Source organism: Ranitomeya variabilis, chromosome 3 (assembly GCF_051348905.1).
Source record: "Ranitomeya variabilis isolate aRanVar5 chromosome 3, aRanVar5.hap1, whole genome shotgun sequence".
Lineage (NCBI taxonomy): Eukaryota > Metazoa > Chordata > Amphibia > Anura > Dendrobatidae > Ranitomeya > Ranitomeya variabilis.
The window spans coordinates 76,423,043-76,567,221 of NC_135234.1; the positions used below are offsets into that span (position 1 = coordinate 76,423,043).

At 43.5% G+C, this 144,179-nt stretch overlaps 3 protein-coding genes across 3 annotated transcripts; all 3 read right to left on the reverse strand.

The window, feature by feature from the left end:
• Nucleotides 1-7,298: 7,298 nt before the first annotated feature.
• LOC143817956 (protein kinase C theta type-like) lies at nucleotides 7,299-13,636 on the reverse strand. The gene is made up of 10 exons (XM_077299416.1): nucleotides 13,135-13,636; nucleotides 12,890-12,996; nucleotides 11,958-12,131; nucleotides 11,644-11,735; nucleotides 11,342-11,404; nucleotides 10,949-11,087; nucleotides 9,791-9,982; nucleotides 8,111-8,242; nucleotides 7,611-7,814; nucleotides 7,299-7,513 (listed from the first exon to the last, which is right to left on the reverse strand). The coding sequence occupies exons 1-10, from the start codon at nucleotides 13,580-13,582 to the stop codon at nucleotides 7,427-7,429; spliced, it is 1,638 nt and encodes a 545-aa protein (XP_077155531.1). The 5' UTR covers nucleotides 13,583-13,636; the 3' UTR covers nucleotides 7,299-7,426.
• Nucleotides 13,637-45,105: 31,469 nt separating this feature from the next.
• On the reverse strand, nucleotides 45,106-96,593 carry LOC143817618 (uncharacterized). Its single transcript, XM_077299109.1, has 12 exons — nucleotides 96,569-96,593; nucleotides 94,827-95,143; nucleotides 51,203-51,557; nucleotides 50,958-51,064; nucleotides 50,026-50,199; nucleotides 49,712-49,803; nucleotides 49,410-49,472; nucleotides 48,643-48,781; nucleotides 47,788-47,979; nucleotides 46,023-46,154; nucleotides 45,523-45,726; nucleotides 45,106-45,425 (listed from the first exon to the last, which is right to left on the reverse strand). Exons 1-12 carry the CDS (start codon nucleotides 96,591-96,593, stop codon nucleotides 45,339-45,341), a joined length of 1,887 nt encoding a protein of 628 aa, XP_077155224.1. The 3' UTR covers nucleotides 45,106-45,338.
• A 2,355-nt stretch (nucleotides 96,594-98,948) lies between these two features.
• On the reverse strand, nucleotides 98,949-105,768 carry LOC143817619 (protein kinase C delta type-like). The gene is made up of 10 exons (XM_077299110.1): nucleotides 105,321-105,768; nucleotides 105,076-105,182; nucleotides 104,144-104,317; nucleotides 103,830-103,921; nucleotides 103,528-103,590; nucleotides 102,517-102,655; nucleotides 101,464-101,655; nucleotides 99,862-99,993; nucleotides 99,362-99,565; nucleotides 98,949-99,264 (listed from the first exon to the last, which is right to left on the reverse strand). The coding sequence occupies exons 1-10, from the start codon at nucleotides 105,766-105,768 to the stop codon at nucleotides 99,178-99,180; spliced, it is 1,638 nt and encodes a 545-aa protein (XP_077155225.1). The 3' UTR covers nucleotides 98,949-99,177.
• Nucleotides 105,769-144,179: the final 38,411 nt, after the last annotated feature.

The following is a 144,179-nucleotide window of genomic DNA, read 5'->3' on the forward strand; positions in this document are numbered from 1 at the left end:
CTGGGGGGTGGATGTGAGATGATGGGGGTATTGTGGGGGCTGGAGCTGGGACAGGGTACTGGGGGGTGAATGTGAGACCCTGGGGGTGCTGTGAGGGCAGAAGGTGGCTGAGGTGGGACAGGGCACTGAGGGGGTGGATGTGAGATGATGGGGGTATTGGGGCTGAAGTGGGGGAGGGGAGACAGGGCACTGGGGGCTGAATATTATAATGTTTAGTTCTGATATTATATGTGCTCCATCATGTAATATTTGCTGTCTGGGGAGGCTGGAGATGGGGGGTCGGGGGCTATTGATACATACCACCTGGGCCTTTTATGAGTATTAGTATAAGGAGCCGCATACAGTAACCAAGAGCTGCATCACATTTACAGCACCACTGCAGCATTATTTTTTATTTCATTGCTGGAGCGGTGCTGAAAATCCGCGTCCCCTGCCCCCTGTCTGATACTCACCTTCTGGCGTCTTCATCTGTTTTAGTCTCCGCTCGGCTCCGTCTCCTGCAGTTTGTGACCTGTCCGTTCTGGCCTCTTCCTCACTCTCAGGCTGTGTGCACACGGTGCGGATTGGCCGCTGCGGATTCGCATCAGTTTTCCATCTGGTTTACAGTGCCATGTAATCCTATGGAAAACCAAATCCGCAGTGCCCATGGTGCGGAAAATACAGCGTGGAAACGATGCGTTGTATTTTCTGCAGCATGTCAATTTTGTGCGGATTCTGCAGCGTTTTGCACCTGCTCCTGTATAGGAATCCGCAGGTGGTAAAACGCAGGTGAAAAAAGCACAAAAAAACGCAGGAAATCCGCCGTAAATCCGCACACGAATCCGCAACAAGTGCACATAGCCTCATAGTCTTACATTGAGCGCTTGTGACATAGCTTCTAACTTCTGGCCTGTCAGAAGCTGCGCTCACAAGTTTGAGCAGCGGCACTGCAGCAGTGCCACAAAATAGTGAATACGCCGGAGGATGAGCAAATGACCCGGGCATCCAAATCATGACAGGGAGCTGTGAGTCCATCATACTGTGTATAAGGGAGCTGTGGGCCCATCATACTGTGTATAAGGGAGCTGCGGGCCCATCATACTGTGTATAAGGGAGCTGTGGGCCCATCATACTGTGTATAAGGGAGCTGCAGGCCCATCATACTGTGTATAAGGGAGCTGCGGGCCCATCATACTATGTATAAGGGAGCTGTGAGTCCATCATACTGTGTATAAGGGAGCTGCAGGCCAATCATACTATGTATAAGGGAGCTGCGGGCCCATCATACTGTCTATACGGGAGCTGCGGGCCCATCATACTGTGTATAAGTGCATATTGTGCATATGGGAGCTGTTGGCCCATTACATAGTATATAGGGGGGCTCTGGGGGGCATTATACACTCACCGGCCACTTTATTAGGTACACCTGTCCAACTTCTTGTTAACACTTAATTTCTAATCAGCCAATCACATGGCGGCAACTCAGTGCATTTAGGCATGTAGACATGGTCAAGACAATCTCCTGCAGTTCAAACCGAGCATCAGTATGGGGAAGAAAGGTGATTTGAGTGCCTTTGAACGTGGCATGGTTGTTGGTGCCAGAAGGGCTGGTCTGAGTATTTCAGAAACTGCTGATCTACTGGGATTTTCACGCACAACCATCTCTAGGGTTTACAGAGAATGGTCCGAAAAAGAAAAAAAATCCAGTGAGCGGCAGTTCTGTGGGCGGAAATGCCTTGTTGATGCCAGAGGTCAGAGGAGAATGGGCAGACTGGTTCGAGCTGATAGAAAGGCAACAGTGACTCAAATCGCCACCCGTTACAACCAAGGTAGGCCTAAGAGCATCTCTGAACGCACAGTGCGTCGAACTTTGAGGCAGATGGGCTACAGCAGCAGAAGACCACACCGGGTACCACTCCTTTCAGCTAAGAACAGGAAACTGAGGCTACAATTTGTACAAGCTCATCGAAATTGGACAGTAGAAGATTGGAAAAACGTTGCTTGGTCTGATGAGTCTCGATTTCTGCTGCGACATTCGGATGGTAGGGTCAGAATTTGGCGTAAACAACATGAAAGCATGGATCCATCCTGCCTTGTATGGAGCATCTTTGGGATGTGCAGCCGACAAATCTGCGGCAACTGTGTGATGCCATCATGTCAATATGGACCAAAATCTCTGAGGAATGCTTCCAGCACCTTGTTGAATCTATGCCACGAAGAATTGAGGCAGTTCTGAAGGCAAAAGGGGGTCCAACCCGTTACTAGCATGGTGTACCTAATAAAGTGGCCGGTGAGTGTATATATATATATATATATACTAGCTGAAGAGCCCGGCGTTGCCTGGGCATAGTAAATATCTGTGGTTAGTTATAGCACCTCACTTCTCTTATTTTCCCATCACGTCTCTGATTTTCCCCCTCACATCTCTCATTTTCCAGGCAAAAGGGGGTCCAACCCGTTACTAGCATGGTGTACCTAATAAAGTGGCCGGTGAGTGTACTTTCTATAGTGGAGTTCTGTCAGCATTATACTGTGTATAGGGGAGCATTGGGCTCATACTATCTATAGGGGAGCAGTGGTATCATACTCTGTAGAGGGGAGCAGTGGGAACATCCTACGGTGTACAGGGGAGTTATAGAATCATCATACTGTGTATAGGGGAGCTGTGGGGGCCTTAGACTGTGTATAGGGAAACTTTAAGCTCATGATACTGTGTATAATGGAGCAGTACATGGGGGAACTTAGGGGACATTATTATTGTGCATATGGTCCAATATGGCGGTAACGTCAATGTTCGTTTTTGTATATAGATTTATTTTCAATAACAGTAGGGTCATATTCTGAGGTTCCCCTATATTTCACAATAAGAGTGCGCAACCGTAGCTGTAATCAGGGTTAGCTGGTTAGGGGCCCACTCAGATGTTTCGCCCCCCCTAAGTTGAAACCCTAGCTACGCCTCTGGCCAAGAACCTCAGTATCCCCCTCATCGGGAGCCTTGTGTCATGGCTGCTTTGGCCGTCTAATAATGTCTTAGGTGTATTAAATCAGAAACCTTTGTTTTGGGCTCTATTCTTTTTCCAACTACAACCACCTTTCCAGCTTACTTTTTCATGGTATCTCCCAGAAACCCGAAAAGATTTCTTATTCCTGGGAAAAAAAGGAGGTGAAATGCTGTTTCCTATCTGACGTTTTTTTCCAACAGGAAACTACATTGAGGTGTATGGAGATATTCCGGCTTTTTATTCCGGACCCTATAAATGTGGACAAAAATTTTGCGGATTATGCATGCATATGTTTAATGCTAAAACTAGCATATCTTCTGCTGATGGCAAAGAGTATAAAATGTATTCTGTTATCAACAGTGGCAGCATTTACAGTAACTAGAGTTTGGATTTAATTTTTTTCTTGGAGTCCTGAGATAAAGGGGTATATGTGATACTATCTGAGAGTTGTCTCATGGCTTCTTTTATAATACTCTCTCAATATAGGACTATGTTGTCCCCCTTATTCGTCTCTCCTATAACCACGTCATTCCAATTTTTTATTTTTGTCAGTGCATTAAATTCCCCCTCATTCAAGTTAAGAGGCATGGCTGGATAAATCAGGGCTTCGATGTCTCTCACCACTAAGTCATAAAATAAAATCAGTTGCATTGTCCGATGTTATAGGGGGCATATAAGTAGAAGGAACACCTCCCATAAAGGGTTTTACCAAAATGTCTTTACTAGTTTCCTCTATAGAAATACTAGTATTGTCGATGTTAAGTAGTAAAGCCGCATCATCGGCAATTACATGACTACTTGAGTCATCCACGCTGAAACCCAGATGATCTACTGCACACAGAATTTCTGCAGACAGAGTCTCAGGATCAATCCCTGTAGAAGAAGGAAAGGATTTAAATAAATTAATCTTTCTGACTACTTTGACTAAATCTATCTTAAATTCCATTATATAAAATTTTCGAGGAATGCACAAATTTAAGACTTTTGATAATGTCAGTGTGTCGTTGTCCAGGATGGGATCCAAGAGATTGATAACATTGTAAGTTTGATCAACTATGTCAATCACCTCCTCCATGACACCTGTTTTTACTCCGTGACCGCTTGTTATAAACTGACCTCAGTTGGAGTAGTGATATTGCAACCACTAGGGGCAGCACCAGCAGGTAAAGTAGTCAGATGATAGCCAGAGGTCGGTACACGGAGCAGCAGGGTAGTTTCTTGAGGATAAGCAACAGGTGGAAGGAAGTTAGACTAAAGGTTGGGAGCTCAATAATCTCGCAAGGAAGGAAGTGCAGTGCTAGGTTTAAGTAGGGCGTTCGATCAGGAGATCACAGGGTTGAGCAAATCAGGAACTCGGGTAAGAGACAACCAGGAACTCAAGGTGGAGACCATCAGGAACAACACAGGCACTAGTATGTAATTTAGCAAGGAACTGTCCAGCGAGCTGAATAGCTCAGAGGGAAGATCTGTCATCTGGTGCACAAGAGCTGCTGGGCTTGAATCCTCTTGTGCTTTCTGCTCCTCCCTCTTGCTGCATTTTCTAAAGGGATATGTCCCATGTCCTCAGAAACGCTGGAATCCGTTTCCGTGGTCCTGTAATCCTTGCGTAGTTTTTTGTTTCTTCAAAATCTCTGTGATTTAGTTCTTTTTATGTTATTCTTAAATTTACTCCATTGGAAAATTTGGCCCGAATTTTTGTCTATCACAAATTTATCTTCCTTCTCTGATTTCTCGCTGCATCGGAATGAGCTTTTTATCATGTTTCTTAAGGAATGTTTGTCATCGGATCGCAGTGAGGTGATCCGTAAATCAATTTTACCCTGTTCTAATTCAGCTTTATCCATCATAAACTCCATTTCATTTTGTTTGAGAATTAGTTGTAATAACATTTTTTTAGCACTGTAGCTGAATATTTTTCCGTTCGGTGACAAACTCTTTATCTTCCTGGAAATGGGAAATCTCTTTGTAAACACGCAGCCCACGTTGCACTCTCTCACATTCCACGTAGAATTTTACGACTTTCACAAACCAAAGTAAATGTACTTCTTTCTAAGCAAAATTGGGGTAAAGTTTCTCCTTGTGGAGAGTGACATACCAGCTCTGGTTTGTCAAGGTAAGAAGGCTTATTCGCCGTGCAATGCTCCTCTGGGAAATTTAATATGCAAATTGCCTCTTCAGAAGAGAAAGAGGACTTAAACTCTGCAGTGCCACCCTTGAGTTGTTCATACCCGGTAACCCTGATTACAACTACGATGATGCAGCCTAATTGTGGGTACAAGGGAACCTCAACAGATGACTATGCTGTTACTGAAAGTAAATCTGCACTGTCACAAAAACCCATTCCCACAAAGACAGTCGGGAGATATGGATATCACCCCACCGTCACCAATCTATGACGGAGCTTACACAGTCGCAGCTCACTGGCACCTTCCTTACCATCAGGTCAGTCAGGGAACTGCACCTAGGATAAGTAGTCGCCAGAGAGGCTGCACTGTCACATACTGGTTATCCGGGCACTCTACAGTGAGGGTGATATATATATCACCAGTCTTAGGCTGGAGATGCACATATAAACCTCCGTCCATCACTGCCAGGATCCCCCAATAACACCAGAATGGTATGCTGCCACCAATTTCTGGTTAGATATAAGCCCGGTCTGTTACCAAGCCTATATCGAGTCAGAAACCAACCCCAGGTAGCGTGAATTTGCACAGAGTATGTGTCGGTTCGATCATAGAGCAAAAAGAACTAGCAAATTTTTAAGTTTACTCCAGAAAAAATCGGCAGTGTTTACAAAAATGCAAAAGATATTACAAAAGAGACAAAAATACAAATATGTCCAAACAGTTATAAAATAAAAGGGATAAAGGTACGAAACTTACTAAATCTCAGTCACAGGTATGATGTGTCGATAAAGGGGATGAGAGTTCCCAAAGAGATGATTCAGCACCCAAGCATGGTGTTAGCTGCTTCCTCTCTGGCTCTGAATGCCTCCCAAAATGGACGTTCCTGTTTTATGGTTTGGCCATAAACTTAGGGACTCCCACTTTGGCTGACCTCACATGTGGGCTGTTTTCTGGGAAGTACACCTATTTTGGCAAGTTATCAAAAACTCCTTTTTTCCATATCTTTGGCCTGGAATCTCACAGGTCAACGATAATGGCATTATTTTTTCCCCTTTGATTTTACCGTTCTTCAGAGTCCAAACACGGTATGTCTGTGAGTTGCTAGTGGGCAGAAATTAATTTCCCAGGTTTCCGATGGCCCTAAATGCTGCAAAACGCTGCCATGCATAGCCCCAAATGCCCAGATCCTGTAAATCTGTGTGTTATTAAATTCAACTTTGAGTATTCTGCTCTGAAAACAAAGAGATTCTTGGTGAGAAAACACACTTAGCTCTGCTAGCTGGCAGAGCCATAAAACTCACATTCCAGAATGACCGTTTGGTTGAAGGGAGGAGGGAATAGAAATTCACAAAGAGGGAGAAATAGAGGGCTGCAGCAGTGCGAGGGGCTGCAAGCAGGACTTGGTCCCACAGCATAATGGAAAAATAATTCATATCTTCCTGACATGCACAAAGAAAAACACCGATATTCCTGCCATATTGTGATCATAGAATGGTAGATACCAGTCCTGCATGTGTGTATGTGTAATGTATTGTGACTCACAATTTGTGAGTGTATTCATATACTCACATTCTGCTTCTCTCTCCGGTGTCCAGCTCCAATCTCCTTTTCTGAGTGACATCACCGCTCTGCAGACTATCCGGGTCACACTTCACTCTGCGTGACCAGAAAGTTGTTTTTACAATGTGAGTCTATGGAGTGTCAGAACGGACTCCATAAGCTTTCATTGTAAAACAGACTTCCGGCTCACGCGTAGAGCGAGTCGGTTTGTCGCAATTTCGGTGACGTCACTAAGAAGAGCAGAAAACCGGCGCTGGACACTGGAGAGAGCGGCCTTAGGTAAGTAGTTAATACATTCACACTAGATTACATGCACATACGCACATTAAATAAATTAAAAAGTCTTAGTAAGGGGCTTCTTGAGACCCGGTGAGGGCTACCATAGAAACCGCTTCTTCTAATAAAGAACCAGAAAAAGAAAGGAATATTCACAGAACCTGTTCCTTCCAATGAGGATATAGAAAACAAAGGCAAAGGTGCAAGTAACATTCTCAGATATTGCATTTAATGTGTTGTCTCATGCACGGATTAATCAGTTCTAAGAGACAATAATTTGCCTCAAACTGTCGCTCCTGACTTATGAAGAATCGTCCTTCTGCATGTCGTAGAGGAAAAAAACCCCAGTGGGGAAAAACTTTACGAAACATGCTGGAAGGACTACCCTTCATGTGGGCATAGGTCTTTGGTATGTTTAGGTCTTCTGATATTTGTGCTGGTCCTTCATAAAAGTGTTCTGAATGAAGTGTCCAGCAATGATGATTATATGATGACTATGACTGACGATCCGGATGACGATAATGTTAAAATCGATGGTGAGGAGGATGACATGGTGGATGAAAATAAATTCTGTGGGTGAAGAAAAAAGAGAAAGTTAAAATCACATCTGACAAATTTTTGGATTCTAGGAAGAATGGGCTCTATTATCTAGGGTTAGAAGGCTCACGTTATCCGTCAGGGCTCCTTGTACAGAAGATCTGGAGGAGTCAGATGTTCTCCACAGGTTCTCTGGCTGGAGATCTTTCCACCTGCTCCCGACACTGCTGAAGTCGATAAAATGCTGCTGTTCCTCCGGTGTTAGTGGAGGCCCTCTCGGTTTTCTTGCGTTCAGCATGGCCACAACAGGAATGACGTCATCCTGCACTGGGGTCTATGACAAGAAAGTTTGGCGTCAGTGTTCAGTACTATCCAGTGTATAATTATAACTTCCCGCAAGAAGCCTAGTTACACCTAGATTAGATGATGCAGATGTGCAACGGTACGGGCGTACCCCAACCATAGGGGCAAAACAGCCAGCTGCAACAGGACACCCTGCATTACTATAAAGAGGCAGGGCTGTCACACGTCACCTGAATGGGACATAATTTTAGTCCCTGTTAAGGACCACTGTCAATTTTTACGCTTAGTCATCCCCATCAAAAAGCCCCCAGAGTGTTAGGTACTTACCAGCTCCACATGGTTTGGTGGAGAGAGTTCTCCAGATTCTATTGCCCCCCAGTCAGTTGTCTGGAACATCAAATGTGTCCTCAGTTGTTCCTTCACAAATATACGTCGCTTGTCAGCAGACTTAAAGAGAAGCTGGGGAATAAAAACAAAAAGAAAGAGTCCATCATCCCGAGTGACTGATATCCATCCATCATGTCTCCTCCCTGGCAGTGGTGTAGTGTAGGTTGCCAGCGCCCGGGGAAAAGGTAAGTGTTTTGTGCCTCCGGACCTGTGGAGAGGTAACACTCCCTGTGTCCCCTCCACCTGTCCAGTATTTCTCCCCTTATCCCCCAGTCCCCCAGGCAGATGTACTGTAACTATAGGAAATGCTGATGTCATTATGTCTTGACCTTCAGCACTATAGGGTTTTTCTGTTTTTTCATGAAATTTCATATCAATTTAAAAAATAACATTTTACATTGTTATAACATTTTTTGATATGTTTTATTTCTTATTTTCACTTGTTTTTATGTTTAATTACCCTAACTATAACCCTAATCCTACATAGAACCCTAATCCTAGACAGAACCCTAATCCTAGACAGAACCCTAATCCTAGACAGAACCCTAATCCTATTCTTAATCCTAGACAGAACCCTAATCCTAACCCTAATCCTAGACAGAACCCTAATCCTAGCCCTAGCCTTATCCTTAATCCTAGCCCTAACACTAATCCTAGCCCTAACCCTACACAGAACCCTAATCCTAACCCTAATCCTAGGCAGAACCCAAACGCCATACAGAACCCTAATCCTAGCCCTAATCCTAGACAGAACCCTAATTCTAGCCCTAATCCTAGACAGAACTCTAATCCTAACCCTAGTCCTAGACAGAACCCTAATCCAAGCCCTAGCCTTATCCATAATCCTAGCCCTAACACTAACCCTAGCCCTAATCCTACACAGAACCCTAACCCTAATCCTAGAGAGAACCCTCTATCCTAGAAAGAACCCTAATCCTAGACAGAACTCTAATCCTAGCCCTAGCCTTATCCTTAATCCTAGCCCTAACACTAATCAAAGCCCTAATCCTACACAGAACCCTAATCCTAACCCTAGACAGAACCCAAATGCTATACAGAACCCTAATCCTAGCACTAATACTAGACATAACCCTAATCCTAGACAGAACCCTAATGCTATACAGAACCCTAATCCTAGCCCTAATACTAGACAGAACCCTAATCCTAGCCGTAATCCTACACAGAACCCTAATCCTAACTCTAATCTTAGACAGAACCTTATGCTATACAGAACCCTAATCCTAGCCCTAATCCTAGACTGAACCCTAATCCTAGCCCTAGACCTAATCCTAGACAGGACCCTCATCCTAGCCCTAATCCTAGACAGAACCCTAATCCTAGCCCTAATCCTAGCCCTAGCCCTAATCCTAGACAGAACCCTAATCCTAGACAGAACCCTAATCCTAGCCCTAGCCCTAATCCTAGACAGAACCCTAATCCTAGCCCTAATCCTAGACAGAACCCTAATCCTAGCCCTAATCCTAGACAGAACCCTAATCCAAGCCCTCGCCCTAACCCGTCAACCCTATTCCTAGCTCTATTCCTCGGTCTGTAACTAATCCTAGTCCTGATACTAAGCATCCCTAATGCTAGCCTAATCCAATATATATGACCACTTACGTTGTTTATCAGGTCCTTTATGTCGGTGTTGAGGTCTTGTGGATAGATGGGGTCATCATACAGAATGGACATTTTTAGTCTCATTCTGTCATTCCCATTGTAGAACGGGTATTTTCCACTTGACATTTCGCACACGATGATTCCAAGCGAAAACCAATCTACTGCTCCGTCATACTTTTCTAAACGGAAAACCTGTGTGTACATAGAGGAGGAAGAGATGGAAACAGTCAGGGAGCTGGGCTTGTTCTCTGTCTCTGACTTTGGCCCAGTAACTTTTCATTATGGAATTTTTAGAATGAGTCGTGTCTCTGCAAACATCAAATCAGTGTTGGGACGTTACTTTGCAAAATGCCGCACAAGCAGCAGGAGAGTATAACAGATGTGTGTACACTACACTATGGCGGTCCGAGGGGGGTGAGACTCACATCGGAGGTGGGTGTAGTGTAGTGGAGGAGAGTGGGGTCTGTTGTAGCCTGTAGGGATCCACCAGTGTTTGGGAGGCATCTGTGTGGTATGTATCGTACATGCAGAAAGTGTGTGCTATGTGTCCCCAGTATGCAGGAGGTTAGTGTGTGCTATGTGTTCAGTATGCAGGAGGTAAGTGTGTGCTATGTGTCCCCAGTATGCAGGAGGTTAGTGTGTGCTATGTGTTCAGTATGCAGGAGGTAAGTGTGTGCTACGTGTCCAGTATGCAGGAGGTAAGTGTGTGCTATGTGTCCAGAATACAGGAGGTAAGAGTGTGCTATGTGTCCAGTATACAGGAGGTAAGAGTGTGCTATGTGTCCAGTATACAGGAGGTAAGTGTGTGCTATGTGTTCCCAGTATGCAGGAGGTCAGTGTGTGCTATGTGTCCAGTATACAGGGGGTCAGTGTGTGCTATGTGTCCAGTATACAGGAGGTAAGTGTGTGCTATGTGTTCCCAGTATGCAGGAGGTCAGTGTGTGCTATGTGTCCAGTATACAGGGGGTCAGTGTGTGCTATGTGTCCAGCATGCAGGAGGTAGGTGTCTGGTGTTTGTGTCTCCAGTCTATGGGTGCCCCTGATGCCCCTGTATACAGTGTGGCCATGAACGGAACGTCTGCGATCTTATCCTGATGATCTGGTATTAATAATAGACAATACAGTAATCACTATGTGATATGATGATGTGTTCCTTACTTCAGGAGCCATGTACTTGGCGGTTCCTGCATATCCAGCAACTTTTTGATCTTCATATACGTCGATTTTTGAGAGGCCAAAGTCACCGATCTTAGCGTGGCTGTTGCCGTCTATAAAGATGTTCAATGGCTTCAGGTCACTGAAAGGGAATAAAATTAAGTTACCGGAATGTCAGAATGTGGATAAATTACTAGGTGTGTATCTGTATATATATAGGTGTATATAGGTGTGTGTATATCTGTATATATATCTTTAACTTCTAAAATAAAAAGAATGAAAAATAAAAAGAATAAGATTTTCCTGGTCGGGAAGGGGTAAATCTCCCACCCACAATACCCAGGAATAATCTATACAATGACCTCCGTTACATGAGAATAGTGGAGAATCTATTACCGGTGTATAATGCCTCTTGAATGCAGGAACTGGAGGCCGGAGGTAAGTTCAGCCGTGTACAACCTGATAGGAAAGAAAGAAAAACATTTAAATCGTCCCGGTTCCTAATCCGCACTGATATGGAGGACGCATTGCTGCAGCTCTGTTCTATCCCGGAGCCGGTGCCGGGTGGATGACGGTGGCCACCATGTTGGATGTCATCAATCTTCCTGGCCAAACAAGAGTATAGCTGATGTGGAGTAGTTCTATAACCCTTGTACGCCCCCCTATGCTCACCCTATAGACCCTCCGGCCAATCTTACCTGGTTGTCTCAATATCAAATGGGGCTTTGTTCTTAATCAATTGATGGAGATCACCTCCAACCATGTAATCCATGACATAGAAGAGATAATCCTGGGGGAGAAGGAGACGATGACGTTACATAGGTAAAGACCCTACAAAACATCCCAGGAACCCTCATTTGGGCCTATGCCTATAAGCCGCCTTTGCAGATATCGGGCAGGTGATGCCCTTCACATAATCCAACATCATATAATACTATACTATAATTGTGCTGATTCTATGTAAACGGGCTCAGAGGTGAGAGGAGTCAATGATAGAAGCTGGAGCTCTTACCGATGTCTGGAACGTGGCAAACGAGGCACAAAGGAAGGGGCTCCGCTCTGCAATCTGCAGCACTAGTTTTTCATTTATTGCTGCAGTCGTCCTCCTTTCCTTTAAAAGCTGTCTCTTTTTCAATATCTTGATTGCCAGCCGATGTCCACTGACTTTCTCCAAGGCCAACAACACCTGAAGGAAGAGCAGAAATAAGATACCTGGGTTACGAGGTGCATGAATCTGCAAGAGCACGGAACATCTGTACCAGAAACCCAACTCAGTATGTGCCCACCATGGCCTCCTCATGTCTGGACTGGTGGAAGAGACTCAAGGAACGCGAATGGTCCACGGTTTAGGGGGCACAAAATTCCATCCTATCTCTGGACATCTTACAGTATGCCACAGCCCTTTTGTATAATCCAGAGGCAGAGAGTGGCTATAAAGAGCGTTTCTGGCTCTGGAGGACCAGACACATCTGCGCATTACACATTAAGTCAATCAGTTTCACCGAACACCATGTGATGTTGCGTTTCACATGTGCTATTAAACATATGATGTAGGTTTCCCTATAATTACAGAACATTATGGGAGTCCAAACAGTAAATACCTTCTAACTGGTTAAAAATTGGTTGTCCAGGAGCACAATTATATAGCTACATTTTTCCCAAACAGCGCCACATCTGTCTACAGGTTGTGCGTGGAATGGCAATGCATTCCCTCTGACTTCAATGGAGGTGAGCTGCAATACCAGACACAACCTGTTGAAATGTGTGGCAATGTTTTTGAAAGTGGACAGCAATGTTTTTAATGCTAAACAGCCCTGTTTGATGTTGGGGATCACTTCTAACCAAAAGGAGGCCCCTTTAACATTTCTATGGGTTTCACAGTTTATAAACATTAGTCAGCTTACACAGAAACGTACAAATTGGATAAAAATAAAAATCACAAACCTTTCCAAAATGTCCTCGGCCAAGAACCTTGTGGTAGGTAAAGCTTTCCTCTGATAGGGTGTCTGGAATGGTGGGCGGAATGTCATCTGACTGGAAGGAGCCTTCTCCTGGTGAGACAAAGAGGGTAAAACATTGATTGAATCACTGTTAAGCGAAATACAAACGAGTGAAGAATAAAAGAATCGTCTGATTTTCATCTAGAGAAAACCAACTTTCTCATCTTTCAGACTAATTTCCCATCTTACCTGCTACTGGGCAAGAGTTGGTGTCTGGTTTTGGTCTTTTGGATACCATCATAGAGCACTGGCTCGTTCCTTCATCTCCACCTCCTTCCACCTGTTCTTCTTCTCTCTTCCTCTTTAAAACTCTGGTGTCCACCTGAGTTTTTTGAGGGCTGTTTACGTCTTGATCCTCTCCAGCATCAAGACATCTCCTTTTTTTATAAGGAGGCTCATCTCTGGTCCTCGAATCCCGAGTCCAGGACTTGTCTCTTCCTCTACGGAGAGAATGTGAGGTCTTCACATTATGCCGTGAAGATGCCTCATTGGGGGTATTCCTCTCCCCATTGGTGTCCTCTCTGGTGTTACGAGGGACATCTACATCCTGATATAAGAGACCATCCTTGTTGTTAGATGTGGTGGTCTCTTCTCTGTTGGAGATCTTTTTCCATTTTTTTCCAGCTCTAAAACTCATTTTGTGTTAATATCACAATCAGAAATTCACTGAGCACAGGGAAAAAAAATGCACCTTCACTCGTCAGACGGCAAAGGTCCACAGAAGGAATCAAGATGGCCGAGCGCATAAGTCACTGGTTATGTGATATCACAAAGGAGAATTACATCACAAGTATCTTCATGGAACACCTAGGGGTGGAATGTGCAGCCGTAGAACAAAGTGACATCACTGAGCAGCATGACATCATGTGGAGCCACATGGAACATTGGACGGATTGTGACATCTGCAGCCGTACAATGTGCTGGGATGGCATCATGCCAGTCTTGCTCACCTTCATTGATGTGTATTGTAATGAGATTGTTCTTCTGTTGTAAATTGTGTCAAAGTTGCACCAAAACGCAACAGACGACAAAAAATCTGCACCTGACAAATCACAGTTAACATTTTATTTTTTACCTACTCAACATAACCAAAGGCGTCCAGTTGATGTCAAAGATGTACATCGCTCATGATAAACCTGAGCCCCGGCCTTTGCCAACCATTACTTGTCATTTATAGTTGTGGTATACATTATTGGCACCATTGATTATTCATTATACACCAATATTTCCAGATATAAGGGCATAGGTGGATAATAGTTCGGCTCTTGTAGTTGACAGAGGGGCTCTTGGGCACTAGGCCCTACTAGGCCCACCTGGCATAGCCCGGTATTTAATGATCTACAAGGTTGGATCCGGCAGAGGGGATCCATCACCTGTTATACTGTATGTTCTTTGCAATGTGTTCATTAGATCAGACTATTAGATTGAGAAAGAATGTAGTAAAAGGAGATTAGACCCAATTAAATAGTCGTTCTCAAGATCAGTCTTCATTCCTTCTTTTCGGTGGGCAGTGAAATTCTGGAGTCAGTTTGGGTGGGCAGCATGGCTGAGCCGCTGGTCCGAATTTGGCACTTTCCAATACTACTACATGAGGCACCTTTACCTCTGAAGAAATGCAGGGGGACTGAAGTCATCAGGAGGATCCTGGGACACTGAAGCTGCACTTATGCCTAACACACCGGCCACCGCTGACAGGCTGCAGAGGTAGCCGGTAATCTAGGCAACAAGCAGTAACTTAAAATATATAAAATCCCTCTGGTTTTAAGAACAGAGAAGATTTTTAGAAACAAGTAAATTGCAACGTCACTTGTTTTTATAAGCACTTTGCAATTTTATCCATTTACCATGTTTAGATAATCCCTAAAAATAATTCTTTGGAATCCCAGCAGAAAATGTTATAGAGTATGAACACTTTTTCCAACTAATTTTTTTATTTTGTTCTTTCCCTTCTTGTAAGCTGCCAAATATGCACAATATTTACCTTCATCAATTTTGTGGGAGGCTCATATGCAGTTATATTTTTTTTAATTTAATTATTTTTTTGTGTTTATTCACCTCAATATTACAATGTATTATTAGTGTAAATCTTACAGAAATCTACAGTGACATAGCTTGTGTTGTCAGTGTCTGGGGCAAGGTAAGTATTGTCCCCGCTAGCCCAGTATTAATAACACAAATAATACGTCCCTGAGGGCCCCTTTTAGAAATTATTAATGTACCCTTAAAAAGCAAATGATGCCCCATGAGGGCAAGGCCGGTTTTAGGTACAGTGGGGCCCTAGGCAAAAGTTCAAAATGCTTTCGAGACTACACAGGTCTCTTCATCAGGCATAGACTAAAAGAAATTCTGGAGAATCACATATTTATGCACAACATAGCACAGAAAAAAAAACCTGAAAAAACATGGATAAGACATTAAATCCATGCGACACATTCATTCCTGCACTAAGTGTGTCAAAGGTCGTCATAAATTTATACTCCCAGATTCTCCTGTCTCTCTGAGATTTGAAGTTACCTTTCAATACAAGTAATTTCAGGTCCATGGTGCTATGATCAGGCATACAAAAATGTTTGGCCACAGGTAGATCCTTTCTTTTATTGTATGGCGATGAGAGTTCATCCTTGTTCTCAGTTTCTGCCCTGTCTCCCCCACATACAGACCCCCAGTTGGACATTTAGTACAAATAATTAGGTACACCACATTAGAAGTGACGCAGCTGAAGGTACCTGGGATCTTGTAATCCTGATGTGAGTTGGGAATCTTTATCTTGTCCGTGGTCATTATAAATGGACAGGTTTTACATTTTTTCTGGTTGCAAGGAAAGGTTCCTGCAGCTGTTGGAGAGGACAGGGAGCTCTTGACAATGATGCTTCTTAGATTTGGGTAGGGTTGAGCGAAACGGGTCGATCATTTTCAAAAGTCGCCGACTTTTGGCTAAGTCGGCGTCTCATGAAACCCGATCCGACCCCTGTGCTTGTCGGCCATGCGGTACGCGACTTTCGCGCCAAAGTCGCGTTTCAATGACGCGAAAAGCGCCATTTCTCAGCCAATGAAGGTGAACGCAGAGTGTGGGCAGCGTGATGACATAGATCCTGGTCCCCACCATCTTAGAGAAGGGCATTGCAGTGATTGGCTTGCTGTCTGCGGCGTCACAGGGGCTATAAAGGGGCGTTCCCGCCGACCGCCATCTTACTGCTGCTGATCTGAGCTTAGGGACAGGTTGCTGCCGCTTCGTCAGAAGCAGGGAGAGCGTTAGGCAGGGTCCACTAACCACCAAACCGCTTGTGCTGCAGCGATTTGCACTGTCCAACACCACCTTCGGTGTGCAGGGACTGTGGAAGCTATTTTTTTTTTTTTTTCCCCTCAGCGCTGTAGCTCATTGGGCTGCCCTAGAAGGCTCCGTGATAGCTGTATTGCTGTGTGTACGCCACTGTGGAAACCAACTGCTTTTTTCAAAGCACATATCCTCTTGTTCCTTCCTTTCTGCACAGCTATCTTTTTTGTTTGTCCACACTTTTTATTTAATTTGTGCATCAGTCCACTCCTATTGCTGCCTGCCATACCTGGCTTACATTACTGCAGGGAGATAGTAATTGTAGGACAGTCCCTGTTTTTTTTTTGTTTTTTTTGTGGGAGATTAAGATTGGCATTTCTGCTACAGTGCCATCCCTGTGTGTGCCATCTCTCACTGAGTGGGCCATAGAAAGCCTATTTATTTTTTCCGTGATTTGTGTTCTAAATTCTACCTCAACACAAAAACACTACATCAATCAGTGGGAGAAAAATATTGGCCTCAGTCAGGGCTTGTGTGCCACTGCTGTGTGTGCTATCTCTCATTCAGTGGGCTATAGCAAGCCTATTTTTTTTTTTTTTTTTTTAATAATATTATTTGGTTTCTAAAGTCTCCCTGAAAAAAAAAAAAAAATCTAAAAAAACAGTGGGAGAGTAATATTGCCCTTTCAGCTTGTGTGCCAGTCTTGACTCCTGGGTGTGCCACCTCTCTCCCTCTCATTCAGTGGGCCATAGAAAGCCTATTTATTTTTTTTTTTAAATATTATTGGGTTTCTAAAGTCTCCCTTAAAAAACAAAAAATACATAAAAAAACAGTGGGAGAGTAATATTGCCCTTTCAGCTTGTGTGCCAGGCTTGACTCCTGGGTGTGCCACCTCTCTCCCTCTCATTCAGTGGGCCATAGAAAGCCTATTTATTTTTTTTTTAAATATTATTGGGTTTCTAAAGTCTCCCTTAAAAAACAAAAAATACATAAAAAAACAGTGGGAGAGTAATATTGCCCTTTCAGCTTGTGTGCCAGTCTTGACTCCTGGGTGTGCCACCTCTCTCTCATTCAGTGGGCCATAGAAAGCATTTTTTTTTTTTTTTCCTTGATTTGTGTTCTAAAATCTACCTCAACACAAAAACACTACATCAATCAGTGGGAGAAAAATATTGGCCTCAGTCAGGGCTTGTGTGCCACTGCTGTGTGTGCTATCTCTCATTCAGTGGGCTATAGAAAGCCTATTTATTTATTTATTTTTTTTCTTATTATTTGGTTTCTAAAGTCTCCCTGAAAAAAAAAAAAAAACATAAAAAAACAGTGGGAGAGTAATATTGCCCTTTCAGCTTGTGTGCCAGTCTTGACTCCTGGGTGTGCCACCTCTCTCCCTCTCATTCAGTGGGCCATAGAAAGCCTATTTATTTTTTTTTTTAAATATTATTGGGTTTCTAAAGTCTCCCTTAAAAAACCAAAAATACATAAAAAAACAGTGGGAGAGTAATATTGCCCTTTCAGCTTGTGTGCCAGTCTTGACTCCTGGGTGTGCCACCTCTCTCCCTCTCATTCAGTGGGCCATAGAAAGCCTATTTATTTTTTTTTTTAAATATTATTGGGTTTCTAAAGTCTCCCTTAAAAAACAAAAAATACATAAAAAAACAGTGGGAGAGTAATATTGCCCTTTCAGCTTGTGTGCCAGGCTTGACTCCTGGGTGTGCCACCTCTCTCCCTCTCATTCAGTGGGCCATAGAAAGCCTATTTATTTTTTTTTTTAAATATTATTGGGTTTCTAAAGTCTCCCTTAAAAAACAAAAAATACATAAAAAAACAGTGGGAGAGTAATATTGCCCTTTCAGCTTGTGTGCCAGTCTTGACTCCTGGGTGTGCCACCTCTCTCTCATTCAGTGGGCCATAGAAAGCATTTTTTTTTTTTTTCCTTGATTTGTGTTCTAAAATCTACCTCAACACAAAAACACTACATCAATCAGTGGGAGAAAAATATTGGCCTCAGTCAGGGCTTGTGTGCCACTGCTGTGTGTGCTATCTCTCATTCAGTGGGCTATAGAAAGCCTATTTATTTATTTATTTTTTTTCTTATTATTTGGTTTCTAAAGTCTCCCTGAAAAAAAAAAAAAAAACATAAAAAAACAGTGGGAGAGTAATATTGCCCTTTCAGCTTGTGTGCCAGTCTTGACTCCTGGGTGTGCCACCTCTCTCCCTCTCATTCAGTGGGCCATAGAAAGCCTATTTATTTTTTTTTTAAAATATTATTGGGTTTCTAAAGTCTCCCTTAAAAAAACAAAAAATACATAAAAAAACAGTGGGAGAGTAATATTGCCCTTTCAGCTTGTGTGCCAGGCTTGACTCCTGGGTGTGCCACCTCTCTCCCTCTCATTCAGTGGGCCATAGAAAGCCTATTTATTTATTTTTTTAAATATTATTGGGTTTCTAAAGTCTCCCTTAAAAAAACAAAAAATACATAAAAAAACAGTGGGAGAGTAATATTGCCCTTTCAGCTTGTGTGCCAGGCTTGACTCCTGGGTGTGCCACCTCTCTCCCTCTCATTCAGTGGGCCATAGAAAGCCTATTTATTTATTTTTTTAAATATTATTGGGTTTCTAAAGTCTCCCTTAAAAAACAAAAAATACATAAAAAAACAGTGGGAGAGTAATATTGCCCTTTCAGCTTGTGTGCCAGTCTTGACTCCTGGGTGTGCCACCTCTCTCTCATTCAGTGGGCCATAGAAAGCATTTTTTTTTTTTTTCCTTGATTTGTGTTCTAAAATCTACCTCAACACAAAAACACTACATCAATCAGTGGGAGAAAAATATTGGCCTCAGTCAGGGCTTGTGTGCCACTGCTGTGTGTGCTGTCATGATCTCTGCAGGCAGAGATCATAGCAAGCCTATAGAGGGACAAGCTCTCGGAAGATGGAACTATACTGACCATGAACTAAGCCTGCCGCGCAACTAGAAATAGCCAGGTAGCATTTCCTATTTATCGCTAGATGCCCAGCTCTGGCCTAAGACCTAAATAGCTAGCAGAGGGAAATATAAGACCTGGCTCACCTCTAGAGAAATATTCCAAAGAAGACAGTAGCCCCCCACATATAATGACGGTGAGTTCAGATGAAACAACAAACGCAGCAGGAAAATAGTCTTAGCAAATTTGAGGTCCGCTTACTAGATAGCAGAAGACAGATAGTATACTTTCATGGTCAGCAGAAAAACACTAACAAAACACCATCCAGAGATTACCTTAAACTCTGGCATTAACTCATAACGCCAGAGTAGCAATCCCTGATCAACGAGAGCTTTCCAGACACAGTAACAAAACTTCAGCTGTGAACTGGAACAAATAGGCAAAACAAAACATGGACAAAAGTCCAACTTATCTAGAAGTTGTCTAGAAGCAGGAACAAGCACTGAGAGGCATCAGATAACATTGTTGACCGGCAAGAAACCACCAGAGAAATGAGCTTAAATAGCGACACCCACTACTGATGGAACCAGGTGAAACAGGAAAGAGGATGACAAGTGCAATTCCACAAGCGGCCACCGGGGGAGCCCAGAATCCAAATTCACAACAGTACCCCCCCCTCAAGGAGGGGGCACCGAACCCTCACCAGATCCACCAGGGCGACCAGGATGAGCCCTATGGAAGGCACGAACAAGATCAGAAGCATGAACATCAGATGCATTGACCCAAGAATTATCCTCCTGGCCGTAACCCTTCCAGTTGACCAGATACTGGAGTCTCCGTCTGGAAACACGAGAGTCCAAAATTTTCTCCACAACGTACTCCAACTCACCCTCAACCAACACCGGAGCAGGAGGCTCAACTGAAGGTACAACAGGTACCTCATACCTGCGCAATAACGACCGATGAAAAACGTTATGAATGGAAAAGGACGCAGGGAGGTCCAAACGGAAAGAAACAGGATTAAGAATCTCCAATATTCTATAAGGGCCGATGAACCGAGGTTTAAACTTAGGAGAAGAGACCCTCATAGGGACAAAACGAGAAGACAACCACACCAAATCTCCAACACAAAGCCGAGAACCAACACGACGATGACGGTTGGCAAAACGCTGAGTCTTCTCCTGGGACAACTTCAAATTGTCCATAACCTGCCCCCAGATGTGATGCAATCTCTCCACCACCGCATCCACTCCAGGACAATCCGAGGATTCCACCTGACCGGAGGAAAATCGAGGGTGAAACCCCGAATTACAGAAAAACGGGGACACCAAGGTGGAAGAGCTGGCCCGATTATTGAGGGCGAACTCTGCCAATGGCAAAAAAGCAACCCAATCATCCTGGTCAGCAGAGACAAAACACCTCAGATATGTCTCCAGGGTCTGATTAGTCCGCTCGGTCTGGCCATTAGTCTGAGGGTGAAAAGCAGATGAAAAAGACAAATCTATGCCCATCCTAGCACAGAATGCCCGCCAAAATCTAGACACAAATTGGGTACCTCTGTCAGAAACAATATTCTCAGGAATACCGTGCAATCGGACAACATTCTGAAAAAACAGAGGAACCAACTCAGAAGAAGAAGGCAACTTGGGCAGAGGAACCAAATGGACCATTTTAGAGAAACGGTCACAGACCACCCAGATGACAGACATCTTCTGGGAAACAGGCAGATCTGAAATAAAATCCATCGAGATGTGTGTCCAAGGCCTCTTAGGAATAGGCAAGGGCAACAGCAGTCCGCTAGCCCGAGAACTACAAGACTTGGCCCGAGCACAAACGTCACATGACTGCACAAAGACTCGCACATCTCGTGACAGGGAAGGCCACCAGAAGGATCTTGCCACCAAATCCCTGGTACCAAAAATTCCGGGATGACCTGCCAATGCAGAAGAATGTACCTCAGAGATGACTCTGCTGGTCCAATCATCCGGAACAAACAGTCTATCAGGCGGACAACGATCCGGTCTATCCGCCTGAAACTCTTGCAAGGACCGCCGCAGATCAGGAGAAACGGCCGACAAAATTACTCCCTCCCTAAGGATACCTGTGGGTTCAGAATTACCAGGAGAGTCCGGGTCAAAACTCCTAGAAAGGGCATCTGCCTTAACATTCTTAGAACCCGGTAGGTATGACACCACAAAATTAAAGCGAGAAAAAAATAAAGACCAGCGCGCCTGTCTAGGATTCAGGCGTCTGGCAGTCTCAAGATAAATCAAATTTTTGTGGTCAGTCAATACCACCACCTGATGCCTAGCCCCCTCGAGCCAATGGCGCCACTCCTCAAAAGCCCACTTCATGGCCAAAAGCTCCCGATTCCCAACATCATAATTCCGCTCTGCGGGCGAAAATTTGCGAGAAAAGAAGGCACAAGGCCTAATGACGGAGCAGTCGGAACCTTTCTGCGACAACACTGCCCCAGCTCCGATCTCCGAAGCGTCAACCTCAACCTGAAAAGGCAGATTCACATCAGGCTGACGCAACACAGGGGCAGAGGCAAAACGGCGCTTAAGCTCCTGAAAGGCCTCTACAGCATGAGGGGACCAATTAGCAACATCAGCGCCTTGTCTGGTCAAATCAGTCAGTGGTTTAACGACATCCGAAAAACCAGCAATAAATCGGCGGTAAAAGTTGGCAAAGCCCAAAAATCTCTGAAGACCCTTAAGAGAGGAGGGCTGAGTCCAGTCACAAATAGCTTGCACCTTGACGGGATCCATCTCAATGGAAGAGGGAGAAAAAATATACCCCAAAAAGGAAATTTTCTGGACCCCAAAAACGCACTTAGACCCCTTCACACATAAAGAATTAGACCGAAGAACCTGAAAAACTCTCCTGACCTGCTGGACATGAGAGTCCCAGTCATCAGAAAAAATCAGAATATCATCCAGATATATTATCATAAATTTATCCAGAAAATCGCGGAAAATATCATGCATAAAAGACTGGAAAACTGAAGGGGCATTAGAAAGACCAAAAGGCATGACCAAATACTCAAAGTGGCCCTCGGGCGTATTAAATGCGGTCTTCCACTCATCCCCCTGCCTGATCCGCACCAAATTATACGCCCCACGAAGATCAATTTTAGAGAACCACTTAGCACCCTCTATACGAGCAAACAAATCAGTAAGCAATGGCAATGGGTATTGATACTTAACAGTGATCTTATTCAGAAGCCGATAATCAATACATGGTCTCAAAGAGCCGTCTTTTTTTGAGACAAAGAAAAACCCAGCTCCCAAGGGAGAAGAAGATGGACGAATATATCCCTTTTCCAAAGACTCCTTTATATATTCCCGCATAGCAGCATGTTCCGGCACAGACAAATTAAACAAACGACCCTTTGGATATTTACAACCCGGTATCAAATCTATGGCACAATCGCACTCACGGTGCGGAGGTAACGACCCAAGCTTGGGTTCGTCAAAGACGTCTTGATAATCAGAGAGGAACTCAGGGACTTCAGAGGGAATGGACGACGAAATAGAAACCAAAGGTACGTCCCCATGAATACCCTTACATCCCCAGCTCAACACAGACATTGCTCTCCAGTCCAAGACTGGGTTGTGAGACTGCAACCATGGCAATCCCAGTACCAAATCGTCATGTAAATTATACAGCACCAGGAAACGAATAATCTCCTGGTGATCCGGATCGATACGCATGGTTACTTGTGTCCAGTATTGTGGTTTATTATTAGCCAATGGGGTGGAGTCAATCCCCTTCAGAGGAATAAGAGTCTCCAAAGGCTCTAAATCAAAACCACAACGATTGGCAAAGGACCAATCCATAAGACTCAGAGCGGCGCCAGAGTCAACATAGGCGTCCGTGGCAATTGATGACAAAGAACAAATCAGGGTTACAGACAAAATAAACTTAGACTGAATGGTGCCAATGGAAACAGACTTATCAAGCTTCTTTGTACGCCTAGAGCATGCTGATATAACATGAGTAGAATCCCCACAATAGAAACACAATCCATTCTTCCGTCTAAAATTCTGTCGCTCGCTCCTGGACAGAATTCTATCACACTGCATACTTTCTGGCGTCTTGTCCATAGACACCGCCAGATGGTGCACCGGTTTGCGCTCCCGCAGACGCCTATCAATCTGAATAGCCATTGTCATGGACTCATTCAGACCTGCAGGCAAAGGGAACCCCACCATAACATCCTTAACGGCATCAGAGAGACCTTCTCTGAAAGTTGCCGCCAAGGCGCACTCATTCCACTGAGTAAGCACAGACCATTTACGGAATTTTTGGCAGAAAACTTCAGCTTCGTCTTGCCCCTGAGATAGTGCCATCAAAGTTTTTTCTGCCTGAAGTTCCAAATGAGGTTCCTCATAAAGCAAGCCCAAGGCCAGAAAAAACGCATCCACATCGCGTAACGCAGGATCCCCTGCTGGCATTGAGAAGGCCCAATCTTGAGGGTCACCCCTGAGCAAGGAAATCACAATCCTAACCTGCTGAGCAGGGTCTCCAGCTGAACGAGATTTCAGGGACAAATAAAGCTTACAATTATTTCGGAAATTCTGGAAGCTAGCTCTATTCCCTGTGAAGAACTCCGGCAAAGGAATTCTCGGCTCAGATACCGGAGCATGTACCACAAAATCTTGTAAATTTTGTACTTTCGTGATGAGATTATTCAAACCCGCAGTTACACTCTGGAGATCCATTATTGTCAGGTGCACACAGAGCACCATCCAGAGATTACCTTAAACTCTGGCATTAACTCATAACGCCAGAGTAGCAATCCCTGATCAACGAGAGCTTTCCAGACACAGTAACAAAACTTCAGCTGTGAACTGGAACAAATAGGCAAAACAAAACATGGACAAAAGTCCAACTTATCTAGAAGTTGTCTAGAAGCAGGAACAAGCACTGAGAGGCATCAGATAACATTGTTGACCGGCAAGAAACCACCAGAGAAATGAGCTTAAATAGCGACACCCACTACTGATGGAACCAGGTGAAACAGGAAAGAGGATGACAAGTGCAATTCCACAAGCGGCCACCGGGGGAGCCCAGAATCCAAATTCACAACAGTGTGCTATCTCTCATTCAGTGGGCTATAGAAAGCCTATTTATTTTTTTTATTTTTTTCTTATTATTTGGTTTCTAAAGTCTCCCTGAAAAAAAAAAAAAAAACATAAAAAAACAGTGGGAGAGTAATATTGCCCTTTCAGCTTGTGTGCCAGTCTTGACTCCTGGGTGTGCCACCTCTCTCTCTCATTCAGTGGGCTATAGAAAGCCTATTTTTTTTTTTTTTTTTTTTTAATATTATTTGGTTTCTAAAGTCTCCCTGAAATAAAAAAACTTAAAAAAACAGTGGGAGAGTAATATTGCCCTTTCAGCTTGTGCGCCAGTCTTGACTCCTGGGTGTGCCACCTCTCTCTCTCTAATTGTGGGCCATAGAAAGCCTTTTTTTTTTTTTTTTTTTTTTTAATATTATTTGGTTTCTAAAGTCTCCCTGAGAAAAAAAAAAAAAATAAATTAGGTGGGAGATTAATATTGACATTAGTGCTTGAGTGACAGTCCTGCGTGTGTGTCATCTCTGTGATTTTGTGCCACAGAAAACAGAGTGTGTAACATTGTGCCTGATTTTCCTTGTGGTCTCACCAACCTGTTAAGGGATATTGAAATCATACTGAAGTTATAGCTCACCGTGTAAGTTGTTTGACAGCAACAAATAAAGTTACTTTGGTTAAGATTTTAAAACAATGAGGAAGTCTGGTGCAAGAGGTCGTCGTGGGCGTTCATTGTCAGCTGGTAATGATGGTAGTGGTAGTGGAGCATCAGGTGGTCGTGGGGATAAAAATATTCCACCTAAGTCTGGAGCTGTGGAGCCAGTTTCGTCGTCAGGCTACACAAGGCCTCGAACGCTCTCTTTTCTGGGAGTAGGAAAACCGCTTTTAAAGGCGGAGCAGCAACAGCAAGTTTTGGCTTACATTGCAGACTCAGCCTCTAGCTCTTTTGCCTCCTCTTCCGAAACTGGTAAATGTAAAAGCAGCGCGTCGCTTGTGGATGTTCACGGTCAGGGACAAGTCGCTTCCTTGTCCTCCTCAGCAAAAACTACAACAAGAGAGAAGGATGCAGCAGGCGACACAACGGGTCACTCCATGGAGCTCTTTACACATACCGTCCCTGGCTTAGAAAGTGAAACATTTAACAGGCCATGCCCATTACAAGTATATTCTGACATGGAGTGCACTGATGCACAGCCACAGCCAGAGTACTATGCTGCTCCTTTGACTCAGACCACCACATTGCCCTCTCAGGGTACAGATCCACAATCAGACCCTGATGAGACTATGTTGCCCCGCCACGAACGCTATACCACCGACCGACACAGTGACACAGACGAAGTTGCACACGAGCTCGAAGAGGAGGTAATAGATGACCCAGTTATTGACCCCGATTGGCAGCCATTGGGGGAACAGGGTGCAGGCGGCAGTAGTTCAGAAGCGGAGGTGGAGGAGGGGCCGCAGCAGGCATCAACATCGCAACAGGTTCCATCTGCCGGGCCCGTATCTGGCCCAAAACGCGTGTCAAAGCCAAAACCTGTTGGAGCACAGCGTTGCCATCCGGTTAAAGCTCAGTCTGCAATCCCTGAAAAGGGATCCGAGTCTAGGAAGAGTGCAGTCTGGCATTTTTTTAAACAACATCCAACTGATCAGCGCAAAGTCATCTGTCAAAAATGTTCAACTAGCTTAAGCAGAGGTCAGAATCTGAAAAGTCTAAATACTAGTTGCATGCATAGACACTTAACCACCATGCATTTTCAAGCCTGGACTAACTACCAAACGTCCCTCAAGGTTGTAGCACCCTCGGCCAATGAAGCTAGTCAGCAACGCAACATCCCTTCCGTCACTGTAAGGCCACCATTTTCCGCACCACCGGCAGTATCTGTGCAGGTTTCTTTGCCAGCCAAAAGCAGTCAGGGTCAGGGAATCACCAGTTTTGTAGGAGGAAATATTGCATCTAGGGCACCGGCGGAAACAATACCGTCTCCAACCGTCTCTCAGTCTGCCATGTACACCGGCACACCCGAAAGTTCCACGATCTCCAGCTCTCCAGTCCAGCTCACCCTACATGAGACTCTGGTTAGAAAAAGGAAGTACTTATCCTCGCATCCGCGTACACAGTGTTTTAACGCCCACATAGCTAGACTAATCTCGTTAGAGATGATGCCCTACCGGTTAGTTGAAAGCGAAGCTTTCAAAGCCCTGATGGAGTACGCTGAACCACGATACGAGCTACCCAGTCGACACTTTTTTTCCAGAAAAGCCATCCCAGCCCTGCACCAGCATGTTAAACAGCGCATCGTCCATGCACTCAGGCAATCTGTGAGTACAAAGGTGCACCTGACTACAGATGCATGGACCAGTAGGCATGGCCAGGGACGTTATGTGTCCATCACGGCACACTGGGTGAATGTGGTGGATGCAGGGTCCACAGGCGACATCAATTTAGGGACAGTTGTGCCTAGCCCACGGTCTAGGAAACAGTTGGCTGTAGGCGTTCGCACCCCCTCCTCCTCCTCCTCCTCGTCCTCCTGCAGAAGCTACAGCTCTTCCACAGAACGCAGTCTGCCAACCACTCCATCGGCAGATGACACTGTTGCACACCAGTTGTCCCATTATGGGCCAGCTACTGCCAAGCGTCAGCAGGCTGTATTGGCTATGAAGTGCTTGGGCGACAACAGACACACCGCGGAAGTTCTGTCCGAGTTCTTGCAACAAGAAACGCAGTCGTGGCTGGGCACAGTAGATCTTGAGGCAGGCAAGGTAGTGAGTGATAACGGAAGGAATTTCATGGCTGCCATCTCCCTTTCCCAACTGAAACACATTCCTTGCCTGGCTCACACCTTAAACCTGGTGGTGCAGTGCTTATTGAAAACTTATCCTGGGTTCTCCGACCTGCTCCTCAAAGTGCGTGCACTTTGCTCACATATCCGACGTTCGCCTGTACACGCCAGCCGTATGCAGACCTATCAGCGGTCTTTGAACCTTCCCCAGCATCGCCTAATCATAGACGTTGCAACAAGGTGGAACTCAACACTGCACATGCTTCAGAGACTGTGCGAACAGAGGCGTGCTGTTATTTATTTGTGGGAGGATACACGGGCAGGCAGTAGGATGGCAGACATGGAGTTGTCAGGTGTGCAGTGGTCTAAGATACAAGACATGTGTCAAGTCCTTCAGTGTTTTGAGGAATGCACACGGCTGGTTAGTGCAGACAACGCCGTAATAAGCATGAGCATCCCCCTAATGCGTCTGCTGATGCAAAGTTTGACGCACATAAAGGAGCAGGCGTCTGCACCAGAGGAAGAGGAAAGCCTTGATGACAGTCAGCCATTGTCTGGTCAGGGCAGTGTACAGGACGAGGTAGCGGGCGAAGAGGAGGTGGAGGACGAGGAGGATGATGGGGATGAGTATATTTTTAATGCCGAACCTTTCCCGGGGGCACAGGAAATTGGTTGCGTGTCACGGCCGGGTTCTGGTTTTTTGAGGGACACAAGTGACGTAGATTTGCCTGCAACTGCCCCTCAACCAATCACAACCGGAGATTTTACAACTGGAACTTTGGCCCACATGGCGGATTATGCCTTACGTATCCTAAAAAGGGACACACGCATTACGAAAATGATGAACGATGACGATTACTGGTTGGCCTGCCTCCTTGATCCACGCTATAAAGGCAAATTGCAAAATATTATGCCACATGAGAACTTGGAACTAATATTAGCAACCAAACAATCAACTCTTGTTGACCGTTTGCTTCAGGCATTCCCAGCACACAGCGCACGTGATCGTTCTCACACGAGCTCCAGGGGGCAGCAGACTAGGAGTGTTAGGGGTGCACACATCAGAAGTGGCGTTGGACAGAGGGGTTTTCTGACCAGGTTGTGGAGTGATTTTGCTATGACCGCAGACAGGACAGGTACTGCTGCATCAATTGAAAGTGACAGGAGACAACATTTGTCCAGTATGGTTACTAACTATTTTTCATCCCTTATCGATGTTCTCCCTCAACCGTCATTCCCATTTGATTACTGGGCCTCCAAATTAGACACCTGGCCAGAATTGGCAGAATATGCATTGCAGGAGCTTGCTTGCCCGGCAGCAAGTGTCCTATCAGAAAGAGTATTCAGTGCTGCAGGTTCAATATTAACCGAAAAAAGGACTCGTCTGGCTACCCAAAATGTTGACGATCTAACATTCATTAAAATGAACCACAACTGGATTTCGAAATCTTTTGCCCCACCTTGCCCGGCCGACACCTAGCTTTCCTATGAAAGGCTCTTGCCTGTGAATTACTTTTCTAATGTCTAATTTGCTGCAGCTGATTGTACAGCATACGACATGTTTACACCTCCCTAAATGGCCAAACCCCACACGGGGCCGTGGTATCGCGACTTGGCGCAAGCACCCGTGAGACTGCTGTTTGTCTGAAGAGGTGGGTGTGCTCGCTTTTGGTTGACGGCATTGCTACTGGGTCCCTCATAGTACAATGTAGTGTCTCTGGCGGTGGTGGTGCGCACCCAACGTCAGACACACCGTTGTAACATGAGGGGCCCTGGGGCGGTCCCGCCGGCCTCTAGAGAATTCCCCCCTACCCCAGCTCAAAATGTGCTCTACCACATGCAAAATTATGTCGCACAGCTCCACCAATCTTTAGTCTATTCGCTGACATCATTCAATGTCTGGCACTGACAATACAAATTTGTAGACATCTACGATGCAACTTAAAGTAGTCTGTGTCTGTGTCCTATATTGGCACCATTAAATAGTTACTGCCAAATTACTATGTCAGAAACTCAGCAGATGAGCCCACCCCTGTACCTAAGTATGCCACCTTTTTTTTTGTTTTGGTTGTTTTGCGAGACATTAACATCTATTTATATTTTGGGAGTACTGGGACAGACACTCCTTGCACTACTCCTCCACTCACCACCAAGCTGCCCGTGTATCCATGTAACCGCTGTAAAACTGCCATGAGCCTATTGTTTGTTATTTTAGGCCTTTGAAGCCTGTCTGCGGTCCCTCCTTCCACTAGTCCTCCACTGACCAGACCACTGCTGCCCGTGTACCCCTGGAACCAATTATAAAGTGCCTACAGCCAGCCCATTTTCTTATGTTAGGCCTTTGAAGCCTGTCTGCGGTCCCTACTTTAAATACTCCTCCACTGACCACCAAGCTGCCTGCCCGTGTATCCATGTAACCGCTGTAAAACTGCCATGAGCCTATTGTTTGTTATTTTAGGCCTTTGAAGCCTGTCTGCGGTCCCTCCTTCCACTAGTCCTCCACTGGCCAGACCACTGCTGCCCGTGTACCCCTGGAACCAATTATAAAGTGCCTACAGCCAGCCCATTTTTTTATGTTAGGCCTTTGAAGCCTGTCTGCGGTCCCTCCTTCCACTAGTCCTCCACTGACCAGACCACTGCTGCCCGTGTACCCCTGGAACCAATTATAAAGTGCCTACAGCCAGCCCATTTTCTTATGTTAGGCCTTTGAAGCCTGTCTGCGGTCCCTACTTTAAATACTCCTCCACTGACCACCAAGCTGCCTGCCCGTGTATCCATGTAACCGCTGTAAAACTGCCATGAGCCTATTGTTTGTTATTTTAGGCCTTTGAAGCCTGTCTGCGGTCCCTCCTTCCACTAGTCCTCCACTGGCCAGACCACTGCTGCCCGTGTACCCCTGGAACCAATTATAAAGTGCCTACAGCCAGCCCATTTTTTTATGTTAGGCCTTTGAAGCCTGTCTGCGGTCCCTCCTTCCACTAGTCCTCCACTGACCAGACCACTGCTGCCCGTGTACCCCTGGAACCAATTATAAAGTGCCTACAGCCAGCCCATTTTCTTATGTTAGGCCTTTGAAGCCTGTCTGCGGTCCCTCCTTCCACTAGTCCTCCACTGACCAGACCACTGCTGCCCGTGTACCCCTGGAACCAATTATAAAGTGCCTACAGCCAGCCCATTTTTTTATGTTAGGCCTTTGAAGCCTGTCTGCGGTCCCTCCTTCCACTAGTCCTCCACTGACCAGACCACTGCTGCCCGTGTACCCCTGGAACCAATTATAAAGTGCCTACAGCCAGCCCATTTTCTTATGTTAGGCCTTTGAAGCCTGTCTGCGGTCCCTCCTTCCACTAGTCCTCCACTGACCAGACCACTGCTGCCCGTGTACCCCTGGAACCAATTATAAAGTGCCTACAGCCAGCCCATTTTCTTATGTTAGGCCTTTGAAGCCTGTCTGCGGTCCCTCCTTCCACTAGTCCTCCACTGACCAGACCACTGCTGCCCGTGTACCCCTGGAACCAATTATAAAGTGCCTACAGCCAGCCCATTTTCTTATGTTAGGCCTTTGAAGCCTGTCTGCGGTCCCTACTTTAAATACTCCTCCACTGACCACCAAGCTGCCTGCCCGTGTATCCATGTAACCGCTGTAAAACTGCCATGAGCCTATTGTTTGTTATTTTAGGCCTTTGAAGCCTGTCTGCGGTCCCTCCTTCCACTAGTCCTCCACTGGCCAGACCACTGCTGCCCGTGTACCCCTGGAACCAATTATAAAGTGCCTACAGCCAGCCCATTTTTTTATGTTAGGCCTTTGAAGCCTGTCTGCGGTCCCTCCTTCCACTAGTCCTCCACTGACCAGACCACTGCTGCCCGTGTACCCCTGGAACCAATTATAAAGTGCCTACAGCCAGCCCATTTTCTTATGTTAGGCCTTTGAAGCCTGTCTGCGGTCCCTCCTTCCACTAGTCCTCCACTGACCAGACCACTGCTGCCCGTGTACCCCTGGAACCAATTATAAAGTGCCTACAGCCAGCCCATTTTTTTATGTTAGGCCTTTGAAGCCTGTCTGCGGTCCCTCCTTCCACTAGTCCTCCACTGACCAGACCACTGCTGCCCGTGTACCCCTGGAACCAATTATAAAGTGCCTACAGCCAGCCCATTTTCTTATGTTAGGCCTTTGAAGCCTGTCTGCGGTCCCTCCTTCCACTAGTCCTCCACTGACCAGACCACTGCTGCCCGTGTACCCCTGGAACCAATTATAAAGTGCCTACAGCCAGCCCATTTTTTTATGTTAGGCCTTTGAAGCCTGTCTGCGGTCCCTCCTTCCACTAGTCCTCCACTGACCAGACCACTGCTGCCCGTGTACCCCTGGAACCAATTATAAAGTGCCTACAGCCAGCCCATTTTCTTATGTTAGGCCTTTGAAGCCTGTCTGCGGTCCCTCCTTCCACTAGTCCTCCACTGACCAGACCACTGCTGCCCGTGTACCCCTGGAACCAATTATAAAGTGCCTACAGCCAGCCCATTTTCTTATGTTAGGCCTTTGAAGCCTGTCTGCGGTCCCTACTTTAAATACTCCTCCACTGACCACCAAGCTGCCTGCCCGTGTATCCATGTAACCGCTGTAAAACTGCCATGAGCCTATTGTTTGTTATTTTAGGCCTTTGAAGCCTGTCTGCGGTCCCTCCTTCCACTAGTCCTCCACTGGCCAGACCACTGCTGCCCGTGTACCCCTGGAACCAATTATAAAGTGCCTACAGCCAGCCCATTTTTTTATGTTAGGCCTTTGAAGCCTGTCTGCGGTCCCTCCTTCCACTAGTCCTCCACTGACCAGACCACTGCTGCCCGTGTACCCCTGGAACCAATTATAAAGTGCCTACAGCCAGCCCATTTTCTTATGTTAGGCCTTTGAAGCCTGTCTGCGGTCCCTACTTTAAATACTCCTCCACTGACCACCAAGCTGCCTGCCCGTGTATCCATGTAACCGCTGTAAAACTGCCATGAGCCTATTGTTTGTTATTTTAGGCCTTTGAAGCCTGTCTGCGGTCCCTCCTTCCACTAGTCCTCCACTGACCAGACCACTGCTGCCCGTGTACCCCTGGAACCAATTATAAAGTGCCTACAGCCAGCCCATTTTCTTATGTTAGGCCTTTGAAGCCTGTCTGCGGTCCCTACTTTAAATACTCCTCCACTGACCACCAAGCTGCCTGCCCGTGTATCCATGTAACCGCTGTAAAACTGCCATGAGCCTATTGTTTGTTATGTTAGGCCTTTGATAGCCTGTCTGCGGTCCCTACTTTAAATACTCCTCCACTCACCACCAAGCTGCCTGCCCGTCTATCCATGTAACCGCTGTAAAACTGCAATGAGCCTATTGTTTGTTATTTTAGGCCTTTGATAGCCTGTCTGCGGCCCCTACTTGCAATACTCCTCCACTGACCACAATGCTGCCTGGAGTGCCTGCCTGTGTATCCATGTAACCGATGTAAAACTGCCATGACTGCCTACTGTTTGTTATTTTAGGCCTTTGATAGCCTGTCTGCAGCCCCTACTTGCAATACTCCTCCACTGACCACACCAATGCTGCCCGTGTACCCCTGGAACCTATTTAAAAGTTCATAGAGCCTAGTTATATATTTTATTTACTATTAATAAGGCCATGATGGACTACGCTGTACCACGCTACAAGCTAACCAGTCGACACTTCTTTTGCGAGAAAAGCCATCCCAACCCTCCACCAGCATGTAGAAGACCGCATTGTCCATGCACTCTGGCAATCTGTGAGTACAAAGGTGCACCTGACAACAGACGCATGGACCTGTAGGCATGGCCACGGAAGATTACGTGTCCATTACGGCGCAATGGGTTAATGTGGTGGATGCATGGTCCACAGGGGACAGCCTACTAAGTCTGTCTGCAGTCCCTAATTCAAATTGTCCTCCACTGTCTAAATCGGAGCTTCCACCTTCTGGCTTTCGGCCTATAGTATCAGAAATTAAACTGCATTTGGCCTTCAACTTTGGTTAGGGCCTACTAACGGCTTCTGCCCCTCCCTGGTGTTGCCCTCAACTAAATAAAGCTGAGCTTCAACCTTCTGCTCCAAATTACCATTTTAAAAAATGCAATAGGCTTTTCCGGCCTACTAAAGGTGTCTGTCTGTGTGCCCCTGCCTGGTGTTGTCCTCAACTAAATAAAGCTGAGCTTCAACCTTCTGCTCCAAATTACCATTTTAAAAAATGCAATAGGCTTTTCCGGCCTACTAAAGGTGTCTGTCTGTGTGCCCCTGCCTGGTGTTGTCCTCAACTAAATAAAGCTGAGCTTCAACCTTCCGGCTCTCATTAAGTGGTTTAAAAAAAAAAAAAATGGTGGTTAGGGCCTACTAACGGCTTCTGCCCCTCCCTGGTGTTGCCCTCAACTAAATAAAGCTGAGCTTCAACCTTCTGCTCCAAATTACCATTTTAAAAAATGCAATAGGCTTTTCCGGCCTACTAAAGGTGTCTGTCTGTGTGCCCCTGCCTGGTGTTGTCCTCAACTAAATAAAGCTGAGCTTCAACCTTCCGGCTCTCATTAAGTGGTTTTAAAAAAAAAAAATGGTGGTTAGGGCCTACTAACGGCTTCTGCCCCTCCCTGGTGTTGTCCTCAACTAAATAAAGCTGAGCTTCAACCTTCTGCTCCAAATTACCATTTTAAAAAATGCAATAGGCTTTTCCGGCCTACTAAAGGTGTCTGTCTGTGTGCCCCTGCCTGGTGTTGTCCTCAACTAAATAAAGCTGAGCTTCAACCTTCTGCTCCAAATTACCATTTTAAAAAATGCAATAGGCTTTTCCGGCCTACTAAAGGTGTCTGTCTGTGTGCCCCTGCCTGGTGTTGTCCTCAACTAAATAAAGCTGAGCTTCAACCTTCCGGCTCTCATTAAGTGGTTTTAAAAAAAAAAAATGGTGGTTAGGGCCTACTAACGGCTTCTGCCCCTCCCTGGTGTTGCCCTCAACTAAATAAAGCTGAGCTTCAACCTTCTGCTCCAAATTACCATTTTAAAAAATGCAATAGGCTTTTCCGGCCTACTAAAGGTGTCTGTCTGTGTGCCCCTGCCTGGTGTTGTCCTCAACTAAATAAAGCTGAGCTTCAACCTTCCGGCTCTCATTAAGTGGTTTTAAAAAAAAAAAATGGTGGTTAGGGCCTACTAACGGCTTCTGCCCCTCCCTGGTGTTGCCCTCAACTAAATAAAGCTGAGCTTCAACCTTCTGCTCCAAATTACCATTTTAAAAAATGCAATAGGCTTTTCCGGCCTACTAAAGGTGTCTGTCTGTGTGCCCCTGCCTGGTGTTGTCCTCAACTAAATAAAGCTGAGCTTCAACCTTCCGGCTCTCATTAAGTGGTTTTAAAAAAAAAAAATGGTGGTTAGGGCCTACTAACGGCTTCTGCCCCTCCCTGGTGTTGCCCTCAACTAAATAAAGCTGAGCTTCAACCTTCTGCTCCAAATTACCATTTTAAAAAATGCAATAGGCTTTTCCGGCCTACTAAAGGTGTCTGTCTGTGTGCCCCTGCCTGGTGTTGTCCTCAACTAAATAAAGCTGAGCTTCAACCTTCCGGCTCTCATTAAGTGGTTTTAAAAAAAAAAAATGGTGGTTAGGGCCTACTAACGGCTTCTGCCCCTCCCTGGTGTTGCCCTCAACTAAATAAAGCTGAGCTTCAACCTTCTGCTCCAATTTACCATTTTAAAAAATGCAATAGGCTTTTCCGGCCTACTAAAGGTGTCTGTCTGTGTGCCCCTGCCTGGTGTTGTCCTCAACTAAATAAAGCTGAGCTTCAACCTTCTGCTCCAAATTACCATTTTAAAAAATGCAATAGGCTTTTCCGGCCTACTAAAGGTGTCTGTCTGTGTGCCCCTGCCTGGTGTTGTCCTCAACTAAATAAAGCTGAGCTTCAACCTTCTGCTCCAAATTACCATTTTAAAAAATGCAATAGGCTTTTCCGGCCTACTAAAGGTGTCTGTCTGTGTGCCCCTGCCTGGTGTTGTCCTCAACTAAATAAAGCTGAGCTTCAACCTTCTGCTCCAAATTACCATTTTAAAAAATGCAATAGGCTTTTCCGGCCTACTAAAGGTGTCTGTCTGTGTGCCCCTGCCTGGTGTTGTCCTCAACTAAATAAAGCTGAGCTTCAACCTTCTGCTCCAAATTACCATTTTAAAAAATGCAATAGGCTTTTCCGGCCTACTAAAGGTGTCTGTCTGTGTGCCCCTGCCTGGTGTTGTCCTCAACTAAATAAAGCTGAGCTTCAACCTTCTGCTCCAAATTACCATTTTAAAAAATGCAATAGGCTTTTCCGGCCTACTAAAGGTGTCTGTCTGTGTGCCCCTGCCTGGTGTTGTCCTCAACTAAATAAAGCTGAGCTTCAACCTTCTGCTCCAAATTACCATTTTAAAAAATGCAATAGGCTTTTCCGGCCTACTAAAGGTGTCTGCCCCTCCCTGGTGTTGTCCTCAACTGAACAAAGCTGAGCTTCCACATTCTGGCTTTCGCCCTATACTATCAGATATTAAACTGCATTTGGCCTACTAGTGTGGTTAGGCCCTTGAAACAGTGTCTGCTGCTCTTGGGTTTGCTACTCCACTGAACAAAGCAATGCCGCCTGTTTAGTCCTGTTACCAATTTTGAACTGCATGTAGCCTACTTTATTCTTTGGCCCTATATCTGTTTCCTCCTCATCCTGCCCATTGCCCAGCCACTGCTAAATGAGTCTGCTGGTACATTGACCTAGACCACTACATTCCCCTTGTACTCTACACAGCCAGAATCTGACCCTGCTGAAAGTAAGGTTCCCCTTCCCGCATGTTATACCACCTTACACAGGGACAAAGAGGAAGGTGCAGATGAAAGTGCAGGTTCCTTCATCAGGTGGGGGGGCATACTCGTTGGCGACGTCACTGGCACAGGGCCCCTCAGAGTACGCAAAAGTGTCGCTGCTGGTGGGAGGCGCCCCCGCCATGCAAACACACCGCCGTACTTTGAGGGGCCCTGTGCCAGTGGCAATGCGAACGAGTGGGCCCCCCCCTGCTTGCTCAGGATCACAGCACTTGCAACTTTTAAATACTTACCTTTCCCTGCAACACCGCCGTGACGTAGTCCGCATTTCCTGGGCCCACGAAAAACTTGAGCCAGCCCTACTCCCCCCACAACTTTCCCCCAATTCCCTATGCCCAACTATTATTATACAGTTAATTAAGATTGGCAAGCTTCAGAAACAAGAATGGATGTTTTTGGCATTAAAATGGGCACTGTAGGTGTTTTCCTGGCCTCCACTCACTGCCGACTATGCTTCCCCATTGACTTGCATTGGGTTTCGTGTTTCGGTCGATCCCCGACTTTTAGCGATAATCGGCCGACTGCACTCGACTCGACTCTGGACAAAATCGGGTTTCCCAAAACCCTACTCGATCTTAAAAAAATGAAAGTCGCTCAACCCTAGATTTGGGGGCTGTCTAAAACACAGTAGTGGGGGGTCTGGAAAAATGGATTGTAAGCGGGCATCTTTTTGCAGTGCAGTAAAGGTTGTAATTTCCGTGCAGCTCCCCTTAGCACCTCCAGATTTGGATTGTAGGTAACTACTAGAGGTACCCGGTTATTTTCTTCTTTAGCTTTGTAATGTAGCAGGTGATTCATTGGTATTCTAGTTGCTCTTGTGATCTGGTTTTCAATAGTTATTGGATGGTAGCCCTGATTCAAAAAGGTCTTTCTGAGGCAACCAAGGTGTTCATCCCTATCCATGGGGTTGGAACATATATGATTGTATCTGATGGCTTGGCTGTAGACAACGGAGTTTTTTATGTGTTTTGGATGGAAACTGTCCCATTTAAGGTATGTTGGATGGTTCGATTGGCTTGTGATATAGGGATGTCTCTATTTTATTGGTTTGCAGCTTGATGATGGTGTCCAAAAAGTTAATTTCAGTGCAGGAGTAGTTGAGTGTCAAGTTGATGGTGGGATGAAATTGATTAAACTGTTCATGGAACGTCTTTAGCTGTGGCTCAGACTCCGTCCAGATGATTAAAATATCATCAATGTAGCGGTAATAGGCCAGAGGCCTGATGGGACATGAGGACAAAAAGTCATTTTCAAGCTTGGCCATGAAAAGATATTGTCCAGCCCGCCAGTTTGTTGACTTGCAAAACAGAGGAGTAAAAACTATCCAAATCTATTAAACAGTCAAATGTGAGTTAACCTCATCACATCTTCCTCTTGACCTCTTTATGCTGGCTTGAAGGACTGTTGTTAACTATAAAAAGAGGAGATGCACCTCTGTAACATATATACTTTATACATCCAGACAGATAAACATTCAGTCATCCAGACAGCCAAGAGATACAGAGATCCAAAGAAAGAGAGACTCTTTACAAGACTGTAGTCAAGACATCATGGCTCCATCACAAGGGACACAGATTTGTCATTCTACAGGATGTCAGCTCAGAGGACCATGGCCCCCGGCTGAAAGAATACAGATCTGCTCTATTGACCATCACTGAACCATGGATACATTTGGGGTAGTCAGGATTTGGACGAACCAGTCACCTGGCTCCATGGAGATGTTTGGAGAATCCAGGTTGTGACCCCCCGGCATAACTGGCCTTGCACCTCAATGGACTGTCATCTTCCTAAGCTTGTCGTTACCTCCTCTCTGTGCGTGCCACAGGTGGAGTAGTCGGCCCTTGGAGCTCTGAAGTAACAGCTGCTCTCATTATTACAAGTCAGCGGAAGGGTGAGACTCTGTAATTGTGCACCATCTTGGGTATTGTGCTGGGACTGTTCTACATATTATTTGCCCGTTTTGTGGTTCAATAAAGTATCGCCACACTGTTTAACCCTCACCCTGTGCACAATCCTTCTGACAGGTTCCCTTTAAGAGAAGCACAAAAGACTGAATGTTTGCACAGCATGTTGTTTTTACATTGCTGTGCATATAGTCATTCTTCTTAGCGTCATTTTATTAGGAGAGTCACAGAACGTAAATGCCTCAAAAAGATGTGTGCACATACCCTTAGGGAGCAGACCTGCTAAAAAAGATGAAAAATCACTTTAAAAACCCTTGGAAGACGTTTCATTTTCATTTTTACTGTACAGTCGCTTTGCTGTTCACATGTTTAGGATTTTGATCCTTTTTTTTTTTGTCTGCGGGTTTTGAAAAATGCCTGGTGGTAAAACATAAAGTGAATGTTACTTCTTTGAAGTGGATTCTGCTCCAAACTAGACTAAAATGCTGCAAAAACACTTCAGAAAAAAATTACACTCCTCTAAAACTCCACTTCAGGAAACGCTTTAGGTTAAAAAAAAAAAAAAAAAGGCAGGTTTCATGAAGCAGTTATCGAATAAAAAACTGGTACATTTTGCCTCAAGTAACCTCCACCTGCACGTATCCTGAGTCTTTCTTCACTTCAAGTTTTTTCTTTTTCTTTTTTTTTAAACTGAAAAGAATCTCTTCATATCATTCTCAAAACTCCTCAAAAATGTGGAATTTTCATCCAGTTGCTGTGTGCACACGACGTCTTTTTTACTGCTTGAAAATCTAGCAAAAAAACTTTCAAAACCATGAACATACAAATGTCTGTGAAAAAAACGACATACTGCCCACTTTCCATTTAAAAAACTCTCGGCATTAAAAAAAATTTCACAAAAAAAATGGGAAAATCTTCCAAAAAATAAAATGCCGGCAGGCAAAACTGTAAGAAAAACTCTAAAAAAAAAAATATTGAACGTGCAATTCATGATATAAAGCTGTACAGCAATCTGCCACCAGAGGGCGAACATGTACCACTTTTTTTGTTACTTGAGTCACTTTTTTAAAATAACACTTAAAATTACCATCAATACAAAATACAAAGAAAATTTAGAAAAAAAAAAACTATAAAATATTCCTAGGTTTTTTTTTCTACATGTGAACACAGCAGTATTTTTGCTACTTTTCTAATTTTGTAATTGCTCAGCTCTAATATGTTAAGGGGGTTGTCCAGTTTTATGTAATATAACTTATTAATGTACTTAAATTATTATTATCTTATTCCAGGAAAATTACATTTTCTTAAAAAAATTTAATTTAAATATTTCTTTCATTGCCGGGGACAGGAAATGACAGCAAAAATTTAACTTTTCATGTGCACAAAAATGTTACAGCTGTAAACCCAAGTGAAGAGATATTGATTATGTCTCCAAAATCCTATCCCAATATGTAGTAGGTGTAATAATAATATTAGCAAATACCTCCAATTAGAAATGTAGTATAGTTCTTCTGATAAACTATGTTGCTTGCCCCATGTGCAGGGCATTGCAGTAGCTTAGGTATCCATGGTTACAGCCACTAACTGTCACTTTATGAGTGGTCATAACTATAGATATCTAAGCTAAGGTATTTACTAATATTATCAATCTTACACCTACTACTTGGGGTAGGATCTTGGAGATAGTAATGTCGGGTTCAGATGAGATAATGAAAAAGCATCCCAGTGTCATCCAGAAAACTCAGACGATTTTCAACTATATCGTTGCTGATGTTTCCATTTCTCACTTATCCGGTTTTATACATCAACAGTTTAAATTGTACATGAAGGAATACATAATGTATCCAGAAAGTTTAGCTGCAAGATTGATGGTTTGTGTGGGATCTGATATTTTTGCGCATCCATAAACTTGAATGGGCGAGTCTTATTTGAAATATTGAAGACAATAGTCTCCACTAGGGTTGAGCGAAACGGGTCGACCATTTTCAGAAGTCGCCGACTTTTGGCAAAGTCGGGTTTCATGAAACCCGACCCGACCCCTGTGTGGGGTCGGCCATGAGGTCGGCGATCTTCTGAATCTGGTATCGGAATTCCGATACCGAGTTCTGATATGTTTGCGATATCGGAAATCGGTATCGGAATCCACATTTAAGTGTAAAATAAAGAATTAAAATAAAAAATATTGATATACTCACCTCTCCGACGCAGCCTGGACATCGCCGCTGGTAACCGGCATCTTCCGTTCCTAAGAATGAGCGCGTTCAGGGCCTTAGAAGACGTCACGGCTTTGTGATTGGTCGCGGCGGCCCACGTGACCGCTCAGCGACCAATCACAAGCCGTGACGTAATTCTCTCAGGTCCTAAATTCCTCATTCTAGGAATTTAGGCCATGAGAATTACGTCACGGCTTGTGATTGGTCGCTGAGCGGTCACGTGGGCCGCCGCGACCAATCACAAAGCCGTGACGTCATCTAAGGCCCTGAACGCGCTCATTCTTAGGAACGGAAGATGCCGATTACTACCAGGGCTCGTCAGAGGGTGAGTATATCAATATTTTTTATTTTAATTCTTTATTTTACACTTAAATATGGATCCCAGGGCCTGAAGGAGAGTTTCCTCTCCTTCAGACCCTGGGAACCATAGTATCCCATTGCACTGCATTGGGTTTCGCGTTTCGGCCGACCCCGACTTTTTTATAGGATCGGCCGATTTCACTCGACCCGACTTTTGAGAAAGTCGGGTTTCGTGAAACCCGACCCGATACTATAAAAATAAAAGTCGCTCAACCCTAGTCTCCACCAATCTCCTCCCCAGTCCTCCATCCTGTGCTCCGCTCCCCTCCGTCGTCCTGTCTGCTCCCCCGTCCTCCTGTCCCGTCCGTCTTCTTCACGGGCGCCGCCATCTTCCAAAATGGCGGACGCATGCGCAGTGCGCCCGCCGAATCTGCCGGCCGGCAGATTTGTTCCAGCTACATTTTGATCACTGTGATAAAACCTATCACAGTGATCAAAATAATTAAAAAAAAAAAAAAATAGTAAATGACCCCCCCCTTTATCACCCCCATATGTAGGGACAATAATAAAATAAAGAAAATAATTTTTTTTTCCCACTAGGGTTAGAACTTGGGTTAGAACTAGGGGTAGGGTTAGGGTTAGGGGTAGGGTTAGGGTTACGGGTGGGGTTAGGGGTAGGGTTAGGGGTAGGGGTAGGGTTAGGGTTAGAACTAGGGTTAGCGTTAGAATTAGGCTATGTGCACACGGTGCGGATTTGGCTGCGGATCCGCAGCGGATTGGCCGCTGCGGATTCGTAGCATTATTCCATCAGGTTTACAGTACCATCCGCTGTGCCCATGGTGCGGAAAATACCACGCGGAAATGCTGCATTGTATTTTCCGCAGCATGCTAATTCTTTGTACGGATTCCGCAGCGTTTTACACCTGTTCCTCAATAGGAATCCGCAGGTGAAATCCGCATAAAAAACTGTGGAAATCCACGGTAAATCCACAGGTAAAACGCAGTGCCTGTTACTTGCGGATTTTTAAAAAATGGTGCGGAAAAATCTCACACGAATCCGCAACGTGGGCACATAGCCTTAGGGTTGTAATTAGAGTTAGGGTTGGAATTAGGGCTAGGGTTGGAAATAGGGTCAAGAATAGGCTTGTGGTTGGGTTATGGTTAGGGGTGTGTTGGGGTTAAAGTTGTGGTTAGGGTTGGGGTTAGGGTTGGGATTAGGATTAGGGTTAGAGTTGGGATTAGGGTTAGGGTTGTGGTTAGGAGTGTGTTGGGGTTAGGGTTGTGATTAGGGTTATGGCTAAAGTTGGGATTAGGGTTAGGGGTGTGTTGGGGTTAGTGTTGGAGTTAGAATTGAGGGGTTTCCACTGTTTAGGCACATTAGGGGTCTCCAAACGCAACATGGTGCCACCATTGATTCCAGCCAATCTTGCGTTCAAAAAGTCAAATGGTGCTCCCTCCCTTCCGAGCCCTGACGTGCGCCCAAACAGTGGTTTACCCTCACATATGGGGTACCAGCAGCATACTCAGGACAAACTGGGCAACAACAATTGGGGTCCAATTTCTCCTGTTACCCTTGCAAAAATAAAAAATTGCTTGCTAATACATAATTTTTGAGGAAAGAAAAATGATCAACATGTTAGGGCATGTTAGGTTAGGCTATGGGTTGAACTAGATGGACTTAAAGTCTTCCTTCAACCTTAATAACTATGTATTTTCACGGCTCTGCGTTATAAACTTCTGTGAAGCAGTTGGGGGTTCAAAGTGCTCACCACATATCTAGATAAGTTCCTTGGGGGTCTAGTTTCCAAAATGGGGTCACTTGTGGGGGGTTTCTACTGTTTAGGCACATCAGGGGCTCCACAAACGCAACGTGGCGCCCGCAGACCATTCCATCAAAGTCTGCATTTCAAAACGTCACTACTTCCTTTCCGAGCCCCGACGTGTGCCCAAGCAGTGGTTTACCCCCACATATGGGGTATCAGTGTACTCAGGACAAACTGGGCAACAATTATTGGGGTCCAATTTCTCCTGTTACCCTTGTGAAAATAAAAAATTGTTTGCTAAAACATCATTTTTGAGGAAAGAAAAATGATTTTTTATTTTCACGGCTCTGCGTTGTAAACTTCTGTGAAGCACTTGGGGGTTCAAAGTGCTCACCACACATCTATATTAGTTCCTTGGGAGGTCTAGTTTCCAAAATGGGGTCACTTGTGGGGGAGCTCCAATGTTTAGGCACAGAGGGGCTCTCCAAACGTAACATGGTGTCCGCTAATGATTGGAGCTAATTTTCCATTCAAAAAGCCAAATGGCGTGCCTTCCCTTCCAAGCCCTGCCGTGCGCCCAAACAGTGGTTTACCCCCACATATGGGGTATCATCGTACTTAGGACAAACTGGACAACAACATTAGGGGTCCAATTTCTCCTGTTACCCTTGGGAAAATAAAAAATTCCGGGCTAAAATTCATTTTTGAGGAAAGAAAAATTATTTTTTATTTTCACGGCTCTGCGTTATAAACTTCTGTGAAGCACCTGGGGGTTTAAAGTGCTCACTATGCATCTAGATAAGTTCCTTGGGGGGTCTAGTTTCCAAAATGGGGTCACTTGTAGGGGAGCTCCAATGTTTAGGCACACAGGGGCTCTCCAAACGCGACATAGTGTCCGCTAACGATTGGAGCTAATTTTCCATTCAAAAAGTCAAATGGCGCGCCTTACCTTCCGAGCCTTGCCGTGCACCCAAACAGTGGTTTACCCCCACATATGAGGTATTGAAATTGCCCAACAAATTTTAGGATCCATTTTATCCTGTTGCCCATGTGAAAATGAAAAAATAGAGGCTAAAAAAATTTTGGGTGAAAAAAAGTACTTTTTCATTTTTACGGATCAATTTGTGAAGCACCTGAGGGTTTAAAGTGCTGACTATGCTTCTAGATAAGTTCCTTGGGGGGTCTAGTTTCCAAAATGGGGTCACTTGTGGGGGAGCTTTAATGTTTAGGCACACGGGGGCTCTCCAAACGCGACATGGTGTCCGCTAAAGATTGGAGCCAATTTTTCATTCAAAAAGTCAAATGGCGCTCCTAGCCCTGCCGTGCGCCCAAACAGTGGTTTACCCCCACATATGAGGTATCAGCGTACTCAGGACAAATTGGACAACAACGTTCGTGGTCCAGTTTCTCCTTTTACCCTTGGGAAAATAAAAAAATTGTTGCTAAAAGATCATTTTTGTGACTAAAAAATTAAATGTTCATTTTTTCCTTCCATGTTGCTTCTGCTGCTGTGAAACACCTGAAAGGTTAATAAACTTTTTGAATGTGGTTTTGAGCACCTTGAGGGGTGCAGTTTTTAGAATGGTGTCACTTTTGGGTATTTTCAGCCATATAGAACCCTCAAACTGACTTCAAATGTGAGATGGTCCCTAAAAAAAATGGTTTTGTAAATTTTGTTGTAAAAATGAGAAATCACTGGTCAAATTTTAACCCTTGTAACTTCCTAGCAAAAAAAATTGTGCTGATGTAAAGTAGACATGTGGGAAATGTTATTTATTAACTATTTTGTGTCACATAACTCTCTGGTTTAACAGAATAAAAATTCAAAATGTGAAAATTGCAAAATGTTCAAAATTTTTGCCAAATTTCCGTTTTTTTTTCACAAATAAACTCAGAAATTAGCAACCTAAATTTACCACTAACATGAAGCCCAATATGTCACGAAAAAACAGTCTCAGAACCGCTAGGATCCGTTGAAGCGTTCCTGAGTTATTACCTCATAAAGAGACACTAGTCAGAATTGCAAAAAACGGCCTGGTCATTAAGGTCAAAATAGGCTGGGTCATGAAGGGGTTAAGAGTCCAAACACAGTATGTCTGTGATTTACTGGTGGGCAGAAATTATTTTCCCAGGTTTCCGATGGCCCTAAAAGCTGCAAAACGCTGCCATGCGTAGCCCCAAATGCCCAGATCCTGGAAATCTCTGTGTTTTTAAATTTGACTTTGAGTATTCTGCTCCGGAAACAAATAGATTCTTGGCGGGAAAACACACTTAGCTCTGCTAGCTGGCAGAGCCATAAAACTCACATTCCAGAATGACCATTTGGTTGAAGGGAGGAGGGAATATAAATTCAAAAAGAGGGAGAAATAGAGGGCTGCAACAGTGCGAGGGGCTGCAAGCAGGACTTGGTCCCACTGTATAATGGAAAAATAATTCATATCTTCATGACATGCACAAAGAAAAACACGGATATTCCTGCCATATTGTGATCATAGAATGGTAGATACCAGTCCTGCATGTGTGTATGTGTAATGTATTGTGAGTGTATTCATATACTCACATTCTGCTTCTCTCTCCGGTGTCCAGCTCCAATCTCCTTTTCTGAGTGACATCACCGCTCTGCAGACTATCCGGGTCACACTTCACTCTGCGTGAGCAGAAAGTTGTTTTTACAATGTGAGTCTATGGACCGTCAGAACGGACTCCATAAGCTTTCATTGTAAAACAGACTTCCAGCTCACGCGTACAGTGAGCCGGTTAGGCGCAATTTCGGTGACGTCACTGAGAAGAGCAGAAAACCGGCGCCGGACACTGGAGAGAGTGGCTGTAGGTAAGTAGTTAATACATTCACACTAGATTACATGCACATACGCACATTAAATAAATTAAAAAGTCTTAGTAAGGGGCTTCTTGAGACCGGGTGAGGGCTACTATAGAAACCGCTTCTTCCAATAAGGAACTAGAAAAAGAAAGGAATATTCACAGAACCTGTTCCTTCCAATGAGGATATAGAAAACAAAGGCAAAGGTGCAAGTAACATTCTCAGATATTGCATTTAATGTGTTGTCTCATGCACGGATTAATCAGTTCTAAGAGACAATAATTTGCCTCAAACTGTCGCTCCTGACTTATGAAGAATCGTCCTTCTGCATGTCGTAGAGGAAAAAAACCCCAGTGGGGAAAAACTTTACGAAACGTGCTGGAAGGACTACCCTTCATGTGGGCATAGGTCTTTGGTATGTTTAGGTCTTCTGATATCTGTGCTGATCCTTCATAAAAGTGTTCTGAATTAAGTGTCCAGCAATGATGATTATATGATGACTATGACTGACGATCCGGATGACGATAATGTTAAAATCGATGGTGAGGAGGATGACGTGGTGGATGAAAATAAATTCTGTGAGTGAAGAAAAAAGAGAAAGATAAAATCACATCTGACAAATTTTTGGATTCTAGGAAGAGTGGGCTCCATTATCTAGGGTTAGAAGACTCACGTTATCCGTCAGGGCTCCTTGTACAGAAGATCTGGAGGAGTCAGATGTTCTCCACAGGTTCTCTGGCTGGAGATCTTTCCACCTGCTCCCGACACTGCTGAAGTCGATAAAATGCTGCTGTTCCTCCGGTGTTATTGGAGGCCCTCGCGGTTTTCTTGCGTTCAGCATGGCCACGACAGGAATGACGTCATCCTGCACTGGGGTCTGTGACAAGAAAGTGTGGCGTCAGTGTTCAGTACTATCCAGTGTATAATTATAACTTCCCGCAAGAAGCCTAGTTACACCTAGATTAGATGATGCAGATGTGCAACGGTACGGACGTACCCCAACCATAGGGACAAAACAGCCAGCTTCAACAGGACACCCTGCATTACTATAAAGAGGTAGTGCTGTCACACGTCACCTGAATGGGACATGATTTTAGTCCCTGTCAAGGACCACTGTCAATTTTTATGCTCAGTCATCCCCATCAAAAAGCCCCCAGAGTGTTAGGTACTTACCGGCTCCACATGGTTTGATGGAGAGAGTTCTCCAGATTCTATCGCCCCCCAGTCAGTTGTCTGGAACATCAAATGTGTCCTCAGTTGTTCCTTCACAAATATACGTCGCTTGTCAGCAGACTTAAAGAGAAGCTGAGGAATAAATACAAGAAGAAAGAGTCCATCATCCCGAGTGACTGACATCCATCCATCATGTCTCCTCCCTGGCAGTGGTGTAGTGTAGGTTGCCAGCGCCCGGGGAAAAGGTAAATGTTTTGTGCCTCCGGACCTGTGGAGAGGTAACATTCCCTGTGTCCCCTCCACCTGTCCAGTATTTCTCCCCTTATCCCCCAGGCAGATGTACTGTAACTATAGGAAATGCTGATGTCATTATGTCTTGACCTTCAGCACTATAGGGTTTTTCTGTTTTTTCATGAAATTTCATATCAATTTAAAAAATAACATTTTACATTGTTATAACATTTTTTGATACGTTTTATTTGTTATTTTTCACTTGTTTTTATGTTTAATTACCCTAACTATAACCCTAATCCTACACAGAACCCTAATCCTAACCCTATTCCTAGACAGAACCCTAATCCTAGACAAAACCCTAATCCTAGACAGAACCCTAGACAGAACCCTAATCCTATCCCTAATCCTAGACAGAAACCTAATCCTAACCCTAACCTTATCCTTAATCCTAGCCCTAACACTAATCCTAGCCCTAACCCTACACAGAACCCTAATCCTAACCCTAATCCTAGAAAGAACCCTAATCCTAGCCCTAGCCTTATCCTTAATCCTAGCCCTAACACAAATCCTAGCCCTAATCCTATACAGAACCCTAACCCTAATCCTAGACAGAACCCTAATGCTAGCCCTAGCCTTATCCTTAATCCTAGCCCTAACACAAATCCTAGCCCTAATCCTACACAGAACACTAATCCTAACCCTAGTCCTAGACAGAACCCTAATCCAAGCCCTAGCCTTATCCATAATCCTAGCCCTAACACTAACCCTAGGCCTAATCCTACACAGAACCCTAATCCTAGACAGAACCCTCTATCCTAGAAAGAACCCTAATCCTAGACAGAACTCTAATCCTAGCCCTAGCCTTATTCTTAATCCTAGCCCTAACACTAATCCTAGCCTTAGCCTTATCCTTAATCCTAGCCCTAACACTAATCCTAGCCCTAATCCTACACAGAACACTAATCCTAACCCTAGTCCTAGACAGAACCCTAATCCAAGCCCTAGCCTTATCCATAATCCTAGCCCTAACACTAACCCTAGGCCTAATCCTACACAGAACCCTAATCCTAACTCTAATCTTAGACAGAACCTAATGCTATACAGAACCCTAATCCTAGCCCTAATCCTAGACAGAACCCTAATCCTAGCCCTAACACTAATCGTAGACGGAACCCTAATCCTAGCCCTAGACCTAATCCTAGACAGGACCCTCATCCTAGCCCTGATCCTAGACAGAACCCTAATCCTAGCCCTAGCCCTAATCCTAGACAGAACCCTAATCCTAGCCCTAGCCCTAATCCTAGACAGAACCGTAATCCTAGCCCTAGCCCTAATCATAGACAGAACCCTAATCCTAGCCCTAGCCCTAATCCTAGACAGAACCCTAATCCTAGACAGAACCCTAATCCAAGCCCTCGCCCTAACCCCTGTCAACCCTATTCCTAGCGCTATTCCTAGGTCTGTAACTAATCCTAGTCCTGATACTAAGGACCCCTAATGCTAGCCTAATCCAATATATATGACCACTTACGTTGTTTATCAGGTCCTTTATGTCGGTGTTGAGATCTTGTGGATAGATGGGGTCATCATACAGAATGGACATTTTTAGTCTCATTCTGTCATTCCCGTTGTAGAACGGGTATTTTCCACTTGACATTTCGCACACGATGATTCCAAGCGAAAACCAATCTACTGCTCCGTCATACTTTTCTAAACGGAAAACCTATGTGTACATAGAGGGGGAAGAGATGGAAACAGTCAGTGAGCTGGGCTTGTTCTTTGTCTCTGACTTTGGCCCAGTAACTTTTCATTATGGAATTTTTAGAATGAGTCGTGTCTCTGCAAACATCAAATCAGTGTTGGGACGTTACTTTGCAAAATGCCGCACAAGCAGCAGGAGAGTATAACAGATGTGTGTACACTACACTATGGCGGTCCGAAGGGGGCGAGACTCACATCGGAGGTGGGTGTAGTGTAGTGGAGGAGAGTGGGGTCTGTTGTAGGCTGTAGGGATCCACCAGTGTTTGGGAGGCATCTGTGTGGTATGTATCGTACATGCAGAAAGTGTGTGCTATGTGTCCCCAGTATGCAGGAGGTTAGTGTGTGCTATGTGTCCAGTATGCAGGAGGTAAGTGTGTGCTATGTGTCCAGTATACAGGAGGTAAGTGTGTGCTACGTGTCCAGTATGCAGGAGGTCAGTGTGTGCTATGTGTCCAGCATGCAGGAGGTAAGTGTCTGGTGTTTGTGTCTCCAGTCTATGGGTGCCCGTGATGCCCATGTATACAGTGTGGCCATGAACGGAACGTCTGCGATCTTATCCTGATGATCTGGTGTTAATAACAGACAATACAGTAATCACTATGTGATATGATGATGTGTTCCTTACTTCAGGAGCCATGTACTTGGCGGTTCCTGCATATCCAGTCACTTTTTGATCTTCATATACGTCGATTTTTGAGAGGCCAAAGTCACCGATCTTAGCGTGGCTGTCGCCGTCTATAAACATGTTCAATGGCTTCAGGTCACTGAAAGGGAATAAAATTAGGTTACCGGAATGTCAGAATGTGGATAAATTACTAGAAAAATTGTGAATGTATACAACTGTATATATAGGTGTGTGTATCTATATATAGGTGTGTATCTGTATATATAGGCTTGTATCTGTATATATATAGGTGTGTGTATCTGTATATATAGGCTTGTATCTGTATATATAGCTGTGTATCTGTATACTGTATACATAGGTGTGTATATCTGTATAAAGCTGTGTATCTGTGTATATATATAGCTGTGTATCTGTAAATATAGGCTTATATCTGTATATAGCTGTGTGTATCTGTATATATAGGTGTGTATCTGTGTATATACATAGGTGTGTATATCTGTATATATAGGTGTGTATCTGTATATAGCTGTGTATCTGTATATATATCGGTGTGTATCTGTATATATTGGTGTGTTTCTGTATATATATAGGTGTATATAGGTGTGTGTATATCTGTATATATATCTTTAACTTCTAAAATAAAAAGAATGAAAAATAAAAAGAATAAGATTTTCCTGGTCGGGAAGGGGTAAATCTCCCACCCACAATACCCAGGAATAATCTATACAATGACCTCCGTTACATGAGAATAGTGGAGAATCTATTACCGGTGTATAATGCCTCTTGAATGCAGGAACTGGAGGCCGCAGGTAAGTTCAGCCGTGTACAACCTGATAGGAAAGAAAGAAAAACATTTCAATCGTCCCGGTTCCTAATCCGCACTGATATGGAGGACGCATTGCTGCGGCTCTGTTCTATCCCGGAGCCGGTGCCGGGTGGATGACGGTGGCCACCGTGTTGGATGTCATCAATCTTCCTGGCCAAACAAGAGTATAGCTGATGTGGAGTAGTTCTATAACCCTTGTACGCCGCCCTATGCTCACCCTATAGACCCTCCGGCCAATCTTACCTGGTTGTCTCAATATCAAATGGGGCTTTGTTCTTAATCAATTGATGGAGATCCCCTCCAACCATGTAATCCATGACATAGAAGAGATAATCCTGGGGGAGAAGGAGACGATGACGTTACATATGTAAAGACCCTACAAAACATCCCAGGAACCCTCATTTGGGCCCATGTCTATAAGCCGCCTTTGCAGATATCGGGCAGGTGATGCCCTTCACATAATCCTACATCATATAATACTATACTATAATTGCGCTGATTCTATGTAAATGGGCTCAGAGGTGAGAGGAGTCAATGATAGAAGCTGGAGCTCTTACCGATGTCTGGAACGTAGCAAACGAGGCACAAAGGAAGGGGCTCCGCTCTGCAATCTGCAGCACTAGTTTTTCGTTTATTGCTGCAGTCGTCCTCCTTTCCTTTAAAAGCCGTCTCTTTTTCAATATCTTGATTGCCAGCCGATGTCCACTGACTTTCTCCGAGGCCAACAACACCTGAAGGAAGAGCAGAAATAAGATACCTGGGTTACGAGGTGCATGAATCTGCAAGAGCACGGAACATCTGTACCAGAAACCCAACTCAGTATGTGCCCACCATGGCCTCCTCATGTCTGGACTGGTGGAAGAGACTCAAGGAACGCGAATGGTCCACGGTTTAGGGGGCACAAAATTCCGTCCTATCTCTGGACATCTTACAGTATGCCACAGCCCTTTTGTATAAACCAGAGGCTGAGAGAGGCTATAAAGAGCGTTTCTGGCTCTAGAGGACCAGACACATCTGCGCATTACACATTAAGTCAATCAGTTTCACCGAACACCATGTGATGTTGCGTTTCACATGTGCTATTAAACATATGATGTAGGTTTCCCTATAATTACAGAACATTATGGGAGTCCAAACAGTAAATACCTTCTAACTGGTTAAAAATTGGTTGTCCAGGAGCACAATTATATAGCTGCATTTTTCCCAAACAGCGCCACATCTGTCTACAGGTTGTGCGTGGAATGGCAATGCATTCCCTCTGACTTCAATGGAGGTGAGCTGCAATACCAGACACAACCTGTTGAAATGTGTGGCAATGTTTTTGAAAGTGGACAGCAATGTTTTTAATGCTAAACAGCCCTGTTTGATGTTGGGGATCACTTCTAACCAAAAGGAGGCCCCTTTAACATTTCTATGGGTTTCACAGTTTATAAACATTAGTCAGCTTACACAGAAACGTACAAATTGGATAAAAATAAAAATCACAAACCTTTCCAAAATGTCCTCGGCCAAGAACCTTGTGGTAGGTAAAGCTTTCCTCTGATAGGGTGTCTGGAATGGTGGGCGGAATGTCATCTGCCTGGAAGGAGCCTTCTCCTGGTGAGACAAAGAGGGTAAAACATTGATTGAATCACTGTTAAGCGAATTACAAACGAGTGAAGAATAAAAGAATCGTCTGATTTTCATCTAGAGAAAACCAACTTTCTCATCTTTCAGACTAATTTCCCATCTTACCTGCTACTGGGCAAGAGTTGGTGTCTGGTTTTGATCTTTTGGATACCATCATAGAGCACTGGCTCGTTCCTTCACCTCCACCTCCTTCCACCTGTTCTTCTTCTCTCTTCCTCTTTAAAACTCTGGTGTCCACCTGAGTTTTTTGAGGGCTGTTTACGTCTTGATCCTCTCCAGCATCAAGACATCTTTTTTTATAAGGAGGCTCATCTCTGGTCCTCGAATCCCGAGTCCAGGACTTGTCTCTTCCTCTACGGAGAGAATGTGAGGTCTTCACATTATGCCGTGAAGATGCCTCATTGGGGGTATTCCTCTCCCCATTGGTGTCCTCTCTGGTGTCACGAGGGACATCTACATCCTGATATAAGAGACCATCTTTGTTGTTAGATGTGGTGGTCTCTTCTCTGTTGGAGATCTTTTTCCATTTTTTTCCAGCTCTAAAACTCATTTTGTGTTAATATCACAATCAGAAATTCACTGAGCACAGGGAAAAAAAAATGCACCTTCACTCGTCAGACGGCAAAGGTCCACAGAAGGAATCAAGATGGCCGAGCGCATAAGTCACTGGTTATGTGATATCACAAAGGAGAATTACATCACAAGTATCTTCATGGAACACCTAGGGGTGGAATGTGCAGCCGTAGAACAATGTGACATCACTGAGCAGCATGACATCATGTGGAGCCACATGGAACATTGGACGGATTGTGACATCTGCAGCCATACAATGCTGGGGTGGCATCATGCCAGTCTTGCTCAGCTTCATTGATATGTATTGTAATGAGATTGTTGTTCTTCTGTTGTAAATTGTGTCAAAGTTGCACCAAAACGCAACAAAAAATCTGCACCTGACAAATCACAGTTAACATTTTATTTTTTACCTACTCAACATAACCCAAGGCGTCCAGTTGATGTCAAAGATGTACATCGCTCATGATAAACCTGAGCCGCGGCCTTTGCCAACCATTACTTGTCATTTATAGTCATGGTATACATTATTGGCACCATTGATTATTCATTATACACCAATATCTCCAGATATAAGGGCATAGGTGGATAATAGTTCGGCTCTTGTAGTTGACAGAGGGGCCCTTGGGCACTAGGCCCTACTAGGCCCACCTGGCATAGCCCGGTATTTAATGATCTACAAGGTTGGATCCGGCAGAGGGGATCCATCACCTGTTATACTGTATGTTCTTTGCAATGTGTTCATTAGATCAGACTATTAGATCGAGAAAGAATGTAGTAAAAGGAGATTAGACCCAATTAAATAGTCGTTCTCAAGATCAGTCTTCATTCCTTCTTTTCGGTGGGCAGTGAAATTCTGGAGTCAGTTTGGGTGGGCAGCATGGCTGAGCCGCTGGTCCGAATTTGGCAATTTCCAATACTACTACATGAGGCACCTTTACCTCTGAAGAAGTGCAGGGGGACTGAAGTCATCAGGAGGATCCTGGGACACTGAAGCTGCACTTATGCCTAACACACCGGCCACCGCTGACAGGCTGCAGAGGTAGCCGGTAATCTAGGCAACAAGCAGTAACTTAAAATATATAAAATCCCTCTGGTTTTGAGAACAGAGAAGATTTTTAGAAACAAGTAAATTGCAACGTCACTTGTTTTTATAAGCACTTTGCAATTTTATCCCTGTACCATGTTTAGATAATCCCTAAAAATAATTGTTTGGAATCCCAGCAGAAAATGTTATAGAGTATGAACACTTTTTGCAACTAATTTTTTTATTTTGTTCTTTCCCTTCTTGTAAGCTGACAATTATGCACAATGTTCACCTTCATCGATTTTGTGGGAGGCTCATATGCAGTTATATTTTTTTATAATTTAATTATTTTTTGTGTTTATTCACCTCAATATTACAATGTATTATTAGTGTAAATCTTACAGAAATCTACAGTGACATAGCTTGTGTTGTCAGTGTCTGGGGCAAGGTAAGTATTGTCCCCGCTAGCCCAGTATTAATAACACAAATAATACGTCCCTGAGGGCCCCTTTTAGAAATTATTAATGTACCCTTAAAAAGCAAATGATGCCCTAGGCAAAAGTTCAAAATGCTTTCGAGACTACACAGGTCTCTTCATCAGGCATAGACTAAAAGAAATTCTGGAGAATCACATATTTATGCACATTACATCACAGAAAAAAAAAACTGAAAAAACATGGATAAGACATTAAATCCATGCGACACATTCATTCCTGCACTAAGTGTGTCAAAGGTCGTCATAAATTTATACTCCCAGATTCTCCTGTCTCGCTGAGATTTGAAGTTACCTTTCAATACAAGTAATTTCAGGTCCATGGTGCTATGATCAGGCATACAAAAATGTTTGGCCACAGGTAGATCCATTCTTTTATTTTATGGCGGTGAGAATTTATCCTTGCTCTCAGTTTCTGCCCTGTCTCCCCCACATACAGACCCCCAGTTGGACATTTAGTACAAATAATTAGGTACACCACATTAGAAGTGATGCAGCTGAAACTACGTGGTATCTTGTAGTCCTGATGTGAATTGGGGATCTTTATCTTCTCCGTGGTCATTATAAATGGACAGGTTTTACATTTTTTCTGGTTGCAAGGAAAGGTTCCTGCAGCTCTTGGAGAGGACAGGGAGCTTCTGACAATGATGCTTCTTAGATTTGGGGGCTGCCTAAAACACAGTAGTGGGGGGTCTGGAAAAATGGATTGTAAGCGGGCATCTTTTTGTAGTAAAGGTAGTAATTTCCGTGCAGCTCCCCTTAGCATCTCCAGATTTGGATTGTAGGTAACTACTAGAGGCACCCGGTTATTTTCTTCTTTAGCTTTGTAATGTGGCAGGCGATTCCTTGATATTCTAGTTGCTCTTGTGATCTGGTTTTCCATTGTTCTTGGATGGTAGCCCTGATTCAAAAAGGTCTTTCTGAGGTGACCAAGGTGTTCATCCCTATCCATTGGGTTGGAACATATACGATTGTATCTGATGGCTTGGCTGTAAACAATAGAGTTTTTTATGTGTTTTGGATGGAAACTATCTCATTTAAGGTATGCTGGACGGTTCGATTGGCTTGTGATATAGGGATATCTCTATTTTATTGGTTTGCAGCTTGATGATGGTGTCCAAAAAGTTAATTTCAGTGCAGGAGTAGTTGAGTGTCAAGTTGATGGTGGGATGAAATTGATTAAACTGTTCATAGAACGTCTTTAGCTGTTGCTCAGACTCCGTCCAGATGATTAAAATATCATCAATGTAGCGGTAATAGGCCAGAGGCCTGATGGGACAAGAGGACAAAAAGTCGCTTTCAAGCTTGGCCATGAAAAGATTTGCATACTGTGGAGCCATTTTACTTCCCATTGCTGTGCCAGTCTCCTGTAGATAGATCTTGTCAAATTCAAAGTAATTGTGGGTGAGGATGCATGGCGAATAAGCCTCCTTACCTTGACAAGCCAGAGCTGGTATGTCACTCTCACTCTCCACAAGGAGAAACCTTACCCCTTAGACCCCAGTCCAGAGCCCCTCATCTAGCCAAATCAGTTCTCATGCTTCGCACTGACGAGGGCCAACAGCCCGAAACACCGTGTCTGTGAATTGAGATACTGATTCAGCTTTTATCCTAAGTCATATTGCACGACTCGTTAAAGGGTTAATTGTGACTTGTAGGATCGCTACTTCCAACAGGTGGCGCTATAGAGTTTAAGTCCTCTTTCTCTCTGAAGAGGCAATTTGCATAAGCAAAATTGGTAATTTTAAATTCTACGGTCCTTGTGCTTGAAACTTGTATGTCATCTTTGATGTTACGGTCCGTAAAGAATGATCCCACATTTTCCCTCCCTGCTTGTTTTCCATTTAATGAAGTAGGCTGCTCTTTAGTGTCAATACTACTGTCAACGTCCGCAGCGAGGTATGTCTGAATGTGCTTGGTTTGAGGCAAAATCAGGCACATACAAAAAAACAAGGAAACACCGGCACTATTCTAAACACGATCTTAGATGAGGCTTTGAATAAAGCTAAAAAATTTGAACAAAATCCCTAATGAAAGCCACTAATAAACAAAAGATGGATAAGTAAAAAAGGTTTAGTTTCAATTTTAAATTTGGTTCCATGGATAGAGCAATCCGCGGTGCCATAATTGAAAACTGGCAAGTTCTGGGATCAGATAAGGATTTGAGCAAAATGGTTATGAGCAAACTGCTTGTTACATACAGGCGTTGTCCCAACTTAAAAGGCAGTTTGGTCAGGAACCATTTAAAAACACCTGCCACAAATTGGTTAAAAATGCCAGTGTAATTGGGAACTACAGATGTGGTTCATGCAATTTTTGCAAGTTTCAATTGAAAACGAATCCAATTAAATTAGGCGCAAATGTACACTGTCTAACGGAGTTTACGTCCTGTAAAACTCAGCACATTGTGTACATTAATTTTTTGTCCCTGTGGAAGATATTATATAGGGAAAACTATCAGACTCATGTATGTAAGATTCAGGGAGCACTTTAATTCCATTAGTCTGGAAAAGGATCTACCGGGCTTATAGAACACCTTGGTGAAATTCATCACTCAGACCCGGAGATTCTAAGTTTCGCAAGATTGGAGAGAGTTCATCTACTCAACCAAGGAGGTGATTTGAAAAAAATATTATTACATAGAGAAGCAAAATGGATTATTCGCTCCAATGTATAAGGTCCTCTTGGTTTTAATGACAAGATAGACATGACGGTGTTTTTACAATTTCATTATATATTGTTGTTAATTTTAATTTATGTTACTGTGACGTGAGAGAAGAAGCATGTCTACCTATAAAGGGACTGCACACCCACATGAAAACGTACCGGGACCCGTTGAAGGGTTTGCTGCACGCAAAACGGCAATCACCCACTAGATAGCCCGCTCCTCTACATCCATGTATTAAACCCTTTTTCCATAAAGAAGCTTTTTTTTATCTGACCCTGAGTGCCACCTGTGATGACACAGCATTTTATCTAAATTAACCAGACGCCAGTAAAGCAGGAGGAATTGACTGTCATCGATATGTTGACTTTTGAATTTTTGTGTTTCTTTCTTTTGGTCAAGAAAACACAGACTCTTGATCATATAAATCTGTGATATTGACTTGCAAGTTGACATTTGTTGGAACATATTAACAATGAACAATGATGTTAATTGAACAATGATGTTTGCTGATATGTTGATTACATATTGTCCAGCCCGCCAGTTTGTTGACTTGCAAAACAGAGGAGTAAAAACTATCCAAATCTATTAAACAGTCAAATGTGAGTCAACCTCATCACATCTTCCTCTTGACCTCTTCATGCTGGCTTGAAGGACTGTTGTTAACTGTAAAAAGAGGAGATGCACCTCTGTAGCATATATACTTTATACATCCAGACAGATAAACATTCAGTCATCCAGACAGCCAAGAGATACAGAGATCCAAAGAAAGAGAGACTCTTTACAAGACTGCAGTTGAGACATCATGGCTCCATGATGGACACACAAGGGACACAGATTTGTCATTCTACAGGATGTCAGCTTAGAGGACCATGGCCCCCGGCTGAAAGAATACAGATTTGCTCCATTGACCATCACTGAACCATGGATACATTTGGGGTAATCAGGATTTGGACCCACCAGTCACCTGGCTCAATGGAGATGTTTGGAGAACCCAGGTTGTGACCCCCCCGGCATAACTGACCTTGCACCTCAATGGACTGCCATCTTCCTAAGCTTGTCATTACCTTCTCTCTGTGCATGCCGCAGGTGGAGTAGTCGGCCCTTGGAGCTCTGAAGTAACAGCTGCTCTCATTCTGACAAGTCAGCGGAAGGGTGACACTTTGTAATTGTGCACCATCTTGAGTATTGTGCTGGGACTGTTCTACATATTATTTGCCTGTTTTGTGGTTCAATAAAGTATCGCCACACTGTTTAACCCTCACCCTGTGCACAATCCTTCTGACAGGTTCCCTTTAAGAGAAGCACCAAAGGCTGAATGTTTGCATAGCATGTTGTTTTTACATTGCTGTGCATATAGTCATTCTTTTTAACATCATTTTATTAAGAGAGTCACAGAACATAAATGCCTCAAAAATATATTGTGTGCACATACCCTTAGGCCGGTTTCACACGTCAGTGATTCCGGTACGTGAGGTGTCAGTTTTCTCACATACCGGAGCCACTGACACACGTAGACACATTGAAATCAATGCATCTGTGCAGATGTCATTGATTGTTTGCGGACCGTGTCTCCGTGTGCCAAACACGGAGACATGTCAGTGCAGCGCCCCAGAGTCCTGGTCGTTGCAGTAATGTCGCTCTGCCACTAAGGGGAGTGATGTTATGTCTGACTGCACTAAAAGAGTTCACCTGACCAGGTAACACTCACACTACACTTCACACTCCGGCCACCAGGGGGGGTGGTTCTATCTAATAGGCCACTCCTCACACTCTGGTAAAACTGGGGGTTGGACAGGAAGACAGTGAGAAGTAGCTGGGAAGAGCTAGAGAGAGGACCTGTCAGGGATGGGATCCTGGCAGACTCCTAAGAACAGCACAGACCAGTGAGCAACGGAAATACAGTTAAGAGGCATTGGGACCAGAAGGAGTCGTGCTGTTAGACCGAGGCAACATCCTTCTGAGGCGCAACAGTCGGTGGCCGGAACGCCGAGCAAGTAAGAGACTCTAAGCAATACTGCAAACCACGGCCGGACAGCTAATTATAGGTTGGCTGTCTCACACAAATCACCTAAGCAGACAACGGAGGCAGCTGTGGGAGAGGGACGACTCTAGGGTCCCGGAAGAACTCCAGGCCTACCCCGTCATACGGGTGCGTCCTACCATACCATCTGGGGGACGGAGAGAACGAACATCAGAGACAGACAGAACCAGTTGTGAGGACTATCCCGGGAGCTCAGCAGGGAAGGACTACAACACACAGGCGCTAGAAGGCAAACACTGATTCCCACCTGTTAAGGGGACTCCTGATGGGCCTTTGGACCGGCCGGTCTCAGACAGCCCTGTTAACAGTGCTCCGGACTGAGGACTCTGAAACCCTACAGTAAAGAGGTAAAGAGACTGCAACGTGGTGTCCTCATTATTTACTGCGACCTACACTGCACCTCAACATCACCACTATTAACCACCTATACCTTCATCGTGCGCCCCTCGGCAGGGTCACGGACCAGGTCTAGCCACCATGACAACCCCAGAACAGAGACCCAGAGGCCCGGTACCGGGTACCCCCCTTGGCCCTGCGGCGGTGGGGGCGCTACATCAGTGTTCGTGGGAGCGCACGGATTACACGGACCCAATAAAGTCAATGGGTCCGTGTAAAACAGGTACCACACACGGACGTTCTCCGTGTGCAGTCCCTGTGCCGTGCCGGAGACAGCGCTCCAGTAAGCGCTGTCCCCCCCACATGGTGCTGAATCCGCGATTCATATCTTCCCTGCAGCAGCGTTTGCTGCATAGAAGATATGAATAATAATGTTTAAAAGAAAGATCTATCTGTCCGCCGCCCTCCCACCCCCTGTGCGCCCCCACGCTGGTCTGAAAATACTCACCCGCTTCCCTCGTTGGCTGTCGCTGCTTCCTGTCCTGGCCGCACCTTCTACTGTATGCGGTCAGGTGGGGCCGCTCATTTACAGTCATGAATAGGCGGCTCCACCCCTATGGGAGGTGGAGCCGCATATTCATGACTGTAATCGGCGGCCCCACGTGACCGCATATAGTAGAAGGTGCGGCCAGGACAGGAAGCAGCGACAGCCAACGAGGGAAGCGGGTGAGTATTTTCAGAACAGCGGGGGGGCGCACAGGGGGTGGGAGGGCGGCGGACAGATAGATCTTTCTTTTAAACATTATTCATATCTTCTATGCTGCAGGGAAGATATGAATCACGGATTCAGCACCAGATGCTGGTACGTGTGGTACCTAGTGGGCACACGGGCGGCACAAGTGTGCCGCCCGTGTGCCACACTGATGTACACCAGAAACGTAGGGGCACACGGACACGGATAATTCCGGTACCGATTGTTTCCGGTACCGGAATTATCTGGACGTGTGAGACTGCCCTTAGGGAGCAGACCTGCTAAAAAAAGATGAAAAATCACTTTAAAACCCTTGGAAGACGTTTCCTTTTCATTTTTACTGTACAGTCGCTTTGCTGTTCTCATGTTGAGGATTTTGATCCTTTTTTTTGTCTGCAGGTTTTGAAAAATGCCTGGTGGTAAAACATAAAGTGAATGTTACTTCTTTGGAGGGGATTCTGCTCCAAACTAGACTAAAATACTGCAAAAACACTTCAGAAAAAAATTACACTCCTCTAAAACTCCATTTCAGGAAACTCTTTAGGTAAAAAAAAAAAAGGTGGGTTTCATGAAGCAGTTATCAAATAAAAAAACTGGTACATTTTGCCTCAAGTAACCTCCACCTGCAAGTATCCTTCAAGTTTTTTTTTTTTCTTTTTTTTGAAACTGAAAAAAATCTCTTCATATCATTCTCAAAACTAAAAAATGTGGAATTTTCATCCAGTTGCTGTGTGCACACTAAGTCTTTTTTACTGCTTGAAAATCTAGCAAAAAGCTTTCAAAACCATGAACATACAAATGTCTATGAAAAACGACTTAGGCCTCTTTCACACTAGCGTCATACGCCGCACGCCGCTATGCGTCGCTTTGGAGAAAAAACGCATCCTGCAATAGTGCTTGCAGGATGCGTTTTTTCTCCATAGACTAACATTAGCGATGCATTGCGACGCATTGCCGCATGTCGCAACCGTCATGTGACGGTTACATCGTGTTGCGTCGGTCCGTCGGCACAAAAAAAGTTGCATGTAACTTTTTTGGTGCGTCGTGTCCAGCATTTCCGACCGCACATCCGCGGCCGGAACTCCGCCCCCTCCTCCGCGGAGCTCACATTGGGGCAGCAGATGCGCTGAAAAACTGCAATCGCTGCCCCGTTGTGCGGCGCTTTCACAGTATGCGTCGGTATGTCGCCACGTCGCATTGCGATGTGCGTTGTACGACGCTAGTGTGAAAGTAGCCTTACTGTCCACTTTCCATTTCAAAAACTCTTGACATTAAAAAATTTGTCACAAAAAAATGGGAAAATCTCCCCCCCAAAAAAAAAAAATTTGCTGGCAGGCAAAACTAAGAAAAACTGTAAAAAAAAAATATTGAAAGTGAGATTCACAATATAAAGCTGTACACCAATCTGCCACCAGAGGGCGAACATGTACCACTTTTTTTGTTCTTGATTCACTTTTTTAAAATGACACTTAAAATTACCATCAATACAAAAAAATTAGAAAAAAAAATCTATAAAATATTCCTAGGTTTTTTCTACATGTGAGCACAGCAGTATTTTTGCTACTTTTCTAATTTTGTAATTGCTCAGTTCTAATATGTTAAGGGGGTTGTCTAGTTGTATGTAATATAACTTATTAATGTACTTACATTATTATTATCTTATTCCAGGAAAATTACATTTTCTTAAAAATGTTTTAATTTAAATATTTATTTAATTGCCAGGGACAGGAAATGACAGCAAAAACTTTACTTTTCATGTGCACAAAAATGTTACAGCTGTAAACCCAAGTGAAGAGATGTTGAATAAGTCTCCAAAATCCTATCCCAATATGTAGTAGGTGTAATAACAATATTAGCAAATACCTCCAATTAGAAATGTAGTATAGTTCTTCTGATAAACTATGTCGCTTACCCCATGTGCAGGGCATTGCAGTAGCTTAGGTATCCATGGTTACGACCACTAACAACTAACTGTCACTATATGAGTGGTCATAACTATAGATATCTAAGCTAAGGTATTTACTAATATTATCATTATTACACCTACTACTTGGGGTAGGATCTTGGAGATAGTAATACTCCTTTTAGCTCCTAAAAATAAACATTATGTCGGGTTCAGATGAGCTGATGAAAAAGCATCCCAGTGTCATCCAGAAAACTCAGACGATTTTCAGCTATATCATTGCTGATGTTTCCATTTTTCACTTATCCGGTTTTATACATCAACAGTTTAAATTGTACATGAAGGAATACATAATGTATCCAGAAAGTTTAGCTGCAAGATTGATGATTTGTGTGGGATCTGATATTTTTGCGCATCCATAGACTTGAACGGGCGAGTCTTATTCGAAATATTGAAGACAATAGTGCATTTGCAATCAGTGTACTGCCCGAACCAGCCTGAAGAACAGCACGTAAACAGCACATAAACAGCACATAAACAGCACGTAAACAGCACGTAAACAGCACGCAAGCAGCAGATAAACAGCACGTAAACAGCACATAAACAGCACGTAAACAGCACACAAACAGCACATAAACAGCACATAAACAGCACATAAACAGCACGTAAACAGGACGTAAACAGCACGTAAACAGCACATAAACAGCACGTAAACAGGACGTAAACAGCACGTAAACAGCACATAAACAGCACGTAAACAGCACCTAAACAGCACGCAAACAGCACAAAAACATCACGCAAACAGCACGTAAACAGCACATAAACAGCATGCAAACAGCACATAAACAGCACGCAAACAGCACATAAACAGCATGCAAACAGCACGCAAACAGCACATAAACAGCACGCAAACAGCACATAAACAGCACATAAACAGCACACTAACCAATGTTATAGAATTGGGTTATCAGGTGTCAGTTTCTTTCACACGGACCGAGTCTAAGGGCGTGAAAGAAAAATCAGAAGCCCTATATGCATCATCTAGATCACCTCTGATTTTAACAAATACATAGGAATCTGTATTTGGTCTTGATTTTTTTTTCAGCTGATGTAGAATAATGGGTGCCGTACGCAAGTCAACATGGACACATTGATAGAATACAGGTGACAATACGGATGAAAAATGTATTTTTGTTTTACATGAAAATCTGAATAATATTCATATATTTGTCTGAAGCCGACCTTAAATCCATGGTGTAGAGGATATGGTCATTGTGGCACATACACAATGTCTGACTAGGGAGTCAAGGGCCAGTAACATTCACTCTTGGGGCCCCCTTTTCAGCTATATGCAAATATTACATGACCCTCATTCAGAAATTTACCTCTGCTTCTATATAATAATAAACTGGGTAAAATACATGATGATTTTCTGCCCTTGTTCATAGTAAATCAAGTGTATAGTGCCAACTACTGCACATAAAGAGGACTGAGGGCACTCTGGCACAGAGGGCCACCCGGGAATTCACCTGTGCTCCTATGGGCCAGTCCGAGCCTGCACTTACAGTATTTTCCTCTTTGATGGATATACCTAATTACCCTACTCATTTTTCCCTCTTTTGATCAGACTGTCTATTTTGACCAATGGAGCTCTAGTATTATGTTTTCTCTTCCTGGGAGCCTCCGGCTTTCAGTCAGACGTGTCCCAGAGAGTCTTCAGTCATCACTCGCAGCACTATAAGCCCCTGGACTTGGAGTGACAACCGGAGTTTGGGCCGTTGAGTAGAAATTCCGCACATCCATCCGTAGGTAGTATAAAAAAGGTATTTTTTAATGGATCCATTAAAAATAGAAAAACACATACAACTGGGACATTAAAAAATTGAGGTGTTTGAAGCAATAGAACGTTCTTAATCATAGCATAGTGGGAATGACATAAGCACACATATAAATAAAAAAAAGACAAGACTAATCTAATTCAACATTGGATCTAACCAGTGGGGAACACTGTGTCAAAGACTCCCAAGGCATCAAAATTCTCATAGAAAAAATAGAGAAAGAAATCATCAAACACATGAGAAAGCTTGTTTACACCAAATAGAACTGCAATATATATATATATATATATATATATACACGCTAGTGAAGATCATAGAAAGATTCTGCCTTTTCCGCAAATAAGCATCATTAAGCATACATGTATCCAGTGCATTAAGTGAAGAAAAAACAAAACATGCATTTCAAAAAAGGTATATACAAATTAATTAGTATACAGTATATAGCAGAAATCATTGTTATCATTCATTCTGTCCAGGATTTTGGTATCTAGGGTGAGTATCCAAAAAGCTTCTCATTAGTCAGTTCTCCATGCCAGCTTCCTCCCCTATTCAGTCTTTTTAATTTTCTAATTGTGCGTCCCGCATAGCGTACTTGGCAGGCAGTACAGTCAGTACAGTAAACGACGTGACGCGTATCACAACTAATAAAAGTATTAATAGTGTGGCCGGCACATGTGGGTAACAAAAATGACGTTTTGCTAGAGAGTGAGCTGTCAATCACCCTATATCCATAGGTAAAGGGGACACGACAGGTTCCGACTGAAGAACTTCTGTACCAGGCACAACCACCCTGCCACAAACCACTGTGCCTGTGTAAACAATGAAGGGGAAAAGGCATGCACAGGAGTAATTAGATCTGTTTTTCACTCTGCCTCCTGCTGACAATTGGCAGGTTTTTGCTTCTGCACAGTAATAGGAATTAAGCCCACATTCAGCATTGGGCTGAGAGTCCTGCACGCATATATACAGACTCCTGCAGAGGAAAAGGCGAGTGCTACCATGTGATCATTCATGTGTTGGGGGCTTTGCATCCATGGAGGGGCTCACTCACAATTTTGCCTAAGAGCACAGCCTTGAGAAAAGAATGGGTTTGAGGCTATGTGCACACGTTCAGGATTTCTTGCAGAAATTTCCTGAGAAAAACCTGAAATTTTCTGCAAGAAATCTGCATGCGTTTTTTGCACGTTTTTGGTGCGGTTTTTCTGCTGATTTTTCCGGACATTTGCCAATGCATTATATAGTGGGAAATCCGCAAAATTAATGAACATGCTGCGTTTTTTACCGTGAAGCGCTTTTTTCGCGGAAAAAAACGCATCATGTGCACAAAAACTGCAGAATGCATTCTAAATGATGGGATGTATAATGTATGCAGTTTTTATAATGAAAAAAATGTGAAAAAAACGCTAAAAATCTAAAAATCTGCTACATGTGCACACAGCCTGAACATCCTCGAACGGTAGCTTCTCCTAACTATCTAGGCAATTTGCTAATGAACAATGCTTTTTTTTCAGTATAGAGACCATGTCACAAGGCAAAAGTGATAACACTGAATTTTGAGTCCATGACCAGGAAACTCCCCACATCTTAATTTCGTTCAGAATCTGTGTTCAGTCCTCAAAAAGTGGGAGGACAAACACAGAAACTGTGAGAAAGTCCGAGCAATGATTAGGCAGCAATGTGTTGCCATCTGTCAGGATTATGCCCAGAAGCTGATATCCAGAATCACAGAAGTCGTGAAAAAAAAGGGACAATGCTGTAAATATGAAGTCTTTCCATAAACTTGATGTCTTTGTCAATAAAAGTTTAAAAACTTAAGAAATGTGTGTAATTCTACTTCACTAACCATAAAAACAGATGGCTAGGGATACGGAAGCAGCAAACTTTGTGAATACCAAAATTTGTGTCAGTCTCAAAACTTTTGGCCACCACTGTCCAGGACTAACTGTGTAGTCTTCATACTGTATGTCAGTGGGGAGCACTGTGAAGGCATTATACCGTGTGGAGGCATCGTGTGTGTCGCTTTGTTGGAGGGGTGGTGCATGAAACAGGGATTATCTGTTTGGGGTCCTTTCAATACATCTATCATTCACCACCCCATCAGGCCCTGTAAGGACAGTCCAGGTAAGGGCTCCATACTATAGTCTGTAGGTTTTTGAGGGCTGCAATGGCTATAAAGGTTCAGGAATCACTGGTCTAAACAGTGCTTCCCAAACTCCAGTCGTCACGTCTCCCAACAGGTCATGTTTTCAGGATTTCCATGTTGAGAGAATTCCCAAGGTTTTGATGATACTTCAATCATCTGTGCAACACTAAGGAAATCCTGAAAACATGACCTGTTGGGGGCCGGGAGAACTGGAGTTTGGCAAAGACTGGAGTAGAAGATCTGGCCAAATGTATATTTTACTTTAGTCAATGACCATTCATTTCAGATTTTCATAAATGTAACATGTTTAAGGAATAATATTCAGCCCCCCGTGTGATTGTTTCATCAGTGGGTGGTCTAAGGAACACTGGTAAAGTACTGATTGTTTTCTTATAAAGTACATATGAGAGTAGAAATACTGTGATCAAGGTCTTATCACATGGCTGGTGGTCTACCAGTACCAACAATCAGCAAAGACCTCTCCGTCTATGCCTGCTGTAGATTCCTGCCAATGGTTTCATGTTTACAGAGAGCTACCAGTCTTCTGGAATCATTTTCCGGAAACCAGTAAGAGCAGCCCAAAGCTAACATTGTCATTATGGGCCTAAAACATATCCAAGTTACTATAAAAACCAGATCATGATTATAGTACTTTATTGAACATCATTTCCTCTAAAAAAAAATTTTTTAAAAAACTCCAGTAAATAAAATACTTCTTTTTCCAATTGATCTGAATTTTCTTTATACATTTTTTTTTTACATATGCCCTGTAAATGGCTGCTATTATTTCTCACTTACGGTATGTATTATCATAATGCTTTACTGAATGGAAAAATACACATCCTGTGCCCAGTCAGGATTATGGGGGCAGGATGTAAGAGTTGGAGCGCCCACTCGGACCGCAGGGTACTCTGTACCGGGCCGGTTTTTTAAAGGGATGTGTCAAGGTGACAGTGACCAGTTTCGTGGCCCTAGGCGTCCAATAAAAGGGAATTAAAGTGGAGAAATAAAGTCTAATGAATAGTAATGTTCGTAATGCCACCAGTGGTATTCGGTCAGGGATGACCGATGCTGCTTAACGGGGTCCACTGGGGAATGATGGTACAGCAGCAGGGATAGTGTGGCTTCCCACGGGTGAAGCTGGATCCCCAGGGCTCCCGGTGTAGTATGCAAAGAAGGTGTGGTGCCAGAAAGAATTAGAGGACACAAGGTTGCAGTTTCTTTACCTTTACTGTAGTAATCAGCCACAGTCCAGGGTACGGATCACAGGTGCTAGTGTGGTCCAGCCGGCTAGGAAGTTATTCAGAAATCCCCCTAACCAGGTGGGGTTGGAAACCTTCCTCGCTGCGCTGTGTTGTCACAAGGTCCTCACTTTCTCTCTGTCCCTTTAGGTAGGACACTACCTACATGGCAGGCAACTCGAGCCTTTTTACAGGTGTCTCTAGGATGACTCCGGGCTCTATGTGCTGCTGTGCCTTCTGGTGTAATGGTGGACAGGCGACCTGCAATCTCCTATCCGCCGGTTTCTGCTGTGGGGCATACAGTTACCCCACAACCTCGGTCTTCCGGCCACCGATTCCTCTGCTTCAGCGTGGAGGGAGCCCAGTCGCAGCTCCCCTCCTGCTCTTCCCTTCTCCTGTGCTTCTTCTCCCCTATCATTCTCCTACAGACTGCTCTGTTCCTCTCTCCTTCCAGGAGCTGCAGAACCACTTGTCTGCACGGCCCCAGCTTTCCTCTCTCAGGCTCTCTCTGTCTGACTCCTCTCTCCTCTGTCCCTCTGACAGACTAACCGCATAACTTCTCCTCCAGCCAGAATATATAGGGAAGTTCCCCTGAATCCGGGTCTCAAGCTCCCCCTTGTGGCCTGGAGTCAGAACAGTGCTGCATGTACTGCTTACCTGTTAAAGGGATCCTTCCTCGCCTCCAGGCATGGCATCACCCTCCCCATGAGGAAGGCAATCCCACTGTGACAGCCGAACCCCTGGGGTGTCACAGAAGCGGTTGAGGGACCTCCTTAAAGAATAAAATTCCAGAACTTGATGATAAAACAAATGACATTACTTTGTCACATAACAGGGGCACAGAACAGTACACTTGAGGTTACAGTTTACAACAAGGGCACAAGAAGCTGAGTACAATACACGTCACGTGGCACAATAAAATACAGTAATTGTTTCCTGGTAATTCTTGGTGGTTCAAGACACTTACATGTAGTAGAAAGCAATTTTAACCATTCAATCAAAAATCAGGAAAACCTAGGAGAAAGCAATATGTTCTTTGGTCCCTCCAGTGGAACAATTGTCCCAGGTATACTTCATAGTCCAGCATGGCTTCATTTCAGAAGTCCTGGAAGATTCTGGAGTGGTCATCACAGGGACTTGAATCCCTTAGGCTAGGTTCACATTGCGTTAGTGCAGTCCGTTTAGCGCATACGCTAACGGACTGCGTTAACGTAATGTCCAAAAAGGATCGCGTTTAGCGATCGCGCTAGCGCAGATGCCCGATCTGCGATATCGAGAACGGACCCAAAAACGCTGCAGACAGCGTTCGAGGTCCGTCACAAAATAACGGCACATCGCTAACGCATGCCAAAAATGTCATGCGTTAGGGATGCGTTACATACATTGCGGTCAATGGGTGCGCTAACGGATCCTTTACATTGCGTTAGTGCCGCTATGTAACGGATTCCGTTAGCGGATACCCGCTAACGCAATGTGAACCTAGCCTTAGAATATATTTGATGGGATTTAAAGAAAGTGGTTGCAGCACATAAACCCAAGAATATTATTGGACTGGAGGCCAAAAACAAAAGCACAAAAACTAAAACTGGAATTAGTAGGAAGGGATTAATAGTCTTTTATCAATACGAATTATCAAGGTTAATCTTTTTTTAAAAATATTTTTTTCGCATTTTCTAACTCTTTTTATGTCATATAATACCTTTCTGAAAAATAAATTTTTATATTTGAAACCTAGAACGAAAATTCCTACAGCTTCCCACTCATCCCAACAAAAGAGTTACAGAGAAAATAGTTTAAATTTCAATAGAGCAATGACAGCAGAGGAATAACAGCACCTGAGTACAAGATTGAAGGTTTATTTTCAACTCAGCATTGATATCCCATAGTTTCAATCACAGTATACAATTTTACAAGTTCTGGCCAAATTTGGGCATCCAAATTAAGAAAAAAACAGGTACTAGTGTTAACACCTTTATCTTGAGTTCTCCTAAAGTAAGCAGATCACAGTCAATGCCAAGTAATTTTTTTAGGTTGTAATTCTAAATTTTATTGTATTTTCCAACATACATAAATATAAGTAGTTTTTCCATTCACATCCATGAAGTTCAGCAGTCAGTTGGACTTTCATCAATCAGACTCATAAGGCCCCATTCATTATTGCATTTGCGCCTTTTTTATCTCGTTGTTGGTGTTTTTAGACTATTTTTGATTTGCACCAAATTCTTCTTTTATTTTGCTCCTTTTATGTAAACTATTTGGAATGTGTTTTTTTTTCACATTCGCCAATATGGTCATAGTTTTTGTTTTCCAGATGTTTGTGACCTATCCATCAATTGCGATTTCATGAGTTTTGTGCAAATGTTCTCCAGTGTCCCTCCGGGATGACTTTATGTATGTCTGAAATTTATAGCTGTAATATTTAAGTTGTAATAATTATAGGGGATAACAAGACAAGTACAGGACACAGTTTTATAAGTGGTAAAGTCTATATTATCACACAGTGATTCAAACAGGTGCAGAGAGAAACTCAAGTCCACAACACTTGGTGCAAATATCAAATGCAGCTCAGCAGTCTATAGGAAACTTCAGAGGAAAATGCAATCATGCAGAAAGTCTATGAAGCACAATTATTCTTGAGGATACTTGACAGGAATAAGTCCTTGCTTAGTCCAAAACACAGATAGATATGCTTATAAGGCAGTTCAAATAATATCTTAGCTCAACCAGGTAGGTCTGGGTAATAGTCTCAGGTTCTTGCAGTGCAGAAACAGCTTACATGTCCAGCAAATGCAGATGGCCATTCATGACTGGATTCAACCCACGTCCGTAAAGACCCTTCAGAAATTTTTGGGTTTTGCAAATTTTTATCGCCGGTTCATTGCTAACTTTTCCAGTGTGGTTAAACCCTTGACCGATTTGACTAAGAAAGGTGCTGATGTGGCGAATTGGTCCTCTGCGGCTGTTTCTGCCTTTCAGGAGCTTAAACGTCGATTTACTTCTGCTCCGGTGTTGCGTCAACCTGATGTTTCTCTTCTGTTTCAGGTTGAGGTGGACGCTTCTGAGATTGGGGCAGGGGCCGTTTTGTCTCAGAGGGATCCTGTTGGTTCCTTGATGAAACCGTGTGCCTTCTTTTTCCGTAAATTTTCGCCTGCTGAACGCAATTATGATGTCGGCAATCGGGAGTTGCTGGCTATGAAGTGGGCGTTTGAAGAGTGGCGACATTGGCTTGAGGGAGCCAAGCACCGTATTGTGGTCTTGACCGATCATAAGAATCTGATTTACCTCGAGTCTGCCAAACGGTTGAATCCTAGACAGGCTCGATGGTCTTTGTTTTTTTCCCGTTTTGATTTTGTGGTCTCATATCTTCCGGGTTCTAAGAATATTAAGGCTGATGCCCTTTATAGGAGTTTTTTGCCTGATTCTCCTGAGGTCCTAGAACCGGTCGGTATTTTGAAAGAAGGGGTGGTTCTTTCTGCCATCTCCCCTGATTTACGACGGGTTCTTCAGGAATTTCAGGCTGACAGACCTGACCGCTGTCCAGTGGGGAAACTGTTTGTTCCTGACAGATGGACTAGTAGAGTGATTTCTGAGGTTCATTGTTCCGTGTTGGCTGGTCATCCTGGTATTTTTGGTACCAGAGACTTGGTTGGTAGGTCCTTTTGGTGGCCTTCTTTATCACGTGATGTGCGTTCTTTTGTGCAGTCCTGTGTTGTGAATTCTGTTTTTGGGCTCCCTCTGGTGGTTGCTGGTGGTACTGGCTGACTTTTGTCTTGCACCTGTTCCCATCAGGAAACTGGGAGTTTCCTATTTAGTCTGGCTTCTCAGTCATTCTAGTGCCGGCAATCAATGTTACCAGAGCACCTCTGTTGCTTGCTACCTGCTCCAAGTCTGCAATTCAGCTAAGTTGAATTTTTTGGCATTTTTTGTGTTTGTTTTGTCCAGCATGCATTTGTATTTCTCGTGCTGCTGGAAGCTCTAGTGATCTGAAATTACTACTCCGGTGTCATGAGTTGATAACGGAGTCAAGGTAGTTTCAGGATGGCTCCTTAGGGTTTTGAGGTAACCGCAAAGTCCTCTTTTGTATTTTCATCTATCTAGTCAGAGGGCCTCACTTTGCTGAATCTATATTCATACTGCGTTTGTGTTTTCCTCTTGCCTAACCGTTATTATATGTGGGGGGCTACTATAACTTTTGGGGTTTCCCTGGAGGCAAGCCAGGTCTGTGTATTCCTCTTCTAGGGGCAGTTAGATCTCCGGCTGGCGCGAGGTGTCTAGGGATAAAACATAGGCACACCCCCTGGCTATTTTTATTTGCGTGTTAGGTTCAGCATCGCGGTTACCTGAGATACCATCTTCCTAGAGCTAGTCCGTTTTTGCCCGTGTCCCTGCCATTGGGAATCATGACAGTATTGCCGGCCATAATGTATTAAAGGTATTGGCTAAAGAAGGAGAAAAAAAAATAAGTTTCTGACATTTTTTTTTTTTTTTACTCAGAAGTTCTGTCTAGCCATAATTGCCATCTGCTGTTTTTTTTTTTTTCTTTTTTTTCTCCTCTTAACCCCTGAATGGCTCAGATCTCTGCTGTTGAGAAATGGATATCCAGAGTTTAGTTTCAAATCTTAATACTCTTGCCTCTAAGGTTCAAAATATCCAAGACTATGTTATACATGCTCCTATGTCTGAACCCAAGATCCCTATACCTGAGTTCTTTTCTGGAGATAGATCTCGTTTTCTGAATTTTAAGCACAATTGTAAATTGTATCTTTCTCTGAGATCTCGCTCCGCTGGAGACCCTGCTCAGCAGGTTAGAATTGTTATTTCCTTGTTGCGGGGTGACCCCCAGAATTGGGCATTTGCATTGGCACCAGGGGATCCTGTGTTGCTCAATGTGGATGCGTTTTTTCTGGCACTGGGGTTGCTCTATGAGGAACCTAATTTGGAGATTCAGGCTGAAAAGGCCTTGATAGCCCTCTCTCAAGGGCATGATGAAGCTGAAATATATTGTCAAAAATTTCGAAAATGGTCGGTGCTTACTCAGTGGAATGAGTGCGCCCTGGCGGCGAATTTCAGAGAAGGTCTCTCTGACGCCGTTAAAGATGTCATGGTGGGGTTTCCTACGCCCACAGGTCTGAATGAATCCATGACTATGGCTATTCAGATTGATCGGCGTTTACGGGAGCGCAAACCTGTGCACCATTTGGCGTTGTCTTCTGAGCAGGCACCGGAGATTATGCAATGTGATAGAATTCTGTCCAGAAGTGAACGGCAGAATTATAGGCGTAAAAATGGGTTGTGCTTCTACTGTGGTGATTCTGCTCATGATATATCAGCATGCTCTAAACGCACAAAAAAGGTTGTTAAGTCTTTTGCAATTGGCACCTTACAGTCTAAGTTTATTTTGTCTGTAACTTTGATCTGTTCATTATCAACTATTACTGTGGATGCCTATGTGGATTCTGGCGCTTCCTTGAGTCTTATGGATTGGTCCTTTGCCAGATGTTGTGGGTTTAGCCTAGAGCCTTTGGAAGTTCCTATTCCTCTGAAGGGTATCGACTCCACACCTTTGGCTAGGAATAAACCACAATTCTGGACACAAGTGACTATGTGTATGACTCCTGACCATCGGGAGGTGATTCGCTTCCTTGTGTTGCATAACTTGCATGATGTCTTAGTGCTTGGATTGCCATGGTTGCAAACTCATAATCCAGTCCTTGACTGGAAAACAATGTCTGTGTTAAGTTGGGGATGTCAGGGGGCTCATGGGGAAGTACCTTTGGTTTCCATTGCTTCATCTACTCCCTCTGAAATTCCGGCATTTTTGTCTGATTATTGTGATGTGTTTGAGGAACCTAAACTTAGTTCTCTCCCCCCTCACAGGGATTGCGATTGTGCTATAGACTTGATTCCGGGCAGCAAGTTTCCCAAGGGTCGTTTGTTCAATCTATCTGTGCCTGAGCATGCTGCTATGCGAGAGTATATTAAGGAGTCCTTGGAAAAGGGACATATCCGTCCATCCTCTTCCCCTTTAGGAGCAGGTTTTTTTTTCATGGGTAAAAAAGATGGCTCCCTGAGGCCCTGTATTGATTATCGCCTGTTGAATAAGATTACAGTCAAATACCAGTATCCATTGCCACTATTGACTGATTTATTTGCTCGTATTAAAGGGGCAAAGTGGTTCTCTAAGGTTGATCTTCGGGGTGCGTATAATTTGGTGCGGATTAAGCAGGGAGATGAGTGGAAAACTGCATTTAATACGCCCGAGGGCCATTTTGAGTATTTGGTAATGCCTTTTGGTCTTTCTAATGCTTCTTCAGTCTTTCAGTCCTTTATGCACGATATTTTCCGTAAATACCTGGATAAATTTATGATTGTGTATTTGGATGATATTTTGATTTTTTCGGATGACTGGGAGTCGCATGTTCAACAGGTTAGGAAGGTTTTTCAGGTTTTGCGGTCCAATTCTCTGTTTGTAAAGGGTTCAAAGTGTATCTTTGGGGTTCAGAAGATCTCCTTTTTGGGGTATATTTTTTCCCCTTCTTCTGTTGAGATGGATCCTGTCAAGGTTCGGGCTATTTGTGATTGGACGCAGCCTACTTCCCTGAAGAGTCTTCAGAAGTTCTTGGGCTTTGCTAATTTCTATCGTCGATTTATAACTGGGTTTTCAAGTGTTGCTAAACCTCTGACTGATTTGACTAAGAAGGGTGCTGATGTTGCCAATTGGTCCTCTGCGGCTGTGGAGGCCTTTCGGGAGCTTAAGCGCCGCTTTTCTTCTGCCCCTGTGTTGCGCCAGCCTGATGTTTCGCTCCCTTTTCAGGTTGAGGTTGATGCTTCCGAGATTGGAGCGGGGGCGGTTTTGTCGCAGAAAAGTCCCGATTGCTCAGTGATGAGACCATGTGCATTCTTCTCTCGAAAATTTTCGCCCGCCGAGCGAAATTATGATGTCGGTAATCGGGAGCTCTTGGCTATGAAGTGGGCATTTGAGGAGTGGCGTCATTGGCTTGAGGGTGCTAGACATCAGGTGGTGGTCTTGACTGATCACAAGAATCTGATTTACTTTGAGTCTGCCAGGCGTCTGAATCCTAGACAGGCGCGCTGGTCATTGTTTTTCTCTCGGTTTAATTTTGTGGTTTCAAACTTGCCGGGCTCGAAAAATGTGAAGGCAGATGCTCTTTCTAGGAGTTTTGAGCCTGACTCCTCTGGTGATTCGGAGCCTACGGGTATCCTTAAGGATGGAGTGATTGTGTCTGCTGTCTCCCCAGACTTGCGACGTGCTTTGCAGGAGTTTCAGACTGATAGGCCTGATCGTTGTCCGTCTGGGAGATTGTTTGTTCCAGATGAGTGGACCAGTAGAGTCATCTCAGAGGTTCATTCTTCTGTGTTGGCGGGCCACCCTGGAATTTTTGGTACCAGAGATTTGGTGGCCAGGTCCTTCTGGTGGCCTTCCCTGTCTCGGGATGTGCGTACCTTTGTACAGTCTTGTGATGTTTGCGCTCGGGCCAAGCCTTGCTGTTCTCGGGCTAGTGGATTGTTGTTGTCCCTGCCTATTCCGAAGAGGCCGTGGACGCACATCTCTATGGACTTTATCTCGGATCTCCCGGTTTCTCAGAAAATGTCCGTCATTTGGGTGGTGTGTGACCGTTTTTCTAAGATGGTTCATTTGGTACCCTTGCCCAAATTGCCTTCTTCATCGGAGTTGGTTCCTTTGTTTTTTCAGAATATGGTTCGCTTACATGGTATCCCGGAGGACATCGTGTCTGATAGAGGATCTCAATTTGTGTCTAGGTTCTGGCGAGCGTTCTGTGCCAGGATGGGCATTGATTTGTCTTTTTCGTCTGCGTTCCATCCTCAGACTAATGGCCAGACGGAGCGAACTAATCAGACTTTGGAGACTTATTTGAGGTGTTTTGTGTCTGCTGATCAGGATGATTGGGTCACCTTTTTGCCGTTGGCAGAGTTTGCCCTCAATAATCGGGCCAGTTCTGCTACTCTGGTTTCTCCTTTCTTTTGCAATTCTGGGTTTCACCCTCGTTTTTCATCTGGTCAGGTGGAATCTTCGGATTGTCCTGGAGTGGATTCTGTGGTGGATAGACTGCACCGGATTTGGAGTCATGTGGTGGACAATTTGAAGTTGTCTCAGGAGAAGACTCAGCAGTTTGCTAATCGTCATCGTCGTGTGGGTCATCATCTCCGCGTTGGGGACTTGGTGTGGTTATCTTCTCGTTTTGTCCCTATGAAGGTCTCTTCTCCTAAGTTTAAACCTCGGTTCATTGGCCCTTATAAGATTTTGGAGATTCTTAATCCTGTATCTTTTCGTTTGGACCTACCAGCATCTTTCACCATTCATAATGTCTTCCATCGGTCGTTGTTGCGGAGGTACGAGGTACCGGTTGTTCCTTCTGTTGAGCCTCCTGCTCCTGTGCTGGTGGAGGGTGAATTGGAGTATGTTGTGGAGAAGATTTTGGACTCTCGCGTTTCCAGACGGAGACTTCAATATTTGGTTAAATGGAAGGGATACGGTCAGGAGGATAATTCTTGGGTGACTGCCTCCGATGTTCATGCCTCTGATTTGGTTTGCGCCTTTCATAGGGCGCATCCAGATCGCCCTGGTGGTTCTCATGAGGGTTCGGTGCCCCCTCCTTAAGGGGGGGGTACTGTTGTGAATTCTGTTTTTGGGCTCCCTCTGGTGGTTGCTGGTGGTACTGGCTGACTTTTGTCTTGCACCTGTTCCCATCAGGAAACTGGGAGTTTCCTATTTAGTCTGGCTTCTCAGTCATTCTAGTGCCGGCAATCAATGTTACCAGAGCACCTCTGTTGCTTGCTACCTGCTCCAAGTCTGCAATTCAGCTAAGTTGAATTTTTTGGCATTTTTTGTGTTTGTTTTGTCCAGCATGCATTTGTATTTCTCGTGCTGCTGGAAGCTCTAGTGATCTGAAATTACTACTCCGGTGTCATGAGTTGATAACGGAGTCAAGGTAGTTTCAGGATGGCTCCTTAGGGTTTTGAGGTAACCGCGAAGTCCTCTTTTGTATTTTCATCTATCTAGTCAGAGGGCCTCACTTTGCTGAATCTATATTCCTACTGCGTTTGTGTTTTCCTCTTGCCTAACCGTTATTATATGTGGAGGGCTACTATAACTTTTGGGGTTTCCCTGGAGGCAAGCCAAGTCTGTGTATTCCTCTTCTAGGGGCAGCTAGATCTCCGGCTGGCGCGAGGTGTCTAGGGATAAAACATAGGCACACCCCCTGGCTATTTTTATTTGCGTGTTAGGTTCAGCATCGCGGTTACCTGAGATACCATCTTCCTAGAGCTAGTCCGTTTTTGCTCATGTCCCTGCCATTGGGAATCATGACAGTCCTGTGGGACTTGTGCGTGGGCCAAGCCTTGTTGTTCCCGTGCTAGTGGGTTGTTGTTGCCGTTGCCGGTCCCTGAGAGGCCTTGGACGCATATTTCTATGGATTTTATTTCTGATCTTCCTGTTTCCCAGAAGATGACGGTTATCTGGGTTGTTTGTGACCGGTTCTCTAAAATGGTTCATTTGTTGCCTTTGCCTAAATTGCCTTCCTCCTCAGATTTGGTTTCGTTGTTTTTCCAGCATGTGGTTCGTTTGCATGGTATTCCAGAGAATATTGTGTCTGACAGAGGTTCCCAGTTTGTTTCTAGGTTTTGGCGAGCCTTTTGTGCTAGGGTGGGCATTGATTTATCTTTTTCCTCTGCAATTCATCCTCAGACAAATGGCCAAACTGAGCGAACTAATCAGACCTTGGAGACTTATTTGAGATGCTTTGTGTCTGCTGATCAGGATGATTGGGTGGCCTTTTTGCCATTGGCCGAGTTTGCCCTTAATAATCGGGTTAGTTCGGCTACTTTGGTTTTGCCTTTTTTTTGTAATTTTGGTTTTCATCCTCGTTTTTCTTCTGGGCAGGTTGAGCCTTCTGACTGTCCTGGTGTGGATTCTGTGGTTGACAGGTTGCAGCAGATTTGGACTCATGTGGTAGACAATTTGGTGTTGTCTCAGGAGAGGGCTCAACGTTTTGCTAACCGTCGTCGGGGTGTTGGTTCCCGGCTTTGTGTTGGGGATCTGGTCTGGTTGTCTTCCCGTCATGTTCCTATGAAGGTTTCTTCTCCTAAGTTTAAGCCTCGGTTTATTGGTCCTTATAGGATTTCTGAGATTATTAATCCGGTGTCTTTTTAATTGGCACTTCCGGCCTCTTTTGCTATCCATAATGTCTTCCATAGATCTTTATTGCGGAAATATGTGGTACTCGTTGTTCCCTCTGTTGATCCTCCGGCCCCTGTGTTGGTTGATGGGGAGTTGGAGTATGTGGTTGAGAAGATTTTGGATTCTCGTTTTTCGAGGCGGAAGCTTCAGTATCTTGGCAAATGAAGGGTTATGGCCAGGAGGATAATTCTTGGGTTTTGCCTCTGATGTCCATGCTGCTGATTTGGTTCATGCTTTTCATCTGGCTCATCCTGATCGGCCTGGGGGCTCTGGTGAGGGTTCGGTGACCCCTCCTCAAGGGGGGGGCAATGTTGTGAATTCTGCTTTTGGGCTCCCTCCGGTGGTTGTAGGTGGTAATGCAGTTGTCCCTGAGTTGCAGTCTTGGTCAGGTGTTTCTGCTAATTGCAGTTCTGACTGGAGTATTTAGGCTTGCAGGATTCATTGGTCCTTGCCAGTTGTCCATTGTTTTTGGAGGTCTTGTCCATGCCTGGTTCCTTCCTGCCTTGCTGCCAAATCTGCAAAGATAAGTGTCTGGTTTTTTTTGACACACATGCTGTGTGCTTAATTATTTAGTGCTATTCAGTGTTTTTTTGTCCAGCTTAGATTGTATCAGTATTTTCTTAGTCTTGCTGGATTCTCAGGAGTTGCAGATATACATTCCATGTCTTTAGTTAGATTGTGGAACTTTTTGTATTTTCTGCTGTGGATATTTTTAGAGTTTTATTACTGACCGCTTAGTATTCTGTCCTATCTTTCCCTGTTTAGCTAGAATGGCCACTTTTGCTGAAATCTGTCTTCTGCCTGTGGGTGTCGTTTCTCTCCTATTCACAGTCAATATTTGTGGGGGGCTGCCTATTCTTTGGGGTTCTGCTCTGAGACAAGATAGTGTTCCTATTTCTATCTATAGGGGGTATTTAGTCCTCCGGCTGTGTCGAGGTGTGTAGGGTTTTGTTAGGCACACCCCACGGCTACTTCTAGTTGCGGTGTTAGTTCAGGGTCTGCGGTCAGTATAGATTCCACTTCTCCTGAGAAAGAGAGGGGGACTCTCACTCCATACACAGGACGAGCGGTGGATACCGCGTCCCACAATCGCTGCACTCGTGATATATCCCTCGAACTGACACTGGCTTATAGTGGGATTATTCCCCTGTTGACCCAATTAAACAATGAAATACTCTATGAGAGGTACATTGATGAAGGTCTAATCTATGACCGAAACGTCATACTGTATGTACTCTCTTTATATTAAATTCTCATTTGCATCTGACCACGTGTGTGCCAAGTTTATCTACAACATTGTACGGTTTGGGCACCTACTTGAGCACCACAAACATATAGTAGTGCCTACGGTTACTTTCACTGATTATGTTAATCACACTCCGATCATCGAGTGAGCATAGTGTACACCGATCTTCTCAGATAAGAAGATGGGGAAAAAAATGTCTCCATCTTCTCCATTCTGTCAGCCCAGGAAAATCGATCTGCACTCAGACGTCATCCGAGTGCCGTCCAATGTTTTCAACGGACTCATTGGCTTGCATGCTGCGATTTTTTTCTTTGGACCAACTCAATTGGACTTGTGCACGGCCCCTTAAAATAACATTGGTCCGAGTGCAATCTGATATTTTGTCTTTTGTCCTACAATTATAAACTTAGAAGAGGGAATAATTGGCATTCTTTAGAGGATCTGTCACATTCCTATGAGAAAAGTACTGACAGCACCTGCTGAACTAGGCATGCCTCTTCTTAAATCTGAAATGTCATCGTAAACATTTGCGTCATAGATCAGCATTTAGAGCCGGCTGCTTCAACGCTTCTTTACAAAGTTTAATAGGGTGGGAGTGGGCGGTTGCTCTTTTTCTCCGGAAAAAGTTTTGAAAATTGCTTGGTGGGAAAAACAGCAAAGAGCAGGTCACTTTTTTTTAAGTGAATCCTGTATTAAATCTCTACAAATTGGGAACTCTCCAATCAAAAGACTGCTTAGAAGAAATGCTTCAGGAAAATATTAGTTCAAAACTCTTTAGGACCACGACAGAAAGCTCTTTTGTAAAAGAAAATTTCCACCAAAAATAATTTTCCCGATGCAGTTTCTGCTCGAAAAACTTTAGGTTTTTGAACTGTTCAAAAAGCTCCATGTGAACATAATCGGTCTGTACCATAGACAGAATGCTGACCGCTGTAATGGGGCCTTGGAGTCTAATAATACAGGACAATTCTAAAGGATATTGCTACAACTGATATTTATCTGTAGAATCTGTGCTACAATTCCAATAGGTGGAAGTATTGATTTTGGGTCTTGTTAGCTCCACTGGACACCTTCTTCCTTGGTCTACAACCAATCCAGATGTACTGTCTGAATATCCGCACCTTCTTATATTATATTCGATTATATCACCTTCTTATATTAACTTCCTGAGGTTTATGTAGTCGGTTACTATAAAAAAAACTTTATCATACAGCTAAATATTGACTTTACTATTACTTTTATAATTTGCTCTCAATACAATAAGGTATTAATCTCTTCTTATAGTGACCATGGATTGACAATATTAGTGATGAGCGAATATACTCGTCACTTGAGATTTCTCAAGCACACTCGGGGGTCCTCCGGGTATTTTTTAGTCCTCGGAGATTTAGTTTTTCTTTCCGCAGCTGAATGATTTACAGCTACTAGCCAGCATAAGTACATGTGGGGGTTGCCTGGTTGCTAGGGAATCCCGACATGTAATCAAGCTGGCTAGAAGCTGTAAATCATTCAGCTGCGGTGAGGAAAACTAAATCTCCGACGACTAAAAAATACTCGGAGAACCCCCGAGCATGCTCGAGAAATCTCGAGTAACGAGTATATTCGCTCAACACTATTAGTGAGGTCTCCTATATTGGTTCATTTTAAGAATTAGGACACTTCTATAGCACTTTTCGATTTTTTTCTATGTAAAGTTGTGTAAATTTATAAGAGCGGGCAGCATTTGAGCATCTATTGTTCTTTCACTCACAACTCCTATAACTTAATTTACGGCCCCCATACTCAATAGAATAAACTCGCCAATATCGTCCAACAGATTAATACAGATGATGTTGGAGGAGATAAGATTGAATTTTAATGCGCTGTCCTTTTATTATTCCGCAGTTAAGCCACTAAGAAAAGCTGTCTGCCAGGACTTTTTCCAGTCTTTGAAAACACCATAATGCTTAAAGGGTTTTTATTCCCACGAAGGACACGTTAATGAACAGATCTTAGAATAAATATAAGTTCCACAATAGGATGTATTAAATAAAATATTCTGTGCTGAGATAATCTTATTACCGTATTTTCCGGCGTATAAGACGACTTTTTAACCCCCGAAAATCTTCTTAAAAGTCGGGGGTCGTCTTATACGCCGGGAATTGTCGTGTACGCCGGTGTATATGGTGGGTGGGGAGTGGGAGTGATCCTGATGACGAGGGGGCGTCTCACAGGAAAGTGAGTAATCCCCATTACCTTATCCTAGCGGTGCAGCGTGGGGGTGTCAGTGCTGGGAGCGGCTGTGTTCTGGTGCGGCGGCTCCTCTTCTGTGTGGGGCCTCTGTGCTGTGAGGTGGCGGCGGCAGCGGCGTATCTTTATCCAGTCGGGGCTCCTCCGGCATCTCCTTAGCCCTGGAGGCCCCGCCGCAACTCCATCGGTGCAATGTGGTGGCCTCCGGGAAAATGGCCGCTGCTCAGATTCAGATCTCGTGTCCCGAGATTTCGGGACGAGATCTGAATCTGAGCAGCGGCCATTTTCCCGGAGGCCACCGCATCGCACCTATTGAGCTGCCTCCGGGAAAATGGCCGCTGCATTGCACCGATGGAGTTGCGGCGGGGCCTCCAGGGCTAAGGAGATGCCGGAGGAGCCCCAACTGGATAAAGATATGCCGCCGCCACCGCCACCTCACAGCACAGAGGCCCCACACAGAAGAGGAGCCGCCGCACCAGAGCACAGCAGCCGCCGCCGCCACTCCCAGCACTGAGACCCCCACGCTGCACACCGCTACGATAAGGTAATGGGGGATACTCACTTTCCTGTGAGACGCCCCCTCGGCATCAGGATCACTCCCCCCCCCCCCCAAAAGGCACATATTCACCGGCCCTATAAGACGACATAGGGTGTATAAGAAGACCCCCGACTTTTAAGAAGATTTTATATTTTAACTGGTAAAGTTGGGGGGTCGTCTTATACGCCCAGTCGTCTTATACGCCGGAAAATACGGTAATTTCCCCATTTCTATGTCCTGTGTAATGGTCGTGTCTGACCGTACAGGGACCTGGTCTGATTACACCACTGCTCCTGGGCAGGGAAGAAGAAAAAGAGAGTACACAGACAGGACAGCACGGGATCGCAGATGATGATTTCCATCAGGTAAAACATAAACAGCATATGCCTTACCTCACAGAACCATAAACTGTGATTTCATGCAGTCCCGCTTGTATAAAATATACTTTTGCTTCCACTTTTTCCCAGGAACTGTGGATGAGGATGCACGTCACTCTGTGTAAAAATTAGGTGTTCAGATAGGATCCCACTCCTTAGTCAAACAACAATAGGATCTGGCACTCTTTCAGAAGCGTAGAATATATTTATTTAAGTGAAGCAATCCCAAAGGAAATGTAAGGTTTCGGTCATAAACATAGACCTTCATCAGACTGAGACCTGAAATGAATACAAATACATTTGAACATTAACAAGAAAAGACAAAAATTATGGAGGTTACACATAATAGAAATAACACTATGATAATCCATAGGGAAGGAAAAAGTAATCGTAATCAAGGTAATCGGGTCGAGTAAATTGATGTATAATAATAGACATAATTGTATTTCGCTAATAAATGTTTCACCATACAATTGGAACAAACAGGTCACGTAAACAAGAGTGGTATGGAGGTGTATGTAGTGTTTGAACTAGGTTCCGAGTGTATAAACAAGGAGAAAAAAAAGAGGAAAAAAAAGGATAAAAATAAAAATTGAAAAAAGAAAATAAGAAAAAGGTGTGTATAAAAAGGATATTTTTATGAAAGTATTACCGTATATTTGAATAAGAACCTTAGTAAAAATAGTGTATATGCATTCTAATTAGGGATATACATATAATGAGGGATAAATAAATCACCATGTTGTATTGGTATCAGTTGAAGGATATAGCAATATCCCTAGACAAGAAAGAGAAAATAGTGTGCTTACCGGATTGCTGCGGAATAGATGCATCAGTAAGAGACAGCGCTGGGTTAGGGGGATATGGGAATACTCCTTGTGAAGAGCGCTGGTGTGCTGTGAGCTGGGTCAGTTTATATACATGTATCTGGCATGGAGAATCTAAAACACCTGGGTAGTAAGAGGTAATTGGGTACTTGCCACCGCCAGACCGTGACCAGAAGTAGAATAATATGAAGCTGTGGAACGCAAAGATGGAGCACACCGGAAGTGCATCATAAGACAGACGGCCGAAACCGGAAGCACCAACAGGAGATGTAGTGAGACGCAGAAGTGGAACGTCTCGGAGGTGAGTCCTATGAGGTTCGTGCCGGAAGTGCTGAGTTGTTTAGAAGTTAAATGAAGTCCTGGAACAAATGATGGTGAGTAGTTGAAGCCAGGGCTGGAAGAAATATTTGGTGAAACGCATATATGAAGCGCAATGTCTCCTTTGTTGCAGCATAATGGAGAATCCAATCAGAAACTGCAAGTGAAAATAATGGTATTAGTTAGGCAGTTAATAGAGAAATTAAAATATAAAACAAGAAAAAGGACAAAAAAGGTAATGAAAAATTAACTGGTCTAAAAAATTAGAAAAAATGAAACAAAAATTATTATACAGCTCTGACAAAAATTAAGAGACTACTGCAAAATGTTCAGTTTGTCTGATTTTTCTCTTTATAGGTATGCTTTTGAGTTAAATGTGAATTGTTCTTTTAGTCTATAAACTTCTGACAACATGTCTCTGAAGTTCCAAGCAATAAATTTTGTATAGGAGAAATGGTCAAAATTTAAAAAGAAATAACCAGTGCTTTCAGACCTTAAACAATGCAAAGAAAACAAGTTCATAATCGTTTAGAAACAACAATACTAATGTTATAACTCAGGAAGAGTTCAGAAATCAATATTTTGTGGAATAACCATGATTTTTAATCACAGCTTTCATGCGTCTTGGCATGCTTTCCACCAGTCTTTCACACTGCTTCTGGCACAAAAATGTAAGCAGTTTTTTGTTTGATGGCTTGTGACTCTCCATCATTCTCTTGATTACATTCCAGAAGCTTTCAATGGGGTTCAGGTCTGGAGATTGGGCTGGCCATGGCAGGGATTTGATGTGGTGGTCTCTTAATTTTTGCCAGAGCTGTATATCTCCAAACCCCTCTTGAGAATGGAATCATGAGGGAGACTGAGGGAACTGGTGTAAAGAAAGAAAAAAAGGGAATAAAAAGTCAGTATTATGTAGACATATGCAACAAATACAGATAATTATAAGAAATCATTGAAAACTTATGACATCGTATTCCCTATTAGAACAATCCTCAATTGCACCAACAGTTACCAATTTTCTGATAGATCTGTTAAAGTTGGTTCTCACAAAAAATCTCCCTCTCTTTGAAGACTCATTTTATCTACAAATTCAACAACAAAAAAACAACTACTAGAAAGCAAAAACAAGATTTCTAAACTATTTGATGAGATGCAACCATATAAACACCACCCGAGATTATGAACTTATCACACAGTATCAGGAACTGGATACAGAGCAAAGAGAAAGATATTCTAAATAAAAAATGGAAAAAATTGGATGAGATGTGATACCGGAATGTGGGTTTCATAATATCCCCAGAATAGAACTGACGTTTGAGGTGATAGATGATATTGACAGTAGTCCCCTGAATACTAGACCTTCAGAGGACAGATTTTCCACATATCCCACCTCAGAAACAGATAATCCCTCACCTTTCAGAGCTAAAGGTCACCGACAAGCAACACCTCATAATCTGTCACCCGATACCGGTTCACATGGACGAATAAGTTCTTTTGCACCTCTACCACCACCCCTAACCCCACCCATATTCAAAACTTTTGAAATATTGGAAACTATGAATGAACCACCGTTGAACAGTAATACACCAGATATACAGGATGCTCCAGCAAATGGAGAAGAGTCCTCATCTGAGGTTAATATCCTGAGTCACCAACAATCTCGCAAAAAAGTGGTCAACACATCTTTTTTTCAATTAGGTCCAAAAAGACACATATGAGGGGCTGCAAGGGGGTAAAACTCACCAAAAATAAAATGAAACTCCAAAAAGTAAATACTAATGACCAAACAATTGTCAACTTGAGTCTCCACACTCTATATAAAGGCCTTAAATATGCCCCTGCAGCTAAGTTTGATAAATTCCAAGCTTTTATTAGGGTAAAACAAATTTTCACCTTTTAAATGAGTATTCTGAACCATTCGAAGCTTTCCAAAAAAAACTTAATTGATAACTTCCGACGGGTTAGCTATACAAGATGTTCCAATTTTGCACTCACCGAACGTCAAGCTATCAAACAGCTACAGGATAACCATGGCATAGTAATACATTCCGCAGACAAAGGAGGTGGGATAGTGGTTTTAGACCACGAACAGTACCATAAAGAATCCATGCACCTGCTAAGCGATAAACAAACATACATGAAAATGGATAATGACCCAACATCTACTTTTGTCAACAAGATGAAAGAGCTAATTTCTAGAGGGTTAAATGCCGGTCTTTTAAACAAATCTGTATTTGAATTTATTAATATCATACATCCTAGAATTGCAATTTTTTATTCCTTGAAAAATCCACAAAAGCATCATGAACCCACCAGGATGTCCAATAATTTCAGGGATTCATTGTCTTCCCTCTAATTTGTCACATTATGTCGATTGCCATTACAAGATATAGTACCACTACTCCCCGCTTACCTTAAATACAGCATTCACGTTTTACAAACCCTGGGACACATACAGTGGTATGACAACTACATTTTAGGTATGGCTGGATATCACGTCACTCTACACTGTGATCCAGCATGACATAGGCTGTCAAGCAGCCATACATTTTTTTAAACAAATTTGAACAACTGCCGAATTATAAAATAATTTTTATTAAAGATTGTATTCAACTTATTTTAACTCGTAATTTTTTAACTATGAGGCAGGCTACTACATCCAGCAGTGCGGCACAGCCATGGGGACCAGGTTCGTGCCCAGCTATGCAAGATGGGAGGTGGAGGCCATCTACCCCGGCGGGGCACTGAGCGCAAACCTGGTCCTCTGGCAACGCTTCGTAGATGACATTTTATCTATATGGTGGGGGACCATGAATCACTTTCTGTATTTTTAAACGACATTAAAAAAAATGAGTTTTATTTGAAATTTACCTCTACAACAAGTAGGCAAACAGTCAACTTTTTGGATTTGAATATCTTCATTGAGGAAGGTTCTATACATACCCGTACGTTTAATAAACGTTTTATAGAAAGCTGCCACTTACCTAGCTGGCTAAAAATTGTGCATGAGTGCATGAGGGCAATTGCTCCTAACCCCAAGACTTTGATAATGAGGCTAAATTACTAACAAAAAAAAAGTTAAACAAAGGGTATTTTAATGACTTCCTTTTGGAAGCGAGAAAGAAAATAGAAGAGACTTTGCGGATAAACCTCCTCTCTGGCGTGAAAAGGGAATGGCAAAATTAGTAAAGGTACTGTAGATACACCTATTATTACTCAATTTAACTCTAATACCCATATTCTTAAAAAAAAATGTAAACCACCATTAGGACATACTGAAGGATGACAAAACTATAGGCGAGAAATTCCCGGTACACCCCATGTTCATACACAAGAAAGCATGTAACTTGGGGAATCTCATTGCCCCGTCAGTTCAGAACAACCTAACAAAACAAATCTCCCTCATCTATTTTGGAAATAACTTAGAGGACTTTTTTCCTTGCAAAAAATGCAAAACGTGTCGAACCTTACATATTAAAAAAAAAACGATCATTAACAAAGGCGATAGAGAATATAAAATCCAAGATTTTATTACTTGTACAACTACTATTCCGGATTAAATATATAAAATGTAATAGCTGTGTTCTTCTTGCTCTATAAAATGCACAAAATCCGATTAGAAAAAAGGTACACAAGAACCAATAGTAAAAAAAAATACAAAATGTTATTAACAAAAAACAAGAACACTGAAAAAACACAGGAAAACATACAAGGCATTAAAAAAGTGGGAAACCAGAAGAATGGCAGAGGAACCCACCGTGCTTTGTACAGAGGCACTACATAAAACTAAACACACTAATATATTGCACATAATTATACGTCAAACATCATAAAAATCTAGGTACTCAATACAAGATTGTTCTATCCACAGACGTAAAGTGAACACCAGCAAAAGTGTATAATAGTAGTATAGGCATTACCTCTGGTGGGGTCAATGAGAGACAAAACCTTAAAACAAAATCCAGAAAATCACATTGCATGATTTTTAAATAATGAAATAGCATTTTATTGCATGAAATAAGTATTTAATTACCTATTAACCAGCAACAATTCTGGATCTCACAGACCTGTTACTTTTTCTTTAAGAAGCCCTCCTACTCTGCACTCATTAACTTTATTAATTGCACCTGTTTGAACTTATTACCTGTATAATAGACACCTGTCCACACACTCAATCACTGTCAGGGTGTGACGTTCTTCAGTAAGGAAGAGGGGCCTCAAACTGTCCCTGGAGCTGGGACCCTAACTATCCGTGTCCCGGGGTACTCTTAAAGGTAGAGAGGCCTGAGTCTCTGACCTTACTATGCTCCTGTAAAAACCCTAATCTTCCCCTCCCCACTTCATGAGGCATGGAACAGAAATAAAAGGTAAACCGGACACAAAGACAAAGCAGGGATAACAGAAAATCTATATGTAACACCCCAGGTAACCGGTTGTTACAGTGGCATTGTTTTCCTCACGGGGAGAGTGATGCCATGCTTGGAAGCGTGGAAGGATCCCTTTAACAGGTATTCAGCACATACAACACCGTTCTGACTCCAGGCCAGAAGGGGGAGCTCTACACCAGACTTCAAGAGAGCTGCTCTCTCTGGACAGGAAGAAGAGTCAGTTGCTAGGCATTTGGGGAGTTACACAGTTGGTGAGAGGAGAGCGAGGTGAAAGGAAGGAAAGCTGGAGTCGTGGAGACGAGTGATTCTGCAGCTCCTGGGAAGGAAAGAGAAAGCAGAGCAGTCTGTAGGAGACTGAAAGAGAGAAGAAGCAAAGGAGAGTGAAGAGCTGGAAAGAGAAGCTGCGAAGGGGCTTCCTCCATGCTGAGCGCAGATACCGGTAGCTGGAAGACCAAGGTTGTGCAGCACTTTAGGTATCACAGCAGAAACCGGCGGATGGCTGGACTGCAAGTCACCCATCCACCATTGACACCTGAGGACACAGTAGCAAATAGAGCCCGGGTCATGATAGAGATTCTGTAGGAAAGCTCGAGCTACCTGTCGTACGGGTGGTGTCCTACCTAAAGGGGGACAGAGAGAAAACGTGAGGACCTTGTGTGAGGCCTGAGGCAGCAAGGGACTACAACTCTACAGCGCTAGAAGGAAGGCTTCCAACCCCACCTGGTTACATGGATTCCCAATTCGCTTCCAAAATGGCCGGACCACACCAGCATCCGTGATCCGGTATGTTATGATCCTAGTGGTAGAGGATCTCAGGAGTTTAAGCTAAGTCCGCAAACACAAAAACCAGCTCATAGGGAGGTGGTAACTTGGCTGACCGTATACCTGATCCTAGCCCACAACTAGAAGCAGCCGGGGAACGTACCTACGTTGATTCTAGACGTCTCGCACCAGCCGGAGAACTAACTAACCCTTTCAGAGAAAATAAGACCTCACTTGCCTCAAGACAAAAGTACCCCAAAGTTATCATACAAGCCCCCAACAAATAATAACGGTGAGGTAAGAAGAAAAGACAAACGTAAGAATGAACTAGATTCAGCAAAGAGAGGCCCACTAATTAATAGCAGAAAATAGGAAGCGGACTTATACGGTCAGCAAAAACCCTACAAAAATATCCACGCTGAATATCCAAGAACCCCCGCACCGACTAACGGTGTGGGGGGAGAATATCAGCCCCCTTGAGCTTCCAGCAAAATCAGGAATCACATTTTGAACAAGCTGGACTAAAATGAGAGCAAAGCAAATAAACAAAAATAAGAAAGCAGGACTTAGCTTATCTTGCAAAAATCAGGAGACCAGTAGACAGGAGGAAACAGGCATGGACTGATTACTTCGATTCCAGGCACTAGACTGAGGATCCAGGAAGTCTAAATAGGAACACCCAAGGCCTAACGAACCAGGTGAGTACCAACCTGGGCAAAGACAATCCAAGTGCCATACCGCTAGTGACCACAAGAGGGAGCCAAGAAATATAGTTCACAACAGTACCCCCCCCCCTTTAAGGAGGGGTCACCGAACCCTCACCAAGACCACCAGGGCGATCAGGATGAGCAGCGTAAAAGGCACGAACCAAATCAGCCGCATGAATATCAGAGGCGACCACCCAGGAATTATCCTCCTGACCATAGCCCTTCCATTTGACCAGATACTGAAGCCTCCGTCTAGAGAGACGAGAATCCAAGATCTTCTCCACCACGTACTCCAACTCGCCCTCAACTAACACCGGAGCAGGAGGCTCAACAGCAGGAACCACAGGCACAACGTACCGCCGTAACAAAGACCTATGGAACACATTGTGAATGGCAAACGACACCGGAAGATCCAAACGAAAAGACACCGGGTTAAGGACTTCCAAAATTTTATAAGGACCAATAAAGCGAGGCTTAAACTTAGGAGAGGAAACCTTCAGAGGGACATACCGAGAAGACAACCAAACCAAATCCCCAACACGAAGTCGGGGACCCACACCGCGGCGGCGGTTGGCAAAACGCTGAGCGTTCTCCTGTGACAACTTCAAGTTGTCCACCACATGATTCCAAATCCGCTGCAACCGATCCACCACGGAATCCACCCCAGGACAGTCAGAAGGCTCAACATGACCCGAGGAAAAACGAGAATGAAAACCAGAGTTGCAGAAAAATGGCGAAACCAAAGTAGCGGAACTAGCCCGATTATTGAGGGCAAACTCAGCCAATGGCAAGAAGGTCACCCAATCATCCTGATCCGCAGAAACAAAACATCTCAAATAAGCCTCCAGCGTCTGATTAGTTCGCTCCGTTTGGCCATTAGTCTGAGGATGAAAGGCAGATGAAAACGACAAATCAATGCCCATCTTAGCACAAAAAGATCGCCAGAATCTGGACACAAACTGGGATCCTCTGTCAGACACGATATTCTCAGGAATGCCGTGCAAACGAACCACATTCTGAAAGAACAAAGGAACCAGATCGGAAGAGGAAGGCAACTTAGGCAAGGGCACCAAATGGACCATCTTGGAAAAACGATCACACACCACCCAGATGACAGACATTCCTTGAGACACCGGAAGATCTGAAATGAAATCCATGGAAATGTGTGTCCAAGGCCTCTTCGGGACGGGCAAGGGCAAAAGCAACCCGCTGGCACGAGAACAGCAAGGCTTAGCCCGAGCACAAGTCCCACAGGACTGCACAAAAGAACGCACATCCCGCGACAAGGAAGGCCACCAAAAGGACCTAACCACCAAATCTCTGGTACCAAAAATCCCAGGATGCCCTGCCAACACCGAGGAATGAACCTCGGAAATAACTCTGCTGGTCCGTTTATCAGGAACAAACAGTCTATCAGGTGGGCAAGGGTCAGGTCTACCAGCCTGAAATCTCTGCAACACACGTCGCAAATCAGGAGAAATGGCCGACAAGATTACTCCCTCTTTCAGAATACCAGCTGGCTCTGAGACTCCAGGAGAGTCAGGCACAAAGCTCCTAGAAAGAGCATCAGCCTTCACATTCTTTGAACCAGGCAGGTATGAGACCACAAAGTCAAAACAGGAGAAAAACAATGACCAACGAGCCTGTCTAGGATTCAGGCGCTTAGCAGACTCGAGATACATCAGATTTTTGTGATCAGTCAAGACCACCACACGATGCTTAGCTCCCTCGAGCCAATGACGCCACTCCTCAAATGCCCACTTCATAGCCAACAACTCCCGATTAAAAACATCATAGTTCCGCTCAGCAGGCGAAAATTTCCTAGAAAAAAAAGCACATGGTCTCATCACAGAGCAACCAGAGCCTTTCTGCGACAAAACAGCCCCTGCACCGATCTCAGAAGCATCCACTTCAACATGAAAGGGAAGTGAGACATCAGGCTGGCACAAAACAGGCGCCGAAGTAAACCGGCGCTTCAGCTCCCGGAAGGCCTCCACGGCCGCAGGAGCCCAATTAGCAACATCAGAACCTTTCTTGGTCATATCCGTCAAAGGTTTAACAACGCTAGAAAAGTTAGCAATAAAACGACGGTAGAAATTAGCAAAACCCAAGAACTTCTGGAGACTCTTAACAGACGTGGGTTGAGTCCAATCATGAATAGCTCGGACCTTGACTGGGTCCATCTCCACAGTAGAAGGGGAGAAAATAAAACCCAAAAAGGAAACCTTCTGCACTCCAAAGAGACACTTTGAGCCCTTCACAAACAAAGCATTATCACGCAAAACCTGAAACACCATCCTGACCTGCTTTACATGAGAATCCCAATCATCAGAAAAAACCAGAATATCATCCAGATAAACAATCATAAATTTATCTAGATACTTCCGGAAAATGTCATGCATAAAGGACTGAAACACTGAAGGAGCATTAGAGAGCCCAAAAGGCATCACCAAGTACTCAAAATGACCTTCGGGCGTATTAAACGCAGTTTTCCATTCATCTCCCTGCTTAATGCGCACAAGGTTGTACGCACCATGAAGATCTATCTTGGTGAACCAACTGGCACCCTTAATCCGAGCAAACAAGTCCGACAATAGTGGCAAAGGATACTGAAATTTAACCGTGATTTTATTCAGAAGCCGATAGTCTATACAAGGTCTCAAAGACCCGTCTCTCTTGGCCACAAAAAAGAATCCCGCACCAAGATTGGAAGAGGATGGACGAATATGTCCCTTCTCCAAAGACTCCTTTATATAAGAACGCATCGCGGCATGCTCAGGTACAGACAGATTAAATAATCGTCCCTTAGGAAATTTACTACCAGGAATCAAATCTATAGCGCGGTCACAGTCCCTATGTTGAGGAAGAGCACTGGACCTGGACTCACTGAATACATCCTGATAGTCCAACAAATTCTCAGGAACTTCAGAAGGGGTAGAAGAAGCAATAGACACCGACGGGGAATCACAATGAATTCCCTGACAACCCCAACTTGTCACAGACATAGCCTTCCAATCCAAAACTGGATTATGGGTCTGTAACCATGGCAGACCTAAAACGACGAAATCATGCATTTTATGCAGAACAAGAAAACGAATCACCTCCCGATGTTCAGGAGTCATGCACATGGTCACTTGTGTCCAATACTGCGGTTTATTCTCCGCCAATGGCATAGCATCAATTCCTCTAAGAGGAATAGGATTTTCTAAAGGCTCCAGGACAAAACCACAGCGCTTGGCAAACGACAAGTCCATAAGACTCAGGGCAGCACCTGAATCCACAAATGCCATAACAGGGTAGGAAGACAATGAGCAAATTAAAGTCACAGACAAAATAAACTTAGGCTGCAAATTACCAATGGCGACAGGACTAACAATCTTTGTTAGGCGTTTAGAGCATGCTGAGATAACATGTGTAGAATCACCACAGAAAAACACAACCCATTCTGACGTCTATGATTTTGCCGTTCGGCTCTAGTCTGAATTCTATCACATTGCATTAAGTCAGGTGTCTGTTCAGACAACACCGCCAGAGGATTAGCGGATTTGCGCTCCCACAAACGCCGATCAATCTGAATGGCCAGAGCCATAGAATCATTCAGACTTGTAGGAATGGGAAAACCCACCATCACATTCTTAATGGCTTCAGAAAGGCCATTTCTGAAATTTGCGGCCAGAGCACACTCATTCCATTGAGTAAGGGTACCGTCACACAGTGAAATTTCCATCGCTACGACGGTACGATTCGTGACGTTCTAGCGATATCGTTACGATATCGCAGTGTCTGACACGCAGCAGCGATCAGGGACCCTGCTGAGAATCGTACGTCGTAGCACATCGTTTGGAACTTTCTTTCGTCGCTTGATCACCCGCTGACATCGCTGGATCGTTGTGTGTGACAGCGATCCAGCGATGTGTTCGCTTGTAACCAGGGTAAACATCGGGTAACTAAGCGCAGGGCCGCGCTTAGTAACCCGATGTTTACCCTGGTTACAAGCGTAAACGTAAAAAAAACAAACAGTACATACTTACATTCCGGTGTCTGTCCTCCGGCGTCTCAGCTTCTCTCCACTGTGTGAGCGCCTGCCGGCCGGAAAGCGAGCACAGCGGTGACGCGGTGACGTCACCGCTCTGCTTTCCAGCTATGGCGCTTACACAGTGGAGAGAAGCAGAACGCCGGGGACAGACACCGGAATGTAAGTATGTACTGTTTGTTTTTTTTACGTTAACGCTGGTAACCAGGGTAAACATCGGGTTACTAAGCGCGGCCCTGCGCTTAGTAACCCGATGTTTACCCTGGTTACCCGGGGACTTCGGCATCGCTCCAGCGCCGTGATTGCAAAGTGTGACCGCAGTCTACGACGCTGGAGCGATATTCATACGACGCTGCGACGTCACGAATCGTGCCGTCGCAGCGATGGAAATTTCACTGTGTGACGGTACCCTAAGCACGGACCATTTACGAAATCTTTGGCAATACACTTCAGCTTCATCCTGGCCCTGAGAGATAGCCAGCAAAGCTTTTTCTGCCTGAATTTCAAGATTGGGCTCCTCATAAAGCAATCCGAGCGCCAGAAAAAACGCATCAATATTTGCCAATGCCGGATCTCCTGGCGCCAATGAGAAAGCCCAATCCTGAGGGTCGCCACGCAAGAAGGAGATAACAATTTTAACTTGCTGAGCTGAGTCTCCAGACGAACGAGGTCTCAAAGATAGAAACAATTTACAATTATTCCTAAAATTCCTAAATTTAAATCGATCTCCAGAGAACAGCTCAGGAATAGGTATCTTAGGCTCTGACATAGGACTACTAGTAACAAAATCCTGAATGCCCTGCACTCGTGCAGCAAGCTGATCCACACTAGTAATCAGAGTCTGAACATTCATGTCTGCAGCAGAGCTTCAAGCCACTCAGAGAAAAAGGGGAAGAAGAAAAAAAACAAAAAAAACTCAGAACTTCTTTTCTTTTAATCCCGCTTCTGCAATGCATTAAATATTCACTTTGGCCTGGAATACTGTTATGAGTGGTAGAGGATCTCAGGAGTTTAAGCTAAGTCCGCAAACACAAAAACCAGCTCATAGGGAGGTGGTAACTTGGCTGACCATATACCTGATCCTAGCCCACAACTAGAAGCAGCCGGGGAACGTACCTACGTTGATTCTAGACGTCTCGCACCAGCCGGAGAACTAACTAACCCTTTCAGAGAAAATAAGACCTCACTTGCCTCAAGACAAAAGTACCCCAAAGTTATCATACAAGCCCCCAACAAATAATAACGGTGAGGTAAGAAGAAAAGACAAACGTAAGAATGAACTAGATTCAGCAAAGAGAGGCCCACTAATTAATAGCAGAAAATAGGAAGCGGACTTATACGGTCAGCAAAAACCCTACAAAAATATCCACGCTGAATATCCAAGAACCCCCGCACCGACTAACGGTGTGGGGGGAGAATATCAGCCCCCTTGAGCTTCCAGCAAACTCAGGAATCACATTTTGAACAAGCTGGACTAAAATGAGAGCAAAGCAAATAAACAAAAATAAGAAAGCAGGACTTAGCTTATCTTGCAAAAATCAGGAGACCAGTAGACAGGAGGAAACAGGCATGGACTGATTACATCGATTCCAGGCACTAGACTGAGGATCCAGGAAGTCTAAATAGGAACACCCAAGGCCTAACGAACCAGGTGAGTACCAACCTGGGGAAAGACAATCCAAGTGCCATACCGCTAGTGACCACAAGAGGGAGCCAAGAAATATAGTTCACAACACCGGTACCCTGGACTGTGGCTGCCTTGAACCAAGTAAAGAAGTAAAGAGACTGCAACCTTGTGTCCTCTGTTTCTTACTACACCACCTGTCGCTAATACAACGGGAGCCCTGGGGACCCAGCTTCACCTGTGGGAAGCCATACCATCCCTGCTGCCATAACATCACCCCAGTGGACCCCTTTAAGCGGCGTCGGTCACCCCTGACCGAATACCACAGGTGGCGTCATGAACATTTATTATTTCACACACCCCTTTAAAGACCTTTCCTTTAGCATGGGCATCCAGGGCCACGGACCGGGTCGCCGCCGCTGTGACACATCCCTTTAAGGACCTTACTCGGTACCGAGTACCCCACGGCCCTGACGGGTGACTCATATATCATACAAAATCACAAACAATAGGGACGAAGATAAGGACTGGGAGGAATAAAATAAATGGGATCAGGGACCAGGAGATAAACACACATACAACAGCAATCTACAGAACACCACAACTCCAACCCCAAACTTCAACTATTTAGCTTTAGCACACAGCGCAGCATCTCCAAAGAGTAAGGAAGCAGAGCTTTCACTGGCAGGACAGAGAGGGTCTGGCCAGGTTCTCTAGGAAGAGTTAACAACCAGATCAGAAGCAGCTGAAATGGAGCTGCATATTTCTGACCAGCATAGAAAGGGTTCTTAACCTCTCCAGCACCAAAGGAAACCAAATTCAATTTATATGGTATCCAAATACACAGTCTAAATAGAAGATCTGCAATTCACAATACGTAGTTATCTTCTACCCCCCAGATCTCCCAGGTTGGCGTGACACACTCGTGACAATCACATTCAAACCTCCCCACCATGACCAAGACCAAAGACGGGTCTAAAGACACCATGGACAAAATTGTAGACCTGCAAAGGCTGGGATGGGCTAGATGACAATATTAACAAATAAGTATTGTGAGCATATTGTAATACTTATCGGCAACCTATTCAAGGAATATGGTTATAAATCTAAACACTCCACCCATAGTAACAAACTGGACTAAATCCGGACCAACTGTAATGTATAAATTATAAGAAAAAGAAAGAAAAACACAGTCCTAAGGTCCAAAATTGTGTATAAAAATTACAAAAATCTATATTAATATTCAAAAAAGGTAGAGGGGGCTAAAATGTGCACACAAAACCAGCATCCATGCAAGGCGTTGGTAGACCACACTATAAATATGTAGAAAATACAGCCTGATAAAGTTATACATAGTGCCCATAGATACAGTAAATAGTAATACAGGCAGGAGTCCCAGATTTGCAAGCAGTATCACAGAGTAATAGTGAAGTTCACAAAAATAACTTACAATCTGCGGTACCAGGAACCCACATGGTCCACCAGCCCACCCCGACGCACGTTTCGGAGAAAACGCATTCCTCAGGGTGCAAGCGAGTGGCAGCGATGGGATCTGCGTGATCTTTCCGATGTTATCCCTGACAAAATCTTTCTGAAAGTTCTGGGTGCCATGGAAATCCAGAAGGGAAGGCACTGATATTGGCGATAAAGAGCGTCTTCTCTGATCTTTACCTCCACTCTGACATATTGTTAATGAGATAGGTGAATTGGGATGTGTTAGTGTGCATCGTTTAGGTACATCACCATTCGGAAACTTGGCACTAAAAGCTAGAAATTTCAGAATATTTTTATTTAAGGAGGTAGTACAATCCAGATTTAGTTACTGTATTGTGATTGCATCAAGGGATAGGATTCTACTTGAGCACCTCCATTACCACCAAGTGCCGTGATTTCCATATTTTAGGTCTATCACCAACATGAAACAGGGCAGTTTTACAGTTGGCTTCAGTGTTTACATTTTGAACTTGTTGGCCTTTAGATGGAGATTCAGGACTTTTAGGTTAATAATTGTTCTGAAATAACTATATGTTTGTTGTTGTTTTTTTTACTAAAAAGAGATTGCTGTAAAACCTCTTTCCAATATCTGCCTCTGGCACATTGACCAAAACTTCTTTCTCTAGCAGCTTCAGAACTTCTTTGCCATGTTTGTGTTACTCTTTTTGAGAGAGTGGCGAAAAATCTAGTTTGAGACCCTGAGAAATAATATTTACCACCATCTGACTCGCCGGCATTTAAGTTCACTGATATGCCAAGAACCTCAGTATCCCCCTCATCGGGAGCCTTGTGTCATGGCTGCTTTGGCCGTCTAATAATATCTTAGGTGTATTAAATTAGAAACCTTTGTTTTGGGCTCTATTCTTTTTCCAACTACAACCACCTTTCTAGCTTATTTTTTATGGTATCTCCCAGAAACCCGAAAAGATTTCTTATTCCTGGGGAAAAAAAGGAGGTGAAATGCTGTTTCCTATCTGACGTTTTTTTCTAACAGGAAACTACATTGAGGTGTATGGAGATATTCCGCCTTTTTATTCCGGACCCTATAAACGTGGACAAAAATCTTGCAGATTATGCATGCATATGTTTAATGCTAAAACTAGCATATCTTCTGCTGATGGCAAAGAGTATAAAATGTATTCTGTTATCAACAGTGGCAGCACTTACAGTAAAGGTACCTTCACACTTAGCGACGCTGCAGCGATACAGACAACGATGCCGATCGCTGCAGCGTCGCTGTTTGGTCGCTGGAGAGCTGTCACACAGACCGCTCTCCAGCGACCAACGATGCTGAGGTCCCCGGGTAACCAGGGTAAACATCGGGTTGCTAAGCGCAGGGCCGCGCTTAGTAACCCGATGTTTACCCTGGTTACCAGCGTAAAATGTAAAAAAAACAAACAGAACATACTCACCTTCGCATCCCCCGGCACCGCTTCCTATGTCCTATGTCCTCAGAAACGCTGGAATCCGTTTCTGTGGTCCAGTAATCCTTGCGTAGTTTTTTGTTTCTTCAAAATCTCTTTGATTTAGTTCTTTTTATGTTATTCTTAAATTTACTCCATTGGAAAATTTGGCCCGAATTTTTGTTTATCACAAATTTCTCTGATTTCTCGCTGCATCGGAATGAGCTTTTTATCATGTTTCTTAAGGAATGTTTGCCATTGGCTCTCAGTGAGGTGATCCGTAAATCAATTTTACCCTGTTCTAATTCAGCTTTATCCATCATAAACTCCATTTCATTTTGGTTGAGAATTAGTTGTAATAACATTTTTTTAGCACTGTAGCTGAATATTTTCCTATTCGGTGACAAACTCTTTATCTTCCTGGAAATGGGAAATCTCATTATAAGCACACAGCCCACGTTGCACTTTCTCACATTCCACGTAGAATTTTACGACTTTCACAAACCAAAGTAAATGTACTTCTTTCTAAGCAAAATTGGGGTAAGGTTTCTCCTTGTGGAAAGCGACATACCAGCTCTGGTTTGTCAAGGTAAGAAGGCTTATTCGCCGTGCAATGCTCCTCTGGGAAATTTAATATGCAAATTGCCTCTTCAGCGAGAAAGAGGACTTAAACTCTATAGCGCCACCCCTGAGTTGTTCATATCCGGTAACCCTGATTATAACTACGATGGTGCAGCCTAATTGTTGGTACAAGGGAACCTCAACAGATGACTATGCTGTTACTGAAAGTAAATCTGCACTGTCACAAAAACCAATTCCCACAAAGACAGTCGGGAGATATGGATATCACCCCACCGTCACCAATCTATGACGGAGCTTACACAGTCGTAGCTCACTGGCACCCTCCTTACCATTAGGTCAGTCAGGGAACTGCACCTAGGATAAGTAGTCGCCAGAGAGGCTTCCCTGTCACGTACTGGTTATCGGGGCACTATGCAGTGAAGGCGATATATATATCACCAGTCTCAGGCGGGGATACATATATAAACCTCTGTCCCTCACTGCCAGGATCCCCCAATAACACCAGAATTGTATGCTGCCACCAGTTTCTGGTTAGATATAAGCCCGGTCTGTTACCAAGCCTATATCGAGTCAGAAACCAACCCCAGGTAGCGTGAATTTGCACAGAGTATGTGTCGGTTCAATCATAGAGCAAAAATAACTAGCAAATTTATAAGTTTACTCCAGAAAAAATTGGCAGTGTTTACAAAAATACAAAAGATATTACAAAAGAGACAAAATACAAATATGTCCAAACGGTTATAAAATAAAAGGGATAAAGGTACAAATCTTACTAAATCTCAGTCACAGGTATGATGTGTCGATAAAGGGGATGAGAGTTCCCAAAGAGATGATTCAGCACCCAAGCATGGTGTTAGCTGCTGCCTCTCTGGCTCTGAATGCCTCCCAAAATGGACGTTCCTGTTTTATGGTTTGGCCATAAACTTAGGGACTCCCACTTTGGCTGACCTCACATGTGGGCTATTTTCTGGGAGGTACACCTATTTTGGCAAGTTATCAAAAACTCCTTTTTTCCATATCTTTGGCCTGGAATCTCACAGGTCAACGATAATGGCATTATTTTTTCCCCTTTGATTTTACCATTCTTAAGAGTCCAAACACAGTATGTCTGTGATTTACTGGTGGGCAGAAATTAATTTCCCAGGTTTCCGATGGCCCTAAAAGCCGCAAAACGCTGCCATGCGTAGCCCCAAATGCCCAGATCCTGGAAATCTGTGTGTTATTAAATTTGATTTTGAGTATTCTGCTCCGGAAACAAATAGATTCTTGGCGGGAAAACACACTTAGCTCTGCTAGCTGGCAGAGCCATAAAACTCACATTCCAGAATGACCATTTGATTGAAGGGAGGAGGGAATAGAAATTCAAAAAGAGGGAGAAATAGAGGGCTGCAGCGGTACGAGGGGCTGCAAACAGGACTTGGTCCCACAGTATAATGGGAAAATGATTCATATCTTCATGACATGCACAAAGAAAAACACCGATATTCCTGCCATATTGTGATCATAGAATGGTAGATACCAGTCCTGCATGTGTGTATGTGTAATGTATTGTGAGTGTATTCATATACTCACATTCTGCTTCTCTCTCCGGTGTCCAGCTCCAATCTCCTTTTCTGAGTGACATCACCGCTCTGCAGACTATCCGGGTCACACTTCACTCTGCGTGACCAGAAAGTTGTTTTTATAATGTGAGTCTATGGAGTGTCAGAACGGACTCCATAAGCTTTCATTGTAAAACAGACTTCCGGCTCACGCGTACAGTGAGCCGGTTAGTCGCAATTTCGGTGACGTCACTGAGAAGAGCAGAAAACCGGTGCCGGACACTGGAGAGAGCGGCTGTAGGTAAGTAGATAATACATTCACACTAGATTACATGCACATACGCACATTAAATAAATTAAAAAGTCTTAGTAATGGGCTTCTTGAGACCCGGTGAGGGCTACTATAGAAACCGCTTCTTCCAATAAGGAACTAGAAAAAGAAAGGAATATTCACAGAACCTGTTCCTTCCAATGAGGATATAGAAAACAAAGGCAAAGGTGCAAGTAACATTCTCAGATATTGCATTTAATGTGTTGTCTCATGCACGGATTAATCAGTTCTAAGAGACAATAATTTGCCTCAAACTGTCGCTCCTGATTTATGAAGAATCGTCCTTCTGCATGTCGTAGAGGAAAAAAACCCCAGTGGGGAAAAACTTTACGAAACATGCTGGAAGGACAACCCTTCATGTGGGCATAGGTCTTTGGTATGTTTAGGTCTTCTGATATTTGTGCTGGTCCTTCATAAAAGTGTTCTGAATGAAGTGTCCAGCAATGATGATTATATGATGACTATGACTGACGATCCGGATGACGATAATGTTAAAATCGATGGTGAGGAGGATGACGTGGTGGATGAAAATAAATTCTGTGAGTGAAGAAAAAAGAGAAAGTTAAAATCACATCTGACAAATTTTTGGATTCTAGGAAGAATGGGCTCTATTATCTAGGGTTAGAAGACTCACGTTATCTGTCAGGGCTCCTTGTACAGAAGATCCGGAGGAGTCAGATGTTCTCCACAGGTTCTCTGGCTGGAGATCTTTCCACCTGCTCCCGACACTGCTGAAGTCGATAAAATGCTGCTGTTCCTCCGGTGTTATTGGAGGCCCTCGCGGTTTTCTTGCGTTCAGCATGGCCACAACAGGAATGACGTCATCCTGCACTGGGGTCTGTGACAAGAAAGTTTGGCGTCAGTGTTCAGTACTATCCAGTGTATAATTATAACTTCCCGCAAGAAGCCTAGTTACACCTAGATTAGATGATGCAAATATGCAACGGTACGGGCGTACCCCAACCATAGGGGCAAAACATCCAGCTGCAACAGGACACCCTGCATTACTATAAAGAGGCTGGGCTGTCACACGTCACCTGAATGGAACATAATTTTAGTCCCTGTTAAGGACCACTGTCAATTTTTACGCTTAGTCATCCCCATCAAAAAGCCCCCAGAGTGTTAGGTACTTACCGGCTCCACATGGTTTGGTGGAGAGAGTTCTCTAGATTCTATCGCCCCCCAGTCAGTTGTCTGGAACATCAAATGTGTCCTTAGTTGTTCCTTCACAAATATACGTCGCTTGTCGGCAGACTTAAAGAGAAGCTGAGGAATAAAAACAAAAAGAAAGAGTCCATCATCCCGAGTGACTGACATCCATCCATCATGTCTCCTCCCTGGCAGTGGTGTAGTGTAGGTTGCCAGCGCCCGGGGAAAAGGTAAGTGTTTTGTGCCTCCGGACCTGTGGAGAGGTAACACTCCCTGTGTCCCCTCTACCTTTCCAGTATTTCTCCCCTTATCCCCAGGCAGATGTACTGTAACTATAGGAAATGCTGATGTCATTATGTCTTGACCTTCAGCACTATAGGGTTTTTCTGTTTTTTCATGAAATTTCATATCAATTTAAAAAATAACATTTTACATTGTTATAACATTTTTTGATACGTTTTATTTGTTATTTTCACTTGTTTTTATGTTTAATTACCCTAACTATAACCCTAATCCTACATAGAACCCTAATCCTAACCCTAATCCTAGACAGAACCCTAATCCTAGACAGAACCCTAATCCTATCCTTAATCCTAGACAGAACACTAATCCTAACCCTAATCCTAGACAGAACCCTAATCCTAGCCTTAGCCTTAGCCTTAATCCTAGCCCTAACACTAATCCTAGCCCTAATCCTACACAGAACTCTAATCCTAACCCTAATCCTAGACAGAACCCTAATCCTAACCCTAGTCCTAGACAGAACCCTAATCCAAGCCCTAGCCTTATCCATAATCCTAGCCCTAACACTAACCCTAGCCCTAATCCTACACAGAACCCTAACCCTAATCCTAGAGAGAACCCTCTATCCAAGAAAGAACCCTAATCCTGGACAGAACTCTAATCCTAGCCCTAGCCTTATCCTTAATCCTAGCCCTAACACTAATCAAAGCCCTAATCCTACACAGGACCCTAATCCTAACCCTAATCCTAGACAGAACCTTAATGCTATACAGAACCCTAATCCTAGCCCTAATACTAGACAGAACCCTAATCCTAGCCCTAACACTAATCCTAGCCCTAATCCTACACAGAACCCTAATCCTAACCCTAATCCTAGACAGAACCCTAATGCTATACAGAACCCTAATCCTAGCCCTAATCCTAGACAGAACCCTAATCCTGGCCCTAACCCTAATTGTAGACAGAACCCTAATCCTAGCCCTAGACCTAATCCTAGACAGGACCCTCATCCTAGCCCTAGCACTAATCCTAGACAGAACCCTAATCCTAGCCCTAGCCCTAATCCTAGACAGAACCCTAATCCTAGCCCTAGCCCTAATCCTAGACAGAATCCTAATCCTAGCCCTAGCCGTAATCCTAGACAGAACCCTAATCCTAGCCCTAGCCCTAATCCTAGACAGAACCCTAATCCTAGCCCTAATCCTAGACAGAACCCTAATCCAAGCCCTCGCCCTAACCCCTGTCAACCCTATTCCTAGCTCTATTCCTAGGTCTGTAACTAATCCTAGTCCTGATACTAAGCACCCCTAATGCTAGCCTAATCCAATATATATGACCACTTACGTTGTTTATCAGGTCCTTTATGTCGGTGTTGAGGTCTTGTGGATAGATGGGGTCATCATACAGAATGGACATTTTTAGTCTCATTCTGTCATTCCCGTTGTAGAACGGGTATTTTCCACTTGACATTTCGCACACGATGATTCCAAGCGAAAACCAATCTACTGCTCCGTCATACTTTTCTAAACGGAAAACCTGTGTGTACATAGAGGAGGAAGAGATGGAAACAGTCAGGGAGCTGGGCTTGTTCTCTGTCTCTGACTTTGGCCCAGTAACTTTTCATTATGGAATTTTTAGAATGAGTCGTGTCTCTGCAAACATCAAATCAGTGTTGGGACGTTACTTTGCAAAATGCCGCACAAGCAGCAGGAGAGTTCAACAGATGTGTGTACACTACACTATGGCGGTCCGAAGGGGGTGAGACTCACATCGGAGGTGGGTGTAGTGTAGTGGAGGAGAGCGGGGTCTGTTGTAGCCTGTAGGGATCCACCAGTGTTTGGGAGGCATCTGTGTGGTATGTATCGTACATGCAGAAAGTGTGTGCTATGTGTCCAGTATGCAGGAGGTCAGTGTGTGCTATGTGTTCAGTATGCAGGAGGTAAGTGTGTGCTATGTGCCCAGTATGCAGGAGGTAAGTGTGTGCTATGTGTCCAGTATACAGGAGGTAAGAGTGTGCTATGTGTCCAGTATACAGGAGGTAAGTGTGTGCTATGTGTCCAGTATACAGGAGGTAAGAGTGTGCTATGTGTCCAGTATACAGGAGGTAAGTGTGTGCTATGTGTCCATTATACAGGAGGTAAGTGTGTGCTATGTGTTCCCAGTATGCAGGAGGTAAGAGTGTGCTATGTGTCCAGTATACAGGAGGTAAGAGTGTGCTATGTGTCCAGCATGCAGGAGGTAAGTGTCTGGTGTTTGTGTCTCCAGTCTACGGGTGCCCGTGATGCCCATGTATACAGTGTGGCCATGAACGGAACGTCTGCGATCTTATCCTGATGATCTGGTATTAATAACAGACAATACAGTAATCACTATGTGATATGATGATGTGTTCCTTACTTCAGGAGCCATGTACTTGGGGGTTCCTGCGTATCCAGTCACTTTTTGATCTTCATATACGTTGATTTTTGAGAGGCCAAAGTCACCGATCTTAGCGTGGCTGTCGCCGTCTATAAAGATGTTCAATGGCTTCAGGTCACTGAAAGGGAATAAAATTAGGTTACCGGAATGTCAGAATGTGGATAAATTACTAGAAAAATTGTGAATGTATACAACTGTATATATAGTTGTGTGTATCTATATATAGGTGTGTATCTGTATATATAGGTTTGTATCTGTATATATATAGGTGTGTGTATCTCTATATATAGTTTTGTATCTGTATATATAGCTGTGTATCTGTATACTGTATACATAGGTGTGTATATCTGTATAAAGCTGTGTATCTGTGTATATATATAGCTGTGTATCTGTAAATATAGGCTTATATCTGTATATAGCTGTGTGTATCTGTATATATAGGTGTGTATCTGTGTATATACATAGGTGTGTATATCTGTATATATAGGTGTGTATCTGTATATAGCTGTGTATCTGTATATATATCGGTGAGTATCTGTATATATAGGTGTATATAGGTTTGTATATAGGTTTGTATATCTGTATATATAGGTGTGTGTATCTGTATATAAAGGTGTGTGTATCTATATATAGGTGTGTATCTGTATATAGCTGTGTATCTGTATATATTGGTGTGTATCTTTATATATTGGTGTGTTTCTGTATATATAGCTGTGTATCTGTACATATCGGTGTGTATCTGTATATATAGGCGTGTATCTGTGTATATAGGTGTGTATATCTATATATAGGTGTGTATCTGTATATATATAGGTGTATATAGGTGTGTGTATATCTGTATATATATCTTTAACTTCTAAAATAAAAAGAATGAAAAATAAAAAGAATAAGATTTTCCTGGTCGGGAAGGGGTAAATCTCCCACCCACAATACCCAGGAATAATCTATACAATGACCTCCGTTACATGAGAATAGTGGAGAATCTATTACCGGTGTATAATGCCTCTTGAATGCAGGAACTGGAGGCCGCAGGTAAGTTCAGCCGTGTACAACCTGATAGGAAAGAAAGAAAAACATTTCAATCGTCCCGGTTCCTAATCCGCACTGATATGGAGGATGCATTGCTGCAGCTCTGTTCTATCCCGGAGCCGGTGTCGGGTGGATGACGGTGGCCACCGTGTTGGATGTCATCAATCTTCCTGGCCAAACAAGAGTATAGCTGATGTGGAGTAGTTCTATAACCCTTGTACGCCGCCCTATGCTCACCCTATAGACCCTCCGGCCAATCTTACCTGGTTGTCTCAATATCAAATGGGGCTTTGTTCTTAATCAATTGATGGAGATCCCCTCCAACCATGTAATCCATGACATAGAAGAGATAATCCTGGGGGAGAAGGAGATGATGACGTTACATATGTAAAGACCCTACAAAACATCCCAGGAACCCTCATTTGGGCCCATGTCTATAAGCCGCCTTTGCAGATATCGGGCAGGTGATGCCCTTCACATAATCCAACATCATATAATACTATACTATAATTGCGCTGATTCTATGTAAACGGGCTCAGAGGTGAGAGGAGTCAATGATAGAAGCTGGAGCTCTTACCGATGTCTGGAACGTAGCAAACGAGGCACAAAGGAAGGGGCTCCGCTCTGCAATCTGCAGCACTAGTTTTTCGTTTATTGCTGCAGTCGTCCTCCTTTCCTTTAAAAGCCGTCTCTTTTTCAATATCTTGATTGCCAGCCGATGTCCACTGACTTTCTCCGAGGCCAACAACACCTGAAGGAAGAGCAGAAATAAGATACCTGGGTTACGAGGTGCATGAATCTGCAAGAGCACGGAACATCTGTACCAGAAACCCAACTCAGTATGTGCCCACCATGGCCTCCTCATGTCTGGACTGGTGGAAAAGACTCAAGGAACGCGAATGGTCCACGGTTTAGGGGGCACAAAATTCCATCCTATCTCTGGACATCTTACAGTATGCGACAGCCCTTTTGTATAATCCAGCGGCAGAGAGTGGCTATAAAGAGCGTTTCTGGCTCTGGAGGACCAGACACATCTGCGCATTACACATTAAGTCAATCAGTTTCACCGAACACCATGTGATGTTGCGTTTCACATGTGCTATTAAACATATGATGTAGGTTTCCCTATAATTACAGAACATTATGGGAGTCCAAACAGTAAATACCTTCTAACTGGTTAAAAATTGGTTGTCCAGGAGCACAATTATATAGCTGCATTTTTCCCAAACAGCGCCACATCTGTCTACAGGTTGTGCGTGGAATGGCAATGCATTCCCTCTGACTTCAATGGAGGTGAGCTGCAATACCAGACACAACCTGTTGAAATGTGTGGCAATGTTTTTGAAAGTGGACAGCAATGTTTTTAATGCTAAACAGCCCTGTTTGATGTTGGGGATCACTTCTAACCAAAAGGAGGCCCCTTTAACATTTCTATGGGTTTCACAGTTTATAAACATTAGTCAGCTTACACAGAAACGTACAAATTGGATAAAAATAAAAATCACAAACCTTTCCAAAATGTCCTCGGCCAAGAACCTTGTGGTAGGTAAAGCTTTCCTCTGATAGGGTGTCTGGAATGGTGGGCGGAATGTCATCTGACTGGAAGGAGCCTTCTCCTGGTGAGACAAAGAGGGTAAAACATTGATTGAATCACTGTTAAGCGAATTACAAACGAGTGAAGAATAAAAGAATCGTCTGATTTTCATCTAGAGAAAACCAACTTTCTGATCTTTCAGACTAATTTCCCATCTTACCTGCTACTGGGCAAGAGTTGGTGTCTGGTTTTGATCTTTTGGATACCATCATAGAGCACTGGCTCGTTCCTTCACCTCCACCTCCTTCCACCTGTTCTTCTTCTCTCTTCCTCTTTAAAACTCTGGTGTCCACCTGAGTTTTTTGAGGGCTGTTTACGTCTTGATCCTCTCCAGCATCAAGACATCTCCTTTTTTTATAAGGAGGCTCATCTCTGGTCCTCGAATCCCGAGTCCAGGACTTGTCTCTTCCTCTACGGAGAGAATGTGAGGTCTTCACATTATGCCGTGAAGATGCCTCATTGGGGGTATTCCTCTCCCCATTGGTGTCCTCTCTGGTGTCATGAGGGACATCTACATCCTGATATAAGAGACCATCCTTGTTGTTAGATGTGGTGGTCTCTTCTCTTTTGGAGATCTTTTTCCATTTTTTTCCAGCTCTAAAACTCATTTTGTGTTAATATCACAATCAGAAATTCACTGAGCACAGGGGAAAAAAAATGCACCTTCACTCGTCAGACGGGAAAAGGTCCACAGAAGGAATCAAGATGGCCGAGCGCATAAGTCACTGGTTATGTGATATCACAAAGGAGAATTACATCACAAGTATCTTCATGGAACACCTAGGGGTGGAATGTGCAGCCGTAGAACAATGTGACATCACTGAGCAGCATGACATCATGTGGAGCCACATGGAACATTGGACGGATTGTGACATCTGCAGCCATACAATGCTGGGGTAGCATTATGCCAGTCTTGCTCAGCTTCATTGATATGTATTGCAATGAGATTATTGTTCTTCTGTTGTAAATTGTGTCAAAGTTGCACCAAAACGCAACAGACGACAAAAAATCTGCACCTGACAAATCACAGTTAACATTTTATTTTTTACCTACTCAACATAACCAAAGGCGTCCAGTTGATGTCAAAGATGTACATTGCTTATGATAAACCTGAGCCGCGGCCTTTGCCAACCATTACTTGTCATTTATAGTCGTGGTATACATTATTGGCACCATTGATTATTCATTATACACCAATATTTCCAGATATAAGGGCATAGGTGGATATTAGTTCGGCTCTTGTAGTTGACAGAGGGGCTCTTGGGCACTAGGCCCTACTAGGCCCTCCTGGCATAGCCCGGTATTTAATGATCTACAAGGTTGGATCCGGCAGAGGGGATCCATCACCTGTTATACTGTTTGTTCTTTGCAATGTGTTCATTAGATCAGACTATTAGATCGAGAAAGAATGTAGTAAAAGGAGATTAGACCCAATTAAATAGTTGTTCCCAAGATCAGTCTTCATTTCCTTCTTTTCGGTGGGCAGTGCAATTCTGGAGTCAGTTTGGGTGGGTAGCATAGCTGAGCCGCTGGTCCCAATTTGGCACTTTCCAATACTACTACATGAGGCACCTTTACCTCTGAAGGAGTGCAGGGGGACTGAAGTCATCAGGAGGATCCTGGGGCACTGAAGCTGCACTTATGCCTAACACACCGGCCACCGCTGACAGGCTGCAGAAGTAGCCAGTAATCTAGGCAACAAGCAGTAACTTAAAATATATAAAATCCCTCTGGTTTTGAGAACAGAGAAGATTTTTAGAAACAAGTAAATTGCAACGTCACTTGTTTTTATAAGCACTTTGCAATTTTATCCCTGTACCATGTTTAGATAATCCCTAAAAATAATTGTTTGGAATCCCAGCAGAAAATGTTATAGAGTATGAACACTTTTTGCAACTAATTTTTTTATTTTGTTCTTTCCCTTCTTGTAAGCTGACAATTATGCACAATGTTCACCTTCATCGATTTTGTGGGAAGCTCATATGCAGTTATATTTTTTTATAATTTAATTATTTTTTGTGTTTATTCACCTCAATATTACAATGTATTATTAGTGTAAATCTTACAGAAATCTACAGTGACATAGCTTGTGTTGTCAGTGTCTGGGGCAAGGTAAGTATTGTCCCCGCTAGCCCAGTATTAATAACACAAATAATACGTCCCTGAGGACCCCTTTTAGAAATTATTAATGTACCCTTAAAAAGCAAATGATGCCCCATGAGGGCAAGGCCGGTTTTAGGTACAGTGGGGCCCTAGGCAAAAGTTCAAAATGCTTTCGAGACTACACAGGTCTCTTCATCAGGCATAGACTAAAAGAAATTCTGGAGAATCACATATTTATGCACAACACGTCACAGAAAAAAAAACCCTGAAAAAACATGGATAAGACATTAAATCCATGCGACACATTCATTCCTGCACTAAGTGTGTCAAAGGTCGTCATAAATTTATACTCCCAGATTCTCCTGTCTCTCTGAGATTTGAAGTTACCTTTCAATACAAGTAATTTCAGGTCCATGGTGCTATGATCAGGCATACAAAAATGTTTGGCCACAGGTAGATCCATTCTTTTATTTTATGGCGGTGAGAATTTATCCTTGCTCTCAGTTTTTGCCCTGTCTCCCCCACATACAGACCCCCAGTTGGACATTTAGTACAAATAATTAAGTACACCACATTAGAAGTGACGCAGCTGAAAGTACCTGGTATCTTGTAGTCCTGATGTGAGTTGGGGATCTTTATCTTGTCCGTGGTCATTATAAATGGACAGGTTTTACATTTTTTCTGGTTGCAAGGAAAGGTTCCTGCAGCTGTTGGAGAAGGCAGGGAGCTCTTGACAATGATGCTTCTTAGATTTGGGGGCTGCCTAAAACACAGTAGTGGGGGGTCTGGAAAAATGGATTGTAAGCGGGCATCTTTTTGCAGTAAAGGTTGTAATTTCTGTGCAGCTCCCCTTAGCACCTCCAGATTTGGATTGTAGGTAACTACTAGAGGCACCCGGTTATTTTCTTCTTTAGCTTTGTAATGTAGCAGGTGATTCCTTGATATTCTAGTTGCTCTTGTAATCTGGTTTTCAATTGTTCTTGGATGGTAGCCCTGATTCAAAAAGGTCTTTCTGAGGCGACCAAGGTGTTCATCCCTATCCATGGGGTTGGAACATATATGATTGTATCTGATGGCTTGGCTGTAGACAATGGAGTTTTTCATGTCTTTTGGATGGAAACTGTCCCATTTAAGGTATGTTGGACCGTCGATTGGCTTCTGATACATCGATGTCTCTATTTCATTGTTCTGCACCTCATTTGTTCAGAGCGGCCTATCACGTTCCCTAATCAGTCATTTTATGTTTGTGTGTGTGTGTAGCCCATTCACTATCTCATCTACCCCCCACCCCCTGAAGATGGCTGGACCATCATTGTAAATACATCATTGTAAATACACACCTGTACTTTGTATCTCCCCACCTCATTGTAGATTGTAAGCTCTCACGAGCAGGGTCGTCTTATTTTGCTTTATTGCTGTATTGTTAACATTGTTACCTATGACTGTTGTGTTTGAAACTGTTAAACTGTAAAGCGCTGCGGAATATGTTGGCGCTATATAAATAAAGATTATTATTATTATTATTATTAATGATGGTGTCCAAAAAGTTAATTTCAGTGCAGGAGTAGTTGAGTGTCCAGTTGATGGTAGGGTGAAATTGATAAAACTGTTCATGGAACGTCTTTAGCTGTTGCTCAGACTCCGTCCAGATGATTAAAATGTCATCAATGTAGCGGTAGTATGCCAGGGGCCTGATGGGACATGAGGACAAAAGGTCGCTTTCAAGCTTGGCCATGAAAAGATTTGCATACTGTGGAGCCATTTTACTTCCCATTGCTGTGCCAGTCTCCTGTAGATAGATCTTCTTGTCAAACTCAAAGTAATTGTGGGTGAGCATTGCACGGCGATTAAGCCGCCTTACCTTGACAAGCCAGAGATGGTATGTCACTCTCCACGAGGAGAAACCTTACCCCTTAGACCCCACTCCAGAGCCTCTCACCTATCCAAATCAGTTCTCATGCTTCGCACTGACGAGGGCCAACAGCCCGAAATACCGTGTCTGTGAATTGAGACACTGATTTGGCTTTTATCCTAAGTCACATTACACGACTCGTTAAAGAGTTGATTGTGACTTGTAGGATCGCTACTTCCAACAGGTGGCGCTATAGAGTTTAAGTCCTCTTTCTCTCTGAAGAGGCAATTTGCATAAGCAAAATTGGTAATTTTAAATTCTACGGTCCTTGTGCTTGAAACTTGTATGTCATCTTTGATGTTACGGTCCGTAAAGAATGATCCCGCATTTTCCCTCCCTGCTTGTTTTCTATTTAATGAAGTAGGCTGCTCTTTAGTGTCAATACTACTGTCAATGTCTGCAGCGAGGTATGTCTGAATGTGCTTGGTTTGAGGCAAAATCAGGCAGATACAAAAACCAAGGAAACATTGGCACTATTCTAAACACGATCTTAGATGAGGCTTTGAATAAAGCTAAAAAATGTGAACAAAAATCCCTAATGAAAGCCACTAATAAACAAAAGATGGATAAGCAAAAAAGGTTTTGTTTCAATTTTAAATTTGGTCCCATGGATAGAGCAATCCGCGGTGCCATAATTGAAAACTGGCAAGTACTGGGATCAGATAAGGATTTGAGCAAAATGGTTATGAGCAAACTGCTTGTTACATACAGGCGTTGTCCCAACTTAAAAGGCAGTTTGGTCAGGAACCATTTAAAAACACCTGCCACAAATTGGTTAAAAATGCCAGTGTAATTGGGAACTACAGATGTGGTTCATGCAATTTTTGCAAGTTTCAATTGAAAACTAATCCAATTAAATTAGGCGCAAATGTACACTGTGTAACGGAGTTTACGTCCTGTAAAACTCAGTACATTGTGTACATTATTTTTTGTCCCTGTGGAAGATATTATATAGGGAAAACTATCAGACTCATGTATGTAAGATTCAGGGAGCACTTTAATTCCATTAGTCTGGAAAAGGATCTACCGGACTTATAGAACACCTTGGTGAAGTTCATCACTCAGACCCGGAGATACTAAGTTTTGCAGGATTGGAGAGAGTTCATCTACTCAACCAAGGAGGTGATTTGAAAAAAATATTATTACATAGAGAAGCAAAATGGATTATTCGCTCCAATGTATAAGGTCCTCTTGGTTTTAATGACAAGATAGACATGACGGTGTTTTTACAATTTCATTATATATTGTTGTTAATTTTAATTTCTGTTACTGTGACGTGAGAGAAGAAGCATGTCTACCTATAAAGGGACTGCACACCCACATGAAAACGTACCAGGACCCGTTGAAGGGTTTGCTGCACGCAAAACGGCAATCACCCACTAGATAGCCCGCTCCTCTACATCCATGTATTAAACCCTTTTTCCATAAAGAAGCTTTTTTTTATCTGACCCTGAGTGCCACCTGTGATGACACAGCATTTTATCTAAATTAACCAGACGCCAGTAAAGCAGGAGGAATTGACTGTCATCGATATGTTGACTTTTGAATTTTTGTGTTTCTTTCTTTTGGTCAAGAAAACACAGACTCTTGTTCATATAAATCTGTGATATTGACTTGCAAGTTGACATTTGTTGGAACATATTAACAATGAACAATGATGTTAATTGAACAATGATGTTTGCTGATATGTTGATTACATATTGTCCAGCCCGCCAGTTTGTTGACTTGCAAAACAGAGGAGTAAAAACTATCCAAATCTATTAAACAGTCAAATGTGAGTCAACCTCATCACATCTTCCTCTTGACCTCTTCATGCTGGCTTGAAGGACTGTTGTTAACTGTAAAAAGAGGAGATGCACCTCTGTAGCATATATACTTTATACATCCAGACAGATAAACATTCAGTCATCCAGACAGCCAAGAGATACAGAGATCCAAAGAAAGAGAGACTCTTTACAAGACTGCAGTTGAGACATCATGGCTCCATGATGGACACACAAGGGACACAGATTTGTCATTCTACAGGATGTCAGCTTAGAGGACCATGGCCCCCGGCTGAAAGAATACAGATTTGCTCCATTGACCATCACTGAACCATGGATACATTTGGGGTAATCAGGATTTGGACCCACCAGTCACCTGGCTCAATGGAGATGTTTGGAGAACCCAGGTTGTGACCCCCCCGGCATAACTGACCTTGCACCTCAATGGACTGCCATCTTCCTAAGCTTGTCATTACCTTCTCTCTGTGCATGCCGCAGGTGGAGTAGTCGGCCCTTGGAGCTCTGAAGTAACAGCTGCTCTCATTCTGACAAGTCAGCGGAAGGGTGACACTTTGTGCACCATCTTGAGTATTGTGCTGGGACTGTTCTACATATTATTTGCCTGTTTTGTGGTTCAATAAAGTATCGCCACACTGTTTAACCCTCACCCTGTGTACAATCCATTCTGACAGGTTCCCTTTAAGAGAAGCACCAAAGGCTGAATGTTTGCATAGCATGTTGTTTTTACATTGCTGTGCATATAGTCATTCTTTTTAACATCATTTTATTAAGAGAGTCACAGAACATAAATGCCTCAAAAATATATTGTGTGCACATACCCTTAGGCCGGTTTCACACGTCAGTGATTCCGGTACGTGAGGTGTCAGTTTTCTCACATACCGGAGCCACTGACACACGTAGACACATTGAAATCAATGCATCTGTGCAGATGTCATTGATTGTTTGCGGACCGTGTCTCCGTGTGCCAAACACGGAGACATGTCAGTGCAGCGCCCCAGAGTCCTGGTCGTTGCAGTAATGTCGCTCTGCCACTAAGGGGAGTGATGTTATGTCTGACTGCACTAAAAGAGTTCACCTGACCAGGTAACACTCACACTACACTTCACACTCCGGCCACCAGGGGGGGTGGTTCTATCTAATAGGCCACTCCTCACACTCTGGTAAAACTGGGGGTTGGACAGGAAGACAGTGAGAAGTAGCTGGGAAGAGCTAGAGAGAGGACCTGTCAGGGATGGGATCCTGGCAGACTCCTAAGAACAGCACAGACCAGTGAGCAACGGAAATACAGTTAAGAGGCATTGGGACCAGAAGGAGTCATGCTGTTAGACCGAGGCAACATCCTTCTGAGGCGCAACAGTCGGTGGCCGGAACGCCGAGCAAGTAAGAGACTCTAAGCAATACTGCAAACCACGGCCGGACAGCTAATTATAGGTTGGCTGTCTCACACAAATCACCTAAGCAGACAACGGAGGCAGCTGCTGTGGGAGAGGGACGACTCTAGGGTCCCGGAAGAACTCCAGGCCTACCCCGTCATACGGGTGCGTCCTACCATACCATCTGGGGGACGGAGAGAACGAATATCAGAGACAGACAGAACCAGTTGTGAGGACTATCCCGGGAGCTCAGCAGGGAAGGACTACAACACACAGGCGCTAGAAGGCAAACACTGATTCCCACCTGTTAAGGGGACTCCTGATGTGCCTTTGGACCGGCCGGTCTCAGACAGCCCTGTTAACAGTGCTCCGGACTGAGGACTCTGAAACCCTACAGTAAAGAGGTAAAGAGACTGCAACCTGGTGTCCTCATTATTTACTGCGACCTACACTGCACCTCAACATCACCACTATTAACCACCTATACCTTCATCGTGCGCCCCTCGGCAGGGTCACGGACCAGGTCTAGCCACCATGACAACCCCAGAACAGAGACCCAGAGGCCCGGTACCGGGTACCCCCCTCGGCCCTGCGGCGGTGGGGGCGCTACATCAGTGTTCGTGGGAGCGCACGGATTACACGGACCCAATAAAGTCAATGGGTCCGTGTAAAACAGGTACCACACATGGACGTTCTCCGTGTGCAGTCCCTGTGCCGTGCCGGAGACAGCACTCCAGTAAGCTGTCCCCCCCACATGGTGCTGAATCCACGATTCATATCTTCCCTGCAGCAGCGTTTGCTGCATAGAAGATATGAATAATAATGTTTAAAAGAAAGATCTATCTGTCCGCCGCCCTCCCACCCCCTGTGCGCCCCCACGCTGGTCTGAAAATACTCACCCGCTTCCATCATTGGCTGTCGCTGCTTCCTGTCCTGGCCGCACCTTCTACTGTATGCGGTCAGGTGGGGCCGCTCATTTACAGTCATGAATAGGCGGCTCCACCCCTATGGGAGGTGGAGCCGCATATTCATGACTGTAATCGGCGGCCCCACGTGACCGCATACAGTAGAAGGTGCGGCCAGGACAGGAAGCAGCGACAGCCAACGAGGGAAGCAGGTGAGTATTTTCAGAACAGCGGGGGGGCGCACAGGGGGTGGGAGGGCGGCGGACAGATAGATCTTTCTTTTAAACATTATTCATATCTTCTATGCTGCAGGGAAGATATGAATCACGGATTCAGCACCAGATGCTGGTACGTGTGGTACCTAGTGGGCACACGGGCGGCACAAGTGTGCCGCCCGTGTGCCACACTGATGTACACCAGAGACGTAGGGGCACACGGACACGGATAATTCCGGTACCGATTGTTTCCGGTACCGGAATTATCTGGACGTGTGAGACTGCCCTTAGGGAGCAGACCTGCTAAAAAAAGATGAAAAATCACTTTAAAACCCTTGGAAGACGTTTCCTTTTCATTTTTACTGTACAGTCGCTTTGCTGTTCTCATGTTGAGGATTTTGATCCTTTTTTTTGTCTGCAGGTTTTGAAAAATGCCTGGTGGTAAAACATAAAGTGAATGTTACTTCTTTGGAGGGGATTCTGCTCCAAACTAGACTAAAATACTGCAAAAACACTTCAGAAAAAAATTACACTCCTCTAAAACTCCATTTCAGGAAACTCTTTAGGTAAAAAAAAAAAAGGCGGGTTTCATGAAGCAGTTATCAAATAAAAAAACTGGTACATTTTGCCTCAAGTAACCTCCACCTGCAAGTATCCTTCAAGTTTTTTTTTTTTCTTTTTTTTGAAACTGAAAAAAATCTCTTCATATCATTCTCAAAACTAAAAAATGTGGAATTTTCATCCAGTTGCTGTGTGCACACTAAGTCTTTTTTACTGCTTGAAAATCTAGCAAAAAGCTTTCAAAACCATGAACATACAAATGTCTATGAAAAACGACTTAGGCCTCTTTCACACTAGCGTCATACGCCGCACGCCGCTATGCGTCGCTTTGGAGAAAAAACGCATCCTGCAATAGTGCTTGCAGGATGCGTTTTTTCTCCATAGACTAACATTAGCGATGCATTGCGACGCATTGCCGCATGTCGCAACCGTCATGTGACGGTTACATCGTGTTGCGTCGGTCCGTCGGCACAAAAAAAGTTGCATGTAACTTTTTTGGTGCGTCGTGTCCAGCATTTCCGACCGCACATCCGCGGCCGGAACTCCGCCCCCTCCTCCCCGGAGCTCACATTGGGGCAGCGGATGCGCTGAAAAACTGCAATCGCTGCCCCGTTGTGCGGCGCTTTCACAGTATGCGTCGGTATGTCGCCACGTCGCATTGCGATGTGCGTTGTACGACGCTAGTGTGAAAGTAGCCTTACTGTCCACTTTCCATTTCAAAAACTCTTGACATTAAAAAATTTGTCACAAAAAAATGGGAAAATCTCCCCCCCCCAAAAAAAAATTTGCTGGCAGGCAAAACTAAGAAAAACTGTAAGAAAAAAAATATTGAAAGTGAGATTCACAATATAAAGCTGTACACCAATCTGCCACCAGAGGGCGAACATGTACCACTTTTTTTGTTCTTGATTCACTTTTTTAAAATGACACTTAAAATTACCATCAATACAAAAAAATTAGAAAAAAAAATCTATAAAATATTCCTAGGTTTTTTCTACATGTGAGCACAGCAGTATTTTTGCTACTTTTCTAATTTTGTAATTGCTCAGTTCTAATATGTTAAGGGGGTTGTCTAGTTGTATGTAATATAACTTATTAATGTACTTACATTATTATTATCTTATTCCAGGAAAATTACATTTTCTTAAAAATGTTTTAATTTAAATATTTATTTAATTGCCAGGGACAGGAAATGACAGCAAAAACTTTACTTTTCATGTGCACAAAAATGTTACAGCTGTAAACCCAAGTGAAGAGATGTTGAATAAGTCTCCAAAATCCTATCCCAATATGTAGTAGGTGTAATAACAATATTAGCAAATACCTCCAATTAGAAATGTAGAATAGTTATTCTGATAAACTATGTCGCTTACCTCATGTGCAGGGCATTGCAGTAGCTTAGGTATCCATGGTTACGACCACTAACAACTAACTGTCACTATATGAGTGGTCATAACTATAGATATCTAAGCTAAGGTATTTACTAATATTATCATTATTACACCTACTACTTGGGGTAGGATCTTGGAGATAGTAATACTCCTTTTAGCTCCTAAAAATAAACATTATGTCGGGTTCAGATGAGCTGATGAAAAAGCATCCCAGTGTCATCCAGAAAACTCAGACGATTTTCAGCTATATCATTGCTGATGTTTCCATTTTTCACTTATCCGGTTTTATACATCAACAGTTTAAATTGTACATGAAGGAATACATAATGTATCCAGAAAGTTTAGCTGCAAGATTGATGATTTGTGTGGGATCTGATATTTTTGCGCATCCATAGACTTGAACGGGCGAGTCTTATTCGAAATATTGAAGACAATAGTGCATTTGCAATCAGTGTACTGCCCGAACCAGCCTGAAGAACAGCACGTAAACAGCACATAAACAGCACATAAACAGCACGTAAACAGCACGCAAGCAGCAGATAAACAGCACGTAAACAGCACATAAACAGCACGTAAACAGCACACAAACAGCACATAAACAGCACGTAAACAGCACATAAACAGCACGTAAACAGGACGTAAACAGCACGTAAACAGCACATAAACAGCACGTAAACAGCACCTAAACAGCACGCAAACAGCACAAAAACATCACGCAAACAGCACGTAAACAGCACATAAACAGCATGCAAACAGCACGCAAACAGCACATAAACAGCACGCAAACAGCACATAAACAGCATGCAAACAGCACGCAAACAGCACATAAACAGCACGCAAACAGCACATAAACAGCACATAAACAGCACACTAACCAATGTTATAGAATTGGGTTATCAGGTGTCAGTTTCTTTCACACGGACCGAGTCTAAGGGCGTGAAAGAAAAATCAGAAGCCCTATATGCATCATCTAGATCACCTCTGATTTTAACAAATACATAGGAATCTGTATTTGGTCTTGATTTTTTTTTCAGCTGATGTAGAATAATGGGTGCCGTACGCAAGTCAACATGGACACATTGATAGAATACAGGTGACAATACGGATGAAAAATGTATTTTTGTTTTACATGAAAATCTGAATAATATTCATATATTTGTCTGAAGCCGACCTTAAATCCATGGTGTAGAGGATATGGTCATTGTGGCACATACACAATGTCTGACTAGGGAGTCAAGGGCCAGTAACATTCACTCTTGGGGCCCCCTTTTCAGCTATATGCAAATATTACATGACCCTCATTCAGAAATTTACCTCTGCTTCTATATAATAATAAACTGGGTAAAATACATGATGATTTTCTGCCCTTGTTCATAGTAAATCAAGTGTATAGTGCCAACTACTGCACATAAAGAGGACTGAGGGCACTCTGGCACAGAGGGCCACCCGGGAATTCACCTGTGCTCCTATGGGCCAGTCCGAGCCTGCACTTACAGTATTTTCCTCTTTGATGGATATACCTAATTACCCTACTCATTTTTCCCTCTTTTGATCAGACTGTCTATTTTGACCAATGGAGCTCTAGTATTATGTTTTCTCTTCCTGGGAGCCTCCGGCTTTCAGTCAGACGTGTCCCAGAGAGTCTTCAGTCATCACTCGCAGCACTATAAGCCCCTGGACTTGGAGTGACAACCGGAGTTTGGGCCGTTGAGTAGAAATTCCGCACATCCATCCGTAGGTAGTATAAAAAAGGTATTTTTTAATGGATCCATTAAAAATAGAAAAACACATACAACTGGGACATTAAAAAATTGAGGTGTTTGAAGCAATAGAACGTTCTTAATCATAGCATAGTGGGAATGACATAAGCACACATATAAATAAAAAAAAGACAAGACTAATCTAATTCAACATTGGATCTAACCAGTGGGGAACACTGTGTCAAAGACTCCCAAGGCATCAAAATTCTCATAGAAAAAATAGAGAAAGAAATCATCAAACACATGAGAAAGCTTGTTTACACCAAATAGAACTGCAATATATATATATATATATATATATATATATATATATATATATATATACACGCTAGTGAAGATCATAGAAAGATTCTGCCTTTTCCGCAAATAAGCATCATTAAGCATACATGTATCCAGTGCATTAAGTGAAGAAAAAACAAAACATGCATTTCAAAAAAGGTATATACAAATTAATTAGTATACAGTATATAGCAGAAATCATTGTTATCATTCATTCTGTCCAGGATTTTGGTATCTAGGGTGAGTATCCAAAAAGCTTCTCATTAGTCAGTTCTCCATGCCAGCTTCCTCCCCTATTCAGTCTTTTTAATTTTCTAATTGTGCGTCCCGCATAGCGTACTTGGCAGGCAGTACAGTCAGTACAGTAAACGACGTGACGCGTATCACAACTAATAAAAGTATTAATAGTGTGGCCGGCACATGTGGGTAACAAAAATGACGTTTTGCTAGAGAGTGAGCTGTCAATCACCCTATATCCATAGGTAAAGGGGACACGACAGGTTCCGACTGAAGAACTTCTGTACCAGGCACAACCACCCTGCCACAAACCACTGTGCCTGTGTAAACAATGAAGGGGAAAAGGCATGCACAGGAGTAATTAGATCTGTTTTTCACTCTGCCTCCTGCTGACAATTGGCAGGTTTTTGCTTCTGCACAGTAATAGGAATTAAGCCCACATTCAGCATTGGGCTGAGAGTCCTGCACGCATATATACAGACTCCTGCAGAGGAAAAGGCGAGTGCTACCATGTGATCATTCATGTGTTGGGGGCTTTGCATCCATGGAGGGGCTCACTCACAATTTTGCCTAAGAGCACAGCCTTGAGAAAAGAATGGGTTTGAGGCTATGTGCACACGTTCAGGATTTCTTGCAGAAATTTCCTGAGAAAAACCTGAAATTTTCTGCAAGAAATCTGCATGCGTTTTTTGCACGTTTTTGGTGCGGTTTTTCTGCTGATTTTTCCGGACATTTGCCAATGCATTATATAGTGGGAAATCCGCAAAATTAATGAACATGCTGCGTTTTTTACCGTGAAGCGCTTTTTTCGCGGAAAAAAACGCATCATGTGCACAAAAACTGCAGAATGCATTCTAAATGATGGGATGTATAATGTATGCAGTTTTTATAATGAAAAAAATGTGAAAAAAACGCTAAAAATCTAAAAATCTGCTACATGTGCACACAGCCTGAACATCCTCGAACGGTAGCTTCTCCTAACTATCTAGGCAATTTGCTAATGAACAATGCTTTTTTTTCAGTATAGAGACCATGTCACAAGGCAAAAGTGATAACACTGAATTTTGAGTCCATGACCAGGAAACTCCCCACATCTTAATTTCGTTCAGAATCTGTGTTCAGTCCTCAAAAAGTGGGAGGACAAACACAGAAACTGTGAGAAACTCCGAGCAATGATTAGGCAGCAATGTGTTGCCATCTGTCAGGATTATGCCCAGAAGCTGATATCCAGAATCACAGAAGTCGTGAAAGAAAAGGGACAATGCTGTAAATATGAAGTCTTTCCATAAACTTGATGTCTTTGTCAATAAAAGTTTAAAAACTTAAGAAATGTGTGTAATTCTACTTCACTAACCATAAAAACAGATGGCTAGGGATACGGAAGCAGCAAACTTTGTGAATACCAAAATTTGTGTCAGTCTCAAAACTTTTGGCCACCACTGTCCAGGACTAACTGTGTAGTCTTCATACTGTATGTCAGTGGGGAGCACTGTGAAGGCATTATACCGTGTGGAGGCATCGTGTGTGTCGCTTTGTTGGAGGGGTGGTGCATGAAACAGGGATTATCTGTTTGGGGTCCTTTCAATACATCTATCATTCACCACCCCATCAGGCCCTGTAAGGACAGTCCAGGTAAGGGCTCCATACTATAGTCTGTAGGTTTTTGAGGGCTGCAATGGCTATAAAGGTTCAGGAATCACTGGTCTAAACAGTGCTTCCCAAACTCCAGTCGTCACGTCTCCCAACAGGTCATGTTTTCAGGATTTCCATGTTGAGAGAATTCCCAAGGTTTTGATGATACTTCAATCATCTGTGCAACACTAAGGAAATCCTGAAAACATGACCTGTTGGGGGCCGGGAGAACTGGAGTTTGGCAAAGACTGGAGTAGAAGATCTGGCCAAATGTATATTTTACTTTAGTCAATGACCATTCATTTCAGATTTTCATAAATGTAACATGTTTAAGGAATAATATTCAGCCCCCCGTGTGATTGTTTCATCAGTGGGTGGTCTAAGGAACACTGGTAAAGTACTGATTGTTTTCTTATAAAGTACATATGAGAGTAGAAATACTGTGATCAAGGTCTTATCACATGGCTGGTGGTCTACCAGTACCAACAATCAGCAAAGACCTCTCCGTCTATGCCTGCTGTAGATTCCTGCCAATGGTTTCATGTTTACAGAGAGCTACCAGTCTTCTGGAATCATTTTCCGGAAACCAGTAAGAGCAGCCCAAAGCTAACATTGTCATTATGGGCCTAAAACATATCCAAGTTACTATAAAAACCAGATCATGATTATAGTACTTTATTGAACATCATTTCCTCTAAAAAAAAATTTTTTAAAAAACTCCAGTAAATAAAATACTTCTTTTTCCAATTGATCTGAATTTTCTTTATACATTTTTTTTTTTACATATGCCCTGTAAATGGCTGCTATTATTTCTCACTTACGGTATGTATTATCGTAATGCTTTACTGAATGGAAAAATACACATCCTGTGCCCAGTCAGGATTATGGGGGCAGGGTGTAAGAGTTGGAGCGCCCACTCGGACCGCAGGGTACTCTGTACCGGGCCGGTTTTTTAAAGGGATGTGTCAAGGTGACAGTGACCAGTTTCGTGGCCCTAGGCGTCCAATAAAAGGGAATTAAAGTGGAGAAATAAAGTCTAATGAATAGTAATGTTCGTAATGCCACCAGTGGTATTCGGTCAGGGATGACCGATGCTGCTTAAAGGGGTCCACTGGGGAATGATGGTACAGCAGCAGGGATAGTGTGGCTTCCCACGGGTGAAGCTGGATCCCCAGGGCTCCCGGTGTAGTATGCAAAGAAGGTGTGGTGCCAGAAAGAATTAGAGGACACAAGGTTGCAGTTTCTTTACCTTTACTGTAGTAATCAGCCACAGTCCAGGGTACGGATCACAGGTGCTAGTGTGGTCCAGCCGGCTAGGAAGTTATTCAGAGATCCCCCTAACCAGGTGGGGTTGGAAACCTTCCTCGCTGCGCTGTGTTGTCACAAGGTCCTCACTTTCTCTCTGTCCCTTTAGGTAGGACACTACCCACATGGCAGGCAACTCGAGCCTTTTTACAGGTGTCTCTAGGATGACTCCGGGCTCTATGTGCTGCTGTGCCTTCTGGTGTAATGGTGGACAGGCGACCTGCAATCTCCTATCCGCCGGTTTCTGCTGTGGGGCATACAGTTACCCCACAACCTCGGTCTTCCGGCCACCGATTCCTCTGCTTCAGCGTGGAGGGAGCCCAGTCGCAGCTCCCCTCCTGCTCTTCCCTTCTCCTGTGCTTCTTCTCCCCTATCATTCTCCTACAGACTGCTCTGTTCCTCTCTCCTTCCAGGAGCTGCAGAACCACTTGTCTGCACGGCCCCAGCTTTCCTCTCTCAGGCTCTCTCTGTCTGACTCCTCTCTCCTCTGTCCCTCTGACAGACTAACCGCATAACTTCTCCTCCAGCCAGAATATATAGGGAAGTTCCCCTGAATCCGGGTCTCAAGCTCCCCCTTGTGGCCTGGAGTCAGAACAGTGCTGCATGTACTGCTTACCTGTTAAAGGGATCCTTCCTCGCCTCCAGGCATGGCATCACCCTCCCCATGAGGAAGGCAATCCCACTGTGACAGCCGAACCCCTGGGGTGTCACAGAAGCGGTTGAGGGACCTCCTTAAAGAATAAAATTCCAGAACTTGATGATAAAACAAATGACATTACTTTGTCACATAACAGGGGCACAGAACAGTACACTTGAGGTTACAGTTTACAACAAGGGCACAAGAAGCTGAGTACAATACACGTCACGTGGCACAATAAAATACAGTAATTGTTTCCTGGTAATTCTTGGTGGTTCAAGACACTTACATGTAGTAGAAAGCAATTTTAACCATTCAATCAAAAATCAGGAAAACCTAGGAGAAAGCAATATGTTCTTTGGTCCCTCCAATGGAACAATTGTCCCAGGTATACTTCATAGTCCAGCATGGCTTCATTTCAGAAGTCCTGGAAGATTCTGGAGTGGTCATCACAGGGACTTGAATCCCTTAGGCTAGGTTCACATTGCGTTAGTGCAGTCCGTTTAGCGCATACGCTAACGGACTGCGTTAACGTAATGTCCAAAAAGGATCGCGTTTAGCGATCGCGCTAGCGCAGATGCCCGATCTGCGATATCGAGAACGGACCCAAAAACGCTGCAGACAGCGTTCGAGGTCCGTCACAAAATAACGGCACATCGCTAACGCATGCCAAAAATGTCATGCGTTAGGGATGCGTTACATACATTGCGGTCAATGGGTGCGCTAACGGATCCGTTACATTGCGTTAGTGCCGCTATGTAACGGATTCCGTTAGCGGATACCCGCTAACGCAATGTGAACCTAGCCTTAGAATATATTTGATGGGATTTAAAGAAAGTGGTTGCAGCACATAAACCCAAGAATATTATTGGACTGGAGGCCAAAAACAAAAGCACAAAAACTAAAACTGGAATTAGTAGGAAGGGATTAATAGTCTTTTATCAATACGAATTATCAAGGTTAATCTTTTTTTAAAAATATTTTTTTCGCATTTTCTAACTCTTTTTTATGTCATATAATACCTTTCTGAAAAATAAATTTTTATATTTGAAACCTAGAACGAAAATTCCTACAGCTTCCCACTCATCCCAACAAAAGAGTTACAGAGAAAATAGTTTAAATTTCAATAGAGCAATGACAGCAGAGGAATAACAGCACCTGAGTACAAGATTGAAGGTTTATTTTCAACTCAGCATTGATATCCCATAGTTTCAATCACAGTATACAATTTTACAAGTTCTGGCCAAATTTGGGCATCCAAATTAAGAAAAAAACAGGTACTAGTGTTAACACCTTTATCTTGAGTTCTCCTAAAGTAAGCAGATCACAGTCAATGCCAAGTAATTTTTTTAGGTTGTAATTCTAAATTTTATTGTATTTTCCAACATACATAAATATAAGTAGTTTTTTCATTCACATCCATGAAGTTCAGCAGTCAGTTGGACTTTCATCAATCAGACTCATAAGGCCCCATTCATTATTGCATTTGCGCCTTTTTTATCTCGTTGTTGGTGTTTTTAGACTATTTTTGATTTGCGCCAAATTCTTCTTTTATTTTGCTCCTTTTATGTAAACTATTTGGAATGTGTTTTTTTTTCACATTCGCCAATATGGTCATAGTTTTTGTTTTCCAGATGTTTGTGACCTATCCATCAATTGCGATTTCATGAGTTTTGTGCAAATGTTCTCCAGTGTCCCTCCGGGATGACTTTATGTATGTCTGAAATTTATAGCTGTAATATTTAAGTTGTAATAATTATAGGGGATAACAAGACAAGTACAGGACACAGTTTTATAAGTGGTAAAGTCTATATTATCACACAGTGATTCAAACAGGTGCAGAGAGAAACTCAAGTCCACAACACTTGGTGCAAATATCAAATGCAGCTCAGCAGTCTATAGGAAACTTCAGAGGAAAATGCAATCATGCTGAAAGTCTATGAAGCACAATTATTCTTGAGGATACTTGACAGGAATAAGTCCTTGCTTAGTCCAAAACACAGATAGATATGCTTATAAGGCAGTTCAAATAATATCTTAGCTCAACCAGGTAGGTCTGGGTAATAGTCTCAGGTTCTTGCAGTGCAGAAACAGCTTACATGTCCAGCAAATGCAGATGGCCATTCATGACTGGATTCAACCCACGTCCGTAAAGACCCTTCAGAAATTTTTGGGTTTTGCAAATTTTTATCGCCGGTTCATTGCTAACTTTTCCAGTGTGGTTAAACCCTTGACCGATTTGACTAAGAAAGGTGCTGATGTGGCGAATTGGTCCTCTGCGGCTGTTTCTGCCTTTCAGGAGCTTAAACGTCGATTTACTTCTGCTCCGGTGTTGCGTCAACCTGATGTTTCTCTTCTGTTTCAGGTTGAGGTGGACGCTTCTGAGATTGGGGCAGGGGCCGTTTTGTCTCAGAGGGATCCTGTTGGTTCCTTGATGAAACCGTGTGCCTTCTTTTTCCGTAAATTTTTGCCTGCTGAACGCAATTATGATGTCGGCAATCGGGAGTTGCTGGCTATGAAGTGGGCGTTTGAAGAGTGGCGACATTGGCTTGAGGGAGCCAAGCACCGTATTGTGGTCTTGACCGATCATAAGAATCTGATTTACCTCGAGTCTGCCAAACGGTTGAATCCTAGACAGGCTCGATGGTCTTTGTTTTTTTCCCGTTTTGATTTTGTGGTCTCATATCTTCCGGGTTCTAAGAATATTAAGGCTGATGCCCTTTATAGGAGTTTTTTGCCTGATTCTCCTGAGGTCCTAGAACCGGTCGGTATTTTGAAAGAAGGGGTGGTTCTTTCTGCCATCTCCCCTGATTTACGACGGGTTCTTCAGGAATTTCAGGCTGACAGACCTGACCGCTGTCCAGTGGGGAAACTGTTTGTTCCTGACAGATGGACTAGTAGAGTGATTTCTGAGGTTCATTGTTCCGTGTTGGCTGGTCATCCTGGTATTTTTGGTACCAGAGACTTGGTTGGTAGGTCCTTTTGGTGGCCTTCTTTATCACGTGATGTGCGTTCTTTTGTGCAGTCCTGTGTTGTGAATTCTGTTTTTGGGCTCCCTCTGGTGGTTGCTGGTGGTACTGGCTGACTTTTGTCTTGCACCTGTTCCCATCAGGAAACTGGGAGTTTCCTATTTAGTCTGGCTTCTCAGTCATTCTAGTGCCGGCAATCAATGTTACCAGAGCACCTCTGTTGCTTGCTACCTGCTCCAAGTCTGCAATTCAGCTAAGTTGAATTTTTTGGCATTTTTTGTGTTTGTTTTGTCCAGCATGCATTTGTATTTCTCGTGCTGCTGGAAGCTCTAGTGATCTGAAATTACTACTCCGGTGTCATGAGTTGATAACGGAGTCAAGGTAGTTTCAGGATGGCTCCTTAGGGTTTTGAGGTAACCGCGAAGTCCTCTTTTGTATTTTCATCTATCTAGTCAGAGGGCCTCACTTTGCTGAATCTATATTCATACTGCGTTTGTGTTTTCCTCTTGCCTAACCGTTATTATATGTGGGGGGCTACTATAACTTTTGGGGTTTCCCTGGAGGCAAGCCAGGTCTGTGTATTCCTCTTCTAGGGGCAGCTAGATCTCCGGCTGGCGCGAGGTGTCTAGGGATAAAACATAGGCACACCCCCTGGCTATTTTTATTTGCGTGTTAGGTTCAGCATCGCGGTTACCTGAGATACCATCTTCCTAGAGCTAGTCCGTTTTTGCCCGTGTCCCTGCCATTGGGAATCATGACAGTCCTGTGGGACTTGTGCGCAGGCCAAGCCTTGTTGTTCCCGTGCTAGTGGGTTGTTGTTGCCGTTGCCGATCCCTGAGAGGCCTTGGACGCATATTTCTATGGATTTTATTTCTGATCTTCCTGTTTCCCAGAAGATGACGGTTATCTGGGTTGTTTGTGACCGGTTCTCTAAAATGGTTCATTTGTTGCCTTTGCCTAAATTGCCTTCCTCCTCAGATTTGGTTTCGTTGTTTTTCCAGCATGTGGTTCGTTTGCATGGTATTCCAGAGAATATTGTGTCTGACAGAGGTTCCCAGTTTGTTTCTAGGTTTTGGCGAGCCTTTTGTGCTAGGGTGGGCATTGATTTATCTTTTTCCTCTGCAATTCATCCTCAGACAAATGGCCAAACTGAGCGAACTAATCAGACCTTGGAGACTTATTTGAGATGCTTTGTGTCTGCTGATCAGGATGATTGGGTGGCTTTTTTGCCATTGGCCGAGTTTGCCCTTAATAATCGGGTTAGTTCGGCTACTTTGGTTTTGCCTTTTTTTTGTAATTTTGGTTTTCATCCTCGTTTTTCTTCTGGGCAGGTTGAGCCTTCTGACTGTCCTGGTGTGGATTCTGTGGTTGACAGGTTGCAGCAGATTTGGACTCATGTGGTAGACAATTTGGTGTTGTCTCAGGAGAGGGCTCAACGTTTTGCTAACCGTCGTCGGGGTGTTGGTTCCCGGCTTTGTGTTGGGGATCTGGTCTGGTTGTCTTCCCGTCATGTTCCTATGAAGGTTTCTTCTCCTAAGTTTAAGCCTCGGTTTATTGGTCCTTATAGGATTTCTGAGATTATTAATCCGGTGTCTTTTTAATTGGCACTTCCGGCCTCTTTTGCTATCCATAATGTCTTCCATAGATCTTTATTGCGGAAATATGTGGTACTCGTTGTTCCCTCTGTTGATCCTCCGGCCCCTGTGTTGGTTGATGGGGAGTTGGAGTATGTGGTTGAGAAGATTTTGGATTCTCGTTTTTCGAGGCGGAAGCTTCAGTATCTTGGCAAATGAAGGGTTATGGCCAGGAGGATAATTCTTGGGTTTTGCCTCTGATGTCCATGCTGCTGATTTGGTTCATGCTTTTCATCTGGCTCATCCTGATCGGCCTGGGGGCTCTGGTGAGGGTTCGGTGACCCCTCCTCAAGGGGGGGGCAATGTTGTGAATTCTGCTTTTGGGCTCCCTCCGGTGGTTGTAGGTGGTAATGCAGTTGTCCCTGAGTTGCAGTCTTGGTCAGGTGTTTCTGCTAATTGCAGTTCTGACTGGAGTATTTAGGCTTGCAGGATTCATTGGTCCTTGCCAGTTGTCCATTGTTTTTGGAGGTCTTGTCCATGCCTGGTTCCTTCCTGCCTTGCTGCCAAATCTGCAAAGATAAGTGTCTGGTTTTTTTTGACACACATGCTGTGTGCTTAATTATTTAGTGCTATTCAGTGTTTTTTTGTCCAGCTTAGATTGTATCAGTATTTTCTTAGTCTTGCTGGATTCTCAGGAGTTGCAGATATACATTCCATGTCTTTAGTTAGATTGTGGAACTTTTTGTATTTTGTGCTGTGGATATTTTTAGAGTTTTATTACTGACCGCTTAGTATTCTGTCCTATCTTTCCCTGTTTAGCTAGAGTGGCCACTTTTGCTGAAATCTGTCTTCTGCCTGTGGGTGTCGTTTCTCTCCTATTCACAGTCAATATTTGTGGGGGGCTGCCTATTCTTTGGGGTTCTGCTCTGAGACAAGATAGTGTTCCTATTTCTATCTATAGGGGGTATTTAGTCCTCCGGCTGTGTCGAGGTGTGTAGGGTTTTGTTAGGCACACCCCACGGCTACTTCTAGTTGCGGTGTTAGTTCAGGGTCTGCGGTCAGTATAGATTCCACTTCTCCTGAGAAAGAGAGGGGGACTCTCACTCCATACACAGGACGAGCGGTGGATACCGCGTCCCACAATCGCTGCACTCGTGATATATCCCTCGAACTGACACTGGCTTATAGTGGGATTATTCCCCTGTTGACCCAATTAAACAATGAAATACTCTATGAGAGGTACATTGATGAAGGTCTAATCTATGACCGAAACGTCATACTGTATGTACTCTCTTTATATTAAATTCTCATTTGCATCTGACCACGTGTGTGCCAAGTTTATCTACAACATTGTACGGTTTGGGCACCTACTTGAGCACCACAAACGTATAGTAGTGCCTACGGTTACTTTCACTGATTATGTTAATCACACTCCGATCATCGAGTGAGCATAGTGTACACCGATCTTCTCAGATAAGAAGATGGGGAAAAAAATGTCTCCATCTTCTCCATTCTGTCAGCCCAGGAAAATCGATCTGCACTCAGACGTCATCCGAGTGCCGTCCAATGTTTTCAACGGACTCATTGGCTTGCATGCTGCGATTTTTTTCTTTGGACCAACTCAATTGGACTTGTGCACGGCCCCTTAAAATAACATTGGTCCGAGTGCAATCTGATATTTTGTCTTTTGTCCTACAATTATAAACTTAGAAGAGGGAATAATTGGCATTCTTTAGAGGATCTGTCACATTCCTATGAGAAAAGTACTGACAGCACCTGCTGAACTAGGCATGCCTCTTCTTAAATCTGAAATGTCATCGTAAACATTTGCGTCATAGATCAGCATTTAGAGCCGGCTGCTTCAACGCTTCTTTACAAAGTTTAATAGGGTGGGAGTGGGCGGTTGCTCTTTTTCTCCTGAAAAAGTTTTGAAAATTGCTTGGTGGGAAAAACAGCAAAGAGCAGGTCACTTTTTTTTAAGTGAATCCTGTATTAAATCTCTACAAATTGGGAACTCTCCAATCAAAAGACTGCTTAGAAGAAATGCTTCAGGAAAATATTAGTTCAAAACTCTTTAGGACCACGACAGAAAGCTCTTTTGTAAAAGAAAATTTCCACCAAAAATAATTTTCCCGATGCAGTTTCTGCTCGAAAAACTTTAGGTTTTTGAACTGTTCAAAAAGCTCCATGTGAACATAATCGGTCTGTACCATAGACAGAATGCTGACCGCTGTAATGGGGCCTTGGAGTCTAATAATACAGGACAATTCTAAAGGATATTGCTACAATTGATATTTATCTGTAGAATCTGTGCTACAATTCCAATAGGTGGAAGTATTGATTTTGGGTCTTGTTAGCTCCACTGGACACCTTCTTCCTTGGTCTACAACCAATCCAGATGTACTGTCTGAATATCCGCACCTTCTTATATTATATTCGATTATATCACCTTCTTATATTAACTTCCTGAGGTTTATGTAGTCGGTTACTATAAAAAAAACTTTATCATACAGCTAAATATTGACTTTACTATTACTTTTATAATTTGCTCTCAATACAATAAGGTATTAATCTCTTCTTATAGTGACCATGGATTGACAATATTAGTGATGAGCGAATATACTCGTCACTTGAGATTTCTCAAGCACACTCGGGGGTCCTCCGGGTATTTTTTAGTCCTTGGAGATTTAGTTTTTCTTTCCGCAGCTGAATGATTTACAGCTACTAGCCAGCATAAGTACATGTGGGGGTTGCCTGGTTGCTAGGGAATCCCGACATGTAATCAAGCTGGCTAGAAGCTGTAAATCATTCAGCTGCGGTGAGGAAAACTAAATCTCCGACGACTAAAAAATACTCGGAGAACCCCCGAGCATGCTCGAGAAATCTCGAGTAACGAGTATATTCGCTCAACACTATTAGTGAGGTCTCCTATATTGGTTCATTTTAAGAATTAGGACACTTCTATAGCACTTTTCGATTTTTTTCTATGTAAAGTTGTGTAAATTTATAAGAGCGGGCAGCATTTGAGCATCTATTGTTCTTTCACTCACAACTCCTATAACTTAATTTACGGCCCCCATACTCAATAGAATAAACTCGCCAATATCGTCCAACAGATTAATACAGATGATGTTGGAGGAGATAAGATTGAATTTTAATGCGCTGTCCTTTTATTATTCCGCAGTTAAGCCACTAAGAAAAGCTGTCTGCCAGGACTTTTTCCAGTCTTTGAAAACACCATAATGCTTAAAGGGTTTTTATTCCCACGAAGGACACGTTAATGAACAGATCTTAGAATAATTATAAGTTCCACAATAGGATGTATTAAATAAAATATTCTGTGCTGAGATAATCTTATTAATTTCCCCATTTCTATGTCCTGTGTAATGGTCGTGTCTGACCGTACAGGGACCTGGTCTGATTACACCACTGCTCCTGGGCAGGGAAGAAGAAAAAGAGAGTACACAGACAGGACAGCACGGGATCGCAGATGATGATTTCCATCAGGTAAAACATAAACAGCATATGCCTTACCTCACAGAACCATAAACTGTGATTTCATGCAGTCCCGCTTGTATAAAATATACTTTTGCTTCCACTTTTTCCCAGGAACTGTGGATGAGGATGCACGTCACTCTGTGTAAAAATTAGGTGTTCAGATAGGATCCCACTCCTTAGTCAAACAACAATAGGATCTGGCACTCTTTCAGAAGCGTAGAATATATTTATTTAAGTGAAGCAATCCCAAAGGAAATGTAACGTTTCGGTCATAAACATAGACCTTCATCAGACTGAGACCTGAAATGAATACAAATACATTTGAACATTAACAAGAAAAGACAAAAATTATGGAGGTTACACATAATAGAAATAACACTATGATAATCCATAGGGAAGGAAAAAGTAATCGTAATCAAGGTAATCGGGTCGAGTAAATTGATGTATAATAATAGACATAATTGTATTTCGCTAATAAATGTTTCACCATACAATTGGAACAAACAGGTCACGTAAACAAGAGTGGTATGGAGGTGTATGTAGTGTTTGAACTAGGTTCCGAGTGTATAAACAAGGAGAAAAAAAAGAGGAAAAAAAAGGATAAAAATAAAAATTGAAAAAAGAAAATAAGAAAAAGGTGTGTATAAAAAGGATATTTTTATGAAAGTATTACCGTATATTTGAATAAGAACCTTAGTAAAAATAGTGTATATGCATTCTAATTAGGGATATACATATAATGAGGGATAAATAAATCACCATGTTGTATTGGTATCAGTTGAAGGATATAGCAATATCCCTAGACAAGAAAGAGAAAATAGTGTGCTTACCGGATTGCTGCGGAATAGATGCATCAGTAAGAGACAGCGCTGGGTTAGGGGGATATGGGAATACTCCTTGTGAAGAGCGCTGGTGTGCTGTGAGCTGGGTCAGTTTATATACATGTATCTGGCATGGAGAATCTAAAACACCTGGGTAGTAAGAGGTAATTGGGTACTTGCCACCGCCAGACCGTGACCAGAAGTAGAATAATATGAAGCTGTGGAACGCAAAGATGGAGCACACCGGAAGTGCATCATAAGACAGACGGCCGAAACCGGAAGCACCAACAGGAGATGTAGTGAGACGCAGAAGTGGAACGTCTCGGAGGTGAGTCCTATGAGGTTCGTGCCGGAAGTGCTGAGTTGTTTAGAAGTTAAATGAAGTCCTGGAACAAATGATGGTGAGTAGTTGAAGCCAGGGCTGGAAGAAATATTTGGTGAAACGCATATATGAAGCGCAATGTCTCCTTTGTTGCAGCATAATGGAGAATCCAATCAGAAACTGCAAGTGAAAATAATGGTATTAGTTAGGCAGTTAATAGAGAAATTAAAATATAAAACAAGAAAAAGGACAAAAAAGGTAATGAAAAATTAACTGGTCTAAAAAATTAGAAAAAATGAAACAAAAATTATTATACAGCTCTGACAAAAATTAAGAGACTACTGCAAAATGTTCAGTTTGTCTGATTTTTCTCTTTATAGGTATGCTTTTGAGTTAAATGTGAATTGTTCTTTTAGTCTATAAACTTCTGACAACATGTCTCTGAAGTTCCAAGCAATAAATTTTGTATAGGAGAAATGGTCAAAATTTAAAAAGAAATAACCAGTGCTTTCAGACCTTAAACAATGCAAAGAAAACAAGTTCATAATCGTTTAGAAACAACAATACTAATGTTATAACTCAGGAAGAGTTCAGAAATCAATATTTTGTGGAATAACCATGATTTTTAATCACAGCTTTCATGCGTCTTGGCATGCTTTCCACCAGTCTTTCACACTGCTTCTGGCACAAAAATGTAAGCAGTTTTTTGTTTGATGGCTTGTGACTCTCCATCATTCTCTTGATTACATTCCAGAAGCTTTCAATGGGGTTCAGGTCTGGAGATTGGGCTGGCCATGGCAGGGATTTGATGTGGTGGTCTCTTAATTTTTGCCAGAGCTGTATATCTCCAAACCCCTCTTGAGAATGGAATCATGAGGGAGACTGAGGGAACTGGTGTAAAGAAAGAAAAAAAGGGAATAAAAAGTCAGTATTATGTAGACATATGCAACAAATACAGATAATTATAAGAAATCATTGAAAACTTATGACATCGTATTCCCTATTAGAACAATCCTCAATTGCACCAACAGTTACCAATTTTCTGATAGATCTGTTAAAGTTGGTTCTCACAAAAAATCTCCCTCTCTTTGAAAACTCATTTTATCTACAAATTCAATAACAAAAAAACAACTACTGGAAAGCAAAAACAAGATTTCTAAACTATTTGATGAGATGAAACCATATAAACACCACCCGAGATTATGAACTTATCACACAGTATCAGGAACTGGATACAGAGCAAAGAGAAAGATATTCTAAATAAAAAATGGAAAAAATTGGATGAGATGTGATACCGGAATGTGGGTTTCATAATATCCCCAGAATAGAACTGACGTTTGAGGTGATAGATGATATTGACAGTAGTCCCCTGAATACTAGACCTTCAGAGGACAGATTTTCCACATATCCCACCTCAGAAACAGATAATCCCTCACCTTTCAGAGCTAAAGGTCACCGACAAGCAACACCTCATAATCTGTCACCCGATACCGGTTCACATGGACGAATAAGTTCTTTTGCACCTGTACCACCACCCCTAACCCCACCCATATTCAAAACTTTTGAAATATTGGAAACTATGAATGAACCACCGTTGAACAGTAATACACCAGATATACAGGATGCTCCAGCAAATGGAGAAGAGTCCTCATCTGAGGTTAATATCCTGAGTCACCAACAATCTCGCAAAAAAGTGGTCAACACATCTTTTTTTCAATTAGGTCCAAAAAGACACATATGAGGGGCTGCAAGGGGGTAAAACTCACCAAAAATAAAATGAAACTCCAAAAAGTAAATACTAATGACCAAACAATTGTCAACTTGAGTCTCCACACTCTATATAAAGGCCTTAAATATGCCCCTGCAGCTAAGTTTGATAAATTCCAAGCTTTTATTAGGGTAAAACAAATTTTCACCTTTTAAATGAGTATTCTGAACCATTCGAAGCTTTCCAAAAAAAACTTAATTGATAACTTCCGACGGGTTAGCTATACAAGATGTTCCAATTGTGCACTCACCGAACGTCAAGCTATCAAACAGCTACAGGATAACCATGGCATAGTAATACATTCCGCAGACAAAGGAGGTGGGATAGTGGTTTTAGACCACGAACAGTACCATAAAGAATCCATGCACCTGCTAAGCGATAAACAAACATACATGAAAATGGATAATGACCCAACATCTACTTTTGTCAACAAGATGAAAGAGCTAATTTCTAGAGGGTTAAATGCCGGTCTTTTAAACAAATCTGTATTTGAATTTATTAATATCATACATCCTAGAATTGCAATTTTTTATTCCTTGAAAAATCCACAAAAGCATCATGAACCCACCAGGATGTCCAATAATTTCAGGGATTCATTGTCTTCCCTCTAATTTGTCACATTATGTCGATTGCCATTACAAGATATAGTACCACTACTCCCCGCTTACCTTAAATACAGCATTCACGTTTTACAAACCCTGGGACACATACAGTGGTATGACAACTACATTTTAGGTATGGCTGGATATCACGTCACTCTACACTGTGATCCAGCATGACATAGGCTGTCAAGCAGCCATACATTTTTTTAAACAAATTTGAACAACTGCCGAATTATAAAATAATTTTTATTAAAGATTGTATTCAACTTATTTTAACTCGTAATTTTTTAACTATTAGGCAGACTACTACATCCAGCAGTGCGGCACAGCCATGGGGACCAGGTTCGCGCCCAGCTATGCAAGATGGGAGGTGGAGGCCATCTACCCCGGCGGGGCACTGAGCGCAAACCTGGTCCTCTGGCAACGCTTCGTAGATGACATTTTATCTATATGGTGGGGGACCATGAATCACTTTCTGTATTTTTAAACGACATTAATAAAAATGAGTTTTATTTGAAATTTACCTCTACAACAAGTAGGCAAACAGTCAACTTTTTGGATTTGAATATCTTCATTGAGGAAGGTTCTATACATACCCGTACGTTTAATAAACGTTTTATAGAAAGCTGCCACTTACCTAGCTGGCTAAAAATTGTGCATGAGGGCATTTCACAATTGCTCCAAACCCCAAGACTTTGATAATGAGGCTAAATTACTAACAAAAAAAAAGTTAAACAAAGGGTATTTTAATGACTTCCTTTTGGAAGCGAGAAAGAAAATAGAAGAGACTTTGCGGATAAACCTCCTCTCTGGCGTGAAAAGGGAATGGCAAAATTAGTAAAGGTACTGTAGATACACCTATTATTACTCAATTTAACTCTAATACCCATATTCTTAAAAAAAAATGTAAACCACCATTAGGACATACTGAAGGATGACAAAACTATAGGCGAGAAATTCCCGGTACACCCCATGTTCATACACAAGAAAGCATGTAACTTGGGGAATCTCATTGCCCCGTCAGTTCAGAACAACCTAACAAAACAAATCTCCCTCATCTATTTTGGAAATAACTTAGAGGACTTTTTTCCTTGCAAAAAATGCAAAACGTGTCGAACCTTACATATTAAAAAAAAAACGATCATTAACAAAGGCGATAGAGAATATAAAATCCAAGATTTTATTACTTGTACAACTACTATTCCGGATTAAATATATAAAATGTAATAGCTGTGTTCTTCTTGCTCTATAAAATGCACAAAATCCGATTAGAAAAAAGGTACACAAGAACCAATAGTAAAAAAAAATACAAAATGTTATTAACAAAAAACAAGAACACTGAAAAAACACAGGAAAACATACAAGGCATTAAAAAAGTAGGAAACCAGAAGAATGGCAGAGGAACCCACCGTGCTTTGTACAGAGGCACTACATAAAACTAAACACACTAATATATTGCACATAATTATACGTCAAACATCATAAAAATCTAGGTACTCAATACAAGATTGTTCTATCCACAGACGTAAAGTGAACACCAGCAAAAGTGTATAATAGTAGTATAGGCATTACCTCTGGTGGGGTCAATGAGAGACAAAACCTTAAAACAAAATCCAGAAAATCACATTGCATGATTTTTAAATAATGAAATAGCATTTTATTGCATGAAATAAGTATTTAATTACCTATTAACCAGCAACAATTCTGGATCTCACAGACCTGTTACTTTTTCTTTAAGAAGCCCTCCTACTCTGCACTCATTAACTTTATTAATTGCACCTGTTTGAACTTATTACCTGTATAATAGACACCTGTCCACACACTCAATCACTGTCAGGGTGTGACGTTCTTCAGTAAGGAAGAGGGGCCTCAAACTGTCCCTGGAGCTGGGACCCTAACTATCCGTGTCCCGGGGTACTCTTAAAGGTAGAGAGGCCTGAGTCTCTGACCTTACTATGCTCCTGTAAAAACCCTAATCTTCCCCTCCCCACTTCATGAGGCATGGAACAGAAATAAAAGGTAAACCGGACACAAAGACAAAGCAGGGATAACAGAAAATCTATATGTAACACCCCAGGTAACCGGTTGTTACAGTGGCATTGTTTTCCTCACGGGGAGAGTGATGTCATGCTTGGAAGCGTGGAAGGATCCCTTTAACAGGTATTCAGCACATACAACACCGTTCTGACTCCAGGCCAGAAGGGGGAGCTCTACACCAGACTTCAAGAGAGCTGCTCTCTCTGGACAGGAAGAAGAGTCAGTTGCTAGGCATTTGGGGAGTTAAACAGTTGGTGAGAGGAGAGCGAGGTGAAAGGAAGGAAAGCTGGAGTCGTGGAGACGAGTGATTCTGCAGCTCCTGGGAAGGAAAGAGAAAGCAGAGCAGTCTGTAGGAGACTGAAAGAGAGAAGAAGCAAAGGAGAGTGAAGAGCTGGAAAGAGAAGCTGCGAAGGGGCTTCCTCCATGCTGAGCGCAGATACCGGTAGCTGGAAGACCAAGGTTGTGCAGCACTTTAGGTATCACAGCAGAAACCGGCGGATGGCTGGACTGCAAGTCACCCATCCACCATTGACACCTGAGGACACAGAAGCAAATAGAGCCCGGGTCATGATAGAGATTCTGTAGGAAAGCTCGAGCTACCTGTCGTACGGGTGGTGTCCTACCTAAAGGGGGACAGAGAGAAAACGTGAGGACCTTGTGTGAGGCCTGAGGCAGCAAGGGACTACAACTCTACAGCGCTAGAAGGAAGGCTTCCAACCCCACCTGGTTACATGGATTCCCAATTCGCTTCCAAAATGGCCGGACCACACCAGCATCCGTGATCCGGTATGTTATGATCCTAGTGGTAGAGGATCTCAGGAGTTTAAGCTAAGTCCGCAAACACAAAAACCAGCTCATAGGGAGGTGGTAACTTGGCTGACCGTATACCTGATCCTAGCCCACAACTAGAAGCAGCCGGGGAACGTACCTACGTTGATTCTAGACGTCTCGCACCAGCCGGAGAACTAACTAACCCTTTCAGAGAAAATAAGACCTCACTTGCCTCAAGACAAAAGTACCCCAAAGTTATCATACAAGCCCCCAACAAATAATAACGGTGAGGTAAGAAGAAAAGACAAACGTAAGAATGAACTAGATTCAGCAAAGAGAGGCCCACTAATTAATAGCAGAAAATAGGAAGCGGACTTATACGGTCAGCAAAAACCCTACAAAAATATCCACGCTGAATATCCAAGAACCCCCGCACCGACTAACGGTGTGGGGGGAGAATATCAGCCCCCTTGAGCTTCCAGCAAAATCAGGAATCACATTTTGAACAAGCTGGACTAAAATGAGAGCAAAGCAAATAAACAAAAATAAGAAAGCAGGACTTAGCTTATCTTGCAAAAATCAGGAGACCAGTAGACAGGAGGAAACAGGCATGGACTGATTACTTCGATTCCAGGCACTAGACTGAGGATCCAGGAAGTCTAAATAGGAACACCCAAGGCCTAACGAACCAGGTGAGTACCAACCTGGGCAAAGACAATCCAAGTGCCATACCGCTAGTGACCACAAGAGGGAGCCAAGAAATATAGTTCACAACAGTACCCCCCCCTTTAAGGAGGGGTCACCGAACCCTCACCAAGACCACCAGGGCGATCAGGATGAGCAGCGTAAAAGGCACGAACCAAATCAGCCGCATGAACATCAGAGGCGACCACCCAGGAATTATCCTCCTGACCATAGCCCTTCCATTTGACCAGATACTGAAGCCTCCGTCTAGAGAGACGAGAATCCAAGATCTTCTCCACCACGTACTCCAACTCGCCCTCAATCAACACCGGAGCAGGAGGCTCAACAGCAGGAACCACAGGCACAACGTACCGCCGTAACAAAGACCTATGGAACACATTGTGAATGGCAAACGACACCGGAAGATCCAAACGAAAAGACACCGGGTTAAGGACTTCCAAAATTTTATAAGGACCAATAAAGCGAGGCTTAAACTTAGGAGAGGAAACCTTCAGAGGGACATACCGAGAAGACAACCAAACCAAATCCCCAACACGAAGTCGGGGACCCACACCGCGGCGGCGGTTGGCAAAACGCTGAGCGTTCTCCTGTGACAACTTCAAGTTGTCCACCACATGATTCCAAATCCGCTGCAACCGATCCACCACGGAATCCACCCCAGGACAGTCAGAAGGCTCAACATGACCCGAGGAAAAACGAGAATGAAAACCAGAGTTGCAGAAAAATGGCGAAACCAAAGTAGCGGAACTAGCCCGATTATTGAGGGCAAACTCAGCCAATGGCAAGAAGGTCACCCAATCATCCTGATCCGCAGAAACAAAACATCTCAAATAAGCCTCCAGCGTCTGATTAGTTCGCTCCGTTTGGCCATTAGTCTGAGGATGAAAACGACAAATCAATGCCCATCTTAGCACAAAAAGATCGCCAGAATCTGGACACAAACTGGGATCCTCTGTCAGACACGATATTCTCAGGAATGCCGTGCAAACGAACCACATTCTGAAAGAACAAAGGAACCAGATCGGAAGAGGAAGGCAACTTAGGCAAGGGCACCAAATGGACCATCTTGGAAAAACGATCACACACCACCCAGATGACAGACATTCCTTGAGACACCGGAAGATCTGAAATGAAATCCATGGAAATGTGTGTCCAAGGCCTCTTCGGGACGGGCAAGGGCAAAAGCAACCCGCTGGCACGAGAACAGCAAGGCTTAGCCCGAGCACAAGTCCCACAGGACTGCACAAAAGAACGCACATCCCACGACAAGGAAGGCCACCAAAAGGACCTAACCACCAAATCTCTGGTACCAAAAATCCCAGGATGCCCTGCCAACACCGAGGAATGAACCTCGGAAATAACTCTGCTGGTCCATTTATCAGGAACAAACAGTCTATCAGGTGGGCAAGGGTCAGGTCTACCAGCCTGAAATCTCTGCAACACACGTCGCAAATCAGGAGAAATGGCCGACAAGATTACTCCCTCTTTCAGAATACCAGCTGGCTCTGAGACTCCAGGAGAGTCAGGCACAAAGCTCCTAGAAAGAGCATCAGCCTTCACATTCTTTGAACCAGGCAGGTATGAGACCACAAAGTCAAAACAGGAGAAAAACAATGACCAACGAGCCTGTCTAGGATTCAGGCGCTTAGCAGACTCGAGATACATCAGATTTTTGTGATCAGTCAAGACCACCACACGATGCTTAGCTCCCTCGAGCCAATGACGCCACTCCTCAAATGCCCACTTCATAGCCAACAACTCCCGATTAAAAACATCATAGTTCCGCTCAGCAGGCGAAAATTTCCTAGAAAAAAAAGCACATGGTCTCATCACAGAGCAACCAGAGCCTTTCTGCGACAAAACAGCCCCTGCACCGATCTCAGAAGCATCCACTTCAACATGAAAGGGAAGTGAGACATCAGGCTGGCACAAAACAGGCGCTGAAGAAAACCGGCGCTTCAGCTCCCGGAAGGCCTCCACGGCCGCAGGAGCCCAATTAGCAACATCAGAACCTTTCTTGGTCATATCCGTCAAAGGTTTAACAACGCTAGAAAAGTTAGCAATAAAACGACGGTAGAAATTAGCAAAACCCAAGAACTTCTGGAGACTCTTAACAGACGTGGGTTGAGTCCAATCATGAATAGCTCGGACCTTGACTGGGTCCATCTCCACAGTAGAAGGGGAGAAAATAAAACCCAAAAAGGAAACCTTCTGCACTCCAAAGAGACACTTTGAGCCCTTCACAAACAAAGCATTATCACGCAAAACCTGAAACACCATCCTGACCTGCTTTACATGAGAATCCCAATCATCAGAAAAAACCAGAATATCATCCAGATAAACAATCATAAATTTATCTAGATACTTCCGGAAGATGTCATGCATAAAGGACTGAAACACTGAAGGAGCATTAGAGAGCCCAAAAGGCATCACCAAGTACTCAAAATGACCTTCGGGCGTATTAAACGCAGTTTTCCATTCATCTCCCTGCTTAATGCGCACAAGGTTGTACGCACCACGAAGATCTATCTTGGTGAACCAACTGGCACCCTTAATCCGAGCAAACAAGTCCGACAATAGTGGCAAAGGATACTGAAATTTAACCGTGATTTTATTCAGAAGCCGATAGTCTATACAAGGTCTCAAAGACCCGTCTCTTTTGGCCACAAAAAAGAATCCCGCACCAAGATTGGAAGAGGATGGACGAATATGTCCCTTCTCCAAAGACTCCTTTATATAAGAACGCATCGCAGCATGCTCAGGTACAGACAGATTAAATAATCGTCCCTTAGGAAATTTACTACCAGGAATCAAATCTATAGCGCGGTCACAGTCCCTATGTTGAGGAAGAGCACTGGACCTGGACTCACTGAATACATCCTGATAGTCCAACAAATTCTCAGGAACTTCAGAAGGGGTAGAAGAAGCAATAGACACCGACGGGGAATCACAGTGAACTCCCTGACAACCCCAACTTGTCACAGACATAGCCTTCCAATCCAAAACTGGATTATGGGTCTGTAACCATGGCAGACCTAAAACGACGAAATCATGCATTTTATGCAGAACAAGAAAACGAATCACCTCCCGATGTTCAGGAGTCATGCACATGGTCACTTGTGTCCAATACTGCGGTTTATTCTCCGCCAATGGCATAGCATCAATTCCTCTAAGAGGAATAGGATTTTCTAAAGGCTCCAGGACAAAACCACAGCGCTTGGCAAACGACAAGTCCATAAGACTCAGGGCAGCACCTGAATCCACAAATGCCATAACAGGGTAGGAAGACAATGAGCAAATTAAAGTCACAGACAAAATAAACTTAGGCTGCAAATTACCAATGGCGACAGGACTAACAACCTTTGTTAGGCGTTTAGAGCATGCTGAGATAACATGTGTAGAATCACCACAGTAAAAACACAACCCATTCTGACGTCTATGATTTTGCCGTTCGGCTCTAGTCTGAATTCTATCACATTGCATTAAGTCAGGTGTCTGTTCAGACAACACCGCCAGAGGATTAGTGGATTTGCGCTCCCACAAACGCCGATCAATCTGAATGGCCAGAGCCATAGAATCATTCAGACTTGTAGGAATGGGAAAACCCACCATCACATTCTTAATGGCTTCAGAAAGGCCATTTCTGAAATTTGCGGCCAGAGCACACTCATTCCATTGAGTAAGGGTACCGTCACACAGTGAAATTTCCATCGCTACGACGGTACGATTCGTGACGTTCTAGCGATATTGTTACGATATCGCAGTGTCTGACACGCAGCAGCGATCAGGGACCCTGCTGAGAATCGTACGTCGTAGCACATCGTTTGGAACTTTCTTTCGTCGCTTGATCACCCGCTGACATCGCTGGATCGTTGTGTGTGACAGCGATCCAGCGATGTGTTCGCTTGTAACCAGGGTAAACATCGGGTAACTAAGCGCAGGGCCGCGCTTAGTAACCCGATGTTTACCCTGGTTACAAGCGTAAACGTAAAAAAAAAAAACAGTACATACTTACATTCTGGTGTCAGTCCTCCGGCGTCTCAGCTTCTCTCCACTGTGTGAGCGCCTGCCGGCCAGAAAGCGAGCACAGCGGTGACGCGGTGACGTCACCGCTCTGCTTTCCGGCTATGGCGCTTACACAGTGGAGAGAAGCAGAACGCCGGGGACAGACACCGGAATGTAAGTATGTACTGTTTGTTTTTTTTACGTTAACGCTGGTAACCAGGGTAAACATCGGGTTACTAAGCGCGGCCCTGCGCTTAGTAACCCGATGTTTACCCTGGTTACCCGGGGACTTCGGCATCGCTCCAGCGCCGTGATTGCAAAGTGTGACCGCAGTCTACGACGCTGGAGCGATATTCATACGACGCTGCGACGTCACGAATCGTGCCGTCGCAGCGATGGAAATTTCACTGTGTGACGGTACCCTAAGCACGGACCATTTACGAAATTTTTGGCAATACACTTCAGCTTCATCCTGGCCCTGAGAGATAGCCAGCAAAGCTTTTTCTGCCTGAATTTCAAGATTGGGCTCCTCATAAAGCAATCCGAGCGCCAGAAAAAACGCATCAATATTTGCCAATGCCGGATCTCCTGGTGCCAATGAGAAAGCCCAATCCTGAGGGTCGCCACGCAAGAAGGAGATAACAATTTTAACTTGCTGAGCTGAGTCTCCAGACGAACGAGGTCTCAAAGATAGAAACAATTTACAATTATTCCTAAAATTCCTAAATTTAAATCGATCTCCAGAGAACAGCTCAGGAATAGGTATCTTAGGCTCTGACATAGGACTACTAGTAACAAAATCCTGAATGCCCTGCACTCGTGCAGCAAGCTGATCCACACTAGTAATCAGAGTCTGAACATTCATGTCTGCAGCAGAGCTTCAAGCCACTCAGAGAAAAAGGGGAAGAAGAAAAAAAACAAAAAAAACTCAGAACTTCTTTTCTTTTAATCCCGCTTCTGCAATGCATTAAATATTCACTTTGGCCTGGAATACTGTTATGAGTGGTAGAGGATCTCAGGAGTTTAAGCTAAGTCCGCAAACACAAAAACCAGCTCATAGGGAGGTGGTAACTTGGCTGACCATATACCTGATCCTAGCCCACAACTAGAAGCAGCCGGGGAACGTACCTACGTTGATTCTAGACGTCTCGCACCAGCCGGAGAACTAACTAACCCTTTCAGAGAAAATAAGACCTCACTTGCCTCAAGAGAAAAGTACCCCAAAGTTATCATACAAGCCCCCAACAAATAATAACGGTGAGGTAAGAAGAAAAGACAAACGTAAGAATGAACTAGATTCAGCAAAGAGAGGCCCACTAATTAATAGCAGAAAATAGGAAGCGGACTTATACGGTCAGCAAAAACCCTACAAAAATATCCACGCTGAATATCCAAGAACCCCCGCACCGACTAACGGTGTGGGGGGAGAATATCAGCCCCCTTGAGCTTCCAGCAAACTCAGGAATCACATTTTGAACAAGCTGGACTAAAATGAGAGCAAAGCAAATAAACAAAAATAAGAAAGCAGGACTTAGCTTATCTTGCAAAAATCAGGAGACCAGTAGACAGGAGGAAACAGGCATGGACTGATTACATCGATTCCAGGCACTAGACTGAGGATCCAGGAAGTCTAAATAGGAACACCCAAGGCCTAACGAACCAGGTGAGTACCAACCTGGGGAAAGACAATCCAAGTGCCATACCGCTAGTGACCACAAGAGGGAGCCAAGAAATATAGTTCACAACACCGGTACCCTGGACTGTGGCTGCCTTGAACCAAGTAAAGAAGTAAAAAGACTGCAACCTTGTGTCCTCTGTTTCTTACTACACCACCTATCACCACCTGTCGCTAATACAACGGGAGCCCTGGGGACCCAGCTTCACCTGTGGGAAGCCATACCATCCCTGCTGCCATAACATCACCCCAGTGGACCCCTTTAAGCGGCGTCGGTCACCCCTGACCGAATACCACAGGTGGCGTCATGAACATTTATTATTTCACACACCCCTTTAAAGACCTTTCCTTTAGCATGGGCATCCAGGGCCATGGACCGGGTCGCCGCCGCTGTGACACATCCCTTTAAGGACCTTACTCGGTACCGAGTACCCCACGGCCCTGACGGGTGACTCATATATCATACAAAATCACAAACAATAGGGACGAAGATAAGGACTGGGAGGAATAAAATAAATGGGATCAGGGACCAGGAGATAAACACACATACAACAGCAATCTACAGAACACCACAACTCCAACCCCAAACTTCAACTATTTAGCTTTAGCACACAGCGCAGCATCTCCAAAGAGTAAGGAAGCAGAGCTTTCACTGGCAGGACAGAGAGGGTCTGGCCAGGTTCTCTAGGAAGAGTTAACAACCAGATCAGAAGCAGCTGAAATGGAGCTGCATATTTCTGACCAGCATAGAAAGGGTTCTTAACCTCTCCAGCACCAAAGGAAACCAAATTCAATTTATATGGTATCCAAATACACAGTCTAAATAGAAGATCTGCAATTCACAATACGTAGTTATCTTCTACCCCCAGATCTCCCAGGTTGGCGTGACACACTCGTGACAATCACATTCAAACCTCCCCACCATGACCAAGACCAAAGACGGGTCTAAAGACACCATGGACAAAATTGTAGACCTGCAAAGGCTGGGATGGGCTAGATGACAATATTAACAAATAAGTATTGTGAGCATATTGTAATACTTATCGGCAACCTATTCAAGGAATATGGTTATAAATCTAAACACTCCACCCATAGTAACAAACTGGACTAAATCCGGACCAACTGTAATGTATAAATTATAAGAAAAAGAAAGAAAAACACAGTCCTAAGGTCCAAAATTGTGTATAAAAATTACAAAAATCTATATTAATATTCAAAAAAGGTAGAGGGGGCTAAAATGTGCACACAAAACCAGCATCCATGCAAGGCGTTGGTAGACCACACTATAAATATGTAGAAAATACAGCCTGATAAAGTTATACATAGTGCCCATAGATACAGTAAATAGTAATACAGGCAGGAGTCCCAGATTTGCAAGCAGTATCACAGAGTAATAGTGAAGTTCACAAAAATAACTTACAATCTGCGGTACCAGGAACCCACATGGTCCACCAGCTCACCCCGACGCACGTTTCGGAGAAATCGCATTCCTCAGGGTGCAAGCGAGTGGCAGCGATGGGATCTGCGTGATCTTTCCGATGTTATCCCTGACAAAATCTTTCTGAAAGTTCTGGGTGCCATGGAAATCCAGAAGGGAAGGCACTGATATTGGCGATAAAGAGCGTCTTCTCTGATCTTTACCTCCACTCTGACATATTGTTAATGAGATAGGTGAATTGGGATGTGTTAGTGTGCATCGTTTAGGTACATCACCATTCGGAAACTTGGCACTAAAAGCTAGAAATTTCAGAATATTTTTATTTAAGGAGGTAGTACAATCCAGATTTAGTTACTGTATTGTGATTGCATCAAGGGATAGGATTCTACTTGAGCACCTCCATTACCACCAAGTGCCGTGATTTCCATATTTTAGGTCTATCACCAACATGAAACAGGGCAGTTTTACAGTTGGCTTCAGTGTTTACATTTTGAACTTGTTGGCCTTTAGATGGAGATTCAGGACTTTTAGGTTAATAATTGTTCTGAAATAACTATATGTTTGTTGTTGTTTTTTTTACTAAAAAGAGATTGCTGTAAAACCTCTTTCCAATATCTGCCTCTGGCACATTGACCAAAACTTCTTTCTCTAGCAGCTTCAGAACTTCTTTGCCATGTTTGTGTTACTCTTTTTGAGAGAGTGGCGAAAAATCTAGTTTGAGACCCTGAGAAATAATATTT

What these genes read in the sequence shown, in the direction of transcription:
- LOC143817956 (XM_077299416.1), bottom strand. Translation starts at nt 13,582, where the DNA reads ATGAGTTTTAGAGCTGGAAAAAAATGGAAAAAGATCTCCAACAGAGAA. An exon ending in GCCGAGGACATTTTGGAAAG is followed by an intron (nt 12,132 to 12,889) that starts GTTTGTGATTTT and finishes CTCTTCCTTCAG; the next exon opens with GTGTTGTTGGCCTTGGAGAA. An exon ending in TTGCCACGTTCCAGACATCG is followed by an intron (nt 11,736 to 11,957) that starts GTAAGAGCTCCA and finishes CTTCTCCCCCAG; the next exon opens with GATTATCTCTTCTATGTCAT.
- LOC143817618 (XM_077299109.1), bottom strand. Translation starts at nt 96,593, where the DNA reads ATGGATAAAGCTGAATTAGAACAGG. An exon ending in GCCGAGGACATTTTGGAAAG is followed by an intron (nt 50,200 to 50,957) that starts GTTTGTGATTTT and finishes CTCTTCCTTCAG; the next exon opens with GTGTTGTTGGCCTCGGAGAA. An exon ending in AAGGAGCCCTGACGGATAAC is followed by an intron (nt 45,426 to 45,522) that starts GTGAGTCTTCTA and finishes CTTCACTCACAG; the next exon opens with AATTTATTTTCATCCACCAC.
- LOC143817619 (XM_077299110.1), bottom strand. Translation starts at nt 105,768, where the DNA reads ATGAGTTTTAGAGCTGGAAAAAAATGGAAAAAGATCTCCAAAAGAGAA. An exon ending in TTGCTACGTTCCAGACATCG is followed by an intron (nt 103,922 to 104,143) that starts GTAAGAGCTCCA and finishes CTTCTCCCCCAG; the next exon opens with GATTATCTCTTCTATGTCAT. An exon ending in AAGGAGCCCTGACAGATAAC is followed by an intron (nt 99,265 to 99,361) that starts GTGAGTCTTCTA and finishes CTTCACTCACAG; the next exon opens with AATTTATTTTCATCCACCAC.